Raw genomic sequence first — 144,179 nt, 5'->3', positions numbered from 1 at the left:
ACACAAGTCTCCATCCAGTCTGACCTCATCACCTTTCCCACCATTGACAGATCACTTCTACCATTTCTACTTCACCTGCCATCTATTCCATTAACATGGGTGCCCTTGAAACTCTTTCACCTTGGTCCTCAGAATCCCACCACAATCAGCCCCAACACCAGCATCACCAACAACCACACCAACCTTCTCCGCAATCAACTGATGATGCGCAGGACACAGGGCATCAGCACCCAAACCACACTGCTGCCTGAGAGGCCAGGGATAGCCTCACCATGGCCAGATTTACCACTTGATGTTATACACCCTGGCTGAAACACGATGCAAAAGGTTGGCACCACCCCACACCAACAGCATAAAGCATCCCAACAATGCTGAAGCCATTCCTTTCACACTCATCACTATTACGGGAGGTACTGTTTCACCATTCACTGCAACTCACTAAACCACTTCCAAAGGTGCACACAAATCTATTCAAGAACACAAAGTGTTGAAAATAAAGGTTTCAATGTTTTACACCACATTAACAGAAACATTACATGAACATTGCATAAAGTACCCAAGTGCCTACACTTGTGTGTTGTTAGCTGGTATGATTGCACTAGAATGAGGATGAGTGTGAGGGGTAGCTAATAAGATGGAGATGTGATAATATCGATAGAGAGGGATGGGTGGGAGGTTGAAGGTAAGTTGATGTGTGTAAGAATTTAAGGAGTAGGGTAGGGAAGGCAGAGTGATGGGGATGTGATGAAAGGCACAGTAGGATGAGATTGAATGTGGCTTTGTACTAACGTTTCATGATCGACTGAGATCATTGAAATGTTTGCGACACTGCACCCAGGTCCTCCTGACCATATCCCTGCCTGTGCCCTCCTCTGCAATGTGCAACCAGGCTGTGCTGATCTCGTAGGGAGATCTCTTTCGCCTTTGGGAAAGGAAAAGGACCATCCTGTGTGCTATGACATCCTCCATGGGCATATGGAGGGAGTCATGGGAGAGCCGAGATGAAGCACTGCACCTCTGTGTGATCATTGTCAGTGCTTTCAGCATCTCAGTGCTGTAGAACACTGACAGCACAAATGTCTGAAGAAAATTGGCCAAGATCCCTTTAAGGAAGCTGGCTGATGACATATTATCAAATGACAGCATCAGACCCGCTTCCTCTAATTGGCCGGGAAACACATTGGGCGAGCTTAACAAGCCCAATCTCGGGAAATTAATTTCAGGTTCAGGCTGGAGACAGCAGTGGGGTCACGACCTGCCACCAACGTTGCCCGCCACAGACCCACCGAGGTTCGTAAAATCCAACCCACTCTTTCCAGCTTTAGTTATATTCATGCTTTGAGTTCAATGAATCTAGATGTTTGCTTGCTTATCTTTGGTACAATGTGCTACTTAAACAGGTAATCATAAACTTACATAACCATTCTCTAAATACAGCATGTACTGCTGTATGTCAATGCGAGATGATTAAGAAAAAAAAATCAAATTGCTAATGTAAATGATCTTGCTTTACTTAACCATACATAGGGTGCATGTAAGATGTTTTATACATAGTAGTAAAAATTTTGATATCTTTATAATCACTATAATTCTAATTCATTGTATAAAGAGTAGAAGAACATTTTCCTTTTGTATTCATACTCTGATCAAATATTTGTCCTGTACGATCACCATTATATTATATTATGACTATGATTATATAGTTCACATGAATATTTTTGACGTGATTTGGGTTGGATTAAGTTATAGATTAAAATTTACCTCACTTATTGTAATATCAATTCCAGCAGTTATACCTCTGCATATCTTATGCAAGTCAATTTTCCTTGTCAAGAACTGACATGTTTTCTGCTCCTTGCACAAGGTTTCCTCTTCATTATTCTCCAATAATATTACGAGTAAAGCAAGGAAGAAAGGCTTTACTCTGGGTTCTTCAAAATGTTCCCTTCCATAATAATGAAACTGTCAGATATCATGTTTCTTAATACTATATATTAAAAATGTATATTATGTTTATATGACGAATAATCGACAGGCACCCATTGTTACTTTCATGTGGCAATATTTGAGATGACTACTATTTTGCAAATGAATGTTGCTTCTAGACACATCAGTGTACATTTACGTTTGAAATAAACAGTTATACTCAAGGGTGGCTAAACTCGATAGCCCCCGACGCTGCACTGAAGGACTTGGTGGAAAAAGTGGAAAGGAGCAGAAATGAGCTGTATCTGCAGGGGACCAGGAAGCCCTCCAGACACATGCTCAGTAAGCAGTGGGAACAGATAGCAGTCAATGCCAGGAGTCAAGCCCCGAGGACCTGGATCCAGTGCCACAAGAAGTTCAATGACCTCACACGAGAACACGAGGTCAAGATCAAAGATTGCATCTTCAAATGCCACCTCTCATCAACTGCACCATTAACCTCAGCCTCTGCTCAATGCATCACACCCCCATCACTCACCTACCAACAATCTTTATTAATCAGGACTCATAACTAACATTTGTTGTTTCACAGCCACTGGCAAAGCAGTCCTTGCCCTGCTCTGAGGTTGCAGTTGTGTCTGCAGTAGGTGGCAGATTTTAGTGAGGACGTCCTTACTGAAGCGCAGACGTCTCACACATTGTTCCTTGCTGAGGTTCAGGTAGGAGAATTATTCCCTGAACACTGGGCAGATATAGCCTCCTGCTGAGAGCCCTTTTCCAACAGCTTGTCCTGCTCTGTGTGGCCTCTGCACATTCTCCAAGTTATGCTGTATTCCAAGGGGAATGCCAATGTCTGGCAGCACGTGGTTAGTGCACGAGCTTTGAAATCAGTAAAATGTCCTTCAAGACACGCCACACCACTCCCTGTAGACTTTAGCAACTTGGAACAACTATAGAAAGCAGCAAACCTTTGTAGAATCATAGCAACAGCAAGTAGAAATCAATCAACAACTAACCTGTAAGTCGGCGACGATCCCTTTAAGTAGTGCTGGTGCAGGATCCTTCTTACTGCTGAATGCATGTTCAGCTGTGCGAGCTTAATAGAGGGCATTAGCATTGAGCTACAAAAAGGCAGCGCTGGCATCAAATCAGTGTTGCATGCTGATTGCTGTCATGATTTATCTGCCTGCTCTACATAATTCTGGCGGGCATTCACTGCACTCGCGCAAAAGCCCTCATCAACATGGCATCTGGTGTGATTTGCCCCACTAATGTGCGGACGCTGTTATATCACACAAACAGCACCTGTAGCACCCAAACAATGGGTGTTACCGATCTGAATTTTGTGGCACTAGTGTATTAGCAAATTTACTTTTTTTGCTGGTAGACAATGATGGGAGGAACAAGATGACTGAGCTGAATAGTAATCTCAATGTTTACCACAGTGCATTTATCATGCAAAAAAAAAATTGCCTTTTAACCCACCAGAGCACTGGTGATAGTTACTGGGGAACTTTAATCATAGGTGAGGTTTACTTTTCAAAAGCACTCCTGCAGAGTGCCAGGCTGACCGATCGCAGCACAGATCCCGCATCCAAAGCGGGAATGGGGCGCACAAGAAAACCGGCCTTTTTTTAACAAACAGCTGCCCAGGACCGTCCCCTGAAGCTGTCGCTGTCATCGCCCGGCGCAGCTTCACAGGCAATACCCAATTTAGGGTCCGAGCCGTTAACAGGGCGGTGCACATGGTGATGATGTCAGCATTGCTGGTGGAGCAGAGTGGGGCATTATGTGTTACCGTCGCTGCTAAACAGTGGGTCACGGAAGTTAGCAGGAGTCATTAGCAGCGTGTGCCTGGTCACAAAGTAGTTTGAGCCCCGGGTGCGCTAACGGAAGGCGCAAATTACCTGAATTTCTCCCCCATAAAGTATAATCAATGCAAACTATATATGCAATATTTTATTTCATCTGTCATTTAATTCATGATGAGCTTGTACACTAAAAGCTTTCAGTAATCACACAACTCTTTGGCCATGTAAATGTATTCTAAAAAATGAAAACCAATTGTTAACAAACATAGGGGTGGAAATTCGGCTGAAGGCTAATTAGGGCGGTAAATTTTGCGGCGGGAAATCAGGAAGGCCAATGTAATCTTGGCCTTTATTGCAAAGGGGATGGAGTATAAAAGCAGGGAAGTCTTGCTACAGTTATACAGGGTATTGGTGAGGCCACACCTGGAATACTGCATGCAGTTTTGGTTTCCATATTTATTGGAGGCAGTTCAGAGAAGGTTCACTAGGTTGATTTCAGAGATGATGAGGTTGACCTATGAGGAAAGGTTGAGTAGGTTGGGCCACTACTCATTTGAATTAAGAAGATTGAGAGGTGATCTTATCGAAACGTATAAGATTATGAGGGGCTTGACAAGGTGGATGCAGAGAAAATGTTTCCACTGATGGGGGAAACTAGAACTAGGGGGCATAATCTTAGAATAAAGGGCCGCCCATTTAAAACTGAGATGAGGAGAAATTTATTTTCTCAGAGGGTTGTAAATCTGTGGAATTCGCTGCCTCAGAGAGCTGTGGAAGCTGGGACATTGAATAAATTTAAGACAGAGATGGAGAGTTTCTTAACCGATGAGGGAATAAGGGGTTATGGGGAGCGGGCATAAAAGTGAACCTGAGTCCATGATCAAATCAGCCAAGATCGTATAAAATGGCAGAGCAGGCTCGAGGGGTCGTATGGCCTACTTCTGCTCCTATTTCTTATGTTCTTATGAAATGGTTTGCGTCTGCAGCCGCAAAATTCAGCAGCTGGGCCCGGAGTGTCAAGCGGAGTGCTAAGGGAGGCGTTCAACACCTCTCTTAAGGTGCTAGGCCAGCTGAGCAACTGAAAATCCTGAGTTAATGGGGAGGGAGGGCTTTAAATTCCTGAGGCTTTGGGACTGCTTCTGGGGAGATGGGACCTGTACAAACTGGATGGGTCGCACTTCAACTGCGCCGGGATTAATATCCTCGCAGGGTGTTTTGCTAGTGCTGTAGGGTAGAGTTTAAACTAGCTTTGCAGGGGTATGGGAACATGAGAACAAGTTCAATAGGGAAGGAAGTAAAGCTGAAATTGGAAAGCAAGAATGTAGACAGTGAATCTGTAAGATAGAGGAAACAACAGTTAGTCAGTTAGTAATTAATAATCAAGGAGGTCTTCCTGTGGAAAATTGTATATACTGCAATGCAAGGAGTATAGCGAATAAGGTGCATGAGCTGAGAGCACAGGTAGACACTTGGGAGTATGACATTATAGCCATTATAGAGACATGGCTGAAAGAGGGGCAGGTTTGGCAGCTAAATTTTCCTGGTTACAGAATTTTTAGACAAGATAGAGAGGGGGTAAAAAGAGGGGGGTCGCGGTATTGATTAAAGAAACTATTACAGCAGTGAGGAGGGATGATATGTCAGAGAGATCATCAAATGAGGCCATATGGGTTGAAATGAAAAATAAAAAAGGGGCGATCACATTGCTGGGCACGTATTATAGACCCCCAAACAGTGGGAGGGAGATAGAAGAGCAAATATGTAGGCAAATTTCTGTGAAGTCCAAAAATAGGGCAATAATAGGGGATTTCAACTTTCCTAATATCGATTGGGATAAATATAGTGTGAAGGGTATAGAGGGTGTGGAATTCTTAAAATGCATTCAAGAGAACTTTTTTAGTCAGTATGTAACAAGCCCAACACGTGAGGGGACAGTTCTGGATTTAGTTTTGGGGAATGAAGTTGGGCAGATGGAAGGGATATCAGTGGAAGAGCACTTGGGTTCCAGTGACCATAATTCAGTCAGATTCAGTAGTTATGGATAAGGACAAGGATAGGCCAGGAATAAAAGTCCCAAATTGGCAAAAAGCTAACTTTGCTAAGTTGAGAAGTGATTTGGCCACAGTGGACTGGAAACAGCTATTTGTAGGTAAATCAGTGTTGGAACAGTGGGAGGAATTCAAGGAGGAGATCTGGAGGGCTCATGCCAAGCATGTGTCCTTAAAGAAAAAGGATGGTAATAACAATTCTAGAGCCCCCTGGATATCTAGGGACTTACAGGGGAGGATAAAGAAAAAAAGGGAAGCGTATGTCATATACCGATGGATAAATACAGTAGAATCTCTGGAGGAATATAGAAAGTTCAGAGATAAAATTAAAAAGGATATTAGGAATGCTAAGAGAGAGCATGAAAAATTCTTGGCAAGTAAAATTAAGGAAAACCCAAAGATGTTCTATAAATATATTAAGAGTAAGAGAATAATTAAAGAAAGGGTAGAACCTAAGAGAGACCATTAGGGTAATCTCTGTATGGAGGCCGAAGATGTTGGTATGGTTCTTAATGAATACTTTGTGTCTCTTTTCACAAAGGAAAAGGGCAATGTAGATACTGCTATCAAGAAGGAGTGTGAAATTCTGGATGAAATAAACATAGAGGAGGTATTAAGTAGTTTAGCAGCTTTGAAAGTGGATAGGTCCCCAGGCCCGGATGAAATGCATCCCAGGCTGTTTAGCGAAGCAAAAGAGGAAATAGGAGAGACCTTGATCATCATTTTCCAGTCCTCTTTGGATTTAGGCATGGTGCCAGAGGACTGGAGGACTGCTAATGTGGTAGCCTTGTTTAAGAAGGAAGAAAGGGGCAGGCTGAGTAATTACAGGCCTGTCAGCTTAACCTCAGTGGTGGGAAAATTATTGGAAAAAATCCTGAAGGACAGGATAAATCTACAGTTAACAAAGCAATGATTAATCAAGGACAGTCAGCATGGATTTGTCAAGGGAAGATCGTGTTTGACTAACCTGATTGAATTTTTCAAGGGGGTAACCAGGAGGGTCGATGAGGGTAGTGCATATGGACTTTTACAAAGCTTTTGATAAGGTCCCACATGGCAGACTGGTCATGAAAGTAAAAGCCCATTGGATCCAGGACAAAGTGGCAAGTTGGATCCAAAATAGGCTTGGGGGTAGGAAGCAAAGAGTAGTGTTTGATGGATTTATTTGTCACTGGAAGGATGTTTCCAGTGGGGTTCCGCAGGGCTCAGTACTGGGTCCCTTGCTTTTTGTGGTATACATCAATGATCTAGATTTGAATATAGGGGTTATGATTAAGAATTTTGCAGATAACACTAAAATTGGCTGTGTGGTTGATAATGAAGAGAAAAGTCATGGACTGCAGGAAGATATCAATCTACTGGTCAGGTGGGCAGAACAGTGGCAAATGGAATTTAATTTGGAAAAGTGTGAGGTAATGCACTTTGGGAGGGCTAATAAGGAAAGGGTATACATATTAAACGGTAGGCCACTTAGAAGTGTAGATAAACAAAGGGACCTTGGAGTGCTTGTCCACAGATCCCTGAAAGTAGCAGGCCAGGTGGATAAAATGGTTTGGAAGGCATACAGAATACTTGCCTTTATTGGCCGAGGCATAGAATACAAGAGCAGGGAGGTTATGCTTAAATTGTATAACACTCTGGTTAGGCCACAGCTGGAAAACTGCATGCAGTTCTGGTTGCTGTATTATAGGAAGGACGTAATTGCACTGGATAGGGTACAGAGGAGATTTACGAAGATGTTGCTTGGAATGGAGAATCTTAGCTATGAGGAGAGATTGGATCGGCTGGATTTGTTCTCCTTGGAACAGTGGAGGCTGAGAGGAGACCCCATTGAGGTGTATAAAATTTTCAGGGGCCTGTATATAGTGGATAGCAAGGATCTATTTCCCTTGGTGGCGGGGTCAATTATGAGGGGGCATGGTTTCAAAGTGGTTGGTGCAAGGTTTAGAGGTGATTTGAGGGGAAGCTTCTTCACGCAGAGGGTTGTGGGGTCTGGAACTCACTGCCTGGAAGGATGGTAGAGGCAGAAACTCACCACATTTAAGAGGTGCTTGGATGGGCACTTGAAGTGCCGTAACCTGCAGGGTTATGGACCTAGAGCTGGTAAGTGGGATTAGACTGGATAACCTCTTATTGGCTGGTGCAGATACAATGGTAAGTAATTCAGGGAATCGAACACGGCCAGAGTGATCTCCTGGACTCGTTTTGATCGCCTGGATGGGTCGGAGAGGAATTTTCCCAGATTTTTTCACGAATTGGCCTGGGTTTTTATCTTTTTTTGCCTCTCCCAGGAGATCGCGTGGCTCTGTTGGGGTGGAGTGTAAAATGTTGCGATGCATGGGGTGTCGCAGTTGTGTGGGGCGGACTGGTTGGGCCGGATGCTCTTTACCTTTCCAACACAATTGTTTCCCTGTTACATTAAAAGAAAAAGGGATTATGGTGTTAATGGGACAACCTGATTTATTCATCAGCTAAATGTTTAAGTTGTAGTAACATTTTAAATTAGCCCTATTCAGATGAAGTTAACAGTGAGTGACTAATTCTCCAGCAACTAGTCTGTCACCTCAATCGCAGAAGTGATGTGATAATCAAGACAGAAGTATTTACAAATTAGGAAATAATCTGTGAAAGTTAGATGACATTAATTGACACCTCACAAAAAATAGATGCTGAGTTGGTAACAGGATTTTGTCCCTTTTACTGTCTACGTGCTCCAGGCAAAAATACTTCTTTAATGTGCTGATGCATCCATCCTCATTTTCACCACAGGTGCATTTCAGAGCACTGGTGGCAAATAGTCATGACCTTCACTTTCTGAATGTGGACTTTACGCAATATCAGTCAAGGTCCCTACAATTCAAATGCAAAAATATAAGTGCACCAAGGTCCACAGACGCTGCCCCCATTAGAAATCCTTGGGTCAACTGATTTGCATAATGCTGGATGGTAATTGGAATGCTATTTCTACCCAGAAAACTTGTCGGAGCTGTGAGCGGAGGGAGGTGGAGCCTGGCCATTCAATGGAGGAGACCCTTACTCAGAACTGGAGGATATTACAGACAAACATCATTTAAAAAGAAACAGAACAAGGGAAAGGGGAAAGAAGGTACAAAAATACACACATGGGAAAATAAATAAAAAGACCTGTGAAGTGCTTGGGTGGAGAACAGGAGATGGTTAAATGGCATGAGACAAAAGGAAGCATGATGAGAAAAATCAAAGGGCACAAAATTCAGTCCCGCCGTTTTTGAGGTGGTGTCACCGTCTGAATGGAGATTTTACTGCTAGTCGGCAGTTGCTGCCACCAACCGCGAAATTCAGTTTTGCTGCCTGAAGAGGGGATTACAGTGTTAAATCAGGCATTGTACACTACTCTGGAGGCAGTAAACGGTGATAAGTGGGGCAAAAAGTGAGGCGACAACATCCAGGCGGCAATCATCATTTGTAACTGCGCAACAGGCATACTGCCACCACCTGGATTCAATTGAGGCGGTGACTGGGCGCGGCACCGCCTCGTGTGTGTATTCGCTTCCTACGCACTTACTCACAGGGTGAAAATGGCAGATGCAGCAGCAGCTTGCCAGCATGCTCACCGCTTCTCTGACGCCATCGTCGATGCACTGCTTGATGCCCTGAAAGGCGTTGAGAATTACTGAGGGCAGAGGGTGGAAGGAGACCACAGCCCCAGACATTTCGAAGGCTATGGCGGGAAGTCGCTGAAAGAGTGTCAGCGTGTGACACGGTGCCCAGAACAGCAACCCAATGTCGCAAGAAGTGGACCAACATGACTCAGTTGCTGAGGGTGAGTATCTTTAACATTACCCAGAGCATGCCATGCTCTGAGCTCAATGTGCAGTCTCTGCTCAATGTCAATGTGTCTGACCCCATGCTCTATGTGGGTAAGGCCAGATGCAAGGTTCGCAATTGCAGCCGCACCCATGCCAAGGGCCTGCATGTGTTGTTAACCTTCCTACTCCATTGTGGAGACCGCTCATCTTGTTACATCCTCAGTCTTCATATGTTAATGGAAGTTGCTATCCTTACCATTACTGTTAATCCTCACCCCTTATTCAAGCATTGCCACGGTACTCACAGCTAATCGAAGTTACAGCGACCTTGAAAGACTCATGTTCTGAACTATGTAAGGCACTTCGGACAGACAGATAGAGGGGAGCTAACTTTGCAGTTCTCTTTACTCTTGCAGGCCAAACGCGCACACAATAGAAGAGAGCAGATGCGGATTGGAGGAGGGGACCCTGAGCAGCAACCCCTAACTGCGGTGGCTGAACATGTCTCGGCCTTGATGGGCGCACAAGTGGGTGCGGTGGGTCAGGCTGATCCTCCTCAGGACAGTGACAGTACGTTGAGTTTCTTTGCAGCCTCTCGCAGGCCACTTTCTTGACAAAATAATCCTTCACCACTTTCCATGAGAGTGCCATTTCCGAACACCTTTCATAGTCCTGGCCCCCTCCCCTGCATGTAACCACTCTTCTCTGGCTTTGTGCTTTCAGATGATGACTCAGAAGGCCAGAGGCCTGCACTTCAGCCTTCCACTGCGGGTGAGGGTGGAGAGGATGTGGAGGTGGAGGACACTTCTCTAGATGTGACAGCGGATCCAGCGGCCTCAGAGAGCAGGGCCAGCAGCTTTTTGGCGGAAGGCGTGGTCGGGGAGCTGGAGGTGGGTGATGCTCCAGGACTTAGTGGCCTGCAGCAGCGCCACGGGGGAGGGGAAACCAGGGGGCCAGCTCCCCGGAGGGTGAGTGCAAATCTGAGTGATGCTCAGCAGCACTCTGATGATGAGCCCGAACTAGAGGTTGTCAGTGATCTGCTGGGTGCATTGGCAAGGGTGCCTGAGAGTCTCGATGCATTAGCTGTGAGGATGGAGGAGTCCACCTCAACTATTGCACATGCCTCTCAGCAACCCATCCTTGGTAGATACCAACGGATGTTAGATGTGACATGTGACCATTGGGTTCCAGACATGGTAGCATGGGCTATGGCTGACGTGGCAGAAGTCATTGAGCACCATGCCGACGCAATGGTCGGCCTGCATACAGTCATGTCGTCAGTGCATGGTGGCATCAATCAGTTGTGTGGTGTGCTGCAGTCACAGTCTTGCTCATGCAGAGTCAACTTGATGTCACGCATGCACTGACCACTGCTATCATGCCTGGGGCCCCATCAGCTCAACGGGGACCTAACGTTGTTGAAGCAACCTGTGTTCACCCAGATTACTCTAGATGATGAGGCTCTGCCCCGGGGGAGTAGCCACATGTCGGGCCTGTTGGAATGTCGTGTCCTCTCTCAGGATGACATAATTCCGTCCTTGCCCCTGTCGCTCTCTGCAACCCATCCACCACAGAGTGCTGTCACCCATGCTGAGGTGATGCAGTCCGCAGTCGGGCCTTCCAGGGCCCAAGCTGGTGAGGAACATCCTGCTGGGCCATCAGCTGTGGCAGCAGCGCCAACAGAGCGACTTTCTACCAGCCTTGCTGCAGGCATTGAAACCCCATTGAGGAGGAGCAGTCGGCGTGGGAGGGGAGAAGGGAAGGGGCGGGAAAGCATTCAGAAAGACCTGCTAAAGATGTGTGTGATAGTGGCCAGAGATGGTGACTTTACTCGAATATGAAATCTGTAAATAGTTGCACGTGGATGTGGGTGAGAATGTTTCAAGGGGTTTTATTTCCATTATTCTTTGCGATGGATGATGGTGTCCTTTATAGCATACTATGGTTTTTGCTATCAATATAAATTCTTTGGCTTTGTCACACTCTTCTCTTGCCATTTATACACACGGAGATTTGGCAGGTGGTGCGCAATGTCTACAGCAGATCGCCAGGTGAATAGGCAGATCATTCGGCACATCTTCCATCATTCACTGGAATTACTGTGCGATGAGTCTCTGATGAGCAGCCCTTACAGCCGTAACAGTGTCAGGCTGCCTCCTCTTTGGCTGAAGCTCCTCGTCTTCTTACTCATCATCCTCATCCTCCTGAGGTGAATCATCCATCCCTGCTGATAATGGCTGGCTCCTCATGATGGCCAGGTTGTGTAGCATGCAGCACACAACGGTGAAGATGGAGACTCTTATCAGGTGAGTACTGAAATGCCCCTCCAGAGCAGTCAAGGCTGCTTCAGAACCCCGATAGTTTGCTCTATAATGGTCCTGGTTGCGATATGGCTGCTTTTATAGTACTGCTCGGCAGGTGTGGTGGGATTGCGGCAGGCTGTCAGCAGCCAGGTGGCGAGACCATATCCTTTGTTGCCGATGAGCCAGCCACACCCTTCATGTGGTGCCTGGAACAGTCGTGGCACACTGCTCTCCCATAGGATGAAGGCAGCTGCCAGGATAGCGTGCATTGACAGCGAGGATCATCTGCCTGTGATCACAGACCAGCTGAACGTTGAGGGAGTGGTAGCCCTTTCGATCACGAAACACCCCTCCATTGTGAGGCTGGGCCCGCAGTGCCACATGCGTGCAATTAAACCTGGCTCCCTGAACCCTGGGGAAGCCCACTATCCTGGAAAAGCCATGACGCGCCCATCCTGGCTCTCCCTGGACATGCTGAACCTTATGTAATCCATCCATCGGCTGTGGAGAGCGTCGGTCACCTGGCAACCGCAGCAATGGACTGCAAACTGCGAGGTGTTGCGTTTATCACCTACAGGAGACTGGAAGGAGCCGATAGCATGGAAGTTTGGGGCAACTGTCACTTTCACTGCCACTGAGAGCGAGGTTCTGGTGCCGATGTGAGCTTCGAGGTATGTCTGCAGGAGGTGGCAGAGCTTGGTGACCACCTCTTTGCGGAACCTCAGCCTTCTTATGCACTGCTCCTCGGACATATCAAGGTAAGAATAATGTGCACGGTAAACTCTGCGTCCGCACAGCCTCCTGCCCCAAGGTCTGGGGCCTCTCCTCTGGCGTGGATTCACATTGGCCTGAAGCCGTCTCTGTAGCCACAGGACGACGAGGTGTACCATCACTGCCCCATTAAGTTTCAGATGATAGCCGCGATATGCTAGCTGCCAATGGATCTGACATGAAACCCACCAATGTTTGCGAAATGCCAGTTGTGAAGCTGAGTAGTCGCAGGACGCCAACACCTATGCACTCAGTGAGGAGAGAATGTAGTGCTGACTGCAACCTCTGTGGCCTGGCTGCAACTCCCTTTAAATACCATTCCAGAATCTTTATCTCGACTTGTGAACAGCAACTTTTTGTGGCGTGTTCCCCGCCAGCCAGGAAGTGAGACAACAAAAGTGAATTTGTTGAGACGAGCGCCAAGGAGACGTTGCACGAGTACTGACGTCAGGATTTCAATGGCAGCAGTCAGCGAGGCGGCAATTCTTTGCGCCCTTGAAAAAGAAGAACCGAATTTCCCATCAGGCGGCAGCAGCGCCCAGCCTGTTGCCACCTCTCCCAGACAGTATCCACTGGTGGTAGCAACCGAATTTCGACCCCAAAGACTTTTACAAGATACAAAGAGTGTGTGAATAGCTAACGAGGAATAGATAGAAAGGGAAGGATGAAAAACTGATTCAAGTGGCTCGGGGGCCTGGTGGAAGAAAAAAAGTAGGTCAACACCAAAGGTGCAGACAACTTCGCACGTAGTGTTCAGATAGGGGATCACCACTCCAAATACCAACTCGCTCCCTCACCCATCCTCGGAAATAACAGTACACACCTCCCACATCGCCAGCACCTCCTGCCGGAGAGAAAATGGGAGCTATTGTTAAGGTCTGAAGTTGTAAAAGTCAATGTTAAGGCCAGATGGCTGCCAAGTGCCCAATAGAAAAATGAGGTGCTTTTCCTCAAGCTTACATTGAGCTTCATTGGAATTGTGTAGAAGGCCAAAAACAGAAAGGACAGGGTGGGAGTCAGATGGAGAATTGAAATGGCAATTGGCAGGAAGCTCAGGTTCGCACATGCAGACATAACAGGTGTTCAGCAAAGTGATCACCTGTGTTTGATTTCCCTGATGTAGGGGAGACCACATTCTGAGCAGCGAAGTATACTAGGTAGGAGGAAGTACAAGTAAATTTCTGTCTCATATGGAAAGAGTGTTTGGAGCCTTGAACATTGGTGAGGCTGGAAGTGAATGGGCAGGTGTTGCATCTCCTGTGCTTGCATGGCATGATGCAGGGAAAAAAGTGCAGGTGGTAGGGGTGGTGGAAGAGTGAACCAGGGTGTAATTGAAGGAACGGTTCCTTTGGAAAGCTGAGAGGGGATGGAGATGCAAAGATGTGTTCGATGATGGGATCACATTGAAGCATAAAATCATAGGCCCCCACATTGGTGAACTTACCACCCACTGCCGCTGACTGCCGCCAAGTTTTCCTACTGTTTTCCTCTTGCTCCCAGTTTCCACTTGGGCTGGAACGAGCTGGAGGGAAGCACCGCTGGGAACCACCCACTGATGTCCTCTGGCAGCCAAGTGGTGTAAGTGGCCTCCCGCCCACCGAACTGCCAGATTGGTGCAGGCGGGAGTCGGCAGGAGTTGGCGCCAGCAGGGGGAAGGACTGCTGTGTGGAGGCTGTTCTTACCCCGACGGTAAGTATGAAGACCCGTAAAAGGTTAGTGAACATCTTTAAAAACATTTTTTTACAGCGACTTACCTGGATGGGGTCCCCTGAAGGTGTTCCGGTGATTTTTTTTGAGATGTTTTTACTTTTCAGGCCTTCCACCCTCCCTGGGCTCGACTCCATCATTGGCAGCACTTGGGCAGCAAGGTCCTTTGCCGCCGAGATTGAGAGCTCCCGCCCGCTGTCGCCCAGATTGACGGCATAAGCCGTTATTTTGCTGCCGGGTGCTAATGCCATGTCTTTTAGAGGAATCTTTCAGGCAAAGTACTGCCCGGTCTCTCGGCGGCCATCGGCGGTCCTCTGGGCAGCAAATGGGAGGGCCTTGCAGATCATAAAAATTGGGGCCATAGAATCCTACAGCATAGAAAGAGTCCATTCATCCTATTGTGCTGTGAAGCTCTTTGAAAGAGCACATTTAATTAGACCCATTCCCACACTCTTCCCCCTTAACTCTGCAAAGTATTCCTTTTCAAGTCAATTTTTTTTGTCTGATTATGCTCTTGTGAAGCGCCTTGTGATGTTTTGCTATTTTAAAGATGCTAAAATGCAACTAGTTATTGTTGTTAGCCAATTCCCTTTTGACAGTTACTGTTGAATCTGCTACCACCACCCGTTCAGGCTGTACATTCCGCATCGTGACAACTTGCTGCGTAAAAAAAGTCTCCTCATCTTCCCTCTAGTTCTTTTGCTAATTATCTTAAATATGGTCCTCTTCCGCCTGGAAACAGACCAAAAACCTTCATAATTTTGAGCATCTTTATTAAATTCTCCCTTATCCTTCTCTGCTCTAAGGAGAACAATCCCAACTTCTCTAGTCTCTAGAGATGTTCAAAATTGTCAAGACTATTATCGATATATTTTTGGTAGGTAAGGTATCAGGGATATGGAACAAAGAAATTGAGGTACAGATCTACCATGATGTAATTGAATGGCAGAACAGGCTTGAGAGGCTGCATCTACTTCTGTTTCTATGCTCGTATGAGTGAGGGAAAGGAGATGTTCAGTTGAAGCAATTGTCTATTGACTATTGTTGAAAAACTCAGCTTACAGGCTCCTTCCTCACTGTGGGCTCAATTTTCCCCAAGCCCGTTTTCTGGCATAGTGCCAGAGTTACGCTTGTTTTTCCAGGCCAGAAATATTTTGCCAAAGTTTCCCTGATGTATAATTCGAATTTGGCGCCGCGCAGCGTGTCCAGTCGCCTCGGGGGGGTGCAGCCTGTTGTCTGCATCGAAAAACAATGCCATAGCTTCTGCGCATGCATGGGGGAAAAAAGTTATGTTTTTGACGTCGTTCCAGTGGACGCACATGCGCAGTACAGTTCCGAGTTGGCAATCGGCCATTTTTAAAGAGCCAGTTGTGTGTGTGAGAAGGAGTGATGCATGAGAGCACTGGGAAAATCACAGCTGCAGCAATACAAGATGCATCGCAGTGCAAGGACCAAGAATTTCTTACAGGATGAAGTGGAGGCACTAGTTACTGTGATTGAGAACAGAAGGCAGGAGCTGGACACCAGCAGAGGTCACATAAAGCTTCCACCCAAAGAAATGAAGAAACGCTGGAACCAAGTTGCAGAAGAGTACTGCGCAGTCATGACCACCAAGAGATCTGGGGGCCAGTGTAAAAAGAAATGGCAGGACCTTGGTCAAGTAGTTAGTGTCAGTAATATTTTCATTCATGCAATGCAATTAGAAACATAGAAACACAGAAAATAGGTGCAGGAATAGGCCCTTCGAGCCTGCACCATCATTCAATATGATCATGGCTGATCATTCACCTCAGTACCCCTTTCCCGCTTTCTCTCCATACCCCTTGATCCGTTTAGCCGTAAGGGCTATATCTAACTCCCTCTTAAATATATCCAATGAACTGGCATCAACGACTCTCTGCGGTAGGGAATTCCACAGGTTAACAACTCTCTGAGTGAAGAAGTTCCTCCTCATCTCAGTCCTAAATGGCCTACCACTTATTCTAAGATTGTGTCCCCTGGTTCTGGACTTCCCCAACATCGGGAACATTCTTCCCGCATCTAACCTGTCCCGTCCCGTCAGAATCTTATACATTTCTATGAGATCCCCTCTCATACTTCTAAACTCCAGTGTATAAAGGCCCAGTTGATCCAATCTCTCCTCATATGTCAGTCCAGCCATCCCTGGAATCAGTCTGGTGAACCTTCGCTGCACTCCCTCAATAGTAAGAACATCCTTCCTCAGATTAGGAGACCAAAACTGAACACAATATTCCAGGTGAGGCCTCACCAAGGCCCTGTACAATTGCAATAAGACCTCCCTGCTCCTATACTCAAATCCCCTAGCTATGAAGGCTGACATGCCATTTGCCTTCTTCACCGCCTGCTGTACCTGCATGCCAACTTTCAATGACTGATGAACCATGACACCCAGGTCTCGTTGCACCTCCCCTTTTCCTAATCTGCCACCATTCAGATAATACAATTGCAATTGTAAATGTGACCAGCTGTATATGTCCCACCCAGCAGAAAAACACCCTCTCTAAAAATTTGCATTTTCATCTTTGCAGCGGAAGGTGACACATAATAAAAGGGAAAGAATGCAAACAGGATGAGACAGACCCGGCAAATGTGCACCCCCTGCCATCCTTGGAAGAGGTGGTCGCTGCTTTGATGGGTCCTGCCTGGAAAAAAGCAATCAGTACTGCACAAGCAGGGCCCACACTTGAGGGAGAGGGTATGTCCTGCAAATTCATCGCGGCCTTTCAAATCAACCTGCTGCCTGGCCTGCGATGTGTGAGCAGCAGAGCCTCCTCTGCTGCTAACCATTTGACTGTTCTGTTATATTTTGCAGAACTTGAGGCCAACCCTGACGATGCAGAAGAAGATTCAGACGTGGATGATCCTGAAGAGAAGAACATCTTCCAATCCATCCATGGGGGTGAGGGGCAGGGGATGGAGCTGGATAAAGCTCCCACTGTTGTACTAACTTTGGAGGAGGTGCCGTTCATGGAGGTGACAGCCCCTTCCATGACTAGTGGTTTGAGCGTTGGTGGGACATTCCACGGTTTCACACCTTCCGAGGTTGTGGGTCCCAGTGGTGGGGTGCAGCAAGGCACACCCAGGGCCCCACCGTCCCAGGTGCAGGTCCCAGTGGTGGGTTGCGAGCCACACCCATGGGGAGGAGCAGAAGGAGAGCTCGACCGTGCTCTCCTGAGGTGCAGGATCTTAGAGATGTGGTTCGGATGATGTCATTGAGTGCGGAGAGCATTGACCTTACCCGATCACTCCTGGACACCATTAGTGAGTTGAGTGATGGGGTAGCGGGACTGTCGGGAGAAGTCACAGCAATGACACAAGAAATAGGAACGATATCTGGGATCATCAGTGAGGGAATAGTGGCCAAGAGGGTGGGAATGTCAGAGGTAGTGCAAACCACGTCACTGACCATGAGGGAGGGAATGTTGCAGGTCATTGAGACACTGTCAGGGCGCATGAGGGACGACATGTTGGAGTTAGCTGCTGCAATAAGGGAATACACCCAGACCCCGCGTCCATTGACACTCCCACTCCAATCCCCACACCTGCCTGTGAACATCCTAAAGCCTGGGCTCTTCAACTTGTGGCCTGCCACTGACACAACCCCCCTCAAGAGGTGCGCAGTACCAAGCCCAGAAACACTGCGCCCGCCACCGCCTGGATTTCTTTGCTGTTGTTGTTGTTATTGTTATTATTATTGCTGTTACTGTTGTAACTGTTCCCAAATTAAAAGTTTTTTGTAAGTTATGTACATTTACGTTTAAAAGTTTGGAAGTGGTCTTAAAGTTTTTAAGTGATCTTAAAGAGTGATCTTAAAGTAAAGTTTGGTACAAGAATAATTTTATTAAAGTTAAGTACAAAAGAACTGTTGATAAACTTCTGAATAAAACATATTTTACATTAAAACTGAATCATTTCCTTTATTTTTTCCATTAACACAACACACATTACGGAACAGCTCCAGACAGTAAATATGGTCTATGTGGAATAGTTGTCGTTGAGCCCTCAGGCATCAGTAAACGTTCACAGATGAGCTGCTGGCACAAGGCTCGAGCAATCGTTAAAGGGGCACGATGGCCCGCCCTCCTCCGCCGTTGTGCTCCGGCCTCAGACACTTGCATGGCTGCCTCCTCCTCGCCATTCCTCTGTGCATACAGTGCAGCTGTCACCTGGCAAATGCATGTTGAGAGATGGTGCACACATCCCCAGTTGTAGCTTAAAATGGGCCAGAGGCATAGAATGAAAGTGCAACCATAACCTTCACTTCAACTGACAAAGCAGTCCTCCTGATGCTTCTAGGTTGCAGGTCTGCTTTGACCAACTCACAGATCTCAGTTACAACTTCTTTGGGGAAACGCAGCCTTCTGACACAGTCTGCATCACTCAGGTGGAGGTATGAAAGCCTGTCTCGATATACCTGAGGTGGGTAAGGCCTCCTGCCCAGCACCCTATGGGCTTTGATGTTCCTGATGCGATAACGTCGACTCAATTGTCTCCTGCAGAGCACCATGATGCAAAAGACTCGCACAAGGTATGGCATTGTCAATATTGCCTCCATACTTAAATTTAACCTTTGAAAGAAGCTCAAAATGGCAGGAAAGAAGGCAGGACAGGTTTGCAGTTCTCTCTCCCCAAGGTCTGTATGGATGGACCACACCCAAGGTCTTGTGGCTTCTCCCCTACGCCCCTTAACTAATTGCAGTCTTGTGACTTCTCCTCTCTCACCACCCCCCGCCACTCATTGTGTCTTCAGAAGCCTTCCGATCAGCACCTCGCTCACTGTGCTCAGTCTACATAAGCCTTATGATCGGCACCTCGCTCCCGGGGATCGAAGCAGGCCGATTGGCACCTCGTTCTCTCTTTCCTCCCCCCACCCCACTTCCCCCACCACTTGTTTTCTAGCCGAGCCCCAGGCCCCTGTGTTCAGGCGCGGGGCCGATTCTGCCGGCCAAAGCTACGACCCTCCAGCCCTGCTTCAAGACGTTCGGTGGTGGCTTGTAAGTAAGAAAAAAAATGAAAACTTCTGAAATCCAACAAACTTCCATTGACTACATTGACAGGTAAAAAAATGTTGAACTTTATTATTGATTATTACAGTGTTCTTGACTCCCTCCAAAATCTTCGATTAAAAACAATGGTGTCTTTCAGCGCCGATTTCTCAATGTGCGCTGGTTTTCTTAAGTGCCTAGAAGGTTTTTCGGGAGTGGCCAGAAACGGCGACCTCGGAGGAAAAATGTTGGCAAAACTACGAAAAATTATAAAAACCGGCACAGACATGAGGGAACACCTGCTATGACATTAAAAAAAACTGCCCTAGAAAAATCGTAACTAAGTCAGTTATGCCGGCGCAGATCACAAAAAAATAAATACGCCAAAAAAATCGGCGTGCACCAAAACAACGTTGCAAATTGAGCCCTTAAAATGGTGTTGGTATTAGCCCCGAAGTGAAAGAAGTATTTGAAAGGAAAAATATAAAATGATATGGGGCAAGGGCAAGGAATTGAGATTAGGTAGATAGTTCCAGTTGACTAGCATTCCTGAGAGTTTCTATTACTCACACCACAGATCCTGTTGCACAGTTACAATGGCTTATATGATGACCACACATACACCCAAAACCATGTGCAAGAACCCAGTGCATTCAGCAATTTCTGGTGTAGAGAAATAATCTTTTAGTTAAATGGAGGGCCTCTGAAGTTTACATTTCTGTTCTCTTCAGCAGAGCTGGAACATTAGCTGTCCCCCTGGTTAATTCTTTCCTTTGCCTTCTTTGCCATCTCTAGCTGCTGCTGTTCTCTTTTGCTCCATGAATTCCCCAGTGCAAACACCTCAAACCCTTCAAGTCATGTGTGATGCTGATTTCTGTACTGGTGCTTGGCAGGGTAAGAGCAAGTGACGGTTACTCTTATTTTGTAAATTGTCACCAGGATTTTCCTCATAAGCCTGTCTGGCATTAGGGACAAAAAAGAAAAATTTGGACTTATATAGCACCTTTCATAACCACCGGACGTCTCAAAGCGCTTTACAGCCAATGAAGTATTTTTTGGAATGTAGTCACCGTTGTAATGTGGGAAACAAAGGGGGAGAAATTATGGTCAATTTTGGGGTGCACTAACGGGACGCAAATAACTTTTCACCCAGACGTGGTGTCGCTAACGACTCCCGCTAAATTCTGCATGACTTTAGCGGCGGCAGTAACTGGTAGCATCCCACTCCACTGTGCTGGCGAAGACAGCGCCATCACCATATGCAGCGACACGTTTCGCTCCTGAGCAAAAGTTTTGTATTGCCCCCAGAAGCTGCTCCAGGCAATGTTAGCAACAGCTTCAGGGGGCGCATACATGGCGGCCGGCCGCTCGTGGGGTGCTAGTTAAAGAGGAGGTGATGTGCATGTGAATAACAAATCCACCAACTTACTTCTTGCGGTCCATTGCCTCCTTGAACATAGGGTCCGTGCCGCGATCTGACAGTTCAGCACTTCGCTTGAGTGCCAGGCTGATGGTACGGCACTGCACTTCCCAGTGGTCCAGGTAGGACCCCGCAGAGACTGCAGCTTGGCCCTCCCCTTTACTCCTACATGGCAGCATAACGTGGCTCAGTGCGTAGCGCTGTGCCCCGCTTACTTCACTCCCGTCTTGTAAGCGCCCCAGGGGGGAAGTGGAGCACGTTTTATTGCACTCTACATCCTCTTGGGATTTAGAGTGCAATTTCGCGAGTGGAGCGGGCTTCCATGCTTGGCGCAGGAAGTTCCGCCTTGCTGATGTTACTATCCCCAAACAGGGCGCTACGCAATTTCCCAGCAAAAGTCTTCTAATTGATCTAGAAAAAGGGGAGAGAGATAAGGATTGGGTTGGATTGTGAGAGTAACCACTAAAAGATCAATGGGAGTGCAATCCACCATCAGGTTGTCATGCTCTGTTGTGTGATTGTGGCTGAAATTTTTCGGGGTCAATGGGTGGGATTAGTAGTGGGTCAGAAGGGAAATTTGATACATTTGACAGCAGATCAGGGACCCATTTAGAGCCTTTTGTATATGGACAAAGAATCAGTCTGAACACTGTGAATTCAAAGTAAAGTGTGACCTTGGTCTTTTATTGCAGGTCTCCAGAGTGCCTCTTCAACCTGTGAAGCTTCCTTAAATACGTGTGCTCCCAAGGGATTATGGGATCCCTTGGGACTCCAGGGGATGAACCCTCTGGTGGCTGTACAGAGTAAATACAAGTATACATATATAACAGAGACATTTAAATGTTTTCATTTGACAGGTCGCCCATGGGGCCCACGTTGGTCGTGGACAATGTCTGTCAAGCTGAGGTGGGAGGTCAGTGGTCATTGTATCAGCTGTTGAGTTGACAGCTTCAAATGTAAAGTATAAGCTCCTCCCTCACAGAGATATCTTCCCTCAGCCACAAGCTGTTCCTCACTGCATTTCCACAATAGATTCTTGAGGATGAATTCATGGACTGTATTTGGGATGCTTTCTTAGAACAATATATTGTGGAACCAACCAAGGAGCAGGCTATTTTGGATCTGGTAATATGTAATGAGATAGGATTAATTAATGATCTCATAGTAAAAAATACTCTAGGGAAGAGTGATCAAAGCATGTTAGAATTTCAAATTCAGTTTGAGGATGAGAAACTTGGGTCTCAAACTAGTGTTCTGAACTTAAATAAAGGCAATAACAAAGGTATGAAGACAGAGTTCACTAAAGTGGACTGGGAAAATGGATTAAAGGTTAAGATGGTAGAAAAGCAGTGGCAGAGATTTAAGAAGTTATTTCTTAGTTCTTAGCAAAGATATATTCCAGTGAGAAAGAAAGACTCTAAGAGAAGGATGAACTATCCGGGGCTAACTAAGGAAGTTAAGAATATAAGAACATAAGAAATAGGAACAGGAATAGGCCATACGGCCCTCGAGCCTGGTTAAATAAGATCATGGCTGATCTAATCATGGACTCAGCTCCACTTCCCCACCCGCTCCCCATAACCCCTTATCCCCTTATCACTCAAGAAACTGTTTATTTCTGTCTTAAATTTATTCAACATCCCAGCTTCCACAGCTTTCCGAGGCAGCAAATTCCACAGATTTGCAACCCTCTGAGAGAAGAAATTCCTCTTCATCTCTGTTTTAAATGGGCGGGCCCTTATTCTAATATCATGCCCTCTAGTTCTAGTCTCCCCCATCAGTAGAAACATCCTCTCTACCTTGTCAAGCCCCCTCATAATCTTATACATTTCGATAAAATCACCTCTCATTCTTCTGAACTCCAATGAGTAGAAGCCCAACCTACTCAACCTTTCCTCATAAGTCAGCCCCCTCATCCCTGGAATCAACCTAGTGAACCTTCTCTGAACTGCCTCCAAAGCAAGTATATCCTTTCATAAATATGAAAACCAAAACTGCACGCAGTATTCCAGGTGTGGCCTCACCAATACCTTTTATAGCTGTAGCAAGACTTCCCTGCTTTTATACTCTTTTCAATAAAGGCCAAGATACCATTGGCCTTCCTGATCACCTGCTGTACCTGCATACTATCCTTTTGTGTTTCATGCACAAGTACCCCCAGGTCCCGCTGTACTGCAGCACTTTGCAATCATTCTCCATTTAAATAATAACTTGCTCTTTGATTTTTTTCTACCAAAGTGCATGACCTCACACTTTCCAACATTATACCCCATCTGCTAAATTTTTGCCCACTCACTTAGCTTGTCTATGTCCTTTTGCAGATTTTTTTGTGTCCTCCTCACACATTGCTTTTCCTCCCATCTTTGTATCATCAGCAAACTTGGCGACGTTACACTCAATCCCTTCATCCAAGTCGTTAATATAGATTGTAAATAGTTGTGTTCTCAACACCGATCTCACTAAGGTTGGTCTCAAATTGAAAAAAATGCATAGAATGTTGTGAAGATTAATGGTATGCCAGAGGATTAGAAATTTTTAGAAACCAGCAAAGGATAACTAAAATAATAATAAAGAGGGAGAAGATAGATTATGAGAGTAAATTAGCAAGAAATATAAAAACAGACAGTAAGAGCTTCTACAGATATATAAAAAGGAAGAGAGTAGCTAAAGTAAACGTTGATCTCTTATAGGATGAGACTGGAGAATTAATAATGGCAAAGACTTTGAATAAATATTCTGTATCGGTCTTCACGGTAGAAGAAACTAAAAGCATCCGAATAATAATTGATAATCACGGGGCTATGGGGAGAGGAGAACTTAAAACAATCACTATCACTAGAGAAAAAGTACTTGGCAAACTAATGGGACTAAAAGTGGAGAAGTCCCCTGGACCTGACGGCCTGCATCGTAGGGTCTTAAAAGAAGTGCCTGCAGAGATAGTGGATGCATTGATTGTAACCTCCAATAATTCCCTGGAATCTGGAGCGGTCCCAGTGGATTGGAAAACTGCAAATGTAACGCCCCTATTCAAGAAAGGAGGGAGACAGAAAGTAGGAAACTATAGACCAGTTAGCCTAACATCTGTCATTGGGAAAATGCTGGAGTCCATTATTAAGGAAGTAGTAACAGGACATTTAGGAAATCGTAATACAATCAAGCAGATCAAAGGGAAATCATGTTTGACAATGCTCGAGTTCTTTGAGGATGTAACAAGCAGGGTGGATAAAGGGAAACCAGTAGATGTCGTGTATTTGGATTTCCAGAAGGCATTCAATAAGGTGCTACGTAAAAGGTTACTGTACAAGATAAGAGCTCACGAGGTTGGGGGTAATATGGATAGAGGATTGACTAACTAACAGAAAACAGAGAGTTGGGATAAATGGGTAATTTTCAGTTTCATTTAGTTAAAACTGTAACTAGCAGTGTGCCACAGGGATCAGTGCTGGGGCCTCATTATTTACAATCTATATTAATGACTTGGATGAAGGGACCGAGTATAAGGTAGCCAAATTTGCTGATGATACAAAGATAGGTGGGAAAGCAAGTTGTAAAGAGGGCGCATAGTATCTGCAAAGGGATATAGACAGGTTAAGTGAGTGCACAAAAATATTACAGATGGAGTATAATGTGGAAAAATGTGAGGTTATCCACTTTGGTAGGAAAAAATAAAAAAGCAAAATATTTTTTAAACGGAGAGAGATTACAAAATGCTGCAGTATAGAGGGATCTGTGGGTCCTTGTACATGAAATACAAAACGTTAGCATGCAGGTACAGCAAGTAATTAGAAAGGCAAATGGAATGTTGGTCTTTATTGCAAAGGGGATGGAGTATAAAAGTAGGGACTGTTATATATGAATAAAGCATCTGACTGGATACTGTGAGCTCAAAGTAAGTGACCTTCGTCTTTTATTGCAAGTCTCCAGAGTACCTCTCCAGCCTGTGAGGCCTCCTTAAGTACCTGTGCTCCCAAGGGATTGTGGGATCCCTTGGGACTCCAGTGGATGAGCCCTCTGGTGGCTGTACAAGGTATATACATGTTTACATACATGACAACACTCCCCCCACCCCCCCGAAGTCAACAGTGTAACTATTTACAAGGTGAGTCGATCTGGGGCCTTTCTTTCCCTGGTTGATCGTCTCGGTGCAAATTCTGGTTTTGGTGAATCATTTGTTGGGCCCTCGCTGGGCTGCTGTGCAGCTGGCCTTGCTGGGCTGTCTGGTGTGGTAAGTCCTGCTGGGCTGCTGCGGGTGATGGGTTCTTCTTCGTGGCCAACCGTGTGGTGTCGGTTGCCACTGGTGTGTATGTTGGGGGGTCAAAGAAGTTAGGGTCCAATGTTGGTTGCTCTGGATAGTCTGTGAATCTGAGTTTGATTTGGTCCAAGTGTTTCCGGTGAATGAGTCCATTTGAAAGTTTGACCCTAAAAACCCCTGCTCCCCTCTTTGGCCACAATAGTGCCGGGAAGCCACTTAGGACCTTGTCCATAATTCAATACAAATACAGGATCATTGATTAAAATTTCACATGACACATTAGCACTATCATGATATGTATGTTGAAACTGCCTGCTCTCTACTTGTTCATGTAGATCAGGGTGAACTAACGAGAGCCTTGTCTTAAGTGTCCTTTTCATGAGCAGTTCAGCAGGTGGAATCCCAGTGAGCGAGTGCGGTCTCATGCGGTAGCTAAGCAGAACCCGGGATAGGCGAATCTGCAGTGAGCCTTCAGTTACTCTCTTCAAGTCCTGCTTGTTAGTTTGCACTGCGCTCTCTGCCTGACCATTGGATGCTGGTTTCAATAGGGCAGATGTAACATGTTTGATCCCATTACAGGTCATGAATGCTTTGAACTCGGCATTGGTAAAACATGGCCCGTTGTCGCTCACAAGGACATTAGATAGTCTGTGCATGGCAAAAATGGCTCACAGGCTTTCAGTGGTGGCAGCGGACGTGCTTGCCGACATTATCTCACACTCAATCCATTTGGAGTACGCATCCAGAACCAGAAGGAACATTTTACCCCAAAATGGGCCTGCATAGTTGACATGGACCCTGGACCATGGTTTGGAGGGCCAAGATCATAAACTTAGTGGCGCCTCCCTGGGTGCATTGCTTAACTGCGAGCATGTGTTACATCTGTGCACGCAGGACTCTAAGTCCGCATCGATACCGGGCCACCACACGTGGGATCTGGCTATCGGTTTCACCATTACGATGCCTGGGTAGATACTTGGAGGTCACTGATGAAAGTGTCTCTACCCTTCTTGGGGACCATTATCCGATTGCCCCACAGAAGGCAGTCTGTATAAACATTTCATCTTTGCGCCACTGGTACGGCTTTATTTCTTCCTGCATTTCCACTGGGACACTGGACCAGCTCCCGTGAAGCACACAATGTTTTACTGAGGACAGTAAGGGGGCCTGGCTCGTCCAGGTTCTAATCTGTTGTGCTGTGACAGGTGATTGCTCACTCTCGAATGCTTCCATTACCATGACTAAATCTGCGGGCTGCGCCATTTCCACCCCGGATGGTGTGGTTGTATGTGGACAACGTGAGCGCCCATCTCTGGATGCGGACCGATGCATTAGTATTTATCCCCTTACTCTCAGAAAACAGGGATATTAGTGGCTTATGGTCCGTTTCCAATTCAAATTTTAGCCCAAACAGATATTGATGCATTTTCTTTACCCCATAGACACACGCTAACGCTTCTTTTTCAATCATGCTGTCGGCTCTTTCAGCCTTAGACAGACTTCTGGATGCATAAGCAACCGGTTGCAATTTCCCAGATTCATTAGCTTGTTGCAATACACACCCGATGCCATACGACGACGCATTACATGCTAGTACCAAACGCTTACATGGATCATACAACACAAGCAATTTGTTTGAGCATAACAATTTTCTAGCTTTTACAAAGGCATTTTCTTGGCTTTTGCCCCATACCTATTCGTCTCCTTTATGCAGTAAGGCGTGCAGTGGTTCTAATAGTGTGCTGCGATCCGGTAAAAAGTTATCAAACTAGTTCAGCAGTCCTAGAAACGACCACAGCTCCATCACGTTCTGTGGCCTCGGTGCATTCTTGATTGCCTCCGTCTTCAAATCGGTCGGCTTGATGCCGTCCGCTGCGATTCTTCTCCCCAGGAACTCTACTTCAGGCACCAGGAGAATGCACTTTGAGCATTTCAACCTGTGCCCCACGCGGTTGAGTCGACTAAGAACCTCCTCCAGGTTCTGCAGATGCTCAACTGTGTCCCGATTTGTAACCAAGATGTCGTCCTCGAAGACCACAGTGCGCGGGACCGACTTCAGTAAGCTTTCCATGTTTCTCTGGAATATTGCCGCAGCTGATCGAATTCCAAACAGGCATCTGTTATAAATGAAGAGATCTTTGTGCATGTTGATGCAGGTGAGGCCCTTCAATGATTTCTCCAGCTCTTGCATCATGTAGGCCGAGGTCAAGTCCAGCTTTGTGAACGTCTTTCCTCCCGCCAGCGTAGAAAAGGTCGTCAGCTTTTGGTAGTGGGTATTGATCCTGCAGGGAGAAATGATTGATAGTTACTTTGTAATCACCACAGATTCTGATGGTGCCGTTTCCCTTGAGGACTGGAACAATCAGACTGGCCCACTCGTTGAATTGTATCAGCGAAATGATGCCCTCTCTTTGCAACCTGTCCAACTCGATCTTCACCCTTTCTCTCATCATGTACGGGACTGCTCTCACCTTGTGATGGATGGGTCGCGCCGCCAGAATCAGGTGGATCTGCACTTTTGCTCCTTGGAACTTCCCGATGCCTGGTTCGAACAGTGAGGGGAACTTGTTTAAGACCTGGGCACACAAAGTGTCGTCAGTGGACGAGAGCGCTCGGACGTCGTCTCAGTTCCAGCGTATCTTTCCCAGCCAGCTCCTGCCGAGCAGCGTGGGACCATCGCCTGGTATCACCCAGAGTGGTAGCTTGTGCACCGCTCCATCATAGGGGACCTTTACAGTAGCACTGCCGATTACAGGAATCAGTTCCTTTGTGTACGTCCTCAGTGTCGAGCGAATGGGAGTCAAGATTGGCCTTGAAGCCTTGCTACACCACAATTTTTCAAACATCTTTTTGCTCATAATGGACTGGCTTGCGCCCGTGTCCAGCTCTATTGACACCGGGAGTCCATTTAATTCAACCTTCAGCATTATCGAGGGACACTTTGTGGTAAATGTGTGCACCCCATATACCTCTGCCTCCTCGGTCTGAGGCTCTGGTTCGTCATGATCCGCCGTGGATCTGTCCTCCTCTGCAACATGGTGGTTTTCAGGATTAACAGGGTTCGCAGCTCGCCTGCACATACGTTGGAGGTGTCCCATTGTTCGCCAGCGCTTGCAAACATACCCTTTGAAGCGGCATGAATGGAAACGATGATCACCCCCGCAGCGCCAACAAGGTATTAATGGCCTTGCATTCATCACCCTTGATGATGGACTCTGAGACATCTGCGGACGTGCAGCTGCAGGCACGTGGGGCTGTGCTGAGAGATTTGCTTAGTATTGTCACTGGTGGCAATGAATGCCTGGGCTATCGCTATGGCCTTACTGAAGGTTGGGGTCTCTACAGTCAAAAGTTTGCGAAGTATCACTTCATGGCCAATGCCAAGTCTGAAAAAGTCTCTGAGCATGTGCTCCAAATGTTCTTCAAATTCACAATGTCCTGCAAGGCGACTTAGCTCGGCGACATAACTCGCCACTTCCTGACCTTCAGAACTTTTATCGTTGTCGAACCGGTACCTCGCCATCAGAACGCTTTCCTTCAGGTCAGATGCTCCCGGACCAGTGTGCACAAATCATCGTACGATTTCTCTGTGAGTTTCGCTGGGGCAAGCAGATTTTTCATGAGGCCATACGTTGGTGCCCCGCAGACGGTGAGGAGAATCGGCCTTTGTTTGGGAGTGTTCGCTTCTCCTTCCAGTCCGTTGGCCACGAAGTATTGGTCGAGTTGCTCCACGAAGGTTTCCCAATCATCTCCCTCTGAAAATTTCTCCAGGATGCCCTCTGCATCGTTGGGTTCGTCATCTGTATCTCGTCTCCAATTGATATATATGAATAAAGAGTCTGACTGGATACTGTGAGCTCAAAGTAAAGTGTGACCTTAGTCTTTTATTGCAGGTCCCCAGAGTGCCTTTCCAGCGTGTGAGGCCTCCTTAAGTACCTCTGTTCCCAAAGGATTGTGGGATCCCTTGGGACTCCAGGGGATGAGCCCTCTGGTGGCTGTACAAGTTATATACAAGTTTACATACATAACAGGGACGTCTTGCTACAACTGTACAGGGCGTTGATGAGACCACACTTGGAGTACTGCATAGAGTTTTGGTCTCCTTATTTAAGGAGGGATATTGGAGACAGTTCAGAGAAGGTTGACTACATTGATTCCTGAGATAAAGGGGTTGTCTTATGATGAAAGGTTGAGCAGGTTGGGTCTATACTCATTGGAGTTTAGGTGATCTTATTGAAACCGTAAGATTCAGAGGAGGCTTGACAGGGTAGATGCTGAGAGGATGGTTCCATTTGTGAGGGAATCTAGAACTAGGGAGCATAGTTTCAGAATAAGGGGATGCACATTTAAAACAGAGATGAGGAGGAATGTCTTCGCTCAGAGGGTCGTGTATCTTTGGAATTCTCTACCCCAGAGAGCTGTTGACACTGGGTCATTGAATATATTTAAGGTAGAGACAGACAGATTTTTGAAAGATAGGGGTGTCAAGGGTTATGGCGAGTGGGCAGCGGGCAGTTGAGGCCAAGATCAGATCAGCCATGATCTTATTGAATGGCGGAGCAGGCTCGAGGGGTTTACTGCTGCTCCTGGCATTTCTCTGCACCTGATTTTCCACCTCCTAATTTGTGAACTGTCTACAGAGAACGTGCGTCACGCTGACCAGTTCCTGCCAGTTTCCCACTGGGAGATGAAAATCGCCCGCATTCTATGCAACAATGTTACAATACCAATGACAGTTTTTAACATACAACTTGAAGTAATTCTGAAAGAGTGCAACAATAGTTATCAAATGGATTAAAATTTGTAACTTCAGAGCCAAAGGCGGAGAAATTCGATTGAGTAGCGCTTCAGTTAGCGCCCTGGAGGGGCGGTAATGCGGCTCCAGTTGCTTACCGCCCGGCCGTGCAGCTAGTAGCACCCTGCCAGGAAATTGACTTCCAGTTTATCGGCGTCGCAAAACGCTTCCGCCTTGCTGCGTACTTTCAGCCAGATCATGACATCAGTTGTCTGCCTCATTTAGCCTCCACTCCTAATCATGCCGGAAGAATCAGGCGGCGCCAGCTTCCGTATTCGACATCTGCAAGCCATTTAAAGGGAGGAGGAATATTATTCATCGGAGGTCCCATTGAGTGCAATTTTTCAGCAGAGCAGGGTGCGTGAACCTTTGACTTTGGAGCAGCAGATATATCTGACATTACAGAATCGTTTCAACTTGAGTTTAACAATTTAATGGGTGGATTAAATGTTCACCAATGTCACCTTCTACATGCTCTTATCAGGCGGCGTCAAGGTAGAAGGGTTGTTGGCCATGTCAGCCCCCGAGTGAGGAGAGCCTGTAGACATAGGGGCAGGAGGCCTTACCCTCCATGGGTACACTGGCAACAACGCTCATACCTTGGCGTGTTGGAGGAGCAGTGTGTCACAAGGCTGCGCTTCTGAAAGGAGGTAGTTACACAGATATACCATCTCCTACAGGCAGACCTGTAGCCTCACATCGGCACCAGGACTGCGTTGCCCATCACAGTGAAGGTCATTGTGGCGCTGGCCTTTTATGCCTCCGTATTCTTCCAGGCTGCATCAGGGCACATATGCAGCGTCTCTCAATTCGCTGCACATCGCTGCATTGGCGACATCACACTCGCAGAATGGACTTCATAATGTTCCCAATGTGAAGGGCAAAACAGAATGAGCGGGCATGTGGGTTTGCCAGGATTGTTGGCTTCCCATGGGTTCAAAGAGTCATTGACTGCACACATGTGCCCTTGCGAGCACCATTCTAGAATGCCGATGTATTCAGAATCCGAAAGGGATACCTCTCCCTGAATGTGTGACCACATGCAGTGCATCCTCACAGTGAATGCCCGCTATCCTGGCGCACACATGATGCATTCATCCTGCATGAGCGCACTGTGCCACGAATGTTTCAGTCACCATGGGAAGGCCGTGGCTGTCTGCTCGAGAACAAAGGATACGGCCTAGCCACCTGGCTAATGAGCTGCCCTCCACAACCCCACCACCCAAGCGGAACATCGAGCAGACAATAGGGGTGTTTAAGCAGCAATTCTGATGCCTGGACTACTCTCGAGGCAGCCTTCAATACTCCCCTCAACAGGTGTCGCTATTAATTGTTGTGTGCTCTATGCTGCACAACTTGGCCATAATGAGGGCCCAGGCATTGCCAGTGGGGATTGCAGCCCCACCTCAGGAGGAGGAGGAAGAGGAACAGGCATCTGCCAAGTCCCCGAATGGACAGCCACACATGGAGGAGGAGCAGCACCGACGGTGGAGGCAGCATGGCAATGCAGCCGGTGCAATGGCTATACGTCAGTGCCTCATAATGCATCGGTTCTCTTGAATGGAGAAAGTTGAGGGATGCATCGAATAATGACCACGCTATGGCCTACCATAATGGCACATCTCCATTAAATTCCAGATCCATGCACAAGACACCAATGCAAAAGAGTGAAATGAACTTTTTATTAATGACATCAAATGACTGGCCTCCAACAACATCCCTGACCAGCAACTAATGAAAAATGTAACAATGTCCACTTGAAACACCATAACACGCAATCAACTTCAACAATACCTGTACAAACGCCCCTGCCATTGGTCATTCTACAGCAGCATCCATGTGTCATATTAGGCACACATGCTTACAACAATACCAGGCGTCAAAAACTGCAACCAGATCTTGACAAACATACTTACAGGATGAGGACGTCTGTCCATGGTGGGCAAAGCCTTTATTGAACACTGGCATTTTCTACCCCTTACCTTAAGCTCCCTCCCATGCCTACTGCTCTTCCTCAATGTTGCCTCAGGGCCTGCAGCAGGATGCCCTAGATCAGCAGTCTGAGAGTTGATGCCAGCAATCGCTGAGAGCATCACATCACAAAGGCTGTTGGGGTAAAAAGAAGATTTCTTTTCCACAAGGTGGACTCCCTGATGTAAGAAATTGACATCCGCCCTTCCGTATAGCGACCACGGAATCACTCATATGAAACCTCGGTTTTAACCAGTGTTTATTCAAGCGTGCTAGGGAAGGGTTCCGATGAATACTTCTCAGAACAAAGGTTTTACAAATACAGTTATACATTTTTAAACGTGTGCGACCCTCCTACAAAACCACAGATTGGCCTACTGCTTAGACTGGCTCTGAGTGGTTCTCTGCCACTTGTCCATCTCACATGGTGTCACCCTCCCGGAATGTGTTATTGGGTGGTGTCACCTTTGCCTCAGTTCCTCATGACATGGTGATTAACTTTGTTTTCCAGGATAGTGTCTGATTATCCCTCTCCCAAGAACTCTAGTCAAAACTACCAGTCAATACCATCGGGGCCCAGATGATGCGATAGTTCGGGGCCCTGAAGAGGCGAGGGCCCAGGGGCAGCACGGGTCAACCCAGACTGCGATATGTGTGTGCGCTAGGTCCAAGCAGCAAAGCTGGTCTCCAGTCGTCTTGGGTAATCCTTGCCACTGGACCAAGACCTAGCTCTGTCAAGCCCGTGTGGTGGCTGCTGTGCAACGGCCACCACATGTTAAAACAATTCACGCACAGGCATCTTCCACCCTTTAAGATGTAGTTTGGGACCTGGAATATTAGGCCCTTCATTGAAACCCTATGAACTCATCCCTTTTCGCCACGGAAACAAGTCATCCTCGTTTCGAGGGACTGCCCATGCTGCTATAATCTATGTTCCCAAACATTTTACTGTCCTTGTTCTGTACTGAATATGTACGTTTCCATGAGTCTGTACTAAGGTTAATACAATGAATGGTTCATTAACCATCAAGCTTTGCTGCTTCCCCTTCTTAAAACCCATTCAAGCAAGTGTATAAGCGTGATTTACATACATAAGCGAGTTTTACATACAATCGGTCATTTACAATCCCTACCGTAAGTTAGAGGACCTCTTGATTCCTCATAGCCTTCTAATACTGATAAGCCCTACAATCTGCACCATGTGTCAGATCAATTCACTACCTTCAGTATCCACTGTAGTGACCATTTTTTATCCCCTTACAATCCCCCTAATAGCCCTTGGCTATAAGTACAAGATAGGCCATTTCCTAATTAATTCTCATGGGTAAGCCTCCAGGGTTGTCCTTTCGCTTGGGTAGCGCTACTTCTTGAACTGCAGAACCCACCTGTTGGCTTTTCCATCAAGGTTATACGAGATACATCCTTTCTGCCGGACTGTCTATATTCCCTTTATTCAATGTTTTAACTATAGTTCGGGCTATGACCTGCCTCTTATGTCGGTTACACTTTTTATTGGCTAACAATAGCAAGATGACCAGTCTGATCCCTTGCACTACAACCAGTATATTGAGTCCAGCATTCCATAGTTTGATATACCAAGGCTAGATAGCTAACATTTTCTCAGTGTCCTTTTGAAGTTTTCTATGTCTTCCATCAGGACTATATATTTCAGTCATTGCTTCCGAATATCCTGCTCCAGTCGAGTTTGTTCCTCATTCAGTTCAGGTATTGGTTTTCCTTGCGGCCCGATAGCCTTCTCATACCCTTCTCGGATAATGTCTATCATTGTCCCATTGATGGTTTCTTCCTTTTGTTCAGTGTTTATAACGTATCCATTTATATGTGTCTCATCATGCGGGGTAAAGCAGAAGTCAGTATTCATGATGGCGCATGAGGTAACTCCTCCATTCTTTGTGACTGTCATCTCAGTCGCCGTGGTGCTCACACACCATTCCCCATGGAACAGTGGCAGTTTCATCATGCTGTGCTAGGGGGGTGATACTCAAGGTGCACCTGTCAATTTGGCCATATCCACAGTCGTCTTTGACCATACGTAGTGGATCTTGACATAAAACAACTTGGTTATTTTTATAACAATCATCTATGCTGAGATACTTAGTACTGTTGCTCTCTTCAATTACATATCTGGATTGTCATGGCACCGCACGTGAGTTTGATTATTTGTTTGGTATAGGAGATCTCCCTTTGTCACGTCATTCTGTGGTATTAATAGTACAAAATCTATTATCAATTAAATTGCTCGAGGTTATGTTGTATACCACTGAGTAATCATGCGCAAACCAGTTCTGTCTGTATGGTTCTATTCAAGTTTCTTTCCCCTCTAGTTCTGGCATGGTCTCGCAAAGTGTGACAATTCCCTCTCCAACAATCCCTTTAAGGTTCGGATTAGGGCATTGACCCCTATCGTGTGCAGGTCTACAGAGTTTACAGTTGCACAACTCCCGCCGCGTATCCCGCACCTACCATTTCTAGTATACCTCTTTTTCTCCGGTCCTGCTTTTTACCTGACCCTCTTTCCACATTAAACTTCATGGGTTTTGATTCAGGGTCTTCAAGTGCTCGCAGGGTGAGGTTTCTATGGTGTTTGACCCGCAGAAGCTGGGGATGGATAAGTCTGTTAAATTATTCGCTGATGTACCCCGAAGTGTATCTTATCCTTGGTCTGCCTTATTACCAACCCCCCTTTTGCCCCAGCATTCATAGTTGGACATGTTGGTGGTGCTGGGGGTGTGGTGGTCGGGGCCCTGGTAGTACTCAATGTTGCTAAAGTAGTGGGTGGGGGGCCATGTTGGTGGGTCTATCGTGGGAGATAACCCTCCAACACCATTCATAGAGTGAAATCTGCACCCCCTTCCCCCGGATGTCTTTGTCCACCCCCCCCGTCCTGATTATAAAACACACCGCGGTCTTATTCACACTAATTATTAGTCCCGTATTACTGGCCCATCCCCAATCTTGTTTCGTTTCCTCGTTACATTATTTTATGCCCATTATTCCATCGCTGCAATTTAAGTCCACTATTGTTCCGTCCGTCACCGTCAGCGTTTTTGATTCTTTATCACAACTAATGTCGCCTGAGTCCCTGTAATACAAGCCTTGCCGTCCCTCAGCCTGTTGTCCTTGATATGAGGATGAGTTACCCCACATTGTTCCCACGAGCACTAAAATCCTGCAAAAATACAATATTTCCCGGTCGTCACCGGTTAGTTAGTGACTATGTTTTTCAACTGGGTCCAGTGTTTCCACTTGCCGATAACTACGCAGGCGCACGTGTCCCTTACCATCCTTACCATCATCTGACTGCCTATTTGGGGTATTTGGCTTTAAAGTCATGTAACTGCTTACAGATTTCCATCTCAAACCTCCATATCCTGTCGTTATAAGGTCCTATGTCCTCGCTTCCTGTAACCAAGACTTCTGGTAGTCTCATTAGTTCAAAGGGTGTCAGTCCTGTTGTCTGACCAGGGGTTGCCCTGAGCTTCATCAGTATTCGGGGTAACCTGTCTACCCATCCCTTTCCAGTCTCTTCGATCTTCCGTGTGAAGTGTGCACCTTGATCTGAGTCCAGCTGTAGCGGCGTTCCCCCTCGGGGTATTTCCTCTGCTAGGATCCTGGCCATGGTTTCTGATGAACAATTTCTAGTGGCGCAAGCTTCTACCCACTTCGTAAACTGGTCTATTATAACTAGGCAGTATGTCTTCCCCTTGTTGCTGGTCCAGTAAAATCTATCTGTAAGTTTTCCCAGGGTCCTTTCGGTGGGGGCTGATGTCCCATTCTGACCTTTACTTTCCCCCCTGAACTGTATTTTGCGCATGGCACGCACCTTCTACAGTGGTTCTCTATATCTCCAACCATTCTCTTCCACCACCACCATCTGGACATCGAGCTTATCATGTTGGTTCTACCTGTATGGACATACCCATAGTATAAATTCCCATCTTTCCTCCATACCCCATCGGTCCCTTGTTGGGCTCCTCTCTGCTTCCACTCCTCCTTTTCCTGGGGAGTGGCTTCTTCCTGTACCTTAAGCATGTTTCCTTCCTCAGGGTGATTGGACATGCTCCGACCTGGGCTTCCCCAGCCAGTGTACCTATCTCTGCCACCCGCTTGACTGTCTCGCCTGCCCATCGCACACTCTTGGGGTAGGAGGGAGGCTTCCACTAATTTCTTAACAATATCCTCATATTTTATTGGCCCTCCTCCTGAAATCATGTATCCTCGTCTACTCCAGGCTATCATCATGCACTACTCCAAAAGCATGCCGACTGTCTGTGCCTCGGTGAGAGCCACCAGTTCAGCCACTTGAGCCGATAGGCCCCCTTCTAGCCGTCTTTCCCTTCTAACCTGTCCGCTGTTATCTACCACTGCCTATCCCGTCCATGGTGTCCCGCTGATATAGCGCCGGGACCCATCTACGTATAGATCCATGTCTGCCTCCACAAGCCTGACTACTTCTCTCGTCTTCTCCTGTCGGGCTACACTGATGCTCCTCTCCCTGCATAATGATCCACCCTGCAGGGTTGTTGTTACTGTTGGGGTAAAAGGAAGACTTCTCTCCCTCGAGGTGGACTACCTGATATAGGAATTCAACACCTGCCCTTTAGGTTGGGGTAAAAGGAAGACTTCTCTTCCTCGGGGCGGACTATCTGATATAGGTAATCGACACCTCGCCCTTCGCCCTCCATATAACAACCATGGAATCAAACAAACGAAACCTTAGGTTCAACCGGCTTTATTTCAAGCAAATGCAAGTGAAAGTTCAATCATGGAACCTTCAAAATACAAGAGGTTTCAAGTATAGTTTATACAAGTTTTGGCGAGGAGCTACCCTCCTACAAAATCATCGATAAGTCTATTGCTATCAGCGGAGTTACATTGATTTGTTGTCTCTTATCAGACTGGCTCTGAGTGGTCCATCATATGTTAATTGTGTTTGTTCCGTGATTTGCACTTTGCCATAGTCTATATGACGCCGGAAGTAACTGTTCCAAAATACTGGCTTTCTTATCACTTCCTTAGAGACTTCGAATCAAAATTGTAACTGCTGACTTCTACTGTTTTGTTATGTGTTACTAACGTTAAGGATGAATTACCCATACAGTTTTAATTCATTGTAAGTGTGCTATACTTACATAAGCAAGTGTTATATACAATAGGCAATTATAATCCATACCATCACCAATTCCTCAGACTCTCCTAATACTGATTAGTTCACTATCTTCAGCATTGTGTTCTGATCACCTATCTGTCTGCTCTTTGCCTGCTACAACTGTATATCCCTTACAATTCCCCCCTTATAGCCCTTGGCTATGTGCCCAAGATAGGTCATTTCCCAATTAATTCCTCATGGGTGATCTGCCAGGGTTGTCCTTTCGCTTGGGTAGCGCTACTTCCCGAGCAGCAGGACCTTCCTGTTGGCTTTCCCTTCAAGGTTATACTAAATTAGTCCTTTCTGCCAAACTGTCTAATTTCCCTTTAGTTAATGTTTTAACTACAGTATGGGCTAGGGCCTGCCTCTTACATAAGTCACACCTTTTACAGGATAATAATAGCAAGATGAGTTCCCTTGCACTGCAATCAGTACATTGAGTCTAGCATAGTTCGTGTATAAGTCCTTTCTAGCCAACATTTTCTCGGTGTTCGAATTATGCCCCGCCTGAGGTATCCTCTGTTTCTTCTATCTTTACTCCACTTGGGGTCTTCTCTATGGTGTCCAATTCAGTCGAGTTTGTTCCTCATTCAGTTCGAGTATTGGTTTTCCTTGCAGCCCAATGGCCTTCGCATAACCTCCTCAGGTAATGTCCATTATTGTCCCATCGATGGTTTCCTCCTTTAGTTCAGGGGTTACAATAAACCTGTTCAGATCTGTCTCGTCAAGCGGAGTAAAGCAGAAGTCAGTATCCATAATGGTACATGAGCTGTTCCTTTCTTCATTTCAGTTGCTGTGGTGCTCACACATCAATCTCCATTTCCTCGTGGAACAGCGATAATTTCGTAATTAGGGGGGTGATACTAAAGGTGCACCCGTCCACTTGGTCATATCCAGTCATCTTTGATCATTCGTAGTGGATCTCGACATAAAACAACTTGCTTATTTTTCTAACAATCATCTACGCTGAGACTCTTAGTACTGTTGTTCTCTTCAGTTACAATTCTGGATTGGCATGGTACCGCACGTGAGTTTCTCCTACATTGTTTGTTTGATGTAAAGGATCTCCCACATCATACTGTGGTATAGATAATACAAAACCTATATATCCTCATTTCTCTCCAACAATCCCTCTAAGGGTGTCAACTCGATCATCTATCATGTGCAGGTCTATAATGTTTACCGTCGCAACTCCCGCCGCGCATCCCGACACGTATCTTGCCGCGTATCCTGCCATGTATCCCGTCGCATATCCCGCGCGTACCATTTCTAGTATCCCTCTTTTTTCCCGGTCCCGCTTTTTAACCTTACCCTCTTTCCACAGTAAACTTCATGGTTTTTAATTCAGGGCCTTTAAGTGTTCGCAGAATCAGGTTTCTATACGGCCTTATGGTGTTTAACCTGCAGAAACATAGAAACATGGAAAGTAGGTGCAGGAGTAGGCCAGTCAGCCCTTCGAGCCTGCACCACCATTCAATATGATCATGGCTGATCATGCCACTTCAGTACCCCATTCCTGCTTTCTCTCCATACCAATTGATCCCCTTAGCCGTAAGAGCCACATCTAACTCCCTTTTGAATATATTTAACAAACTGGCCTCAACAACTTTCTGTGGTAGAGAATTCCACAGGTTCACAATTCTCTGAGTGAAGAAGTTTCTCCTCATCTCAGTCCTAAATGGCTTACACCTTATCCTTAGACTGTGATCCCTGGTTCTGGACTTCCCCAACATCAGGAACATTCTTCCTGCATCTAACCTGCCCAATCCTGTCAGAATTTTATATGTTTCTATGAGATCCCCTCTCATTCTTCTAAATTCCAGTGAATATAAGCCTAGTCGATCCAGTCTTTCTTCATATGTCAGTCCTGCCATCCCGGGAATCAGTCTGGTGAACCTTCGCTGCACTCCCTCGATAGCAAGATGTCCTTCCTCAGATTAGGAGATCAAAACTACATACAATACTCAAGGTGTGGTTTCACCAAGGCCCTGTACAACTGCAGTAAGACCTCCCTGCTCCTATACTCAAATCCCCTCGCTATGTAGGCCAGCATGCCATTTGCCTTCTTTACTGCCTGCTGTACCTGCATGCTTACCTTCAATGACTGATGTACCATGACACCCAGGTCTCGTTGCACCTCCCCTTTTACTAATCTGTCACCTTTCAGATAATAATCTGCCTTCCTGTTTTTGCAACCAAAGTGGATAACCTCACACTTATCCACATTATATTGCATCTGCCATGCATTTGCCCATTCATCTCACCTGTCCAAGTGCTCCTGCAGCCTCCTAGCATTCTCCTCGCAGCTCGCATTGCCACCCAGCTTAGTGTCATCTGCAAACTTGGAGATATTACATTCAATTCCTTCATCTAAATCATTAATGTATATTATAAATAGCTGAGGTCCCAGCACTGAACCCTGCAGCACCACAATAGTCACTGTCTGCCATTCTGAAAAGGACCCGTTTATTCCCACTCTTTGTTTCCTGTCTGCCAACCAGTTCTCTATCCACGTCAATACATTACCCCACAATAACATGTGCCTTAATTTTGCACACTAATCTCTTGTGTGGGACCTTGTCAAAAGCCTTTTGAAAGTCCAAATACACCACATCCACTGGTTCTCCCTTATCCACTCTACCAGTTACATCCTCAAAAAATTCCAGAAGCTTTATCAAGCATGATTTCCCCTTTCATAAGTCCATGCTGACTTGGACCGATCCTATCACTGCTTTCCAAATGCGCTGCTAATACATCTTTAATAATTGATTCCAACATTTTCCCACTACCGATGTCAGGCTAACTGGTCTAAAATTCCCTGTTTTCTCTCTCCCTCCTTTTTAAAAAAATGGGGTTACATTAGCTACCCTCCAATCCATAGGAACTGAACCAGAGTCCATGGAATGTTGGAAAATGACTACCAATGCATCCACTATTTCTAGGACCACTTCCTTAATTACTCTGGGATGCTGACTATCAGGCCCTGGGGATTTATCGGCCTTCAGTCCCTTCAATTTTCCTAACACCATTTCCTGATTAATAAGGATTTCCCTCAGTTCCCCCTTCTCGCTAGACCCTCGGTCCCCTAGTATTTTCAGGAGGTTATTCATGACTTCCTTAGTGAAGACAGAACCAAAGAATTTGTTCAATTGGTCTGCCATTTCCTTGTTCCCCATTATGAATTCCCCTGAATCTGACTGCAAGGGACCTACATTAGTCTTCACTAATCTTTTTCTCTTCACATATCGATAGAAGCTTTTGCAGTCAGTTTTGCTGTTCCCTGCAAGCTTACTCTCATATTCTATTTTCCCCCTCCTAATTAAACCCTTAGTCCTCCTCTGCTGAATTCTAAATTTCTCCCAATCCTGAGATTTGCTGCTTTTTCTGGCCAATTTATATGCCTCTTCCTTGGATTTAACACTTTCCCTAATTTCCCTTGTTAGTCACGATTGAACCACCTTCCCTTTTTTATTCTTACACCACACAGGGATGCACAATTGTTGTAGATCATTCATGTGATATTTAAATGTCTGCCATTGCCTATCCACCGTCAACCCTTTAAGTATAATTCTCCAGTCTATCCTAGCTAATTCACATCTCATACCGTCGATGTTTCCTTTCTTTAAGTTCAGGACCCTAGTCTCTGAATTAACTGTGCCACTCTCCATCTTAATGAAGAATTCTACTATATTATGGTCACTCTTCCCCAAGGGGCCCCACACGACCAGATTGCTAATTAGTCCTTTCTCGTTACACAAGACCTAGTCTAGGATGGCCTGCTCTCAAGTTGGTTCCTCGACATATTGGACTAGAAAACCATCCCTTATACACTCCAGGAAATCCTTCTCCATAGTATTGCTACCAGTTTGGTTAGCCCAATCAATATGCAGATTAGAGTCACCCATGATAACTACTGTACCCTTATTGCACATGTCCCTAATTTCCTGTTTGATGCCATCCCCAACCTCACTACTGCTGTTTGGTGGTCTGTACACAACTCCCATGAATGTTTTCTACCCTTTAGTGTTTCGCAGCTCTACCCATATAGATTCCACATCATCGACGCTAATGTCCTTCCTTACTATTGCGTTAATCTCCTGTTTAACCAGTAATGCTACCCCACTTCCTTTTCCTTCCTGTCTGTCCTTCTTGAATATTGACTACCCCTGGATGTTGAGTTCACAGCCTTGGTTACCCTGGGAATGGTTTAGTCTGTTAAAGTTGGGGATGGTTAAGTCTGTTATATTTAGGAATACAGTAATCATTCGCTGACGTACTTTGAAGTATATCTTATCCTTGGTCTGCTTTATCAATCCCCCTTTTGCCTCAGCGTTCATAGTTGGACACGTTTGTGGCGCTGGGGGTGTGGTGATCGGGGCCCTGGTAGTGCTCACTGTTTCTAAAGTAGTGGGTCTATCTCAGGATATATCCCTCCAACACCATTCATAGATGTGAGTGAAATCTGCACCCGCTTCCCCCGAGTGCAGTACCTTTGTCCCTCCTGATTATAAAACACTCTGCGGTCTTGATCCCGTATTGCTGGCCCATCCCCAATGTTGTTTTGTTTCCTTGTTATGTTGTTTTATGCCCGTTATTTAAGTCTACTGTTGCTCCTTCCGTCACCATCAGTGTTTTTGCTTCTTTATCACAACTAATGTCGCCCGAGTCCCTGTACTACAGGCCTTGACGTCCCTCAGCCTGTTGTCCTTGATATGAGGCTGCATTACCCCACGTTGTTCCCACCAGCACCAGACTCCTGCAAAAAAACAATTTCCCGGTCGTCACTGGTTAATTAGTGACCATGCTTTTTTAACTGGGTCCTGTGTTTCCACTTGCCGATACCCCTTATAATTACGCAGGCGCACATGTCCCTTACCATCCTCACTATCACCTGATTGGTCCCTTTGGGGTATTTGGACCTTCTGTTCCTTAGTGTTGTTCTTGAAGTCTTTGATTACTTGCTGATCTCTAGCCTGTGCTTTTACGTCCTTTTAAGATCTCTTACCTGTGCTTTTAAGAATTCCATCACAAACCTCCGTATCCTGTCTACATAAGGTCCTTCGTCCTTGCTTCCTGCAACCAAGACTTCTGGCATTCTCATTAGTTCAAAGGGTGTCAGTCCTGTCTAGCCCTGAGTTTCATCAGTACTCAGGATAACCTGTCTACCCATTCTTTTCCAGTCTTTTTAATTGCCTCAGCTAGGGCAGCTTTTAAGGTCCTATTCATTTGTTACACTAATCCGGAGGGTTCCGGATGGTATGGGATATGGAACCTTTACCTAATCCCTAGTAAAGCACAGGCCTGTTTCATCACCTTCCCTGTGAAGTGTGTACCTTGATCTGAGTCCAACTGCAGTGGCATTCCCCCTCGGGGTATTTCCTCTGCTAGGATCCTGGCCACGGATTCTAATGCACAATTTCTACTCGCTTTATAAACTGGTCTATTATAACTAGACAGTATGCCTTTCCCTTGTTGCTGGGTAACGGTCCAGTAAAATCTATCTGCAAGTTTTCCCAGGATCCTTTCGGTCGAGGTTGATGTCTCATTCTGACCTTTACTTTCCCCCCAGGTTGTATTTAGCATATGTCAGGTACCTTCTACAGTGGTTCTCTATATTTCTACCCATTCCCTTCCACCACCAGCATCTGGACATCGAGCTTATCCTGTTGGTTCTACCTATATGGACATACTCGTGGTATAAATTTAGTGGGCTCCCCTGATCCAATAGATGCATTCTGGGGCCACCATATTCCCATCTTTCCTTCATATTCCATCAGTCCCTTGTTGGGCTCCTCTCTACTTCCACCCCTCCTTTTCCTGTGAAGTGGCTTCTCCCTGTACCTTAAACATGTTTACTTCCTCAGGCCCAATGCTCTGACCTGGGCTTCCCCAGCCAGTGTACTTGTCCCCGTCACCCGCTTGGCTGCCTTGTCTGCCCATGCGTTTCCCTATTAATGTTGATCAGTGTTGTATTGTCCCTCCTCATGAAGTCATGTATCCCTGTCTACTCCAGGCTATCATATAATCATGCACTGCTCCAAAAGCATACTGACTGTCTGTATACTCTTTTTACCTTAGCTATCCTCAGAGCCTCGGTGAGAGCCACCAATTCAGCCACTTGAGATGATAAGCTCCTTCTAACTATCCTTCCTTTCTAACCTATCCACTGCTATCTACCACGGCCCATCCTGTCGGTGGTGTCCCGTTGATATAGCGCTGAGACCCATCTACATATAGATCCATGTCCGCCTCCTCAAGCCTGACTACTTCGCTTGTCTTCTCCTGTCGGGCTGCACTGATGCTCCTTTCCCTCCGTAATGATCCATCCTGCAGGGTTGTTGCAGTTGTCTTTTATTATTACTGTCCCATTGGGGGAGTAAGAGCATTGTTTCCCACCTAGCCCTTTGCGCGTTGGATACCGGTGTTTTAGCCTTCCTGTGTTAAGCAATTCTACTAAGATATGCTGGGTACGTGTCCTGACATTTACTATGCCACTGGCCTATGCCTGTCCCCATGTAATGATCTTTACTGTGGTGGATATAGATGTGGAAGGGCCTATTCTGGTCGGGTAATCCCAGAGCTGGAGCACTTGTGAGAGCTTGTTTTTTCTGCAGTAGTTGAATAGCCCTAGTACCTGCCTGACCCCTTTCACGGTTCCTGGCCTGGGCATTGATCGGATTGTTTCCTTTCTGTCCTCAGGCATCTGTCTCTTTCCTTGTGATATTATGTATCCTAGATATGTTACTTCACTCCTTCCCACCAGAACCTTCTGAGGATTTATTTTTAATTCCACACTCTGTAGAGCTCCTAGCACTGCAGTTGGAGCTAGTACGTGTTGTTGTTCTGTACTGGAGGCAATAAGGATATTATCCACATACTGCAAAAGGGTGCTTCCTTTTCCTACTTCTACCGGTTCCAAAATTCCTGACAGTACTCGATAAAATATGCTCGGGCTATTATGGAATCCCTGTGGCATTCTAGTCCATGTGTATTGCTTTCCCTTTACGGTGAAGGCAAATTTTTCTTGGACTCTTCGTCTAAGGGTATGGCCCAAAATCCATTCACTATATCAAGCACGGTGAATATCTTATGTTCTGCATCCAGGCCATTAAAAATTGTGGCCAGACTTGCCACTATCGGGTGTTCTCAGGGAGTCACCTTTTTCAGGGCGGTATAATCGATAGTCAGTCTGTAAGACCTGTCGGGTTTCTTTACTGGCCACACAGGTGAATTAGTGGAGGCAATTACCTGTTTCACTACCCCTTGCTTCTTTAATTCCTGCACTATCTGACAGGCTGCTGCCTCAGCTTCGGACTTTAATGGGTTCTGTTGGTGAGCTTTGTGTTCGGGTCCGGGAATTTTTATTTCACTCCAAATTTTCATATCCTTTCTTTTGCTGCGAGCATTCTTTACTGCAGTGACCTTCTTGATTGCAGTTAAAACATATCAGAGGGGCTGCGCACGGGTGTTCCTCCTCCCCGTTCGCCTCTGCTGCTAATGTAACTGCTGTTATTTTAGCTATCATCTCCCGTTGTTCTGACTTTAACTCCTCTACGTGTTCTGCCCACTCCAAAGTTTCATCGTAATCATGCCCCACTTTAAATCCCAATATAATTATCTTTTAATGGGCTTCTCCTAGCTTGTCTTTAAACATCCCGTGCTTGAGGAATTTTTGCATTTTTTGCTACGGCTGTGCACTGCACTATCCGTCCGGTCCCGTCTTTTATCTCTTCTAGTTTATTTATCTTAGCTTCTAACTCTTGAATTTGTTTAGTTTGAGTAGCTATTTCTTTTATCGGCCCTTTGTAGCAGGTGAGTATTATTACATAGGCTTTTGCCAGTTTATTCTTATTCTGACTATCCCATCATTTCCTCTGTCTGTCTGGTGAGTCTTCTGACTACCATCCTTGCTTTTTCATTTCTTTTATTAAGAAACCCAAATTAATAATGTCCAGTATAAAACAGCTGTCAATGGAAAGGGTTAACTCCTTTGCGGGTTTGTAAAAAGGCCTGACGTCATTATGTGACTTCGCGTAATCATTTAAACCTTTCCCAATATCAGAATTTTTTCCAAGTCTTTGTGCCTTCAAAACTTACTTAGAAATTAGGAATCCATTAAAATTGCAGAAATCATTAGTAAAGCTGTCATTAGCTTTAAATAAAACATTCTCATCGGGAAAGACAGCATTTTAGATTAAACTCCAATTGTTTCTAAACTTCCAATTCAACTACTTGCCAAAGATTTTTTTTTAATGGATTTAAAATGAGACCACACATTTTTAATAGTTATTTTGTTTACTGAAATCCAATTTAAAATAAAGTACTGGCAATTGTGGCTTATTTTTCTTAGCTCTGTAAATCATAGTCAAAACAATCAGGGAAACTGCCACACTTTTTACATTTTACATTTTCACATAAGCTGTGCTGGGGCCCCAACTGTTTACATTGTACATTAATGATTTAGACGAGGGGATTAAATGTAGTATCTCCAAATTTGCAGATGACACTAAGTTGGGTGGCAGTGTGAGCTGCGAGGAGGATGCTATGAGGCTGCAGAGTGACTTGGATAGGTTAGATGAGTGGGCAAATGCATTGCAGATGAAGTATAATGTGGATAAATGTGAGGTTATCCACTTTGGTGGTAAAAACAGAGAGACAGACTATTATCTGAATGGTGACAGATTAGGAAAAGGGGAGGTGCAACGAGACCTGGGTGTCATGGTACATCAGTCATTGAAGGTTGGCATGCAGGTACAGCAGGCGGTTAAGAATGCAAATGGCATGTTGGCCTTCATAGCGAGGGGATTTGAGTACAGGGGCAGGGAGGTGTTGCTACAGTTGTACAGGGCCGTGGTGAGGCCACACCTGGAGTATTGTGTACAGTTTTGGTCTCCTAACCTGAGGAAGGACATTCTTGCTAGGTTCACCAGACTGATTCCCGGGATGGCGGGACTGACATATCAAGAAAGACTGGATCAACTGGGCTTGTATTCACTGGAGTTCAGAAGAATGAGAGGGGATCTCATAGAAACGTTTAAAATTCTGACGGGATTGGACAGGTTAGATGCAGGAAGAATGTTCCCAATGTTGGGGAAGTCCAGAACCAGGGATCACAGACTAAGGATAAGGGGTAAGCCATTTAGGACCGAGATGAGGAGAAATTTCTTCACCCAGAGAGTGGTGAACCTGTGGAATTCTCTACCACAGAAAGTTGTTGAGGCCAATTCACTAAATATATTCAAAAAGGAGTTAGATGTAGTCCTTACTACTAGGGGAATCAAGGGGTATGGCGAGAAAGCAAGAATGGGGTACTGAAGTTGCATGTTCAGCCATGAACTCATTGAATGGCGGTGCAGGCTAGAAGGGCCGAATGGCCTACTCCTGCACCTATTTTCTATGTTTCTATATACATGTGCTCCTGCTTGTTTAGACTGTTCGGGACTTTTCCTCGATAAGCACCATTCATTTTTAAAAGGTTTTCAAACCCGAAATTTAAATCGCCTTTACTGCAGTGAAACTTTCTCTTAATTTAAAATCATTATCAACATGGAGTGTCTTTTTATCTCTTTTCCAATATACACACTTTGAAATGAAGCCGTAATTTCACTGTGGCCATTATGAAAGTTCAGCTTTCATTGGTTAATTACCCTCCAATTTTCAGCAACTTAATGCAAGCATTTTTCGTCTGGGTACGTTTATCCCTCTACCAGATTCTGTGTACTGTTTCCAAGCCCTTGGACCCCTCTAACATCCGACTGGAAAACAATACTGCTTGCTTCCCTAATCTGGTTACTCCAACTGGAAGTATCAGTTTTATTTTATGTCTTTCCTGCTAGCATTTATACCCGGGACCCTTTTGGTCCATATCTCAGAGACCCCCCCTTGGTCTTCATTTTATCCCACTGGCCAGTTTTCCTAAACATCTTGGGGTCCCATCCCCATTTCGGTTGTATTCCTTCTTGTTCAGGCAATATACCTATCTCTTACCTTGGTTTTCATCCTTAGAAACATAGAAACATAGAAAATAGGTGCAAGAGTCGGCCATTCGGCCCTTCAAGGCTGCACCACCATTCAATAAGATCACGGCTGATCATTCCCTCAGTACCCCTTTCCTGCTTTCTCTCCATACCCCTTGATCCCTTTAGCCGTAAGGGCCACATCTAACTCCTTCTTGAATATATCCAATGAACTGATCAGGTCGTCTGCGAATAATTTAGCACCAGGTTCCCCACGAACATGCTGTGCATAAACAGGAGAGAGGCGATGTCTATCCATCCACATTCCAGTCCAGAAATGAGTGGCACTACACACTGACCGGAGTCGGATATCCCAGGCCAACCGATGATCCACGGCGCTAGGGTATCGTTATGTTTAGGGGGGATTCTGACTTAGAGGCATTCAGTCATAATCCCACAGATGGTAGCTTTGCATCATTGGCTCCTCAGCCAAGAACATACACCAAATGTCTGAACCTGTGGTTCCTCTCGTACTAAGCAGGGTTACTATTGCAACAACACATCATCAGTCGGGTAAAACTAACCTGTCTCACGCGGTTTGCTATAACTTTGTTCTACAGATTACCCCCTTCTAGTTCTTTATACAGATTATCTCCTTTCCTGTCAATGCTATAGCTGCAGGTGGTACAAAAAACATACTCACTGCCATTGCTTGCTGCCACATCATTCAGGTTGGAGGGTCTGCACCCTGCTTGCTGCGCCAATTGTTGGGGTAAAAGGAAGACTTCTCTTCCTCGGGGCGGACTACTTGATATAGTAATCAGCACCTTGCCCTTCGCCCTCCATACAACGACCACAGAATCAAACAAACAAAACCTGAGATTCAACCGGCTTTATTTCAAGCAAATGCAAGGGAAAGTTCAATCGTGGAACCTTCAAAATACAAGAGGTTTCAAGTATAAATTATACAAGTTTTGGAGAGGAGCTACCCTCCTACACAATCATCGATAGGTCTATTGCTATCAGCGGAGTTACATTGATTTGTCATCTCTTATCAGACTGGTTCTGAGTGGTCCATCTCCCATCATATGTTAATTGTGTTTGTTCCGTGATTTGCACTTTGCCATAGTCTATGTGACGCCAGAAGCAACTGTTCCAAAATACTGGCTTTCTTATCTCTTCCTCAGAGACTTCTGATCAAAATTGTAACTGCTGACTTCTGCTGTTTTGTTATGTGTTACTAAGGTTAAGGATGAATTACCCATACAGTTTTAATTTGTTATAAGTGTGCTATACATACATAAGCAAGTGTTACATACAATAGGCAATTATACTCCATACCATCACCAATTCCTCAGACCCTCCTAATACTGATTAGTTCACTACCTTCAGCATTGTATTCTGACCACCTATCTGTCTGCTCTTTGCCTGCTACAACTGTATATATATCCCTTACATTACCGTCCCTTTGTAAGAGCATTGCTTCCCTTCATACGTTGGATACCGTTTTTAGCCTTCCTGTGTTAAGCACTTCTACTAAGGTATGCTGGGTATGTAGGATAACGTGTCCCGACATTACTATGCCACTGGCCTATGCCTGTCCCCATGTACACTTTACTGTGGTACGTATCGATGTGGAAGGGCTTATTCTGGTCGGGTAATCCCTGGGCTGGAGCACTTGTGAGAGCTTGTTTTAACTTTACAAACGCCGATTCATGATCAAGGCCCCAGTTTACATAGAAACTAGGTGCAGAAGTAGGCTAGTCGGCCCTTCGAGCCTGCACCGCCATTCAATAAGATCACGGCTGATCATTCCCTCAGTACTCCTTTCCTGCTTTCTCTCTTTAGTTCCTCATGACATGTTGATTAACTTTTTTTTCCAGGGTGGTGCCTCCTTATCCCTCTCCCAAGAACTCTAGTCAAAACTACCAGTCAATACCATCCTGTTCCCATGCTGCTATAATCTATGATCCCAAACATTTTACGGTCCTTGTTCTATACTGAATATGTAAGTTTCCATGGGCTAGATTTTCCACTTTTCTGCAGATCGCCCAAAAGTGGCCGTTATTTCAGGCGTGGGCAGTAAATATGGGTTTTCCAATCGCCAGCTTGTCGCCCACTTTTAAACTCCCTAGTTTCCATTTTATAAAATGGGCGTTACCGCAAGCGATTTGAAATGGGCATTAGCGTTAAATCTCTGCCCTTCCGCCGCAAAGTGTCACTGTCCTTAGCAATGGCATGGCAACACTCGATTCCCGTGATTCAGGAGGTCAAGGGTCACCATGACTTGCGCATAAGAGGAGACAGAGAGAGAGGGAGCTGAGAGGGAATGAAGGCGTGTGTGGGTGCAGTGTGGCTGCTTTGGGAGGAAGGAGGAAGAGTTTTGAGCTTTATAGCAAATTGTGCTAAAAAACTTAGCTGTTACCAGTAAGATATTTTCCTGAATTTGGTGCCTATAATGGAGGGAATGGAGGAAGTGACACAGCATGCTGTGGAGACTGATACTGGCGAGAGCAGTGAGGTGGGAGGGGAGCAAATTGGAGGACGCAAAAGAGCGAGGAGGTTCTCGGACGAGGCTAATGCCTCCCTCATACAGAGGTCGAGTCACGCTGGGGTGATTTGACAGAAGGAGGGTGTGGGAAGCCCACCCCAAAGGCCTACCAAAGAATATGGACCGAGATAGCAGAGGTAGTCTCGTCGGCGACCATAAAGGTGCGTGAGGGCAACCAATGCAAAAAGCAATGGAACGACCTTGTCGGATCCGTAAGAGTAAGTATTACATTTATTTACATGTACTTATGTATTTATATAATTTGATTTGTAAGAGTCATGAGTAACTATCATAGATGTGAGGTCTTTCACTTTTACCGGGAAGGTTGTATTCAAAGCCTACGGTCACGGTGCACGTCTTTAGGTAAAGAATTCTCTTAATAATCATGATTACATCTGTCGGTTATGTGTTGTATCAGTCTCTGTGACAGTACCTAGCAATGATATCACGCAATTATCTCATGCCATGTCATCCTGTTAACTTTTTCAGAAGAAGCTATCGAGGAATAGGTCCGAGCAGAGGCGAACGGGTTGGGGGTCACTAGTCACGAGCGACCTCACTTACATTGAGGAGCGGGTGCTCGCAATAGTGGGGAGGCACCCCCGGACGGCCACGCAGGCAAATGCAGACCCTGAACTGATGCCATGTGAGTAAAATATACATCATTGCATGATGTAAAGTCAATAGATGCCACACCCACTCATATCCGAACAATAATATATGATAGATGATTTCTAAATAACGCTGGCCTCATCAAAATCATTGCAATGCAGAATGTGTTGATGGGCATGAAATGTGATGTCTGTGATGATTTTGATAGCGGTGGTGCTTTTGTCGTGCATATGCTGTGTGTAGCACTGGACTCACCTTGTAACCCTAGCACCCCATTCTCCTCTAATAACCTCATTTGTGTTTTGCAGCTCAGCCAGCAGCACATCCCAAGGCAAGACCACAGAGGCCAGAAAGGCCATCTAGTGCTCCTCTGGCCATTCCCACCTCCACTCTGGAGATACCAGGCCCAAGCACCTCGCCATAGGGCACCCCAGGTGTCCCCAGGATGGCGCCAACACCATGGAAGTTTCGTGGATGCGGCAGGTCGGCTCCACGAATGCCATATGAAAGCAGAGATATGGTACAGTTGTACACAAGGACTGTTGACAAAGAGGCATTGGGGGGCATATCCCGAGAGCTGGCCAGCATCTCCGGCACCATGACCGAGTATGTACCGTGGATGGGGGAGGCCCTGGAGGCGATAGCCAGAAACAATGGTGGCACAGGCCTCCCAATGACCCCGGAGTGCGGCACTCCACCCCTAGGCTCCGCACCCCCAGTGCAAACAACACATGAGAGGCAGGAGCAAGGAGCAAGGAGCAAGATCCTGCTTCTGCATCCGATAATGTTGCCACCTCCGTACCCCCTGCTCCCGGATCCGTGTGACCACCGGCTCTACCTTCATCCCCCCCAATGAGGCACCGCCTGAGGAGCTCCTTTGCCAGGCAGCGTGGAGGGGAAGTGGTAGAGGTGGGGAGAGTAAGGGGATGGGGGAAGGAAAGTGAGTTGCATGTCCGCAGGTGCTGGTTTTGTTATATCTCATCTTGGTGTATGCAATTTGTTGTAAGGTACGGAAAGGGGGCCACCCTGTTGGTTTGCATTTGTGTTCTGTGTTGCTGGCCAAGTTGACCATTTGATTGATGTTAATGTTCTAAAATGTGGGGTTGGGGTGGGGTATTTTTGCCCGTGATACTAATGATTTCAGACCAATGGTCTTATTAAATGTTTTTAATTCAACATAACCTTGTTGCGCATTGTCTCAGATAGCTGGACCATTACACACTGGTGATTCCTTAACATGAAAGGGTATAATTGCACTTAACTTGAATAAATTAAACTTTAACTGCACCAAGGTGATGCCCACCATTGATGTCTGAGCAGTGTGTCAGCTTTGTCAATAACAGCAACGTTCTTTCAGGCAAATCGCTCATTTATGAGCTGCTGACATAAGAGTCTTGCAGCTATGTAGCCATCACGGGCCCTTTCCTGCGATCTGGAGGGAGGCGTGGGCATGGTTGCATAGCCAACCTGATTTTCTGACCCGAGGTCAGCGTCCAGCCCCTCATCCTCCTCTTCCTCTCTCTCCTGAGGTGGACCATCAGTCCCTTCTCGCAATCCTTGTCCCCTCCTGATATTCAGGTTGTGCAGCATGGAGCACACATCCACGAATTGAGCTACCTGGTCAGGGTTATATTGTAGCTCCCCTCCTGAGTGCTCCAAGCATCTAAAGCGCTGCTTAAGCAAACTAATTGTTTTCTGGACCACATTGCGTGTGGCTCTGTGGTTCACGTTGTATCGCTTCTCGGCCTCAGTGTGTTTGTCACACAGAGGGGTCATCAGCTTGGTGGTTAGGCCACATTGTTTGTCACCATGCATCAGCATTGACCTTGTGGCTGACTGGTAAACATGGCAGATAAAGCGCTCTTACACAAGATGTGAGCCTCATCGAAACTGCCTGGATATTTGGCATTCACCGCTATAATTATCTGGTTGTGGTCGACAACTAGTTGGACCTTCAGGGAGTGAAATCCTTTTTGGTTGCGAAAAACCTCTGGGTCCTGAGAAGGTGCCTGCATGGCGATGTGCAACACTGTATTGCTCTCTGCACCCTGAGGAACTTAGCAATTCGGTAGAATGCTCCAGCCCTGTCAGTCTGAGCCTCTGTGTCATAGGGAAGTTGATAAAGTCCATCCTACATGCGTACAGGGCTTCCGTGACCTGTCTAATGCAGCAATGCGTGGCATGCTGAGACAAAGGGGAAATGTCGACCGCGGAGGCCTGAATGGAATCGGACGCGTAGAAAGACAGTGCTGCAGTGACCTTGACCTCGACGGACACTGATTTCCTGAAGGTGCTGGCAGGCTGCAGATCTGCCCTGATGAGCTGACATATCACACTGATAACCACTTTGTGGAAGCGCAGTCTCCGAAAGCAGGTCTTCTCGGATAAGTCGAGGTAAGACCGCTTCTCCCTGTAAGTGCGGGGTGTGTATGGTCTGGTCCTCCTCCCCAGTCTGGCACATCTTAGATTGGGCACATAATGCTGTGGATTAGACGTTGTGCCATTTGCACTCTGCAGCATCTGTGTTGTAATCGATGCAGGCTGAGAAATGGCTGGCCCCATTCCAATAAAAGTATAATGCCGATTGTTCACAAGCAATAAATTTCCCCACTAAGATACCTACAGTAAAACCCAATAGTCCACAGGATGAAAAGATGTCTGTTCAGATGGTCACATCACCTGAGAAGAATTCTAGAGTAAATCCAAACTCCCCCAAAGTTGAAGCAGCCTTTTCAATGAAGTGACCTGCGATTTACAAAATGGCGCCCACACCGCTGTAATTAGTTCAGAACAGTTCAACCTTTTCAGAGTGTTTTTTTCTGCGAGTGATATTGTGGATGAGATGTGTGCGAGGTGCTGAAAGTGACGCTGGGCGATATATATTAGTTCGGCAAATGTGATCTTTACGACAAAAAAAAGTGGGTGGTCGGTATTATTGAATCTCAGTGTTAATTACGTGCCAAAAATAACACTGGACGATATTATGGGCGTTGGGTTCGCTCATTCTGATGATTCTGCCCAAAAAACGTGGGCGGGCGGTATTATTTTTTCTCGGCATTACGTACATGCCAAAAGTAACGCTTGGCGATAAGTATCTGAGAAATGGATGTCAGTTTCCATTTTGTGGCTAAATGGGCGATATCTGGGCGTTACACCTCATTTCAGCGTTGAAACGGACGTTAAGTGAGCATTATGCAAGCAAAAATAATAAAATCTAGCCCCATGAGTCTGTACTAAGGTTAATACAAAGAATGGTTCATTAACCATCAAGCTTTGCTGCATAGCAAGCTTTGCTGCTTCCCCTTCTTAAAACTCATTTAAGCAAGTATATAAGCGTGATTTATATACATAAGCAAGTTTTACATACAATCGGTCAATTACAATCCCTACCGTAAGACAGAGGAACTTGCCTGAGCGATAAATGAGCGATTTGCCTGAAAGAACGTTGCTGTTATTGACAAAGCTGACACACTGCTCAGACATCAATGGTGGGCATCACCTTGGTGCAGTTAAAGTTTAATTTATTCAAGTTAAGTGCAATTATACCCTTTCATGTTAAGGAATCACCAGTGTGTAATGGTCCAGCTATCTGAGACAATGCGCAACAAGGTTATGTTGAATTAAAAACATTTAATAAGACCATTGGTCTGAAATCATTAGTATCACGGGCAAAAATACCCCACCCCAACCCCACATTTTAGACAGAGGAACTCTCGATTCCTCAGAACCTCCTAATACATAAGCCCTACAATCTGGACCATGTGTCAGATCAATTCACTACCTTCAGCATTACTTAAGTGACCATTTTTTATCCCCTTACAAAGGCCTTCCGTGGCTTGGGCCTGTGATGCGATAGCTGCTGCCACGTCAACCATGGCATGCGCCATCCCTTTTGTGACTCTATTGTCACTGGTTGAGTCCATCTCCCTCTGTAATGGGCAAGGTGAGGCTCGTTGGACTGCTGGGCAATGCTTGAGATGGCCTCCCCCAACCTCAGAGCAAGTGCATCCATGCTCTACGGGACCTTCTCCCGTGCACCCATTGGCTTGCGGTGCATTTGCATGGACTCTCTGGACATAGCCTCCAAGTCCAGGTCCACGTCTGACTGTCACTGAGCAGGTCTCATGGGCCGACTCACTCTGATGGCCCCCGTGCTTTCCTTCGTGCTGTGTATTGCTGCAGGCCACTGGGGCTAGGAGTCTCAGTCTTCGAAACCCAGAAATGTTGGCTCTTCCACCGAGGTGGTGTCCCCACTCGGTGCAACTGATGGATGGGCCCGCTCAGTCACCACGATTTCGTCACCTTCCTCAACATCTCCCCACTCGGTCGATGTTGACGGCTCATGGGCAGGCTGCTGTGCTTCTGGCTCATCATCTGTAAGCACAAAGCAACACAACTGTGGTTAGCAGCAGGGGAGGGGTCAGGGAGGGAAGAAGAATGGCATTGGACATTTATATATAAAGTGGGTACGGCATTTGCGATCAAGGGTCAAGGCTCTCACAGAAATCCAAAGGGTATTCACATACCTTCACTGTCCACAGGGGGCTCTGCTTTGCTGGCCACTACCACACCAACTGGTGTGCCCATGAGGGTGAAAACTCACTCCTCCACATCAGTGAGGGCTTGTATGTCAGACTCTCCACCTCCGGTGTGCTGCTGCTCTCTCCTGTTGTGAGCCAGTTTCGCTCGCAATAAGAAACACAACAAGGTGTGAGTGAGTGTGCAGCTCATCGTGTGCTACATGTGCCTTCCATAGTTGAATAGCTGATACTGTGTGGATGTGTGCATAGTGCATGTGTGAACAGTGGGATGAGGTGATAAGGACCTAAGATTAGGAATGAGGCTGAAGTCTTATGACCACATATCAAGAGTGAGACAATAGTGCGAGGAGGGGTAAGTCTGAGTGCGGAACAAGAAGGTGAGTGATGCTTCGATGGGCAGAGTATGGCTGGTGAATTGAGACTGAACTTTTATGCTAGCTGCATAAGATCATGGCCTGCTATACATAGAGAAGGAGCAGGTACTGCAAAAACTTGACATTGTGTGAGACAGTGAGGTTCATATTATGGCATTGGAATGTTAATAGAAAGGCTACTCACCCTGACGACCTAGTGAGATCAATGAACTCCTTGTGACATTGTGTCGCACTTCTGGCCATCGTGATCCTCACGGAAACCAGCTCCCTCCAAAGCCTTCGGAACACTGGTGGAACGAGCCTCCTTCCACCTGGAGGCACCAGCACACTCCACCTCCTCTCAATAGCTTCTAATAAAGGGTCTTTGGCTGTGGTTGAAAAGCGATGTGCAAGCTGTCGACCCTCTTGATCTTCTAGTTTCCTGCTCTACTCAATGTATGAGTCCGCGCATGCGCATGCTTACTGTACCACACCTTTAATAATCAGCTGGCCCTGGGATGTCTAGCAGCCTTCGGAGCATGTGCATTGCGTCTTCAAATATGGTGCAGAGATTTTTGATTCCACAACGTGCGGAGACTTGTGGAACGATTGAATTAGCACTCCCTTTCCATTTTGGTATGATTCAAGTTTCTCAGTAGGCGGCGCTAACTTGTCTAGGTTGCTATAGTTACCGCCCCAACAGGATTAACGGCACGAAATCAATGGTAGCAAATTTCCAACCCTTTTGTTTTCACTGTACAAAAATATTATAATTGTGATAAATTCTTTACGACATCACTAACACACACATTCTACAAGATGGCTCCAACAGTTATCATATGATCTTGTACCCTTTATTGTATTTGCAGCAGTAGTTGCATTACCATAGTATTCCATTAGGTGGATCAGTAGCTGGAGCAATATTACACTTCTCCCTCCTTAAGGAATAAGTAATCATAACAAAATAACCATCATACACAACTTGCATGGTATACACAATAAAAGATATAGGGCTGGAACCACCACTTTTGTGCTTATCGCCCAAAAATGGGCATTATTTCCGGCGTGGGCGGTAAAAAAGGGTTTTCAGATCGCCAGTTTTTTGCCCATTACAAAACACCTAGTTTACATTTTTTTAAATGGGCGTTACCACGAGCGATATCAAATGGGTGGCAGCGTTAAATTTTGCTGACCTTCTGCCGTAAAGTGTCACTGTCCTTAGCAACAGCATGGCAACGCTCGATTCCCGTGATTCAGGAGGTCAAGGGTCATGCCATGCGCAGAAGAGGAGACAGAGAGAGAGAGGGAGCTCAGAGGCACTGCAAGCGTGTGTGACTGGCGTGTGCTTGTTCGGCTGTTGTGGGAGACACGATGGAGATTCACCAGCAGCAAAAAGCCCTCTAAGCAACAAGAACATAGTTGGTACCATGTGTTTGTCGAACAAATAACATATAAAATGGAAGGGGTGGAGGAGACCTGGGAGCTGGTAGCCAGGAACAATGGTGGCAGAGGGCTCCCCGTGGTCCCGGATCGCTGCAATGCACCTCAAGGTGACGCAGCTCCATTGCCAACCACACATGAGAGCCAGCAGCAACATCTTACTTATGGCTCGGAGCACGTTTCCACCTCAGGACCATCCTCTGCTGTATCCATCCAAGCAACGCTTTGGCCGTCAACCCCCCCCGCCGTCACAATGAAGCATCGCCTGAGGAGCTCCTCAGCCAGGCGGCTTGGAGTCAGGAGGGTAAGGGTAAGGGGTAGAGATGGGGAGGAGAAGGCGGTGGGGGGGGCGGGGGGAGGGCTGGCTTGTACAGAAATACTGATGATTTCAGACAAATGTTCAGTTTAAATGTTTTTTATTTTACAAAACCTTGCAGCTCATTGGCTCAGATAGCTGCACCATTACATGTTGGTGATTCCTTAACATCAAAGGGTATAATCACACTTAACTTCAATCAACGTAAACTTTCACTGTCATCAAGGTGATGCCCACCATTGATGTATGGCCTGCACACCCAGCACTGTGTCAGCCTTGGAAATAACACCAACGTTCTTTCAGGCAAAGCGATCATTGATGAGCTCCTGATGTAAGGATCTTGCAGCTATCATGCCAGCATAGGCCCTTTCATGCGCTCTACAGGGGGGCGGGGGCATGGCTTCAGCATCAGCCTGATTGTCTGGGCCGATGTCAGCGTCCACCTCCTCATCCTCCTCTTCATCTCTCTGGTGAGGTGGACTGTCAGACTCATCAGGCAATTCTTGTCCCCTCCTGAAAGCCAAGTTGTGTGGCATGGAGCAGACCACCACGAATTGAGCTATCTGCTCAGAGTGGTATTGGAGCTCGCTTCAGCACTCCAGTGGCTTTCTCCACAATATTGCGAGTTGCTCTGTGGCTCTCATTGTATCGCCTCGGCCTTGGTGTGGGTGTCACGCAGGGGAGTCATTAGCCAAGTAGTGAGGCCATATCCTTTGTCCCCAAGCATCTATCATTGACCTTGTGGCTCATTGTTAAACAAGTCAGATACAGTGCTCTCACACAGGATGTGCACATTATGGATGCTGCCCGGAAATTGAGCATTCACTGCCAGCATAATTTGCTGGTGGTCGACTACCAGTTGGACATTCATGGAGTGGAATCCCTTGCGGTTCCTGAAAACCTCTGCATCCTGAAAAGGTGACCGCACCGCGATGTGAGTACAGTCTATTGCTCCCTGCATCTTGGGGAAGTTTGCAATTCTGGAGAAACCTAGAGCCCTCTCTGTGCCTCCCTGGTCATAGGGAAGCTGATCAAATCCCTCCTGCGTGCATACAGGGTTTCAGTGACCTGTATAATGCAGCGATATGTGGCATGCTGAGAAAGTCCACAAATGTCGCCAGCTGTGGCCTGAAAAGAACCCGAGGCATAGAACGACAGTGACTTTGACCTCGACGGACAGTGCAGTTCTAATGCTGCTGGCAGGCTGCAGGTCTACCCTTATCAGCTGGCATACCTCAGTGAGAACCTCTTTGTGGAAGCGGAATCTCCAAAGGCAGGTGGTGTCGGGCAAGACGAGGTAAGAATGCTTCTCCTTGTACTTGTGGGGGGTGTAACATCTGGCCCTCCTCATCTGTTTGTCAATTTGTTCATTGGGCACATAATGTCATGCAGCGTTCCTTCGGCGATGTCGACTCTGCTGCATGTATTTGGTCACCAAAAGAGGGTGAGAAAGGGCCACAAACTAACAAATTTTCTAATTACTTATCGTCGTACTCCTCATACAACTATGTATTCACTGGAGTTCAGAAGAATGAGACGGGATCTCATAGAAACGTTTACAATTCTGACGGGTTTAGACAGGTTAGATGCAGGAAGAATGTTCCCAATGTTGGGGAAGTCCAGAACCAGGGGTCACAGTCTAAGGATAAGTGGTAAGCCATTTAGGACCGAGATGAGGAGAATCTTCTTCACCCAGAGAGTGGTGAACCTGTGGAATTCCCTACAACATAGAAACATAGAAAATAGGTGCAGGAGTAGGCCATTCGGCCCTTCAAGCCTACACCGCCATTCAATGAGTTCATGGCTGAACATGCAACTTCAGTACCCCATTCCTGCTTTTTCGCCATACCCCTTGATCCCCCTAGTAGTAAGGACTACATCTAACTCCTTTTTGAACATATTTAGTGAATTGGCCTCAACAACTTTCTGTAGATTCTGGATCAGTTCCTATCGAGTGGAGGGTAGCCAATGTAACCCCACTTTTTAAAAAAGGAGGGAGAGAGAAAACAGGGAATTATAGACCGGTCAGCCTGACATCAGTCGTGGGTAAAATAATGGTCCAACGACAACTGTTGTTTCCTTGGATTTGGATCCAACATTTGATTGATAAAGGCACATTTTAAAATTTGTATTTGTATGCTCTGCTAAACCATTCGAAGCAGGGTGGTACGGTGGAAATTTGGTATGTTTCACACCAGTTCTGCTCATGAATTGCATAATTTCTTCTTAACAAAATTGCGACTCAGTTTTGAGGAAGACAGAAATAATCTGCAAAGGAATAGAGATAGATTAAGTGAGTGGGCAAACATTTTGCAGATGTAGTATAATGTGGGAAAATGTGAGGTTACCCACTTTGGTAGGAAAAATCAAAAATCAAATTATTATTTAAATTTGGAGAGATTACAAAATGCTGCGGTACAGAGGGACCTGGGAGTTCTTGTACATGAAACACAAAAAGTTAGCATGCAGGTACTGTAAGTAATTAGAAAGGAAAATTGAACGTTGGCCTTTATTGCAAGGGGGATGGAATATAAAAAAGTCCTGCTACAACTGTACAGGGCATTGGTGAAACCACACCTGGAGTATTGCGTACAGTTTTGGTCTCCTTATTTAAGGATGGATATACTTGCATTGGAGGCAGTTCAGAGAAGGTTCACAAGGTTGATTCCTGAGATGAAGGGGTTGTCTTATGAAGAAAGTTGAGCAGGTTGGGCTTATACTCATTGGAGTTGAGAAGAATGAGAGGTGATCTTATTGAAACATATAAGATTCTGAGGGGGCCTGACAAGGTAGATGCAGAGAGGATGATTCCCCTAATGGGGAAAGCTAGAAGGCATAGTTTCAGAATAAGGGGTCGCCCATTTAAAACGGAAATGGGAGGAATTTCTTCTCTCAGAGGGTTGTGAATCTTTGGAATTCACAGATAGCTGTGGAGGGTGGGTCATTGAATATATTTAAGGTGGAGATAGATAGATTTTTGAATGATAAGGGGGTCAAGGGTTATGGGGAGCGGGCAGGGAAGTGGAGTTGATGCCAAGATCAGTTCAGCCATAATATTGAATGGCAGAGCAGGCTCGAGGGGCCAAATGGCCTACTCCTGCTCCTATTTCTTATGTTCTTATTTTCTTATGAAAGTCTCTGGGTTGCAATGGAATTATCCAAGCGCGCTATTATTCCCATAGACTTGGCCATCTGGACTTTGACCGTTCAGCCAAGTGCTTTTAATTTACCTTGTATTTTTAGTTGTTCTGCAAAACAAAGAACCTCACAAAGTCTCTCTGTTGGTTGGTAGGATGATCCACCACCAAAAATATCAGCTAGTGAATCCGATTATCCTATGTTACGTCGCAGTAGTTACATTACCACAGTAGTCCACTAGATGGAGCAGCAGTCCACTAGGTGGAGCTTTATTACTATATTTGCACATTAAACCAATTTTAATGAAGCTCAACACACGCTCGGGTAACATCACTTCATCTTTCTACTAGACACTTCACAGCCTACCTACCTTAACCTTGAATTTAACAACTTTAGGTCCTAACAACTGTTCCTATTTTCTCTTGTACATTCTGTAACCATTTAAAATTCTCTGGACCCATCTTTTATCTGTATGCTTATCCAATTATCACCTCCTTTTGCCTTCACCAGCACCATCAACCCATTTGTCACTTAATCACTCCTGCTGTCCACCACATCACAGACCTCTCCCTTTTGTTATTTCCCTGACCCTCTTGTCCCTGGCTCTGTATTTGCTTAAAAGCTGTTCATCACCAACATCTTCCAGTTCTGATGGAAGGTCATTGACCCGGAATATTGACTGTTTCTCTCTCTGCAGAAGCTACCTGACCTGCTGAGCATTTCCAACATTTTCTGTTTTATTTCAGCACCTGCAGCATTTTGCTTTTGTTCCACTGACCATTGATTAGGCATTTGTAAATCCTATAATTAAAAAAACTTCATTGGAATTTGTGATACCATATTGTACTGCCTATCCTATGTTAGAACAAGCACTATTTTAGCAGTCTCACCTGCTTTTATTGCTTTTCAACCAGTAGCAGCTGGTGACCTATTTGACAGCTGTACATCCTGAATCAAGCCAGCGTGTTACCATGGCAGTGGGCCCTTACTGTGGAATCCCGCCACCAACCTTAAAATCTGTATGAGGTTGTTTAAAGTACAGTGACCAATAAATCCATCCTGGGAACGTTCCCACTGCACGGCCTCCCTCACATTGCCGCAGTCAATCGGGAAATGAAAATCAAGCCAGTACGGTTTAAAATGGGACGGTGGTATAAATTGAATTTAACAATGGGATCTTTCCACAGGATGCAAAACCCTCACATTGCCTCAGTAATCGCTTAGTTAATAAAATAAAATCAGGTCGTCAATCTGCTACCTGTGGTTAAGGTTAGATAAATATATCTAATGTAAACACCTCTAACTTTCTAGCAGGATGTTTGTGCAGGGTTCCAGGTGAAGCAGTGCCTCAACTAATGAGATGCCTGTATTCTCAGCTAATGATGATGTTTTATGTTCTAGTCATGTTATACATTCGCAACAAAACCTGCTGCCTTCCCTAAGAATACTCCAGTCCTTCACCAGCTGCTGCACTCCCAAGTCCATGCTCCCACAGGTGCAAACATGTACAGGGTGCACAGTTAAATTATTTAAATGAGCACAATCAACAAGCCACAAGATTGGCCTTTCAACCAGCGAGGGTGTGCACTGGAGGTTTGGGAAATTGTTGGCTGAACCATGGAATTGGCCCTGACTGACAGTAACTGAACAAAGTTATCAATAATTATAATGATACTGCATACCATATTACCAAGTACCATGTGCAAGAAGGGAAATACAAGTACAGAAATACATTTAATCTGCCTTCTTAGTAAAATTATTGTCTCGGAATGTAAATCATTGCTTTTACACGCCATAGTCAGGGCAATTTTAACCCCAATCATAAGGAAAGGAGTGGGGAGCGATTAAAATGGAGAGGCTCCATTTCCGGCCCCGTTCTCACTGATCTGTTATTTTATCACTATTGGTTTTGATGATGGTTGAGACTCTGCTGGACTCATGCATAAATGCTAGTCAGGGTCCCAAGCATTCATGGCTCAGGTCATTCTGGGAAATAAAAATAAGCAAAACAATCGAATTCAATGGTGTTCAAAACATTCTGCAACTGTTTCCACCAACTGATTACAACAATTGTACATCCCTGTCTGGCGTAAAAATAAAAAAGGGAAGGTGGCTCAACCGTGGCTATCAAGGGAAATCAGGGATAATATTAAAGCCAAGGAAGTGGCATACAAATTGGCCAGAAATAGCAGCGAACCCGGGGACTGGGAGAAATTTAGAACTCAGCAGAGGAGGACAAAGGGTTTGATTAGGGCAGGGAAAATAGAGTGCGAGAGGAAGCTTGCATGGAACATTAAGACGGACTGCAAAAGCTTCGATAGATATGTAAAGAGAAAAAGGTTAGTAAAGACAAAAATAGGTCCCCTGCAGTCAGAATCAGGGGAAGTCATAACGGGGAACAAAGAAATGGCAGACCAATTGAACAAGTACTTTGGTTCGGTATTCACTAAGGAGGACACAAACAACCTTCCGGATATAAAAGGGGTCAGAGAGTCTAGTAAGAAGGAGGAACTGAGGGAAATCCTTATTAGTCGGGAAATTGTGTTGGGGAAATTGATGGGATTGAAGGCCGATAAATCCCCAGGGCCAGATGGACTGCATCCCAGAGTACTTAAGGAGGTGGCCTTGGAAAGTTGCATTGAAAGTCATTTTCCAACATTCCATAGACTCTGGATCAGTTCCTATGGAGTGGAGAGTAGCCAATGTAACCCCACTTTTTAAAAAAGGATGGAGAGAGAAAACAGGGAATTATAGACTGGTCAGCCTGACATCGGTAGTGGGTAAAATGATGGAATCAATTATTAAGGATGTCATAGCAGCGCATTTGGAAAGAGGTGACATGATAGGTCCAAGTCAGCATGGATTTGTGAAAGGGAAATCATGCTTGACAAATCTTCTGGAATTTTTTGAGGATGTTTCCAGTAGCGTGGATAAGGGAGAACAAGTTGATGTGGTGTATTTGGACTTTCAGAAGGCTTTCGACAAGGTCCCACACAAGAGATTAATGTGCAAAGTTAAAGCACATGAGATTGTGGGTAGTGTGCTAACGTGGATTGAGAACTGGTTGTCAGACAGGAAGCAAAGAGTAGGAGTAAATGGGTACTTTTCAGAATGGCAGGCAGTGACTAGTGGGGTACCGCAAGGTTCTGTGCTGGGGCCCCAGCTGTTTACATTGTACATTAATGATTTAGACGAGGGGATTAAATGTAGTATCTCTAAATTTGCGAAATGAAACTAAGTTGGGTGGCAGTGTGAGCTGCGAGGAGGATGCTATGAGGCTGCAGAGTGACTTGGATAGGTTAGGTGAGTGGGCAAATGCATTGCAGATGAAGTATAATGTGGATAAATGTGAGATTATCCACTTTGGTGGTAAAAACAGAGAGACAGACTATTATCTGAATGGTGACAGATTAGGAAAAGGGGAGGTGCAACGAGACCTGGGTGTCATGGTACATCAGTCATTGAAGGTTGGCATGCAGGTACAGCAGGCGGTTAAGAAAGCAAATGGCATTTTGGCCTTCATAGCGAGGGGATTTGAGTACAGGGGCAGGGAGGTGTTACTACAGTTGTACAGGGGCTTGGTGAGGCCACACCTGGAGTATTGTATACAGTTTTGGTCACCTAACTTGAGGAAGGACATTCTTGCTATTGAGGGAGTGCAGCGAAGGTTCACCAGACTGATTCCCGGGATGGCGGGACTGACATATCAAGAAAGATTGGATCAACTGGGCTTGTATTCACTGGAGTTCAGAAGAATGAGAGGGGATCTCATAGAAACGTTTAAAATTCTGACGGGTTTAGGCAGATTAGATGCGGGAAGAATGTTTCCAATGTTGGGGAAGTCCAGAACCAGGGGTCACAGTCTAAGGATAAGGGGTAAGCCATTTAGGACCCAGATGAGGAGAAACTTCTTCACCCAGAGAATGGTGAACCTGTGGAATTCCCTACCACAGAAAGTTGTTGAGGCCAATTCACTAAATATGTTCAAAAAGGAGTTAGATGTCGTCCTTACTACTAGGGGGATCAAGGGGTATGGCGAGAAAGCAGGAATGGGGTACTGAAGTTGCATGTTCAGCCATGAACTCATTGAATGGTGGTGCAGGCTCGAAGGGCCGAATGGCCTACTCCTGCATCTATTTTCTATGTTTCTTGAACCCCTCTAACTAATAGCAAGTCTGAGAAAAAAATTCTCTCCACCCTCTCTCTCCCGATTTCCTTGTAAATACCAATAATTTTCACCTTTCTTTCTGTGTCTCTCTATTCCTTCCCTTCTGGCTTTCTCTCCTCCTTCCCTTCTGTCTTTCTTTTTCCTTGTTCCCTTTCTGCATTTCTCTCTACTTTCTACTCTCTCCTTCTCTCTCACTCATTCATTCCTTTCTGATACTCCTCCCTCTCTTCTTTCTGCTTCTTTTTTTCCCCAATTGGCCTGGGTTTTTATCTGGTCTTTGCCTCTCCCAGGAGATCATATGGCTCCGGTTGGGGTGGAGTGTAGAATATTTCAATGTAAGTTGTGTGAAGCGGACTGGTTGGGCTGGGTGCACTTTACCTTTCTGCCATTGTTCATTGTTCATAGGTTTATATGTAACCTTCAGGGCTGCTGACCGAGGGCTGTGCGGCTCTTTGTCAACCGGCGCAAACACGATGGGCCAAAATGGCCTCCTTCTGCGCTGTAAATTTCTATGTTTCTATGTTTTCCTTCCTTCCTTTTTGTGTCCCATCTCCCTTTCCTTCGGTTGGCCTATGTCGCCTTCCCTTTCTCATCTTTCTCTGCCTTTATCACCTCTTGTTTCCCTCAAAGTTCTCTCTTTGCTCTTTTGGTTTATTCTTTCTCCTCTTCTCATTCTCGCACCCTCTCCTTGTTTGGTTCATTTTCTCCCCTTTCCTCATTGCTTAGAACTCATGTGTGTCACAAAGACAACAATTTAACTTTATATTAATTGCACCAAAATTAGAATGAATCTACCTATATGCAATTGTATTACAAACAAACAAAAAAATCTTTTACTGGAGGAAAATAGATGAGTGGTAAAATTCTGCAGTTACAAACCTTGAAATTGTGATGTGAGCAATCAGGCTGGGCCCACCATTGTGTGGGTGAGAATGTGTCAATAAGAGAGGATTGGTCTTGCTGCGATTTATGAGATTGCCTCTCTTTCCTACTTTCAGTAGGCACCACCATATGAAAAATGTGCCTGAGAAGCCGAGTCATTGGTGTGATTGGCTGAGGGGGTGTGGGGGGAGAAATCCATTGAGGAAACAGTTCTTGAAGGGTTGCTGTGGGGTTAAAGCATGGGGATAATTTTGACTGCGTGGATAACTTTGCTTTCAGTGGAAGAACAGACTTTTCTAAAAGGTGCAACAGCCACATACAGCTAAAAGTGTCGACAAGCAGAAATGTGGGGGGAAACTCCTCATTCACTAAGGATTTCTTGCTTCAGGAGGAGCATCAAAGGAAAATGTCCTTCTTTGAAGCAGAAGGCCATTCTCGTGTGAAAGCTGAGATCCATGCTGCTTAGATGGATGTCACACAGAGAGTAAGTCGAGCCTCCCAAGTTCAATGACCTGGGAGCAATCAAGGAAGAGGTTTCTTTTGAGGTAGAGATGCAGTGATTCCATTATTTCCCATTTATAGGTGGTAGAAATTCTTCCCCATCGATAGTCAGCTCCATCCGTCAATTCCCGCTGCACGGTGCCCCCGGCGGGTAGAAATTCAACATTTCATCCCGAAGTCATGTAGACTCATTGGGGCCGAAATTTAGGTGCACCTGAATTCCTGTTATGGTAAGTAGATCCATTTTCAGGACTTTGACATTTTTTCAAAGTCCTACAGGAAATGGATAATAATGAGGTGGGCCTTAGATTCAAAACCAGGCTGACTGGCTGAAAATGGGTTGCTGGGGACCTCCGCCGCTGTCAATCAGCAGTGGAATCATGGTGACATCACAGCACGTGTGCGTCACCACGCTCTCTCCCCTACGTTAAAGGGGAAAGATTCGATCATTTTTTAACTTTGGCCACCAGGGAGGGTTTAGGCCGGACCAGCAGCCTGGCACCCAAGAAAGGGTGCCAGGCTTCCTGTTGGCGGCCTGGCCGAACCCGGAGGCAGTATTTTGCCGGCCGATCGGCAAGTTGGGTGGCAAAAATGTTTGCATTGCGGCCGCGGCAGTGGGCCCTCTCCTTTAAGGGTGGCTGCGCTGCTGGGCCACACTCACTGCAGAGATGGTGCACCGGCAGAAAACTTGCCAGGGGCACCAGGCGGTGGAGATCGACTGATAGATCTGAATATCGATAGGTAAGTATTTTTATTGCTTTTTTATTGTTTCATTGGCAGTGCAACCATTCAGGCAGGATGGGGTCCAGGCCGAAAAATCACCGACCTGAATTTAGGTTGGGTCGGCCTGTTGACCCCAAAGCGGTAGCCATTCAATTTTTAGGAATGGCTGCCGCAAACGGGCATTAACAGGTCTCTTTGAGACACTGAATTTCGGCCCCACTGAGGTTATGTTCTACCAAAGTCTCAACTGCAGTACTTTGGGCAGAGAATGTTTGAAAGCCAGGTACCTCCCTGCAGAGAGGAGAGAAAGTCACTATAACAGTTTGCCTAGACTAAGGGCTAGACTTTCCATTATTGTGCAGATCGCCCAAAAATGGGCGTTATTTCCAGCGTTGGCATTTATTATGGGTATTGAGATCGCTGGATTGTCGGCCAATTTCAAAACCCCAACTTTCCACTTTATAAAATGAGCATTACCGGGAGCGATCTGAAATGAATGTTATTGTTAATTTTTTTCCCTTCTGCTGTAAAATGTCGGCATCCATAGCAACGCCATGGCAACGGTCGTTTCCCATGTTTTAGGAGGTCAAGGGTCATCAATACATGTGCAGAAGAGGAGAGAGAGAGCAGAGAGTAAGTGGGTGTGTTGTCTGGTTGTTTGGCTGTTATGGGAAGTAGGAAAGAGATTTAGCAGCAGTAAAAAGAATTGAGAGCACAAATTACTTAGTTTTCACAGAGATTTTGGGGAAAAAAAATTAGTAACATGGAAGGCATGGAGGAGGCGAGCCAGCATGATATGGAAGGGGAGGACGCTAGCGAGAGCACTGAGGTAGGAGAGGAACTCGAAGTGGGAGGACGAAAACGAGTTTGGAGATTCTCCGACGAGGCAAATGCCTCCCTCCTGCAGGAGGTGGAGTCATGCTGGGGTCAATTGACGCGGGGTGGGCGTGGAAAGCCCACCCCAAAGGTTTACCAGAAAATTTGGGCCGACATAGCCGAGGTGGTCTCGTCAGTGGCACACGAGGTGCGTGAGGGCAACCAGTGCCACAAGCGCTGGAACGACCTTGTCGGATCCACCAGAGTAAGCATTACATTTATTTACACTTACTTGTATATTTATATAATTTGAATTGTAAGTGTAATGAGTGATTAAATTCAGATGTGATTCTTTCATTTATACCGGGAATGTTTTACTCAAAGCCTGCATTTGCGGTGTACGTCTTTAGGTTAATAATTATAATTATCATAATAATAATGATTACATCTGTCGGTTATGTATTGTGTAAGTCTCTGTGACAGTACCTATCAATGATCTTACACAATGATCTCTTGCCATGTCGTGCTGTTGTTATCTTTTGCAGAAGAAGCTTTCGAAGAATAGGGCTGAGTAGCGGCGCACGGGTGGCGGGTCGCCTTCATCAGCGAACTGACAGACATCAAGGAGCGGGTGCTGGCACGAGTGGGGAGCCACCCCCGGTCGGCCACGCAAGCAGCAGCAGAAGCTAATGTGATGCCACGTGACTAAAATATACACCATGGCATGATGTAAAGTCAATAGATACCCCACCCACTCATATCCGAACAATAATTTGTGGTAGATGATTGATAAAAGTGTTATCTAAATAATGATGTCCTCATGAAAATCATTGTAATACAGAATTTGGTCATGTTCATGAAATGTGATGTCTGTGGTGATTTTGATAACGGTAGTGCTTTTGTTGTGCATATGCTGTGTGTAGCATTTGAATCACCCTGTGACCCTAGCACTTCCTTCTCCTGTAATAACCTCATTTATGTTTTGTAGCTCAGCCAGCAGCATGGCTCCATGCAACACCACCGAGCCAAGAAGGTGCGGATCCGGCAGCGGCCTCGGTGGGGGATCGTCATTCTGTTACTGAGGTGCCCCGAATCTCGTAGGGTGCCTTCTCCACTGGTGACAGTGCCGACTTTGAGGAGCCTGCAGCGACAAGCTCTATGCAACCCCGATGACATCTAGTGCTTCTGTGGCCATGTCCTCCTCCACCGTGGAGATCGCGGGCCCAAATACTTTGCTGCAGGGCACCCCAAGTGTCTCCATGCCGGCGCCGACCCCGCGGAGGTTGGTTCGATGCAGCAGGACTGCTCCACGAGCAGCAGATCTAAGCGAGGACATGGTACACTTGTCCAGGAGGAGTGATGAAATAGGTCAGCAGATCCTCCAGACAATGGGGGGGTGGCATATCCCAACAGCTGGCCAGCATGTCTGCCACCATGACCAAGTATGTGGCGTGGATGGCGGAGGCCCTGGAGATGATAGCCAGAAACACAGGTGCCAGAGGGCTACCAGTGGTCCCGGAGCGCGGCACTGAACCCCAAGGTGCCGCACCCCCATTGCCAATGATACATGCGAGACAGGAGGAAGCTGATGCAGTCCATAAACGCTCCCGCCATACTCTCTGCGTTCCCCACTGGCATACCCAAACAAAAATCACCTGTGACTGTCGATGCCAATGAAGAGGCTCGCCAGTCAGAAGCCGGGCCTTTGACGCCATGAGCTGGTCCAGTGTGTCCCCAGATGCCATTTCCATTGTCTCTCCCCGCAACACAGCAGCGCTCTGGCAATATTGCTGCACACCATCTTGGTGTCATTTTGGTTAGGAGCAGCAAGCAAAGGAGGGTGATAAGGGGAAGGCAGGGTGGGAAAGCCCGTGGTAAAAGATAGTGGGGCAGAGGTTTCTGCATTATGTTGTTGATGCTGGATGCATCCTAAGTTTTATGTTTTATTTTTATGTTTTGATTTATGTTGTTCATAATGTTGCTGTTGAATTATCATACTGCTAATTTATGTTATTTTAGTAAAGTTTCACAATTAAGTTTACAAAGTTGACAAAGTTTATAATGTTCAATAAATTATTTTGTTCACCTTAATCATTTCTGTGCAGTGTCTTATTTGCAGAATAAGAGGGGGAATCATCAACATGGTGGGATAGAGTGGCCAGGCAATGGTCAAACATGCCATTCACTCTTCAAGCAAAGCGTACAATTATGAGATGCCGATGTAAGGCTTTTGCAGTGATGACATTTCCACAATGCCTCCCCTGTGGTTGTGGTGGGGTGGTGGTGGCATGATTTCCTCGCCAGACTCCTCTTCCTCGTCTTCCTTCTCCTCCTTCTCCTTCTCACCCCCTCTTTCCTGAGGTGGTCCTGCAATCACCATTGGCAAATCCTATCCCCTCATGATGGCTACGTTTTGTTAAATGCAGTTCACCACAATAAACTCAGAGACCTGCTGAGGGGAGTATAGCAGGCAGCCTCCAGAGTGGTCCAGACATCGGAAGCGCTGCTTGAGCACTCTAATTGCTTGTTCAATGATGTTGCGTGTGGTTGCATGGCTCTTATAGCGATGCTCGGCTTCGGTCTGAGGGTTCCGGAGGGGGTGTAATGAGCCAGGGTGGCGAGGCCGTAACCTTTGTCCCCAAGCAGCCAGCCCTGGCCTTGTGGTTGACACTGGAACGTGCGTGAGACACTGCTCTCATGCAAGATGAAAGCATCATGGATGCTCCCTGGATATTGGGCATTGACTGCCATGATGCGCTGAGTATGGTCGCAGACAATCTGTACATTCATGGAGTGGAATCCCTTTCAGTTTCGGTAAACCTCTGGATTTTGTAAAGGTGATCGTAGGGTGATGTACATACAGTCAAGGGCACCCTGAACCTTGGGGAAACCAGCAAATCGTCCAAAACCTACAGCCCACTCATTTTGGGTCTCCTCGGTCATGGGAAAGTTTATGAAGTCCATCCTGCATGCGTACAGTGCATTAGTCACCTGGCAAATGCAGCAATGTGTATAGTGCTGTGAGATGGGGCATATGTCCCCCGCTGATGCCTGAAAGGAGCCAGAGGCATAGCAAGCAAGTGCCACAGTCTCCTTCAGCTCGATGGGCAGTGCAGTCTTGGTGTCACCGGTCAGGCTGTAGATCTGCCTGCAGGAGATGGTATATCTCTGTGACCACCTCTTTTCGGAAGCGCAGCCTTTAGACGCACTGTGCCTCAGAAAGCCGCAGGTATGAGCGACGTTTCCTGTAAGCTCGTGGGGGGTAAGGCCGCCTCCCTATATGACTACTATTGTGTTCCTAACACAGATGAGACTGCACACAGGCAGGTTAAAGTAACAGTGACCTCAGTCTTTATTAAGACACTCCAGAGTGAGGAACAGGCCTTAGGGGCTGGCTTATATATAGTGCTCCCAAAGGATGCTGGGATCCTTTGGGACTTCAGGGGATGCACTCCCTGGTGACGGAACATGGGAGTGCATGCTTTACAGATACACAACATCACTCCCCGACAAAGTCAAAGTGAAAACTATTTACAAGGTGAGACGGTCGGGAGCCTTTCTTTCCCTGGTGGACCGCCTCGGTACAAATGTCTGTTCTGGTGTGTTGGCTGTGCCCTCGCTGGGCTGGCGTGTTGTTGGCCCTGCAGGGCTGCTGGGTGAGCCTGGCCTTGCTGGGCTGTTGGGCGTGATGGGTTCGATTTCCTGGTCCGGGGTGGTGTCGTTGATCCTTTGGGTGTGTGTTGTGGACTCGAAAAAGGTGGTGTCTGCTGTGGGTTGTTCAGGGCAGTCTGTGAATCACAGCCTCGTTTGGTCCAGGTGCTTTCTGCAAATGTGTCCATCGTCTAGTTTGACGACAAACACCCTACCCCCTTCTTTAGCGATCACCGTGCCCGCGATCCACTTGGGACCGTGTCCATAATTTAGCACATAGCAGGGTCATTCAGATCAATTTCCCGTGACACAGTAGCGCGACCATCGTTTACATTTTGTTGCTGCCGCCTGCTCTCTACCTGATCATGCAGGTTGGAGTGAACCAGTGAGAGTCTGGTTTTAAGTGTCCTTTTCATGAGTAGCTCAGCTGGGGGCATCCCTGTGAGCAAGTGGGGTCTCGTGCGGTAGCTGAGCAGTACTCGGGACAGGCGGGTTTGAAGTGAGCCTTCTGTGACTCGTTTAAGGCTCTGTTTGATTGTTTGTACTGCCCGCTCTGCCTGCCCATTGGAGGCTGGTTTAAATGGGGCCGAGGTGACATGTTTGATCCCATTGCGGGTCATGAATTCTTTAAATTCGGCACTGGTGAAACATGGCCTGTTATCACTGACCAGTATGTCAGGCAGGCCGTGGGTGGCAAACATGGCCTTCAGGCTTTCAATGGTGGCGTTGATGGTGCTTCCCGACATTATTTCACATTCAATCCATTTTGAAAAAGCATCCACCACCACCAGGAACATTTTACCGAGAAACAGGCCCGCATAGTCGACATGGATCCTCGACCATGGTCTGGAGGGCCAGGACCACAAACTTAGTGGTGCCTCTCTGGGCACGTTGCTCAACTGAGCACACATGCTGCATTGCCGTACACAGGATTCGAAGTCAGAGTCAATACCGGGCCACCACATGTGGGATCTGGCTATCGCTTTCATCATTACTATACCCGGGTGTGTGCTGTGGAGCTCCGAGATGAACGTCTCCCTGCCCTTTTTGCGTAGCACTATGCGGTTACCCCACAACAGGCAGTTTGCCTGAATGGACAGCTCGTCCTTTCGCCGCTGGAACGGCTTGATTAGCTCTTGCATTTCAACGGGGATGCTGGCCCAGCTCCCATGCAGGACACAGTTTTTTACTCGGGACAGCAGAGGATCTTGGCTGGTCCAAGTCCTAATTTGGCAGGCCGTGACAGGTGATTTATCATTTTCAAATGCTTCCATGACCATCAACAAGTCTGCGGGCTGCTCCACCTTCAACAAGTTTGCAGGCTGCGCCATTTCCATCCCCGTGGTGGGCAATGGTGGCCGACTGAGAGCATCCGCACAGTTCTCGGTGCCTGGCCTGTGGCAGATGGTATAGTTATTCGCTGATAGCGCGAGTGCCCACCTTTGTATGCGGGCTGAGGTTTTAGTATTTAACCCCTTGTTTTCAGCGAACAGTAATATGAGGGGCTGGTGATCAGTTTCCAGCTCAAATTTGAGGCCGAACAGGTCCTGATGCATTTTCTTTACCCCGAACACACAGGCTAATGCCGCTTTCTCAAGCATGCTGTAGGCCCTCTCGGCCTTGGACAAGCTGCTGGAGGCATAAGCGAAAGGTTAGCTTGTTGTAATACACACCCGACTCCATACGACGACGCATCACATGCTAGCACAGGTCTTTTACACGGGTTATACAATACAAGCAGCTTGTTGGAGAATAAAAAGTTTCTGGCTTTCTCAAAAGCAATTACCGTATATACTCGCGTATCATGCGACTTTTGAAGACCTAAATTGTAACCTAAATTTGGGGGGTCGCATGATACGCGAGATACAAAATTTGCGGGTGTGAAGTGCTGGCCAAGATTAGGCTGTTAGGCTGTTAAGCAGACCGTATCCATGCTGAATCTCGGCAGGTATCTCCTGGGCTGGATTGCAGCCTCTATTGTCGCTTGTACTGTATCGGGGGGGATGAGAGAGAGTCGCGGAGGTCGGGGGGGGGAGAGAGAGTCGCGGAGGTCGGGGGGGGGGGGGAGGAAAGAGACCGGACCGGATCCGACCTGACCCCCGCTCTCCCTACCCCGGCGACCCGACCTCCGCTCCCCCAACTCCCCCCCCACCCGGCAATCCGACCTCCGCTTCCCCCCGGTGACCCAACCCGACCTCCTCTTCACCCCACCCCCCACCCCCCCGGCGACCCGACCTCCGCCACCCACAACTCCCTCTGAAGTTTGCTGCATTATTAGAGGCTCCATCTATCTCAGCCCATGCTTCTTTTACCCGCAAACACAGTAGAGGCTGTGGCTGAACAACGCTAGTCAAGCCAGCTGGAACGATTGCTGTATCGGTGTTCGATTCGCGAACAGCTTTCACAGCAGAATCCACTCGATGTTTCATGTTAAGGTCTGTATTCGATCTCAAAAAAGTGACTCGCATGATACATGAGATATATGGTAAAATCATGTTTTGGGGACGAAAATTTAGGGGTCGCATGATACGTGAGATCGCAGGATACGCGAGTATATACGGTACTTGTTTTTTTTCCCCATACCCAGTTCTCACCTTTGCGCAATAACACATGTAGGGGCTCTAAGAGGGTGCTTAACCCCGGTAGGAAGTTACCAAAATAGTTGAGGAGTCGCAGGAACGACCGCAGCTCCGTGACGTTCTGTGGCCTGGGCGCGTTTCTGATAGCCTCTGCCTTGGCATCTGTGAGCCGAATGCCGTCCGCCACGATCTTTCTCCCCAAAAACTCCTGTTCTGTTGCCATGGAGATGCATTTCAATCTCGTCAGACACAGCCCTACGCAATCCAGTCGCTGGAGGATCTTCTCCAGGTTTTGTAGGTGCTCGACAGTGTCCCGACCCATGACCAATATGTCGTCCTGAAAAACCACCGTGCGTAGTACCGACTTGAGTAGGCTCTCCATGTTTCTCTGGACGATCGCTGCAGCCGACCGAATTCCAAACGGGCATCTGTTGTAGATGAACAGTCCCTTGTGCGTGGTGATGCAGGTGAGGCCCTTCGAAGACTCGTCCAGCTCCTGCATCATGTAGGCCGGTCAGGTCGAGCTTGGTGAATGTCTTGCCTCCTGCCAGTGTTGCAAATAGGTCATCTGCTTTCAGTAACAGGTATTGATCCTGTGGCGAGAAATGATTAATAGTTACTTTATAATCGCCGCAAATCCTGATCGTGCCATCACTTTTGAGTACTGGAACAATCGGGCTGGCCCATTTGCTGACTTCCACTTGGAGCCTGTCCAGCTCGATTTCCACTCTCTCCCTCATCATGTGAGGTAACGCTCGCGCCTTGTGGTGGATGGGTCTTGCCTCTGGGCCCAAGTGGATCTGCACCTTCGCCCCGGAAAAGTTTCCAATGCCTGGCTCAAAAAGGGAAGGAAATTTGTTGAGGACCTGGGTACATGAGGCCTCATCGACATATGATAGCGCTCGGATGTCATCCCAGTTCCAGCGGATTTTGCCCCGCCAGCTCCTACCAAGCAGTGTGGGGCCATCGCCCGGGACAATCCAGAGGGGCAGTTCATGCACCGTGCCCTCGTAGGTGACCTTGACCATGGCGCTGCCCAGGACAGTATTAAGCGCTTTGGTGTACGTTCTCAGTTTCGTGTGGATGGGACTCAGGGCTGGTCCGAGTGTCTTGTTGCACCACAGTCTTTCAAACATCTTTTTATTCATGATGAATTGGCTAGCGCCAGTGTCCAGTTCCATGGCTACGGGTAAGCCATTCAATTTTACATTTAGCATTATAGGTGGACATTTCATCGAAAATGTGTGCACCCCGTGTACTTCAGCATCTGCCTCCTCTCTCTGAGGCTCGAAATTGCTTTAATCCACCATGGACCGATCTTCCTCTGCCACGTGGTGGTTAGCAGGTTTTGCGGAGCTGCAAGCTCGTTGGAGGTGCCCCATTATTCCACAGCTCTTGCAAACATACCCTTTGAAGCAGCATGAATAGGCTGAATGGAAGCCTCCACAACACCAACAAGGTGCGAGTTTCCTTGCAGTCATCCATTGTTGCGAACTCTGAGTCATCTGGGTCACCTGAGGCCTGCTGGCTGTTGCAGACTCGTGGTTTCTGCCCTGTACATTTCTGCTCGCAAACACAGTTCCAGTTAATTTATGAACATTGCTCGCACTTGTGTGCTGAGTAATTTTTTTGGTGTTATCTTTGGTGGACATAAACGCCTGTGCTATCGCAATGGCCTTGCTGAGTGTTGGTGTCTCTGCAGTCAAAAGTTTTCGTAGGATGGTCTCGTGGTCAATGCCCAGTACAAAAAAGTCTCTGAGCATTTGCTCCAGGTAGACATCAAACTCACATTGTCCTGCAAGTCACCTTAGCTCGGCGACGTAGCTTGTCACTTCCTGACCTTCAGATCACTGGCACATGTAGAACCAATACCTCGCCATCAGCACACTCTCCCTCAGATTAAGATGCTCCCGAACCAGTGTATACAGCTCCTCATATGACTTATCTGTGGGTTTCACCAGAGCCAGAAGATTCTTCATGAGGCTGTAGGTCAGTGCCCTGTAGACCGTGAGGAGGACCGCTCTCCTTTTTGCAGCGCTTCCTTCTCCATCCAGCTCGTTGGCTACAAAGTACCTATCTTGCCGTTCGACATAGGCTTCCCAGTCCTCACCCTCCGGGAACTTCTCCAGGATGCCCACAGTTTGCTGCATCTTTGCATTGGATTCGTATACTCGTCGCCAGTTGTTGTGTTCCTAACACAGATGAGACTGCACACAGGGAGTTTAAAGTAACAGTGACCTCAGTCTTTATTAAGACACTCCAGAGTGAGGAACAGGCCTTAGGGACCGGCTTATATATAGTGGTCCCAAGGGATGCTGGGATCCCTTGAGGCTTCAGGGGATGCGTTCCCTGGTGGTGGAACATGGGAGTGCATGCTTTACAGATGCACAACAACTCCGACCTCTTCAATTAGGTGAAAATGATCATCAATAAGCCTTCTTTCAGCTCGACGCCATATAAATATAGCAGCCAGGATTACTGGCTCCCAACATAGCATGGCCCCCATCTTTTAAAATGTCCTTATATGTCCTTTAAAACAAACTATAAACTCACATAAACTTCACAATCAAGAGAATGCAGTATGCAGTCTTCTTCTCCCAATGCTTGTAATCACTCACAACTGTGACTTTCTCCTCCGTTTTCAAGATTGTACTGTTAGCGCTTGGTGCACCCAGAGTCCAACCGGTTTTTGCTGGTGGGTTCCCAGGCGGACGCTAAATCGTCCATAATGCTCGACAGTTCTGCTTGTGGCACTAGTGTGCAGCGATGCATGATGACTTACAACATCCAAATGGTCAAAACAAGGCGGGGCACAAAGTTTAAGCGCTGCCGCAAAACCATTGGCGAAAATTCCACCTGGGCGCAAAATCTTGTGCGCCTCGTTTCACACCCAAAAAATTGTTTTTGCGCCCCGCCGAGGCGCTAAATGGGGCGCAAATCAGCCACAAATCTAGCCCCTTATGTACAATCATTGTTTGTTGTCACTGTAAATTTAAGTCTGCACCAGTTAGCAACATATTGGCCTGGAAATCCCAGCCTCCCCGCGTCCGTACGGAGTCTGTACAGACCCAGGAAAGCAGCACAAAAGCCGCTTTTCAGCACACAATGCACAAGCGCTGAAAACCGGCTTTTCCGATCTGTCAAGCTGGAACTAGACAGATCCACCGTATCTCAGGATCGAGGACATTTGCAAAGGCAAGATTGCGGTATCTACCCATATCTTCTTGCCCAGCAAATGTCTTGAAAACTCTTGCGCCTGATAAAAGCCTACTTTTACAGGCGTAAGAGTTTTAAAACATACAAAAACATAATTAAATTAAATTTAAAAAAACACATTTTATTGTTAAAAACCCTGCCCACTATGGTAAGTTTATTTTAAAACATAATTAAAAAAAAACATTTTTAAATCAGAATTTTTTTTTCTAAGACATTTATTAATTTTAATTTCAATTAATGTTATGTTTTTGTTATGGTGTTTCATGTGTTTGCTTTTTTTCTCATTAATAGCAATGAAAACTCATAGATACGGAGTTCTCATACTGTACCTGATTGGTTGAGCAGTCACACTGCACCTTCTACGTGGGAACCTCGAGGACGGGAGCGTGCTTCGCAGTGCAGGAAGGGAAGGCCTCCCCACCGGAATCGCAGATTCCTCCAGGACCACCAGGTAAATTCGTAAAAATTCTCTGGTCGAAGGCGTTCGTCCGAAAGAAGCCTCCGACTAGAATTTCAGGGCCATTGGTTATGCAGTCAGATTGGTACAGTGTGAAGCTGAGGGCAAAATACAGACCAGGTTCGGGAAAACCATGTAGATTTGTATATGGTATGGTTAGCGAGTAAATGGAGTCGAAGTACAGATCGGCCATGCTCTAATTGAATGCCAAAACAGACGTAAATGCCTGAAATTTCCTAGTGGAGCTGTTAACTAGAAGAACCCGCAGAAACAATAGATAAAAATATGTTTTGCTTGGTCTTTTAACATGTGTGATGGACATAGAACAAGATTTGCAGAGTGACAAACCTATGCTCAGATTAACAAAGCCAACACTGCCTTCAGCAATGTACTTGTCAACTCCTTTTCTCTTCGGGGCAGAGGTTGGCTGAGGCCACTAGAGAAATGGGTCACTGAAAGAGTGATTCCATTATTTCCCACATGGAGTCAGTGGGACTCAAACCTTGAGAGTTAGCCTAGAAACAGTACAACATTCCATTATAGTGCCATCACAAGTAAGAGCAAAGACTGAGAGCAGCCTTCATCCTTCATGCCACAACAGCAGAAGCTCAATGTCAGAAAGGAGCTGTTGTATAAATATCTGTTCCATGACTGTCTCTAACCCGCAGTTATAAAATATAAAATGCAGTAACAAGGAAAAAACACCAGTAATACTATTAATCATTTCCCCTACAACAATTAAGATTGTGCAGCAAATCTGTAGAATGTATTTCTCCTTTGAACATGTCTCAGTGTACTGGCTGTCATACGGAATTGTATTCGATCACTTGTTACATCAGTGGTCAGCTTTGTTGACACATTTTGCATGACATTTAAGCAAGACAGAAACCATTTTACCCATTTGAAGCAGCAAGCTATCATGAACCCTTCCAGTCCACAGACATGTAATGACCCTTTGGGAAATTCTCCAGTTGAAATATATTCACTGTCACTCAAGAGAATGTTACAGAATGTCACTCGAGAGTTTGTTCATTAGCATGTTTCTTTCCCAGAATAAAAGGCACACAAAAGTGTGAAATATCAATGACACTGTTTGCTTAGGTATTTTTGAAACGAAAATCCTTTTAAAATGATTCTATGAATGTGATATACATTTCCCACACTTTATAAATGCCGTATTGGCATTTTTTTTGTAAGGTAGTCGCAAGGAGGTGAAATTGCCACACACCCCGATTGGGGGCGGTAACCTTCTGGGGCCGGGAATGTTAGCACCCGGCGTGGAAGTCCTGCCCCCAAAGCTGAAGCATTATCTCCTGTTGGGGCGGACCCCGGGGCATGATTGCTGTGCTCAGTCAAGGGCTGGATGATGCTCCACGTAGCACTGCTGCGCTACAATGCCCCTCCCATTTGATTAAATGGGAGGGCCACTGCGCACTCTGCAGGCCCTTTGATGGCCACCACTGGGCCACCAGGGCAGCACAAGACCGGGCCAGCAGCGCAGCACCCAAGACAGAGTGTCCGGCTGTACGACGGTGGCCTGGTCCATGCTCGGGTGGAGGGGTTTTGCCCTTGGTGGTTTTGAATCACCCCCCTTACAACAGTTCTAGACCCGGGAATTATAGTGGTGAACAGAATACACAGTTATAGCCGGATTTTTCAGTCTCAACCATCACAATGCTTTTATTCGAGTTAAAGCACACACCTGCTTCCAATAAAACACACCCTGGTGGTGTGAAACAAAAAAAAAAACACTGTACAACACACAACACGGGCCCATCTGAACAGGCCTCTATTGCGGTACCCACGACTAAAACATCCCTGCTTGGCTCAATAGGGCACCACCGAATCTGTCCAACAGACTGTGCGTATGCCTATGATCTGTGCAGAAACCGCCCAACTAAACCCCTAAGGCTTGGTTGGGACACATGACATCCCTTCACACTATGCAGTAGTCTTAAGGATATGTGGGCTGGGATAATGCTCAGGAGTTACCACTCTGGTTTACTCGCTGCTTTTCCCAATGAGAAAGGCTCTCTTTGCTCGTAGATGGTGGTTTCTTCTCTCCATCCCAGATGGAGTGCTCGGTCCTTAAGTGCATTGAACGAAGCAAGCAAGCGTGGAAGAGGAGAGAGAGAGAGAGAGAGAGAGAGATGGCTGCAACTGCCGTTCTTTTATACCTGAAAATGCTTATGAATTCTTTGCGCCAAAAACCAGTCCTTTGTCTGAGGCAGTCCAACTAAAGGGCAGTGACTCACATCTTCGGCCTGTGCCTTTGTAACTGGGCTGTTCCTGGGGATAAAGGCTCCAACGTATCTGGGTGGTCAATAGCTTTCTTTTGTCCTGAGTTTCCCGTGCTCCGTGCTCTCAGTCATTTTGATGGCTTGAGCACTGACCAATTTTCCTGATCTCTCACAGATGGGTCTCCCATTACATGACAAAGGGTCCTCCATCAACCATCTTCCTGTGATTTCAGCCATTGACCCATCCCCGCCCACCTGATGTGTATTCTTATGGAATATGTCTGGACCTATCCCAGTCCGCTGTCTGCTCTTCTGCAGTAACAGAAAATATGGAAAAACAAATTTCAAAACTTAAAGTCCAAAAATGCGTTGAAGTCTGTCGATGTTTCCGCTGATTCTTACAAGGGCCACCATACTCGAGCCTAAACCGAGAGTTGGCCGACCAAAAAAGATGGCGGCCTGGGGCACTGGCGGCCTGAGGTGCTGGCGCCCCACCCTTTAAGCCTTCATCATCATAGGCGGTCCCTCGTATCGAGGATGACTTGCTTCCACACCAAAAATGGATGAGTTCGCAGGTGTTTCAATGAAGGACCTAATATTTCAGGTCCAGAACTACATGTTGAAGGGTGGAAAATGCCTGTGCGTGGATATTTTTAACGTGTGGTGTCCGTCGCAGACCAACCACCACATGGACTTACAGAGTTAGAGGTCCAGTGACAAGGATTAACCAAGACGACTAGAGACCAGCTCTGCTGCACGGATCTGCTCACGTTCCAATCAGCGACCTGGACCTTGGTGACGTTCCATCCAGTTGCCCTCTTCACAGCCGTCACCCTCCTGAACCGGCTCGCTGCACCTTGAAGTGGTATGCTCCATGCTGCTCTTTTGAAGGCTCCGACCTGCTGATGATCCTTGCAGATTGGGGCCGCCGCGCCAAATGCCGGGATGGGCTCCATGGTTTGTGATCACCTGGTTTGTGTACAGTAAGGACCATCAGCAGGTCGGGGTCTTCAAAGATGCAGCGTGGAGCCTGACCCGGCATTCAGTGTGGCAGCCCCAACTTTAAATACTGCCACAAGAGTGGATGTCCGCCAGCTTCGCAACCCACAAAACTGGCAATTTTCTCTGCGGGGTGTTAAAGGGCGGTTCACTGAGGTGTAACAGCGTGGATTTTTTGTCGATTTCTGCCTGCGAATTTCCTCTGGGGGCAGTGCTCAATGATGTGCTCCAGGATCTGATTAGGAGCTCCACAGTCATATGATGGGAATGCTTTAATCTTCCATCTATGGAGAAAGTGGCAGCATCTATCATGACCAGTTCTAAGGTGATTGATGGTTGACCACTGTTTGCAAGGAAGGTTTGATCCTTCAGGTTGTACTGTGGGGTCCTCTATAACAAATCCGTTTTATATGTCACAGTTCTTCCAAGCATTTTGCCTTCGGTCATCAAGGCTGAGGGGAGATTGCTGACGGGCTTCGGCGATGGTCCAAAATGGCCTTCGAGATTTGAGACGGGTTGGTGGTACGTTGTTCAAGTCGGCCTGGATCGGCATGTCTTGCTGGTATAGCAGTTGTATTCTCTGGAGATGGCATATTCGTGGCATTGCGATGTTTGCAAGCACCTGCAGTCAAGGTGTTGGTGTCGATAAAATTATACTGGTGATAATTCTCATAGTAGAATTCAGCTGGACAGCAATGGCTTTGGCATGCGGACTTGATAGCCATGCCGGAGAGCAGTACTCTGCTGTAGAGTACACCAGGGCGAGTGCTGCCGTACAGAGGGTTTGAGCGTCTGCTCCCCATGTGGATCTGGCGAGTAACTGGATCAAGTTGACCTTACTCTTTAGTTTCTTCCCAAGGTTCTGGAGATGCTATCTATATGACAGGATGTGAACGAGCCTAACTCCTAAATAGGAGTTTTTTTTGGCATGGCTTACCTCTGCGCCGCAAAAGGAGACTTTCAAAGCTTGGTTTACTCGATTGGTGGTGAGGTGGAATGTCGAGGTGGCGGTCTTTTGCAGGTTTGGCCGAAGTCGCCATCGGCAGAAGTAGGCCTCCATTCTCTGTAAATCACTGGTCAGGGTCTCTTTGGTGATGATGACAGCCTTCTCGCAGCCCGCCCTGTTGCGTGATCTTAGATCACAACCAATGACGTCGCAAAAGACACCAAAATTGTTGTTAAATCGACCTCCCAGTGACAGTCGCAAACCAAGCAAATCGAATGGTCCTCTTCAGGACCAAAGAAAACTACATGTAGGCGTGTTGGTGTTAACGTGGTTTGCCTGCTATAGACAGTAGACAGTAAAACAAGTAGCAGGAGGGCAGGCAGCAGCCGTGCGACTTTGTGAGACCACAGCAGTGTATTTTTATGAAACTGAATGGGAGAGTACCACAGTGGCACAGCATGAAAAGAACATGATGAAGAAGAAAAACAAGCTCGCAAGGAGGTGCTGGAAGACAAAAAATGGATGACGTTCGAAACCCTGCAGTTATTGAAGCAGGAACACTTGTTAAAAGAAAGATTGCATCACATAGTATGCCCAAAATAATCAGATCATTTAATACGTTATAAGTGGCACCTCTGGAATTGACTCCTTTGGTAATAAAAAATGGTTAGCGCTCATCGTCACAGGCAGTCCATCGAAATCGAGGAAGACTTGATTCCACTCTAAAAGTGAGTTCTCAAGTGACTCTACAGTCCAATGCGGGAATTACAGTCTCTGTAACAGGTGGGACAGACAGTGGTTGAAGGAAAGGGTGGGTGGGGAGCCTGGTTTGCCGCACGCTCCTTCCGCTGTCTGCGCTTGATTTCTGCGTGCTCTCTGTAATGTCTCTGCACCTTGTTACAAACTCACACGAGGCATGTATATATCAGACACGGTCACTCTGTGACCTTCACTTTATTTCCAGGACTGAAGAGTGTTGATCCTAGGTGGGACCTCCCCTTTTATACCTGGAAGCCCAGGTGAGGAGCTCAATCCCTGTAGTCAGTGTGTGCATTACAAGGGTACAGGTACGGTGCGCATGAGTTACAGTTACATACTTATAGTCATTGCAAGATGGTGAAATACATGACATCACCTCCCCCCTTAGGTTTTTTAGTTTCAGAGTTTAAGTATTGGGTGGTCGGCGCTCTCTCGTGGAGCGCCGCAGTTGTGGCTCTGGTGGCTGAGCCTTAGCACGCGTCTCTGTCACTTGAGGTGATTCCGGCCTGTCAGGGCTGGCCGCAGGGACTGTGCATGCTGAGGGCTATCTTTGTTGTTCGTGCGCTGGCAGTGGTGTGGGTGCTATCTCATCATGCTCTTCTTCCAGTTCTTCCGTGTCTGCACTGAACCTTGTCTTTACTTGGTCCAAGTGTCTGCGGCATATCTACCCATTGTTTAGTCTGACCACCATGATCCTGTTTCCTTCTTTGCCAATTACGGTGCCCTCAAGCCATTTGGGTCCCAAAGCATGGTTAAGAACAAATACCGGGTCACCTATTTCTATACACCTCCCCCTTGAGCCTCGATCATGGAGCTCGGTTTGGGACTGGCGCTTGCCCTCAACAATGTCTACCAGGGCTGGGTGAATGAGGGACAGCCGCGTCTTGAGCGTGCGTTTCATGAGGAGTTCCGCTGGCGGGACTGCCGTGAGCGAGTGCAGCCGGGATCTGTAGGCCAGCAGGAGGCGCGATAGGCGGTACTGAAGGGAGGGTCCTTGGATGCGTAGCATGCCCTGCTTTATGACTTGGACCGCTCGTTCCACCTGGCCATTGGAGACCAGCTTAAACAGCGTTGTCCGGACGTGCTTGATCCCATTGCCCGACATAAACTCCTGGAATTCATGGCTGGTAAAACATGGGCCATTATCGCTGACCAGGATGTCCGGCAAGCCGTGGGTCGCGAAAACCGTATGCAGACTCTCCACAGTGATGGATGTCGTGCACGAGTTCAATATGATGCACTCGATCCACATCGAATATGCATCGACAACGATCAGGAACATTTTTCCCATGTACGGGCCCGCATAGTCCACGTGAATACGTGACCATGGCCTGGTGGGCCAGGGCCACGGGCTGAGTGGGGCCTCCCTGGGGGCATTGCATAGCTGGGCACACGTCGTCCACCTGCGAACACTGTGTTCCAGGTCTGAGTCAATTGCCGGCCACCACACGTGTGACCGGGCAATGGCTTTCATTAACACGATGCCAGGGTTCTCGCTGTGGAGTTCCCTGATGAACGCTTCCCTTCCTTTCTGGGGCATGACTACCCGGCTGCCCCATAACAGGCAGTCGGCTTGGACAGAGTTTATCCATCCGTGTCTGAAATGGCCTGACTTCCTCGGGGCACGCTCTGTGTGCGGGCGCCCAGTCCCCAGTCAGGACACATTTCTTTATCACGGATAGGAGGGGGACCCTGTTGGTCCAGAGTTTGATCGGGCGAGCTGTGATGGGGGAGCCCACAGTGTCAAAAGCCTCAACGGCCATGGCTATCTCGGCACTCTGCTCCGACACCCCCTCGGTGGTGGCCAATGGGATCCTGCTGAGCGTGTCAGCGCAATTTTCGGTGCCTGGCCGGTGCCGTATGGTGTAGTCATACGCAGCCAGCGTGAGGGCCCATCGTTGTATGCAAGCTGACGGATTAGCGTTGACAGCCTTGCTGTCGGACAACAGGGATGTTAACGGCTTGTGGTCCGTCTCTAGCTCGAACCATCTACCGAAGAGGTACTGGTCCATCTTTTTCACACCGTAAACACATGCGAGTGCCTCCTTCTCGACCATGCCGTATCCATGCTCTGCCTGGGAGAGCGACCTGGAAGTGTAAGCCACCGGTTGAAGTCGGCCGTCATCGTTACCCTGCTACAAAACACACCCAACCCCGTAGGATGACGCATCGCATGTTAAAACCATTTTTTTTACAGGGGTCATACAAAGTCAACAGTTTGTTGGAACACAGCAGGTTCCTCGCCTTATTGAAAGCCCGTCCTTGACAATTCCCCCCAAGACCATTAGTAACCTTTACAGAGGAGCATGTGTAACGGCTCCAACAATATGCTTAAGTTCGGCAGGAAGTTCCCAAAATAGTTCAAGAGTCCCAGGAATGATCGCAATTCCGACGTGTTGCCGGGCCTGGGCGCCCGGCGAATCGCCTCAGTTTTTGATTCAGTGGGCCGGATCCCGTCTGCGGCAACTCTCCTGCCCAGGAACTCAACCTCTGGGGCCAAAAACACGCACTTGGCCTTTTTCAGCCGCAGACCTACCCGTTCCAATTAGTGTAGCACCTCCTCCAGGTTGCGGATGTGTTCCTCAGTGTCTTGACCCGTTATAAGGATGTAGTCTTGGAACACGATCCTTCCAGGGATGGACTTGAGCAAGCTTTGCATGTTTCGCTGAAAGATAGCCGCTGCCGAACGAATGCCAAACGGGCACCTATTGTAAACAAATAATCCTTTGTGTGTCGTGATAGTGGTCAGAAACTTGGATTCTTCAGCCAGTTCCTGAGTCATGTAGGCCGAAGTGAGGTCCAGCTTCGTGAACAACTTACCACTTGCCAGTGTGGCAAAAAGGTCCTCTGCTCTCGGGAGCGGGTATTGGTCTTGCAGCGACACTCGGTTGATGGTGGCTTTGTAGTCGCCACAAATCCTAACTGAGCCATCTGCTTTGAGGACGGGAACAATGGGACTTGCCCAGTCGCTGAATTCAACGGGCGAAATTATGCCCTCTCTGAGCAGCCTGTCCAGTTCATTTTCACTTTTCTCACGCATCACGTACGGCACCGCTCTGGCTTTGTGGTGCACTGGTCTGGCGTCCGGAGTGATGTGTATCACTACTTTGGTGCCCTTGAACGTTCCGACACCGGGTTGAAAGAGTGACTCGAATTTTTGCAATACCTGCGAGTATGAACTTCGCTCCACGGATGAAATGGCGTGCACATCCCCCCATTTCCAATTCATCTCAGCTAGCCAACTCCTCCCCAAGAGTGTGGGGCCATTTCCTGGAACAATCCAGAGTGGCAGCCAGTTCTGTGATCCATTATGCGTTACCACCAAGTTTGCACTGCCCAGCACTGGGATGATCTCTTTGGTGTACGTACGCAGCTGCGTCTCAATGCGTTCCAATTTGGGCCTGCTACCTCTGTGTGGCCATAGTCTCTCAAATTGTTGGGCGCTCATGAGGGACTGGCTAGCTCCGGTATCCAGCTCCATGTGCCATTCAGTAAGACTTTCATCATCCAGCGCCATTCAGTAAGACTTTCATCATCATGGGTGGCGTTTTGGTGTATGAGCTGTAGACGTCGGCCACATGAACTCTCTGAACTTCAGCCTCCATGGTAGTTCCCCAGGCCTCATCCTGCATTTCAGACCCTCATCTGGTTCGTGTGTCTCACAGACTAGCCTCGCTACTGCCTTTTTGCACATCCTGGCCAAGTGTCCACTGACATTACAAATCCTACAGGTGTAAAGTTGGAACCTGCAGATTTTTGCAGTTTGTCTGCCCCCACATCTCCAACATGAGCTGAGATTGCTGTTAACAAAAGGGCTATTCCCAGGCATTCCTCTCTGATGGCCATTTGGCTGTTTCTAATAACTCTGATGGAGGTTGTTAATTGTCCCATCACAGGATGCATTGTTCCTCGTGATGGCATGAATTGCCGATCCCCTTTCCATTGTCCATGTTGCAGGCCCACCCTGGCTGCCTGGACGGTGTCGAATTGCCCTTGCCTGCCTGTCTGAACGGTGTCGAATTGCCCTTGCCTGACTGTGGGGTTGTGTGTCCTTTTTACAACATTAACTCCATGGTTCATCGCAACATTGAAACCAGGGCTGTGTGCGTAAATTAGCTTGGTCTCCTCTTCCCCTGCCATGAAGGTCTGAGCTATCAACGCTGCCCCCTCTAAAGTCAAATCCTTAGTCTTTATGAGCTTCCTGAAAATGCCGGTATGATTAATGCCCTCGATGAAAAAGTTCCTTAACATCTCCCCCCTGCAGGCATCGGAGAACTTACAGAAACTGGCCAGACGCCGCAGTTCCACCACAAAGTCCGAGATGTTTTGACCCTCCCGATGCCGGTGTGTGTATAACCGGTGCCGGGCCACGTGTACGCTACTTGCTAGCTTGAGACGCTCACTGATCAGCTGGCTGAGCTCTTCGAAGGACTTGTCCGCTGGCTTTTGGGGTGTGAGCAGGTCTTTCATCAGCGCAGACGTCTGTGGACCACAGCTGGTCAGCCGCTGCCTCTTCCAGCCAGTCCTTTGTGACAAAGCTCTGCTGGAGTCTTTCCACAAAGTCGTCCCAGTCCTCATCCACACAGTAGCATTCCTCTGTGCCACCAGTGGCCATCCTCGTGGTTCGGTGATTCCCAATTCTCGTCGCCAGATGTAATGTCTCTGCACCTTGTTACAAACTCACACGAGGCATGTATATGTCAGACACGGTCACTCTGTGACCTTCACTTTATTTCCAGGACTGAAGAATGTTGATCCTGGGTGGGACCTCCCCTTTTATACCTGGAAGCCCAGGTGAGGAGCTCACTCCCTGTGGTCAGGGTGTGCATTACAAAGGTACAGGTACAGTATGCATGAGTTACAGTTGCATACTTATAATCATTGCAAGAAACTCTCGACTCAAGGTGCTCAGCGCCCTCCCAGATGCTCTTCCTCCACTTTGGACAGTCATGGGCCAGGGATTCCCAGGTGCCAGTGGGGATGTTACACTTTATCAAGGAGGCTTTGAGGATGTCCTTGAAGTGCTTCCTCTGCCCACCTCGGGCTCGCTTGCCGTGTAGGAGTTCCGAGTAGAGCGCTTGCTTTGGGAGTCTCGTGTCAGGCATGCAGACGATATGGCTTGCCCAACGGAGCTGGTTGAGTGTGGTCAGCGCTTTGATGCTGGGGATGTTGGCCTGGGCGAGGACACTGACGTTGGTGCATCTATTCTCCAAGTGGATTTGCAGGACCTTGCTGAGGCAGCGCTGGTGGTACTTCTCCAGCGCTTTGAAGTGTCTACTGTATATCGTCCACGTCTTTGAGCTATATAGGAGGGCAGGTATCACTACTGCCCTGTAAACCATAAGCTTATTGGCAGATTTGAGGTCCTGGACTTCCAATACTCTCTTCCTCAGTCGACCAAAGGCTGCACTGGCAGACTGGAGATGGTGTTGGACCTCGTCATCGATGTCTGCCCTTGCTGATAGTAGGCTCCTGAGGTATGGAAAATGGTCCACGTTGTCCAAGGCCACGATGACTTCGGGGGGGGGGGCGCGTGTGGCGGGCTTAGGTTAGTGGAGGACCTTTGTCTTATGGACGTTTAGCATAAGGCCCATACTTTCGTACGGTGAAGGTGTTGACAATGGCTTGCAGTTCGGCCTCTGAGTGTGTGGAGACGCAAGCATCATCCGCGTACTGTAATTCAATGACAGATGATGGGACGACCTTGGATCTAGCCTGGAGGCGACGTAGGTTGAACAGGTTCCCATTGGTTCTATAGTTTAGTTCCACTCCAGTGGGGAGCTTGTTGAGAGTGAGATGGAGCATTTCAGCAAGGAAGATCGAAAAGAGCGTTGGTGCGCTGATGCAGCCCTGCTTGCCCGGTCTGGATGTGGTGGATCCGTTGGTCAGGACAACGGCTTGTATGTTGTCATGGAGCAGGTAGAGAATGGCGACAAACGTTTGGGGGCAGCCGAAATGGAGGAGGACGTTCCATAGTCCCTCATGGTTGACAGTGCCAAAGGCCTTTTTGAGGTCAAAGAAGGCCATGTACAAAGGTTGGTGCTGTTCCCTTGTAGTTCTCATGCGGTGAAGATCATGCCTGTTGTACCCCTTACTGGACGGAATCCGCACTGTGACTCTGGGAGGAGCTCTTCAGCCACAGGGAGAAGACGGTTGAGGAGGATTCTTGCAATGATTTTCCCAGTGGCTGACAGCAGGGAGAGTCCTCAGTCATTGCCGCAGTCGGACTTGTCCCCTTTTTAAGATGGTCACAATTACAGCATCTCTGAGATTTCCTAGCATGCTCTCCTCCTTCCAGATGAGAGAGATGAGGTCATGCATTCATGCCAACAGTGCCTCTTCGCCATACTTTAGTGCCTCAGCGGGGATTCCATCCGCTCCTGTTGCCTTGTTGTTCTTGAGCTGATGGATGGCATTTTCTACCTCGTGCAGGGCTGGGGTTTTGCTGAGATGGTGGTGGGTAGCATGCTGTGGGATGGAGTCGAGAACACTCGTGTCGAGGGCAGAGTCCCAGTTAAGGAGATCTACGAAGTGCTTCTTCCAGCGGGCCCTGATTGCCTTGGTGTCCTTAATGAGTGTCTCCCCATTCTAGGCCAGCAGTGGGATGGGGCCTTGGGTGCTTAGGCTGTAGATGGTCTTGACTGCGCAGAAGAATCCTTGTACATCATGGTTGTAGGCTAGTTGCTGGATCTCCTGTGCTTTCTCCATCCACCATCTATTCTTTAGGTTGCGGGTTTTTTGTTGCACCTCGGCCTTCAGCCACCTGTAGAGCTGTTTTGCTGCTCCAGAGTTGGGTTACTGCTTTAAGTACAGAAATGCCTTGCACTTGCAGCTTATTAGCTCCTGGATCTCCTGGTCATTCTCGTCAAACCACTCTTGGTGGTTCCTGGTTGAGTGACCAAGCGTCTCTTTGCAGGCGCTGGTTATGGAGATCTTGCGGGCAGACCAGGCGCTGTGGGCACTCTGAGTCTCAGGGTCATCGAAGGTCACCAGGTTGGCAGTGAGGCGCTGGCTGTATAGGGCTTTCTTAACTGGGTCTGTGAGTGCCTTGGTGTTGATTTTTCTGCGGCATTGTTTCTGTTGAGGTCGCTGCTTCAGGGCTATATTGATGTTAATGACAGAACGGGTTATGCGGTGGACCGTCCAGCAGGCATCAGCTCCTGTCATGGCACTGGTGATGCGCACGTCCTTGCAGTCCCTTGCTCGGACGATGACGTAGTCAAGCAGAGGCCAGTGCTTGGAGCTAGGGTGTTGCCATGATACCTTGTACTTCTCCCTCTGATGGAACAAGGTGTTGGTGATGACAAGATCGTGTTCTAGGCCTTTTATCAGGAGCAGAGTACTGCTGGAGTTGGTTTTCTCAACCCCTCTCTGCCAAGCTAGCTCATTGAAAGTATTCAAATCACAGATAGATCGATTTTTAACCAATAAGGGAATTAAGGGTTATGGGGAGCGGGCGGGTAAGTGGAGCTGAGTCCACGGCCAGATCAGCCATGATCTAGTTGAGTGGCGGAGCAGGCTCGAGGGGCTAGATGGCCTACTCCTGTTCCTAATTCTTCTGTTCTTATGTTCTTATGTAATCACGCCTCCCTAGAGGTTAGCGCTATTTTCCAGATATTGGCGGCTTTCCATGAAAAGCATGGATGGTATAAGTGATGGGGACTTTGAAAACCAGCAAATACAGATTTACATAAGAACATATGAAATAGGAGCAGGAGAAGACCACTTGGCTCCTCGAGCCTGCTCCGCCATTTAATAAGATCATGGCTGATCTGACCATGGAATCAGCTCCAGTTCCTGCCCACTCCCCATAACCTTTTATTCCCTTATCACTCAAAAGTCTGACTATCTCCACCTTAAATATATTCAATGACCCAGCCTCCACATCCTCTCTGCATCCACCTTGTTGAGCCCCCTCATTATCTTATATGTTTCAATAAAATCATCTCTCATTCTTCTGAACTCCAATGAATATAGGCCCAACCTACTCAACCTATCTTCATAAGTCAACCCCTCATCTCCGGAATCAACCTAATGAACCTTCCCTGAACAGCCTCCAATGCAAGAATATCCTTCCTTAAATATGGAGACCAAAACTTATATAGTACTCTAGGTGTGGCCTCACCAATACCCTGTAAAGTTGTAGCAGGACATCTCTTTTTTTATACTCTATCCCCCTTGTAATAAACGTCAACATTCCATTTGCCTTCCTGATTACTTGCTGTACCTGCATACTTTTTGTGTTTCATGCTTAAGGACCCACATTTCCATCTGTACTGCAGCACTTGGCAATTTTTCACCATTTAAATTATAATTTGCTTTTCTATTGTTTCTGCCAAAGTGGATAACCTCACATTTTCCCACATTATACTCCATCTGTCAATTTTTTGCCCACTCACTTAGCCTGTTTATATTCCTTTGCAGATTTTTTGTGTCCTCACAATTTTCTTTTCCACCCATCAACAAACTAGGCTACATTACACTTGGTCCTTTAATCCAAGTTATTAATATATATTGTAAATAGTTGAGGACCCAGCACCAAACCCTGCGGCACCCCACTAGTTACTGTTTGCCAACCCGAAAATGACCCATTTATCCCGACTCTCTGTTTTCTGTTAGTTAGCCAATCCTCTATCCTGCTAATATATGACCCCCAACCCCGTGAAATTTTATTTTGTGCAGTAACCTTTTATGTGGCACCTTATCAAATGCCTTCTGGAAATCCAAATACACCACATCCACTGGTTCCCCCTTATCCACTCTGCTCATCACATCCTCAAAGAACTCCAGTAAATTTGTCAAACATGAGAACAGCTCCATCTTACCCTAGTGCTGGTGCCAGTGCCCCATGTACCAAAACCCATTTCTCCCACACCAGTCATAGAGCCATGTGTTTAATTCTCTGATCTTATTTACCCTATGCAAATTTGCTTGTGGCTCAGGTAGTAATCCAGAAATTATTACCTTTGTGGTTCTGCTTTTTAATTTGGTCCCTAGCTGCTCATAATCCCTCAGCAGAATCTCTTTGTCCTACCTATGTCGTTGGTACCAATGTGGACCACGACAACTGGATCTTTCCTGTCCCTCTCCAAGTTTCTCTCCAGCCCTGAGGAGATGTCCTTAACCCTGACACCGGGCAGGCAATATTGCTTTCGGAACTTATGCTCATAGCTGTAGCGAACTGTATCTAACCCCCGAATGATACTGTCCCCTACCAGTACAACGTTTCTTTTTACTCCCCCCACTTGAATGGCCCCCTGCACCACGGTGCTGTGGTCAATTTGCTCATCCTCCCTGCAGTCCCTGCTCTCAGGGACTAAGAACTTCGAACCTGTTGGAAAAGAGCCAGGGCTGAGGCTCCTCCTTCACTACATCCTGGGTCCCCATACCTTCCTTACTTGTAATCACACCCTCCTGTCTCTGACCACGGATCAAATTTGAATTAATTAATCTAATTGGTGTGACTGCATCCTGGAATGCAGCATCCAGGTAACTCTCCCCCTCCCTGATGTGTCGCAATGTCTGCAACTCGGACTCCAGCTCATCAACGTGGAGCTGAAGTTCCTTGAGCTGCAGACACTTGCTGCAGTTGTCGCAATGGACCTCAATGGCATCCACCAGCTTCCACACATTGCAGCAGTGACACATCGCCTGCTCTGCCATCTATAATGTACTTAATTAATTAGATTTCTTTTAATTCCAGCCCTTAATTTAAAGCAATGCCCAAGAAAAAGAGAGAGAAACTCACCAACCAATCACTTCTGCTTTCCTGTGATGTCGAATATAGTCGCCCTCTTTGCCTTTGTCGCCCTCTCTGTTGTACAGGGCCTTGGTGAGGCCACACCTTGAATATTGTGTACAGTTTTGGTCTCCAAATCTGAGTAAGGACATTCTTGCTTTGAGGGAGTGCAGCGAAGGTTCATCAGACTGATTCCCGGGATGGCATGACTGACATATGAAGAAAGACTGGATTGACTCGGCTTATATTCACTGGAATTTAAAATAATGAGAGGGGATCTCATAGAAACATATAAAATTCTGACGGGATTGGACAGGTTAGGTGCAGGAAGAATGTTGGGGAAGTCCAGAACCAGGGGTCACAGTCTAAGGATCAGGGGTAAGCCATTTAGGACTGAGATGAGGAGAAACTTCTTTACTCAGAGAGTTGTGAACCTGTGGAATTCTCTACCACAGAGAGTTGTTGAGGCCAGTTCGTTAGACATATTCAAAAGGGAGTTAGATGTGGCCCTTACGGCTAAAGAGATCAAGGGGTATGGAGACAAAGCAGGAATGGGGTACTGAAGTTGCATGATGAGCCATGATCTTATTGAATGGCGGTGCAGGCTCGAAGGGCCGAATGGCCTACTCCTGCACCTATTTTCTATGTTTCTCTTAGCTGCTTGAGCTGCAGTGGCTGGCTGCTCGCTCTTTTAACTGCCCGCTTCTCCTCTGGTGTCTCCACACAGGGGGGGGGGTGCGCGGCGTCTGTGCTATTTGATTCCTAAATAAACGAGAAGTACAACAATGAAGGAGTATGTAAAAGCAATATCACTTTTCTGCACAACCTTTGTCATTTAAAGAACCTCGGAATAACGTCGAAATAACAACACATGTCTGTCTCCTGCAAGAACATTTGACATAATCTGCATAAAACAATCCTGGGCCACCTTTGTGGGGTGATCCTTTGCGATCATTTATCTAGTGTTAAAGATTTAGTTCCAAATTGTGAATCCATGAAAATCAGTCAGCCCTTGTGAGTACAGGTGGTATCAATGGTGAAAGATTTTTCTTTAAAATACAGCGGGGGCAAAATTGGGTGCCTTTGCGCCTCCCATTAATGCTCTCGGGGATACGAACGGGAGCCCGGGCGGCGCTGACATCGATTCCCACCATATTCGATGGGAGTTTTGCAACGGTGCTGCGGCATTGCGCCTCGATCTCCCGATTGGGACATCATCGTTGCGCGCATCGCCCCGCAACTGAAATTGAGTTCAGACCCCTGCAGCAGCACCGGGCAAAAGCATCAGCAGCTGCAGGAGGTGTGCATCGAGTGGCCGGTCGCTTTGGGGGCGATGCTTAAAGGCGAGGTAAGTAAAAAAATACTTACCTTTTTTCTTCCAGTTTTTTTCCCCCGAGTTTCTGGCCGCGATAGATCAGCCCGGTACTGTGGAATCATGGCTGTAATAGTGGTCCAGTTAGGTACTTTTTATTTTGCAGAGCCTGCAGTGATGGTCCTTCCCTTTAAGGGAGGGAAAGAGCCTTTGAACGTGGCAACGCTGCACGGCCCCGTGTGCAGCGCTGCTGAAGTCACTGCCCCGCCTGCTGCCAATTGCGCTCCAGGAAGGAAGTGGAACGCTTGATTTAGTTCTTCACTTCCTTCTTGGGGCACAAACAGCAAATTTTTTTAAAGTTTGAAATGTTAGCACCTGGCACTAATATTTCAAACTTTTAAAAATTAGCGCCCCAAACGGGGCGATAGTGAATTTCTCCCCCAACATTTTTCAAACCAATGAAGCCCCCTTTCATTTTACTCAATTCAGATTGGAATATGAAATATTCAATTGCTATGCTCGGAATCCAGACCAATCAACCTAGAAATCATGACGAGTCCACAATGGTTTAAATTCAATAAATTTGGTGTTTTGTGGGCTATAACAACTGCTGAATTGTTGTATAAGTCTGTTGGTTCACTGTTGTCCTTCAGGAAAGGTAACCTGTACAAGAAAGCTAGATTTTGGTATCCTGACAAATATATGCGGAGAAACCAGACACATCCTTAATTACCCCCTTTAACTCCTTACTCAGGAACCGTCTGGTGTCTTGCATCCCACCATTGGTCTAAGGAAGAATGATACCTGACTAGGCTAACTAAACCATCTTACACTAACCAGTTCAGATCAAAATAAATTTACTAACCATCAATTAAATTACCCTCAGGCTGCTGAGAGAGTGAATTAACTCTTTCTTGCCAAATCATCCAGGAAGAAACCAGACCACAAATTATGTGCTAAACATAATTTATTGATTCAACATCAGTACTTAAGTTAAAGTTAGGTGTATGGAACACTAAATAGACATATATAAATGTAATCAGTTGAGCAGCAGATCATTAATGGGCAGAATTACTTAACAAAATGAATAGCAAAGGTCACACAGGCAATTAAGTGCATCACCGTAAATCAGCGCGAGTGGATGCTGAATATTAACTATAGCACTTACCAGAGTCTGAGGTTATAATTTGGTGAGATTACTTTAAGAGTAATTCCTTAGATAGCTGACAAGTTAACAGCTTTGAATAGCCAGTCTATCAATTAGCTTAAGTCTACATATGTGCTTAACAATGTTCAGAGCATACATGACTTCATGCTCATGAGTGGTGTAGTTGGATCAATCTGGTTCCTTCTCTGGGACACAGGTGTTAGCTGTTGGAGTGTTGAATTGAGGGTCCCTTTGTAACAAGCTTATCTATTTCACTTGGATCTTTGGTTCCAACTGAACCCAGCTTATACAAAAGTGACAATATCTGAGCTGACTTCCCTCTCACCTTTCTCACTCTCGCACTGCTGACAATGAAATGATTTATTAGCTCTGCCTGTAACGGGCTAGTGCAACTACAATTTAGCTTCTAACCCCCTGATATTCTGTTCTTAAAAGTACCTTATACTGGTAAGGATACTGCTTACACCTGCTACATAAAAGTTGTCTTCTGATTTGCACAGAGTGTCTAAGAAAGACAGCTACTTCTACCAAAGACAAAGAAAAACTCTGATGTGCACAAGATAAAAGCTCACGGAGTTGGGGGTATTGTATTAGCATGGATAGAGGATTGGGTAACTAACAGAGAACAAAGAGTCAGTATAAATGGACCAAAATGGGGCAAATTAACAAGTGGAATACCACAGGGATCAGAGCTGGGCCTCAACTATTTACAATCTATGTGAAGGGACTGAGTGTAATGTAGCCAAGTTTGCTGATGATACAAAGATGGGAGAAGAACACAAAAAATCTGCAAAAGGATATAGACAGGCTAAGTGAGTGAGCAAAAATTTGGCAGATGGAGTATAATGTGGGAAAGTGTGAGGTTATCCACTTTGGCAGGAAAAATAAAAAAACAAATTATTATTTAAATGACAAGAGATTACAAAATGCTACAGTATAGAGGGGCCTGGGGGTCCTTGTGCATGAAACAAAAAAATTGAATATTCAGGTATAGCAAGTAATCAGGAAGGCAAATGGAATGTTGGCCTTTATTGCAAGGGAGATGGAGTATAAAAGCAGGTAAGTCCTGCTACAACTGTACAGGGTATTGGTGAGGCCACACCTAGAGTACTGCGTGCAATTTTGGTCTCCGTAGTTAAGGAAGAATATACTTGCATTGGAGGCAGTTCAGAGAAGGTTCACTAAATTGATCCCTGAGATGAAGGGGTTGATTTATGAAAAAAGGTTGAGCAGGTTGGTCCTATACTCATTGGAGTTTCGAAGAATGAGAGGTGATCTTATTGAAGCAAATGAGATACTGATGGGGCTCAACAAGGTAGATGCAGAGAGGATATTTCCATTCGTGGGGGAATCTAAAACTAGGGAGCATAATTTAAGAATAAGTGGTTGCCCATTTAGAACTGAGATGAGAAGGAATTTCTTCATTCAGGATTGTAAATTTATGGAATTCTCTGCCCCAGAGAGCTTGGAGACTAGGCCATTGAATATATTTAAGGTGGAGATGGACAGATTTTTGAACGATAAGGGAGTGAAGGGTTATGGGGAGCGGGCAGGGAAGTGGAGCTGAGCCCAAGGTCAGATCAGCCATGATCTTATTAAATAGCAGAGCAGGCTTGAGAGGCCAAACAGCCTACTCCTTTCCCTATTTCTTATGTTCTTATGATCTATGTGCAAGAAGGGCTTGTCAATTTTTGTGTCGATTGTCCCCAACAAAACAGTACTGAAGCATGGATCTCCAGACATACGGCCCCACTTTTACAACCTCCATCAACAGCTCCTCCCTCCCCCGCCCCGCCCCACCGTCTTACCTTACAACTTCATTTTTAACAAAGGGACCCTCACATGTATGAGCTGTCGTGACCTGTTTATAACTTGCTTCTTCCCTGGACCTGAGCCTGTTTTTAATGACTTAATTGCTTAAAGGGCTGTATTCAATGTTTGGAAGCCTGTATTAACTCTTCACTTCCCAACAGTCAGTGCAACAATTGAATCGCATGGGAATTCTCAGGCAGTTTACTTCCCTTACAAATCTTGAAGGCAAACCTTCAGTCAATTTTGAGGAGCACTGCTTCTATACCTGACACTTCTACCCCATTTGGCCTATAGGTGCCTTTAGTCCACACTACATGGTTGATTCTTAATGCCCTCTGAAGGCATCTAGCAAACCACACAAGAAGACAACCCCATTGCCACCACCCTCTCGTAGTAAATAGGAGTGGGTAATAAATGTGGTCTCACCAATGCCATCCATACTCTGAGAAAATAATTTTTGAAATGGAGTAATGACATAATTTACAACACACAAATGAGTACTGTGAATAAAAATAAACCAATCATGATATGCCTCTAATAGTATGAACATATGAAAGAAATGATTATTTAAATGCTGTTCAAGTAGCTAATGAGACACTTAACAGGAGCATTTTAACATAGGGCGATGATTTTAAATTTTGTCCATTTTACACCATCCCCCAAATTTAAAATGACCTTGAACCAGTTTGTCAATCCAATTGAGAAGTGAGCAGAATTTATGCTAAGTAGCTCAATAAAATTTGAGAGAATCCCAATTTACCTCAGATTCTGCATATGCTCTGGCTTGCACTGACAGGTCAGACTTTTCTCCTCAGGATAATTATTGATAATTTTTAAAACTGTTGGAAAGTATTCTTTGGTTATAATTTACTAAAATTCCCTGGATTCTGGGGAGGTTCCAGCAGATTGGAAAACGGCAAATGTAACGCCCCTATTTAAAAAAGGAGGCAGACAAAAAGCAGGAAACTATAGACCAGTTAGCCTAACATCAGTGGTTGGGAAAATGTTGGAGTCCATTATTAAAGAAGCAGTAGCAGGACATTTGGAAAAGCATAATTCAGTCAGGCAGAGTCAGCATGGATTTATGAAGGGGAAGTCATGTTTGACACATTTGCTGGAATTCTTTGAGGATGTAATGAACAAGGTGGATAATGGGGAACTTGTGGATGTGGTGTATTTGGACTTCCAGAAGGCATTTGACAAAGTACCACATAAAAGGTTACTGCACAAGGTAAAAGTTCATGGGGTTGGGGGTAATATATTAGCATGGATAGAAGATTGGCTAACTAACAGAAAACAGAGAGTCGGAATAAATGGTTAATTCTCGGGTTAGCAATCAGTAGCTAGTGGGGTGCCTCAGGGATCAGTGTTGTGACCCCAACTATTTACAATCTATATTAATGACTTGGATGAAGGGACCGACTGTAACGTAACAAAGTTTGCTGATGATACAAAGATGGGAGGAAAAGCAATGTGTGAGGAGGACACAAAAAACCTGCAAAAGGACATAGACAGGCTAAGTGAGTGGGCAAAAATTTGGCAAATGGAGTATAATGTTGGAAAGTGTGAGATTATGAACTTTGGCAGAAAAAAATCGAAGAGCAAATTATTATTTAAGAAGAAAAATTGCAAAGTGCTGCAGTACAGCGGGACCTGGGGGTCCTGGTGCATGAAACACAAAAGGTTAGTATGCAGGTACAGCAAGTGATCAGGAAGGCCAATGGAATCTTGGCTTTCATTGCAAAGGGGATGGAGTATAAAAGCAAGGAAGTCTTGCTACAGTTATACAGGGTATTGGTGAGGCCACACCTGGAATACTGCTTACAGTTTTAGTTTCCATATTTAAGAAAGGATATACTTGCTTTGGAGGCAGTTCAGAGAAGGTTCACTAGGTTGATTCCGGAGATGAGGGTGTTGACTTAGGAGGAAAGGTTGAGTAGGTTGGACCTCTACTCATTGGAATTCAGAAGAATGAGAGGTGATCTTATCGAAACATATACGATTATGAGGGGGCTTGACAAGATGGATGCAAGAGGATGTTTCCACTGATAGCGGAGACTAAAACTAGAGGTCATAATCTTAGAATAAGGGGCCGTCCATTTAAAACTGAAATGAGGAGGAATTTCTTCTCTCAGAGGGTTGTAAATCTGTGGAATTCACTGCCTCAGAGAGCTGTGGAAGCTGGGTATTTGAATAAATTTAAGACAGAGATAGACAGTTTCTTAATCGATAAGGGAATAAGGGGTTATGGAAAGAGGGCAGTGACGTGGACCCGAGTCCATGATCGGATCAGCCATGATCGTATTAAATGGCGGAATAGGCTTGAGAGGCCAAATGGCCTACTCCTGCTCCTATTTCTTATGTTCTCATGTTGATGTATGAGTGTGTCCACATTTCCTGCTTAAGAAAAAAATCTGGATCTATGCTGGGAGTAGCCCGGGTTTGGCAGCGTGGAGGATAAACCCATGAGTAGATAACACCAATATCAAATTCCCTTCCACAAAATGTAGTAGGTATAGTGATGCGCAGAAAATGAAATCAATGCTATGAAAAATAAGTGTATTCTGTAATCTGCCACCCGAACAGTGAAGAAGCAAGTCTACCCAATTGCTTGTGATCTCAAAGAAATTTGTGGTACTTTCATCTTTCATGTTGATAATAGATATTGATAAGAATCAAGAGGTCCACCATTGCAAGTGGTAACACTTTTACCCTTTAAATAAAGAGCCCAAAGTGGTCCAACAAATAAAAATTAAATGGTTCCTGTGGCACTCCAGGCTTTCAGTTCACTCTCTGTATGCATGCCTACTCTTTCCTGAGTAGCAGACTATGTGCTAGAACCCCCACTCTTGTGGTTATCGCCAGAAATGGGAGTAATTTCCGGCGTGGGCGGTAAAAAATGGTTTTCAGATCGCTGGCAAAACACCAATTTACATTTTTGAAAATGGGCGTTACCGTGAGCGATCCCAAATGGGCGGTCGTGTTAAATTTTTCTAACCTTCTGCCGTAAAGTGTGGCCGTCCTTAGCAACGGCATGGCAACACTCAATTCCAGTGATTCTGGAGGTCAAGGGTCACCATGACATGCGCAGAAAAGGAGACAGAGAGAGAGGGAGCTAAGAGGGGCTGAAGGCGTGTCTGGGTGTGGTGTGGCTGCTTTGGGAGGAAGGAAGGAGACTTTAGAGCATCACAGCAAGTAGGCAAACAAAAGTTAGCTGTTACCAGACACATATTTGACTGAATTTGCCCTATAATGGAGAGAGAGGAGGAGGCATCACAGCACGCTGTGGAGACTGACACTGGAGAGAGCAGTGAGGTGGGAGAGGAGCACATTGGAGGCCGCAAAAGAGCCAAGAGGTTCTCGGACGAGGCAAATGCCTCCCTCCTGCAGGAGGTCGAGTCACGCTGGGGTGATTTGACACAGGGAGGGAGCCCACCACAAAGGCCTACCCCAGAAGATATGGACCGAGATAGCAGAGGTGGTCTCGTTGGCAACCAACAAGGTTCGTGAGGGCAACCAATGGAGCGACCTTGTGGGATCCGCAAGAGTAAGTATTACATTGATTTACATGTACTTATGTATTTATATAACTTTATTTGTAACAGTCATGAGTCACTATCAGCAGATGTGAGGTCTTCCACTTTTACCGGGAATGTTTTACTCAAAGCCTGTGGTCATGGTGTAAGTCTTTAGGTATAGAATGATAATAATCATAATAATCATGATTACATCTGTCGGTTATGCTTGTATCAGTGTCTGTGACAGTACCTAGCAATGATATCACGCAATGATCTCATGCCCTGTCGTCCTGGTACCTTTTACAGAAGAAGCTATTGACGATGAGGTCCGAGCAGAGGTGAACGGGTGGGGGGCCACCAGTCTCCAGCGACATCACTGAGATGGAGGAGCGAGTGCTCGCACTTGTGGGGAAGCACCCCCGGACAGCCACGGACTCATTTGCAGACCCTGAAGTGATGCCATGTGATTAAAGCTTACACCATTGCTTGATCTAAATTCAATAGTTGTCACACCAACTCTTATCTGAACAATCATATATGATAGATGATTTCTAAAAGTCTCATAGAAATAATGCTAACCTCATGAAAATCATTGCAATGCACAATGTGTTGATGGTCATGAAATGTGATGTCTGCGATGATTTTGATAGCGATGGTGCTTTTGTCGTGCATATGCTGTGTGTAGTGCTGGACTCACCTTGTCACCCTAGCACCCCCTTCTCCTCTAATAACCTCATTTGTGTTTTGCTGCTCAGCCAGCAGCACGGCCCCAGGCAAGGCCACAGAGGCCACAAGGTGGGGCGCAGGGCAGTAGTGGGTGGACGATCCTACTACATCTGGTGCTGAGGAGCTCCGATTGTCGCCATCAATCCGCTGGGTCTGTTCTCGATGGATGAGAGCGCGGACATCGAAGAATGTGCATCGACTGCTCCCGAACCCATTCCACCCCAAGGCCATCTTGTGGTCCTCTGGTCATTCCAGCCTCCACTCTGGAGATGCTGGCCGCAAGCACCTCTCCACAGGGCACCCCATTTGACCCCAGGAAGGTGCCGACCTCGCGGAGGCCTCGTGGACGCGGCAGGTCTGTTCCACGAGTACGACATGACAGCGGAGAGATGGTACAGTTGACCAGGAGGACTGTAGACATTGGTGACCAGCTCATCGAAGCATTGGGGGGCATATCCCAATACCTGGCCACCATGACCGAGTACATTCCACACATGGCAGAGTTCCTGGATGCGATAGCCTGGTACATTGCTGGCACAGGCCTCCCAGTGGTCCCCGAGCGCGGCACTCCACCCCTAGGTTCCGCCCCACCACTGCGAACAACAGATGAGAGCAAGGACCAAGATCCTGCTTCTGCATCAGAGAATGTTGCCCCCTCGGCACCCCCTACTCCCGTTCCCGTGCAACCACCGCTTCTGCCTTCATCCCCCCCCAATGAGGCAGCGCCTGAGGAGCTCCTCGGCCAGGCACCATGGAGCGAGGAGGGGAAGGGATAGAGGTGGGAAGAAGAAGGAGAGGGGGGAAGAAAAGTGAGGTGCATTTGCGCAGGTGATGGCTGTGTTATATCTCCATCCGTGCCTATGCAATTTGTTGCAATGTATGGGGGCTGGGGACCACGCTCCTGCTTTGCCTTTGTACTGTGTTGGTGGACATGTTGAACATGTGATTTATGTCAATGGTGGGAAAAGTTGGGTGTGGGCGGGGGTTGGGTGTTATTGGCTGAGATACTTATGATTTCAGACCAATGTTGCTATTAAACTTTGGTTATTGAACATAACCTTGTTGCACATTGTCTCAGATAGCTGGACCATTACACACTGGTGATTCCTAACCTTGAAAGGGTTAAATACAACTTAACATCAATCAATATAAACTTTAACTGGCACCAAAGTGATGGGCACCATTGATGTCTGAGCTGCACACACACAGCAGTGTGTCAGCATTGTCACTCACATCAGCGGTCTTTCAGGCAAATCTTTCTGATATCAGCTCCTCACGTAAGAGTGGAATTTAACAAATGCCAGCCACACTGTTGGCATCTGTCCTGGTTAGTTCCACTTTTTGTGGGCGGTTTTTTGAGTGAGCGATATTCTGAGCAATATGTGTGCAAGGTGGTGAATTTGACAGTGGGCGATCTCCATGGCCACTAGTTTGGGTAAATATGCTCTTTATGACAAAAAACAGTTGCCAGGCGTTATTATTGAATCTCGCCGTTAATTCCGTGCGGAAAGTAACGCTGGGTGATATTATGGGCGTTGAAATCGCCAATTCTTCTGATTCCATCCCAAAAAAGTGGGCGGGTGGTAATATTTTTCCCCGGCGTTAAGCACATGGGGAAAATAACGCTCGGCGATAAGTTTCCTAAAAACGCCCGTCAGTTTCCATTTTGTGCCAAAATGGGCGCTATGTGAGCATTATACGTCATTTCAGCGGTAAAATGGGTGTTAAGTGGGCGTTAAGCATGCAAAAAAGTGGGGGTTCTAGCCCCATGAAATAGCAGTGTTTTTGAGCTTGGCAGAAGCATGTGATCTCCTAGTGCTCCAGCTTTTGGCATTCAATTTATTGATTACAATAGCAAATGTAGACTGTAATTGTTACAGTAACCTGTCTTTGAGATTCTGCAGCTAGATTCTTTAGATTCTTTCTTATCCTTGTAAATTATTTTAGAAAGTCAAATAATGCTACTTTTGACACAAGAATTTAGATTTCTTGTCGGGTAACAGCCACAGGGCGTCTATTGCCCATGCATAGTAACTAACCTAGAGCATGCCAGCAAAATCCAAAAGAAAAGTGTTTCATGTTAATGGGGATGTCAAGATTCATTATTGTTAGCATAAGATTCAGTCTGCAAAGCACTCGTGTTCCTGTCAATTCATTTGAATTCAGAAAGTGTGACAAAACTGGCACTGGTGAACAAATAGACATGTGGAGGTGAAATTGGTCTTCCGGGATAATGCAAAACAGGCAACAGCAAATCGGCAGCCCCTTTCACACCTTGCTCAATTTTCTTTTCTTCTGACTTCATTCAAAAAGGAAATCGGATGGGGTGTAAAACAGCCTACCAAGTTGCTATTAACTGTTTTGCGCTATCGCGGAAGACCCATTCTACCTCTATGATTTGATTTTGATTCTGTAAGTGTTGCTGTATTACTCTGAAAGTAGAATTTGTGTAGAAACTATTTCACTTATTAAAATTCAGATTTCTGAATTAATATCCACATCATATTTTAGTGGGGAAAAAGTGTTTGTATCTTATATTTAGTAAGTTGAAATAACAATAGAGTGTAAATTTCTTGTCTACAGAATCAAGACATAACAAAGAAAGAACTACAATCCCAAGAATTATTAGTTACCAATGTTACAGCATTTTTACCATTGTCAAATCTGTTGCCAAAAATTAGTAATTCAGAAAAATGGGAGAGTAATATTTCACTGGGATATAAGTGAACATTTATATTTTAACAATTTTAGGAAGGGCAGCTTTGTTTGAGCACTTTTCCAAATAGGGCTATTCTTGAGTTGCCAGGATTAGATTTTTTTTTGAAACACGTAGTTGTCTTTTGCTAGCTTTCTGAGTTGGCATATTTCTCACCTCTATATGAAGTGATTCTAGTTGATTAGCTGTATTCTGTTTCAGAAATGCAGACTTCTTCAGATCAAAGTGAACTAAATATCCATGCCAGGTTCATTTACCTTCAGCAGCTCTGAGATTCTTCATCATAGATTCATAAGATTTTAGTTTAGAAAACTAACCGAAAGATATCTTAAGAGCTCCAATCACAGATTCTGTTCACAGCCACAAACTATCTACTAGTGGCTGCCATTTATGATTGAACAGGTTCATTTTTTAATCAATTCTTCCCCAACTCTAATGCAAAGCCTACTTAATCATGCACAATAACCTCATTAGAATTATGAAAAATATGCATTCCGTTAAAAACCTGGACATCTCAAAGGAAGGATTAGAGGTACACTGATTGCAGTTGCACTCATGATTAATTAGTTGCAACAATAGGCTTTAACCATCTCAGTGCTGATATTAATTTGTAACTTTCAATATAATCACGATTTTTGTTTATGATAGAAGCTAATTTCCATCATACTGTGAGCTACAACACTTCCACCCTATAGCAGACATTTTCAGTTGCATTTGCTCGTGGAGATGGAATGGATCTCCGCCCATTCTGTGCACTCACAAACTTCCAATTAAAGCTTAGATCCATAAAGAGGAAAGATCTTCATTTGTTAAAAAGCATTGTAACAACATGCTTATTAGTGCACGTGTAATTTCTTGTGATTCTAACCAAGAATTTGCTGCGCCTTGTGTGTGCACGTATAAAATGGATCTTTCGGCCAGCAATTTATAGGCTAATGAGGAAATTAGGAATTTAAAGGGAAACCTATTTTTAAAGATGAATATCTGACACTGGAAGTTATCTTTAGACTTGTAATAGATTTTTTTAGCAGTGCTATTTTTGTCTATTTTTTTGAAGGTGCTTGCTCAATAGCTTTGACTACCAGATTTTTTAGTTATAAGACTCATGCAATCATGAAGATCATTGTAAATTACATTATATGCATCTTGAAATATTACTTCAATTGCTAGAGCATGTCAGGGGCATCTTACCATTGGCATAATTTAGGGAAAAAGAGCATTCCAGTGGCAATTCCTCTAATGTGTGTTTTTTGATAAAGTTTTTGAGATCATCATCCTCTACTGCATGTTCCACAATTTTGCCATAATTCAGAGGCATAACCATAGAGCAGGTAATGTCAATGGTCGGGTAAGTCAGGTGGGCATGCTCTCTTCCTTCCAGATGAGAGAGATGAGGTTATGTATTTGTGCCAATAATGCTTCACCACCATACTTTAGTGCCTCGGCAGGGATTCCATCTGCTTCGGTTGCCTTGATATTCTTGAGCTGACGGATGGCCTTTTTTACCTCGTGCAGGACTGGGGTTTTGCCGAGATGGTGGCGGGTAGCATGCTGCGGGATGAAGTCGAGGACACTCGCGTCGAAGACAGAGTCTCGGTTAAGGAGATTGTTATGGATGAAAACCTCACCAATGTGTAAGACTTGCCACCAGGGGGCACACCTGTGGGAGACCGAAGGGTCACCTGTGCACCCTGGGCAAGCAGGTATAAAAGGCAATCCACCAGGCTGCTTCCTCACTTTGGAGTTACATGAAAGAGACCAGGGTCAGAACGGTATGAGCTTACAACACAGTCTTGTGGAGTTATTCTGAACATAATAATTGGTGACGAGTTGCAGATCACAAACTTTCACGTGGTAATGGCTGCCATTGGTATCCTTGAGAGATGTGTTGAGGGTGATGATTGGGAAGCCTTCGTTGAGCGTCTTGACCAATACTTCATGGCCAACAAGCTGGACACGGCTGAGACGGTGGTCAAGCGCAGGGCGATTCTCCTCACCGTATGTGGGTCTTCGATATATGGCCTCGTCAAAAATCTGCTGGCACCGGTCAAACCAACAGACAAGACTTACACAGAGCTGTGCTCGCTGGTTCGGGAACACCTGAAGCTGAAGGAAAGCATTCTAATGGCCAGGTATCGCATTTACACGCACCATCGCTCCGAGGGCCAGAAAGTGGTGAGCTTTGTCGCTGACCTAAGACGTCTTGCGGGGCAGTGCGAATTTGCCGGATATTTGGGGGAAATGTTGCGGGACTTTTTCGTGCTTGGAATCGGCCACGAGGTCATTCTTTGCAAACTGCTGTCTGCCGAATCCCTAGATCTGAGCAAGGCCATCACGATAGCCCAGGCCTTCATATCCTCGAGCGGCAACACGAAACAAATATCTTCACAGCATCGAAGCTCACCGGCAAGTACTGTGCATAAAATAATGCCCTCAGCAGGCAGAACTTCAACATGGCAGAGCCTACACGAACGCAGAGGCCAGGTCTAGGGTGACTCAGAGGCCGCTGTAGGGTGTGAGTGCATATCCATTAACACCATGTTGGCGCTGCAGGGGCAGTCATAGAGCCCATCAATGTCGATTCAAGCACTATGTGTGCAAGAGCTGTGGAACAATGGGGCACCTCCAGCGAATGTGCAAACGACCTCTGACTCCCCACGTGGCAGAGTCGGCAGAGTCAGCAGAGGACGACCGATCCAGCGCGGATCACGTTGAACGAGCAGAAGAGGCAACTCAACCTGAGGATGAAGAGGAAGTGTATGGGGTACACACCTTCAGCACCAAAAGCCCTCTGATAATGTTAAAAGTTAAACTTAACGGCATTCCAGTCTCCATAGAATTGGATACGGGGGCGGGTCAATCAATCATGAGCCAGAAGGCTTTTGAGAAACTGTGGGGCAACAAGACACAGAGGCCAAAACTGAGCCCGACTCAAACAACGCTGTGCACATACACCAAAGAACTCATACCTATTATCAGCAGTGTGACAGTGAAAGTATCGTACGACGGAATGGTGCATGATTTACCACTATGGATTGTACCAGGCGATGGCCCAACGCTGTTCAGCAGAAGCTGGCTAGGAAAGATCTAATTGAACTGGGACGACATCAAAGCACTGTCTTTGGTGGATGACGCCTCATGCGCCTAGGTGTTAAATAAATTCCTGGCATTATTTGAATCAGGCATCGGCAACTTCACAGGCGCCAAGGTGCAGATCCATTTTGTTCCTGGGGCACGGCCCGTTCATCACAAGGCCCGAGCTGTCCCATATATGATGCGAGAGAAAGTCGAGATCGAGCTGGACAGACTTCAATGAGAGGAAATCAGATCGCCAGTTGAGTTCAACGAGTGGTCCAGTCCAATCGTGCTGGTGCTAAAAGCGATGGGACAGTCAGAAGTTGCGGGGACTACAAGGTAACGATCAACCAAGTCTCATTACAGGACCAGTACCCACTACCTAAAGTGGAGGACCTATTTGCAATGCAGGCAGGGGGAAAGTCGTTCACCAAGCTAGATCTAACCTCTGCTTACATGACACAAGAGCTGGCTGAACCGTCAAAGAAATTGACTTGCATCAACACGCACAAAAGACTGTTCGTGTACCACAGATGCCCCTTTGTGATTCGCTCAGCTGCGGCCATCTTCCAGAGGAACATGGAGAATCTGCTGAAATAGGTTCCATGCACCATGGTGTTCCAAGACGACATCTTGATCACTGGTCGCAACACCACCGAACACTTGCACAACCTGGAAGAGGTTCTAAGTGACTGGACAGAGTGGAACTCAGACTGAAATGCTCCAAGTGTGTTTTCCTGGCGCCAGAGGTCGAATTTCTGGAGAGAAAGATCGCACGGACTCCATGACGGAGGCCATCAAGAATGCACCCAGACCACAGAATGTGACGGAGCTGCGTTTGTTCCTGGGACTCCTCAACTATTTTGGTAACTTTCTACCGGGGTTGAGCACTTTACTGGAACCCTTGCATTTATTGCTACACAAGGGTGACGACTGAGTTTCGGGTAAACAGCTTTTAATAAGGCCAGAAACCTGCTATGCTCTAACAAGTATGACCCATGTAAACGTTTAATACTAGCTTGTGATGCGTCGTCGTTTGGGGTTGGTATTGTGTTACAGCAAGCAAATGTGTTAGGCAAACTGCATCCAGAAGTTTATCCAAGTGTAAAGAGCCTACAGTATGGTTGAGAAAGAAGCATGTGTATACGGGGTTAAGAAAATGCACCAATACCTATTTGGTCTCTGGTTTGAGCTCGAAAACGACCACAAACCATTTACCACACTGCTCTCAGAAAGCAAAGGTATCAACACCAATGCTTCGTCCCGCATCCAAAGATGGGCACTAACATTACCTGCGTATGATTATGTAATCCGCCACAGACCAGGCACTGAGAACTGCGCTGATGCTCTCAGTCGGCTACCATTGCCCACCACCGGGGTGGAAATGGTGCAACCCACAGACTTGCTTCTGGTAATGTATGCTTTTGAGAGCGTGGAATCACCCGTCATGGCTCGCCAGATCAGGGCCTGGACTAGCCAAGACTCTGTGCTATCATTAGTAAAAAGCTGCATCCTTAATGGGAGCTGGTCGGCGATTCCCGAGGAAATGCAAGATGAAATTAAGCCGTTCCACTGTGTAAGGATGAATTGTCCATCCAGTCGGATTGTCTCTTATAGGGGAATCACGTGGTTTTGCCAAATAAAGGCAGGGAAACGTTTCTACGCGACCTACACAGTACACACCCAGGCATAGTCATGATGAAAGCTATCACCAGGTCGCATGTTTGGTGGCCCGGCATTGACTCCGAATTGGAGTCATGCGTACTCCAATGCAACACTTGCTCACAGTTGAACAATGTACCCAGGGAGGCCCCACTGAGCCTGTGGTCATGACCCTCCAAACCGTGGTCCAGTGTCCATGTAGATTTTGCTGACCTTTTTCGAGGAAAGATGTTTCTAGTAGCAGTGGACGCTTACTCCAAATGGATTGAATGTATAATAATGTCATCATGTACGTCCACTGCCACCATTGAAAGTCTCAGGGCCATGTTCGCACTCATGGTTTGCCCGACGCCCTTGTGAGTGACAATGGACCGTATTTCACCAGCTCGGAATTCAACAAGTTCATGACCCGCAATGGTATTAAGCATGTCAGGTCTGCCCCATTTAAGCGCGTATCCAATGGTCAAGCGGAACGGGCAGTCCAAACCATCAAGCAGAGCTTGTAATGCATAACGGACGGTTCCCTGCAAACCTGGTTATCTCAGGTCCTGCTCAGCTACCGGTCGCGCCCCCACTCGCTCACCGGGGTTCCCCTGCAGAATTGTTCATGAAGAGAGCACTCAAAACCAGGCTCTCCTTAATCCACCCGGATCTCATTGATCACGTAGAAACCCGACGGCATCGGCATAACGTGTACCACGATCGCGCGGCTGTATCGCGTGACATTGAGGTTAATAATCCTGTGTTTGTTCTCAATTACGGTCATGGTCCCAAATGGATTGCTGGCACTGTTTTAGCCAACGAGGGGAATAGAGTGTTGTTAAACTGTTGAATGGGCAAACGTGCAGAAAGCATTTGGATCAGACCAAACTGCGATTCACTGACAACCAAGAACAGTTTGAAGACTTTACCATCTATGATCCACCAACACACACCCAACCAGCAATCAACCTCGCTGTCAACCCTGACGATGAACCCACCATGCCCAACAGTCCAATCAGACCAGCCATGCTGCCGTGCAGTAATGATCCGACCAACTCACCCATGCCAGGACTTCCACTCAGGCTGTTATGTCTGTAATGCACTTATGAATGACTCCACGAGGCAATGTGTTATACTCAAACTGTAGTGATCTTGGTCCTTTACTTGGAATTCCAGGGTGAGGCACAAGCATGGTGGGCAGCCTTTTATCCTGGGCTCTGCACACCTATGCAAGTGACCCTCAGGTCTCCCACCGCAGTGCCCTCTAGTGGACAGCCTCTGCCACAGGGGCTGGAAACCCCGGTCTCCACCAGTTGCACCCTCTAGTGGTGCCAGCATAGTATATACACACTGTAAACCTTATTGATAGTACATCAGGTAACAAGTCTCCATCTTATGCAACTATACAGTGACTACACAGAGAATGTATCTATAGTTTGCATATATAACACAGGCGATCGATCCAGGAATGCAGAGCCCCAGATCGTCTCAACTTGTAAATAACTTGTACGTAAGACTTTGGGGGGGAGGGGGCGCGATGTTATGTATGCAAACCTCACCAATGTGTAAGACTTGCCACCAGGGAGCACACCTGTGGGAGACCTAAGGGTCACCTGTGCACCCTGGGCAAACAGGTATAAAAGGCAATCCATCATGCTGCTTCCATACTTTGGAGTTATATTAAAGAGACCAAGGTCACAATGGTTTGAGCTTACAACACAGTCTTGTGGAGTTACTCTGAACATAATAGAGATCTTCGAAGTGCTCCTTCCAGCAGGCACTGACTGCTTTGGTGTCCATAATGAGTGCCTCTCCATTTTTGGCCAGCAGTGGAGAGGGGCTTTGGGTGCTTGGGCCATAGGTGGTCTTGACTGCACTGAAGAATCCTCACACATCGTGCTTGTCAGCCAGCTGCTGGATCTCCTGTGCTTTCTCCACCCACCATCTATTCTTGGATAGGAAACGTTTCAAGGACACCCTCAAAGCCTCATTGATAAAGTGCAACATCCCCACCGGCACCTGGGAATCCCTGACCCAAGACTGTCCAAAGTGGAGGAAGAGCATCTGGGAGGGTGCTGAGCACCTCGTCGCCAAGAGCATGCAGAAACCAAGCGTAGACAGTGGAAGGAGCGTGCGGCAAACCAGGCTCCCCACCCACCCTTTCCTTCAACCATCGTCTGTCCCACCTATGGCAGAGACTGTAATTCTCACATGGGACTGTACAGTCACCTGAGAACTTACTTTTAGAGTGGAAGTGAATGGTTTTGGTCTCCTAATCTGAAGAAGGATGTTTATGCTATTCAGGGCGTGCAGCGAAGGTTCACCAGACTGATGCCCAGGATGGCTGGACTGACATATGAGGAGAGACTGGATCAACTGGGTCTTTATACATTGGAGTTTAGAAGGATCAGAGGGGATCTCATAGAAACATATAAGATTCTGACGGGACGGGACAGGTTAGTTGCGGGTAGAATGTTTCTGATGTTGGGGAAATCCAGCACCAGGGGACACAGTCTTAGGATAAGGGATAGGCTATTTAGGACTGAGATGAGGAGAAACTTCTTCACTCAGAGAGTTGTTAACCTGTGGAATTCCCTGCCGCAGAGAATTATTGATGCCAGTTCATTGGATATATTCAAGAGGGAGTTAGATATGGCCCTTATGGCTAAAGGGATCAAGGAGTATGGAGAGAAAGCAGGAAAGGGGTACTGAGGGAATGATCAGCCATGATCTTATTGAATGGTAGTGCAGGCTATTTTCTATGTTTCTATGATTCCTCGATTCCGAGGGACTGTCTATGATGATGAAGTTAGGTGTGGCATATAATTGGTGGCCAATTTGATATCACCCATTTTACACTATCTTCCCCCTCTCTAAACATCGGCGAACTATCTCTTGCTCAGCTTTTAAAGCTAAACTAGTCCAGAGTTTTAAAATACAGGCAGTTTCTGTGAAAACAGAGACCATCTACGTCAGAAGAAGAGAAAGAAAGAGAGAGGATGACCATCTATGGACTTTCCTGCCCTGTTGATGAGATAAGAGCTTGAGCAACAGGAGTATCAGTCAAAGTTACCCCCTTGTATAAGAGAGAACCCATTGACATGTAATAAAGAGGCTCCCTATCTCCGTAGCTAAGCCATTTGCTGTCTAAATGGAATGGAATGACACCTGGACCCTTGGGTATTGCAAAGAGACACCTTCTCATAACTTGAAATGTTTAAGATTGTGCACAACAACCTACCATTTGAATAATTCATTAGTACTCCAAATCCCTATTGTCAATCAAAATTAATTTTCATGTTGCTGGCTTGTTGTTACAAACATTCGTGAATCTTGTATTGCAGAAATATTATAAGTTAAAAAGATTTCAGCTCAGGCAAGCTAGACAAAATCCAATTTTCCAGAACTATACAACATTAATAATTATGAGCAGAGGCTATACTTTACATGAATAAAAATGGATGGAGACGATTACCTCATGCATGGGTAAGGACTGCTGTTATTTTTGACTTAGTAACACAGTGATAAGTTCATTTACAGTTTGAACTTTATATTGTAACATGCAAATTATAATCCGTCCCAAGCTGATAGTGAAGTTTGAATTAACACAACTATTTACTTCAGTTGGAGCATTACATAGGAGCAGTCTCTGCAATATAAACACTGAACTGTCCATTATTGGTCAAACATGGGGAATATAAATAATCATATTGTGGGTAGTCACCTGATTTACAGTGGGATACACTGCAGCTAAAGTTCAATTTAACAATATAATAGATCTACAATATAATTCATTTCAGGTACTCCCAGAAAAATTGGGCTCTATTATAGACAGAAACACACTGGTTTAAATCAGCATCGTGTACCATAGAAATAGATTGAGTCCTGGTTCAATGAGGAGTGCAGAAGAGCATGCCAGGAGCAGCACTAGACATGCCTAAAAATGAGGTACCAACCTGGGGAAGCTGCAACACAGGACTACATGCAAACTAAACAGTGCTAGCAGCATGCTATAAACAGAGCTAAGTGATCCCACTATCAATGGATCAGATCAAAGCTCTACAGACCGGCCACATCCCGTCATGAATGGTGGTGGACAATTAATCAACTAACAGGAGGAGGAGGCTCCAGGAATATCCCCATCCTCAATGACAACGGAGCTCAGCACGCGTGCAAAAGACAAGGCTGAAGCGTTTTCAACCATCTTCAGCTAGAAGTGCCGAGTAGATGATCCATATCGGCCTCCTCCTGAAACCCCCACCATCAAAGAAGCCAGTCTTCAGCCAATTCAATTCACTCCACATGATATCAAGAAGCGACTGATCGCACTGGATGTAGAAAAAGCTATAGGCCCTGACAACATCCTGGCTATCGTGCTGAAGACTTGTGCTCCAGAACTAGCCGCGCTTCCAGCCAAGTTGTTCTAGTACAGCTACAACACTGGCATCTACCCGACAATGTGGAAAACTGCCCAGGTATGTCCTGTCCACAAAAAGCAGGACAAATCCCACCCGGCCAATTACCGCCCCATCAGTCTGCTCTCAATCATCAGCAAAGTGATGGAAGGTGTCTTCGACAGTGCTATCAAGCAGCACTTATTCACCAATAACCTGCTCACTGATGCTCAGCTTGGGTTCCTTCAGGACAACTGAGCTCCAGACGTCATTGCAGCCTTGGTCCAAAAATGGACCAAAGAGCTGAATTCCAGAGGTGAGATGAGAGTGACAGCCCTTGACATCAAGATAGTATTTGACCGAGTGTGGCATCAAGGAACCCTTGTAAAACTGTAGTCAATAGGAATCAGAATGAAAACTTTCCATTGGCTGGAGTTATACCTAGCACAAAGGAAGATGGTTTTGGTTGTAGGAGGTTAATCATCACAGCCCCAGGCCATCGCTGCAGGAGTTCCTCAGGGCAGTGTCCTAGGCCCAACCATCTTCAGCTGCTTCATCAATGATCTTCCCTCCATCATAAGGACAGAAGTGGGGATGTTCGCTGATGCTTTCAGAGTGTTCAGTTCCATTCGCAACGCCTCAGATAATGAAGCAGTCCATGCCCGCATGTAGCAAGAACTGGACAACATTCAGGCTTGGGCTAATAATTGGCAAGTAACATTCGCGCCACAAAATTGGCAAGTAATGACCATCTCCAACAAGTGAGTGTCTAACCACCTCCCCTTGATATTCAACGAAATTACCATCGCTGAATCCCCCACCATAAACATCCTGGGCGATACCATTGACCAGAAACTTAACTGGTCCAGCCACATAAATACTGTGGCAACAAGAGAGGATCAGAGGCTAGGTATTCTACAGCGAGTGTCTCACCTCCTAACTACCCAAAACCTTTTCACCACCTACAAGGCACAAATCAGGAATGTTATGGAATACTCTCAACTTGCCTGGATGAATGCAACTCCAACAACACTCAAGGAGCTCGACACCATCCAGGACAAAGCAGCCCGCTTGATTGGCACCCCATCCACCACCTTCAACATTCACTTCCTCCACCACCGGCGCACCGTGGCTGCACTGTGTACCATCTAAAAGATGCATTGCAGCAACTAGCCATGGCTTCTTTGGCAGTACCTCCCAAATCAGCGACCTCTACCACCTAGAAGGACAAGGGCAGCAGGCGCATGGTTACGCATCAAGTTACACACCATCCTGACTTGGAAATATATCGCCATTCCTTCATGTTGCTGGGTCAAAATACTGGAATCCCCTCCCTAACAGCACTGTGGGAGTACCTTTACCACAAGGGCTGCAGCGGTTCAAGAAAGCGGTTCATCACCACCTTCTCAAGGGCAATTAGGGATGGGCAATAAATGCTGACCTTGCCAGCGACATCTCCGAACGAATAAAAAAAGTATTGTAAGTTCTGGCTGAATGCCAGTTCTGTAATTATATTGATACATTATCTCTGAAGCAGATTTCAGTATTTTAACTTTTATGTTATCTTCTAAGTCACCATTGTAAGTAGTGCCAAAGCTAATTATAAAGATATTACACATAGTGCTGAATAGTACCTTTTATTTAAATGGCAATAACATTGTGATGCTGAGAGCAGAAATTCACTGCTAATGAGATGTCTTCAAGTTAATAAGTCCTGGGTATTTAAATAATAAGCTCACTAAGCATCAACCTTTATGAGTCAGAACATAGTCATTTATCTAAATAAAAACAGCTTGAAAAAAATTGTTTGCCATTAAAAGTAAATATTAATCTGGAGGCCACCTAAGCTTTTTTCTGACTTTATAAATATCACATTCCCTTTATATTAACAGTGCTCTGTGTTCCAGAAAAACATATCTAAATGGGAACTAATGGATCCAATCATTTTAAATAAAGGTATTCCACTTCTTTTAAATAGAACATTAAAACATTATAAATTGCATAAAGCTTGACATAACTATGATTTCATAAACAACCTAATACAGGAAGAGCTCCAAAGCTACAACGCTGACATCAAAGTATGGTATACTTATTGTATGCTGCCCTCTAGTGCTTATTTTGAACATTGCCTTGTGAGTAGCAAGTACTCGGTATTTGCATCTTATTTTGTTTATACGACAAAATCATTAAAATAGTTTAAAATCTCGCTGTTAAAAATGATGATAGATTAAAAGAAATGATTGTAAGGCTAACAACTATTATAAGACTACTTCCTAGATGCCAGTAAAATGGAATGAATGTTCAATTTAAAGCAACTATTTTCAGGTTAGCATTTTGCCAAAAACTTCTATGAGTGAGTGGCCTCTTGATACAGCCAGCGGTCTGAAGTTTTCCAGTTACATCAAAAACTGCAATTGGAAAGCAAAGGGCATGTCATAGCTACATGATCAATTTGTGTGCTGCACTGAATCCTTTGCCAATGCTGTTTAATTTGTGAACTTTGGAAAGAAAGTGGAGAGCTACAGTGCCAAAGGGATTTGCACAACCTTCGAAGCTCCAGACCCAACATATTCCAATCAGCCAGTGAGAGCAATGGGCAATCTTGAGAGTTCTTCGGTGCTCAACACAAGGCAGCTTTTGATGAATGCGCATGAATCCCACAATCTAATGAACAGCATGACATAGGGGTTCAAATATGGAGAATGGAACTGAATTCAAAAAGTAGTCATACTTCAAAACATACATCGGGAGGAACACTCAAAAAAGTAGTCAAATCTTGGGGAGTAACACAAACTTTAGGAGTGGGACTGCCTCGACGATCACTCCATCATGAATGCATAAGGACTCTTTTGCAAGGCCTGGCCTCTTGCCACTTGGAATATCAGCTCCTTGGGCAGTAAAAAGCCCAGTAATAAATGTGTATCATTATCCTGCAATGACCAGTGCCATGATTACCAAGTAGTTGGACAGTCTTTAATCTTGAAAAGGTTAGCTGAGCACATGCTGACTTTCATACAAGCAGGTCTTGGTCAATGATCAGAGCCACACCCAGGACATCATTTATATTTGGATCGGGAGACTGTCCAACTACTTGGTAATCATGGCACTGGTCATTGCAGGATAATGATACACATTTATTACTGGGCTTTTTACTGCCCAAGGAGCTGGTATTCCAAGTGGCAAGAGGCCAAGCCTTGCAAAAGAGTCCTTATGCATTCATGATGGAGTGATCGTCGAGGCAGTCCCACTCCTAAAGTTTGTGTTACTCCCCAGGATTTGACTACTTTTTTGAGTGTTCCTCCCAATGTATGTTTTGAAGTATGACTACTTTTTGAATTCAGTTCCATTCTCCATATTTGAACCCCTATGTCATGCTGTTCATCTACATTCTTAAGCATCTTTCCATTCATTGTTTTTCATCCCAAGATTTATTACCTCCAACTTCTACACATTAAATTGCAGCTTCCACCTGTCCACTAACCTACCTATGTTCTCCTAAAATCTTTTATAGTCCTCTTCGCTGTTTGAAAATAAGAACATAAGAAATAGGAGCAGGAATAGAACATTTGGCCCCCTTGAACCTGCTCCACCATTCAATAAGATCATGGTTGATCTGATCCTGGCCTCAACTCCACTTCCCTGCCCACTCCGCATAACCCTTGACTCCAACGGAGCTGTTCAAGCATGGTTAGTGCTTCGATGCTGGGGATGTTGGCCTGAGTGAGAACACTGACGTTGGTGTGCCCATCCTGCCAATGGATTTGCAGGATCTTGCAGATGCAGCATTGGTGATACTTCTCCAGTGTCTTGAGGTGCCTGCTGTAAATAGTTCATGTCCCTGAACCATATAGGAGGGCGGGTATCACTACTGCTCTGTAGACCATGAGCTTGGTGCCGGGTTTGAGGTCCTGATCTTCGAACACTCTCTTCCTCAGGCGACCGAAGGCTGCAGTGGCACACTGAAGGCGGTGTTGGACTTCGTCTGCCCTTGTTGACAGTAGGCTCCCGAGGTATGGAAAATGGTCCACGTTGTCCAAGGCCTTGTCATGATTTTTGATAATCGGGGGCAGTGCTGTGTGGCGGGGGCAGGTTGGTAGAGGATCTTTGCATTAAGGATGTTTAGTGTAAGGCCCATGCTCTCGCATGCTTCGATGAAGGTGTTGACGATGGCTTGGATTTCAGCCTCCAAATGTGCGCGGAAGCAAGCGTCGTCGCCGTACTGCAATTCAATGACAGAGGATGGGATGACCTTGGATCTGGCCTGGAGGCGGCAGAGGTTGAACAGTTTCCTGTTTGTTCTGTAGATTAGCTCCACACCAGCGGGGAACTTACTGAGAGTGAGATGGAGCATTGCAGCAAGGAAGATCGAGAAGAGCGTTGGTGTGATGACACAGCTGTGCTTCACAACGGTCCGAACGTGACTTAGGTCTGTGATGGATCCATTGGTCAGGGTCACAGCTGGCATGTCATCGTGAAGCAGGCGAAGGATGGTGACAAACTTTGAGGGCAGCTGAATTTGAGGAGGATGCTCCATAATCCCTCATGGTTGACAGTGTCGAAGAACTTTGTGAGGTCAAAGAAGGCCATGTTGGTGCTGTTCCCTGCATTTCCCTTGCATTTGCCACGTGATAAAGATCATGTCCACTGTGCCCCTTAGTGGGCAGAATCCGTATTGTGACTCGGGGAGGAGCTCTTCAGTCACAGGGAGAAGGCGACTGAGGAGGATTCTTGCGATGACTATCCCTGTGGCAGACAGCAGTGAAAATCCTCTGTAATTACCGCAATCGGACTTGTCGCCTTTCTTGAAGATGGTCACGATTACGGTGTCTCTGAGATCCCCTGGCATGCTCTCCTCCTTCTAGATAAGAGAAATGAGACCATGAATTCACGCCAATATGCTTCTCCGCCATGTTTTAGTGCTTCGGCTGAGACTCCATCTGCTCCTGAGGCCTTATTGTTCTTCATTTGTCAGATGGCCTTTTCCACCTCATGCCGGGGTGGGGTTGTGCTGAGATGGTGGTAGGTAGCATGCTGCGGGATGGAGTTGAAGACACTCACGTCGAAGACAGAGTTTTGGTTAAGGAGATCTTCGAAGTGCTCCTTCCAGCGGGCAGTGACTGCCTCTCCGTCCCTGATGAATACCTCTCCTTATTGACCAGCAGTGGGGTAGGGTTTGGGTGCTTGCACCATAGGTGGTCTTGACTGCGCTAAAGAATCCTCACATGTTGTGGTTGTCGGCTAGCTGCTGGATCTCCACCATCTATTCTTTAGGTCGCAAGTTTTTTTTTGGACCTTGGCCTTTAGACGTCTGTCGAGCTGCTTTCTTGCTCTCGAGTTGTGTTGCTGTTTCCAGTTCAAGAATGCCTTGCACTTGCGGTTTATTAGCTCCTGGAACTCCTGATCGTTCTCATCAAACCTGTCTTGGTGTTTCCTGGTCGCGTGACCGAGCGTCGCTTCAGAGATGCTAATTATGGAGGCCTTGAGGGCAGACCAGGCGCTGTAGATACTCTGTGCCTCTAGGTCATAAGAACATATGAACATAAGAAATAAGAACAGGAGTAGATCACCTGGCCCCTTGAACATGCTCTGCCATTTAATAAGATCATGGCTGATCTGATCATGGACTCAGCTCCACTTCCCTGCCTGCTCCCTATCACCTTTTATTCCCTTATCGCTCAAAAATCTGTCTATCTCCGCCTTAAATATATTCAATGGCCCAGCCTCAACAGCTCTCTGAGGCAGAGAATTCCGTAGATTTACAACCCTCTGAGCGAATAAATTCCTCCTCATCTTAGTTTTAAATGGGCGGCCACTTATTCTGAGACTATATCCCCTAATGTTAGTTTCCCCTATGAGTGGAAATATCCTCTCTGCATCCACATTGTCTAGCCCCCTCATTATCTTATATGTTTCGATAAGATCACCTCTCATTCTTCTGAAATCCAATGACTATAGGCCCAACCTACTCAACCTATCTTTATAAGTCAACCCTTTCATCTCCGGATTCAACCTAGTGAACCTTCTCTGCACAGCCTCCAATGCGAGTATATGCTTCCTTAAATACGGAGACCAAAACTGCACACAGTGCTCCAGGTGTAGCCTCACCAATACCCTATACAGTTGTAGTTGGACTTCTCTGCTTTTATACTCTATCCCCCTTGCAATAAAGGCCAACATTCCATTTGCCTTCCTGATTACTTGCTGTACCTGCTTACTCACTATTTGTGTTTCATGCACAAGGACCCCCAGGTCCCACTGTACTGGAGCACTTTGCAATTTTTCTTCATTTAAATTATAATTTGCTTTTCTATTATTTCTGCCAAAGTGGATAACCTCACATTTTCCCACATTATACTCCATCTGCCAAATTTTTGCCCACTCACTTAGCCTGTCTTTATCCCTTTGCAGATTTTTTGTGTCCTCCTCACAATTTGCTTTACCACCCATCTTTGTATCATCAGCAAACTTGGCTACATTACACTCGGTCCCTTCATCCAAGTCATTAACATAGATTGTAAATAGATGAGGCCCCAGGACTTATAGATGACAGGTAAATAGATGAGGTCCCTGCGGCACCCCACTAGTCACTGTTTGCCAACCGGAGAAAGACTCATTTATCCCGACTCTCTGTTTTCAGTTAGTTAGCTAATCTTATTATGTAGGGGAGGACGAAAACCCTCTCATTTTACCGAGAAGGAAAAGAGCTGTGGGATCTGTCTGTGCTGCAATGTGAATTGAAACTGAGATGGTTTGACCTTGGCAGAGCAGTGATTGGACGGGAGAGGACACCGGAGGGCCAATGGTGGGACAGAGTCAGCCCAAAGCATGGGGCTTTCAAGCCAATGGGAGAGCACTTGCTCGAAAACTGTGGGACTGACTCATCGCCATAATCGGACTATTGTCTTCCCCATGTTTACACTATGGAGGGAAATTATGCAGACCTTCAGAAAACTCTTTTTTCTCTTCTATATCAGTGAGTAACTTTTAACATTGTTGTTGCCAATTTAAGTGTATCTAAGGGTTAAGTCATGGCAGGAGAGCTCGGTCGGGTGTTATGCTCCTTCTGTACCATGTGGGAACTCGGGGACGACACCAGTGTCCCTGACGACTACATCTGCGTAAAGTGTATCCACCTCAGGCTCCTGACGGTCCGCGTTGCGGAGTTGGAGCTGAGGGTGGATTCACTCTGGAGCATCCACGATGCTGAGAATGACGTGAGTATCACGTGTAGCGAGTTGGTCGTACCGCAGGGAAAGGGTCCACAGCCAGATAGGGAATGGAAGACCAACAGGAAGAGCAGTGCAAGGAAGGTAGTGCAGGAGTCCCCTGTGGTCATCCCCCTGCAAAACAGATACACTGCTTTGGGTACTGTTGAGGGGGATGACTCATCAGGGGAGGGCAGCAGCAGCCAAGTTCATGGCACCATGGCTGGCTCTGCTGCACAGGAGGGCAGGAAAAAGAGTGGGAGAGCAATAGTGATTGGGGATTCAATGGTGAGGGGAATAGATAGGCGTTTCTGCGGCCGCAACCGAGACTCCAGGATGGTATGTTGCCTCCCTGGTGCAAGGGTCAAGGATGTCTCGGAGCGGGTGCAGGACATTCTAAAAAGGGAGGGAGAACAGCCAGTTGTCGTGGTGCACATTGGTACCAACGACATAGGTAAAAAAAGGGATGAGGTCCTACGAAACGAATTTAAGGAGCTAGGAGCTAAATTAAAAAGTAGGACCTCAAAAGTAGTAATCTCGGGATTGCTACCAGTGCCACGTGATAGTCAGAGTAGGAATCGCAGGATAGCGCAGATGAATACGTGGCTTGAGCAGTGGTGCAACAGGGAGGGATTCAAATTCCTGGGGCATTGGAACTGGTTCTGGGAGAGGTGGGACCAGTACAAACCGGATGGTCTGCACCTGGGCAGGACCGGAACCAATGTCCTAGGGGGAGTGTTTGCTAGTGCTGTTGGGGAGGATTTAAACTGATATGGCAGGGGGATGGGAACCAATGCAGGGAGACAGAGGGAAACAAAAAGGAGGCAAAAGCAAAAGACAGAAAGGAGATGAGGAAAAGTGGAGGGCAGAGAAACCCAAGGCAAAGAACAAAAAGGGCCACTGTACAGCAAAATTCTAAAAGGACAAAGGGTGTTAAAAGAACAAGCCTGAAGGCTTTGTGTCTTAATGCAAGGAGTATCCGCAATAAAGTGGATGAATTAACTGTGCAAATAGATGTTAACAAATATGATGTGATTGGGATTACGGAGACGTGGCTCCAGGATGATCAGGGCTGGGAACTCAACATCCAGGGGTATTCAACATTCAGGAAAGATAGAATAAAAGGAAAAGGAGGTGGGGTAGCATTGCTGGTTAAGGAGCAAATTAAGGCAATAGTTCGGAAGGACATTAGCTTGGATGATGTGGAATCTATATGGGTAGAGCTGCAGAATACCAAAGGACAAAAAACGTTAGTGGGAGTTGTGTACAGACCTCCAAACAGTAGTAGTGATGTTGGGGAGGGCATCAAACATGAAATTAGGGGTGCGTGCAATAAAGGTGCAGCAGTTATAATGGGTGACTTTAATATGCACATAGATTGGGTTAACCAAACTGGAAGCAATACGATAGAGGAGGATTTCCTGGAGTGCATAAGGGATGGTTTTTTAGACCAATATGTCGAGGAACCAACTAGGGGGGAGGCCATCTTAGACTGGGTGTTGTGTAATGAGAGAGGATTAATTAGCAATCTCGTTGTGCGAGGCCCCTTGGGGAAGAGTGACCATAATATGGTGGAATTCTGCATTAGGATGGAGAATGAAATAGTTAATTCAGAGACCATGGTCCAGAACTTAAAGAAGGGTAACTTTGAAGGTATGAGGTGTGAATTGGCTAGGATAGATTGGCGAATGATACTGAAGGGGTTGACTGTGGATGGGCAATGGCAGACATTTAGAGACCGCATGGATGAACTACAACAATTGTACATTCCTGTCTGTCGTAAAAATAAAAAAGGGAAGGTGGCTCAACCGTGGCTATCAAGGGAAATCAGGGATAGCATTAAAGCCAAGGAAGTGGCATACAAATTGGCCAGAAATAGCAGCGAACCCGGGGACTGGGAGAAATTTAGAACTCAGCAGAGGAGGACAAAGGGTTTGATTAGGGCAGGGAAAATGGAGTACGAGAAGAAGCTTGCAGGGAACATTAAGACGGATTGCAAAAGTTTCTATAGATATGTAAAGAGAAAAAGGTTAGTAAAGACAAACGTAGGTCCCCTGCAGTCAGAATCAGGGGAAGTCATAACGGGGAACAAAGAAATGGCGGACCAATTGAACAAGTACTTTGGTTCGGTATTCACTGAGGAGGACACAAACAACCTTCCGGATATAAAAGGGGTCGGAGGGTCTAGTAAGAAGGAGGAACTGAGGGAAATCCTTATTAGTTGGGAAATTGTGTTGGGGAAATTGATGGGATTGAAGGCCGATAAATCCCCAGGGCCTGATGGACTGCATCCCAGAGTACTTAAGGAGGTGGCCTTGGAAATAGTGGATGCATTGACAGTCATTTTCCAACATTCCATTGACTCTGGATCAGTTCCTATGGAGTGGAGGGTAGCCAATGTAACCCCACTTTTTAAAAAAGGAGGGAGAGAGAAAACAGGGAATTACAGACCGGTCAGCCTGACATCGGTAGTGGGTAAAATGATGGAATCAATTATTAAGGATGTCATAGCAGTGCATTTGGAAAGAGGTAATATGATAGGTCCAAGTCAGCATGGATTTGTGAAAGGGAAATCATGCTTGACAAATCTTCTGGAATTTTTTGAGGATGTTTCCAGTAGAGTGGACAAGGGAGAACCAGTTGATGTGGTATATTTGGACTTTCAGAAGGCTTTCGACAAGGTCCCACACAAGAGATTAATGTGCAAAGTTAAAGCACATGGGATTGGGGGTAGTGTGCTGACATGGATTGAGAACTGGTTGTCAGACAGGAAGCAAAGAGTAGGAGTAAATGGGGACTTTTCAGAATGACAGGCAGTGACTAGTGGGGTACCGCAAGGTTCTGTGCTGGGGCCCCAGCTGTTTACACTGTACATTAATGATTTAGACGAGGGGATTAAATGTAGTATCTCCAAATTTGCGGATGACACTAAGTTGAGTGGCAGTGTGAGCTGCAAGGAGGATTCTATGAGGCTGCAGAGCGACTTGGATAGGTTAGGTGAGTGGGCAAATGCATGGCAGATGAAGTATAATATGGATAAATGTGAGGTTATCCACTTTGGTGGTAAAAACAGAGAGACAGACTATTATCTGAATGGTGACAGATTAGGAAAAGGGGAGGTGCAAAGAGACCTGGGTGTCATGGTACATCAGTCATTGAAGGTTGGCATGCAGGTACAGCAGGCGGTTAAGAAAGCAAATGGCATGTTGGCCTTCATAGCGAGGGGATTTGAGTACAAGGGCAGGGAGGTGTTGCTACAATTGTACAGGGCCTTGGTGAGGCCACACCTGGAGTATTGTGTACAGTTTTGGTCTCCTAACCTGAGGAAGGACATTCTTGCTATTGAGGGAGTGCAGCAAAGGTTCACCAGACTGATTCCCGGGATGGCGGGACTGACCTATCAAGAAAGACTGGATCAACTGGGCTTGTATTCACTGGAGTTCAGAAGAATGAGAGGGGACCTCAGAAACGTTTAAAATTCTGACGGGGTTAGACAGGTTAGATGCAGGAAGAATGTTCCCAATGTTGGGGAAGTCCAGAACCAGGGGTCACAGTCTAAGGATAAGGGGAAGCCATTTAGGACCGAGATGAGGAGGAATTTCTTCACCCAGAGAGTGGTGAACCTGTGGAATTCTCTACCACAGAAAGTTGTTGAGGCCAATTCACTAAATATATTCAAAAAGGAGTTAGATGAAGTCCTTACTACTAGGGGAATCAAGGGGTATGGTGAGAAAGCAGGAATGGGGTACTGAAGTTGCATGTTCAGCCATGAACTCATTGAATGGCGGTGCAGGCTAGAGGGGCCGAATGGCCTACTCCTGCACCTATTTTCTATGTTTCTATGTTTCTATGAAACCCAAAACAACCCAAGGGCCTACACAATGGCTACAGGACGCCAACGCAATCAACACCTACTCAGACCTTGAGTAGGTTAATATCAGTGGAAAAAAACCCGCAATAATCTAAAACTGCTGCATTTTTCAAAATCACAAAGCCCACCAATGGGAAGGATCGATTTCAGCATGAGAGGCGGACTGGATATCTGGCTATAAAAAGGGGTTTCTGACCCAGTGTGTGTGTTCTGCTCTCGTGGTCCAACAACCAGCAAGCCTCTCGACACTGAAGGAAAACCAGTGTCCGAAGACACCGAAGATAGAAGAAACAAACCACCAGACTACAAAAGGCACAGTAGTGAGTATAACCTCTGGTCCCCAGAACTCCCAACTCAGTTAGACTAGGAAAGGTGGGAGGTTGGGCATTGTACTGCTAAACTTGTGTAAAAATTTTCATTGTGACGGTTTAGTGGGATTTAGGTGGATTGTTTTGTTGGTGTATTGCTGTTTGTTGAGATACACCTTGTCAAATAAATTGGAAGCCTAAGTTCCTCTTGGAATCACCTTGTCTCAGTTCTATTGTATTACATCTCCTGATCATGAGTCTTATGTCAGAACAGTGTAAGGGAAGCTAGGAGTGCCTCGAAAACGCTCAACTGTGAGTCACAGACTAGGGAAGAAGTGGGTAGGAGTGTTTGACACTCACAGGTGCCTCACAGGCTAGGCATAAGCTGTGGGGACGCACGAGTCTCAAAACCCCCTTCATAAGCTGTGGACACAGTCTCTCCAGGGGTGCTCTTGCAGCATCAGGGTACCTCACAGGCCAGGCATAAGCTGTGAGGGCAGAAGCCCAGAGAGAGACACCCAAGGCACAACAACACTCCCCCGAGAACCGCTTACAGAACATGGTGACCGCGGCAGGACATAAGCAAACAGGAGATGTTAATATAACAGATGAGGTGATAAGAGAGGAAACTGAAATGGAGGAGAGAATTTCCTCATACATTTTTGGCAAGGTGAACCTCACCAAACCTTGGGTGCAAGCCCTCACTCGGGCAGAGCGCCCAGTGGATGCTGCTGCTCAGTGGACAGCAGGGAAGGACCACAACCGCAGGGTGGAAAAGGCTATCTGGCTTATCTGCTTCACCCGCCAAGTCCAAAAGCTCGACCAGCGGGTGAAGGACTTGGAACAGAGTCTTCAGAAATCAGAGGAGCTCTCTGCTATCCGGGCTGCGGTTGGGGACAACCTGCTGGCCGAATTAGCTGAGGAGCAGCAAGGGAAGAGGCAGTTGGAGAAAACCTTCCGAAATAGCCGGGACTATCTTCAGTGTCAGGTTACTGAGGCCAAGGGTAGTGAGGGGTCCCTCCAGGAACAAAACTCTCGGTACACCCAGAAAATTTCGGAACTAGAGAATAAATTAAAAGACGTACAGGCAGCCTATAAAGTGGCCAGTAGCAGTGAGTTTGCAGATCACGGTCCCTGCCAGGAGAGGATTAAAACTCTCATCCACACTCTATCCCAGGCAAAGGGGATGGTCATCCTGATAGGACCTCAAGGGTCCACAGAGGACAAAGGAGAGTATTGGGGGGGTAGAGGAGAATCCAAAGGCAAGAGACGCCCGACCACCTCTTGAGGCACTGGTGGTTTGTCCGGTGGGACACCAGGAGGAGTGGGGCGCGCAGGTTGTAGCATACCCAGGGCTGGGGGCAGGACCAATGTGTCCCGCTCGGCAGCAGGGATGTGAGGCTCCCGCCAAGGGTCAGTTAAGGGTTGGATCAGGCGACCAGGCACTGTCTGCTGCACCGGGTATGGTGGGACAGCCGGAGGTAGAGGGACCAGCGCAGAAAGATCCTGAACCAGGGCGGATGTGCCCGGTCAGGCAGCGCAAGTACGGTCCTCCACAGGGAGGTGGCCAAGGTCAGGGAGCGCTGGAGAGCGACTTTATTATTCCCCATGGAGTTCAATCACTCAGGGCCATGGTGACCCATTTGGCCAAATTCACTCGCAGCGGGAACCCGTCTATCCACTTCATGGAGGTGATGCAGGTAAGGGAAATTAATGGGTGTGACGAGGAAGAGACAGCCAAGCTGCTGCTCTTCTCTCTGGACAGAAAATTGTACCAAGCCCTACTGGCAGAATGCCGGAGGGGACAGCGTACATTTACTGAGGTCCAGAGGGCCGTCCTTGAGGCTATGGGCTTCGACGACGATAGTCCTTTCGAACGGGTCGAAAGGACAAGGCAGCTCGCAGGGGAAACCCCGCAGGCGTTTGCGGACAGGCTGTGGGTGGTATACCACGCAGTCTGAGGGGAGCTCCTCGACCGGGCAAATCTTTCCGCGGTACAGACTGGCCTCTGGCTGAGGATGCTGGTGGCAAACTGCCTGCCCCGGCTCAATGCCAGGGCAGAACTGTGGTTCGATTCCCGGGACCCCAACCTCACCGAGGAAGCAGTGGTCAGGCAACTGGCACTGGTCCAACAGAATGGAGGAGGGGAGGAGGAGAAAACCTCCAAAGGTCGGGTAAATGAAGTAAAACCCAACTCGATTCCCAAAAGGGAATGGCACCAGGAAGGTGGCCGCTCGTCTGATAAGGAGGGAGTGTGCTACGGGTGCGGGAAAGCTGGGCATTTTAAAAGAGATTGCAGGAGCCCAGTAAAGAGATATGGGGGGAGAAGTCCTTCAGGAGCCGCCCAGAGTGGGGGAAGTGGAGCGAGCTCCTCACCATCCCTTGACGAGATAGTAGCTGCAGTGAGGACAGCGCTGGAGGAGACTGGGAAGGTAGCCACGGTAACAGGCAGGGAAGCACCAGCAACCCTACCAGTACAGAGGCCGTGACTAGCCCAGACCCAGCCTGCATACCTGTGCCCACTAGAATACGACCCCTGGGGACGACCCTGGGTCAAGATGGGGGTTGAGGGTGTATTGGGTACTTACCTTTTGGACACTGGTGCGTCCAGCACGATAGTCCATTCGGAGGACCCCGCAACCTCACCTGTATCAAACGGGGTGCCGTATCAACTAGTTGGGTTCAAAGGAAATGAGAAGGCAGGGTTTTTCTCAGTCCCACTCGCAGTTCATTTAGGAGCACTCCAAACACAATGGAAGTGTGCCCTGATGAATTGGGAGCAGGTGGGAAAAGGGATCTTGAGGGCTGATTTCACCATCGCTCGCCAGATCCTAGTAGACTTGAGGAATCATTGTCTATGGAGCACGGGAGCAGAGGGAGAAGTCATGGTTATTGATAAGAAACAGGGAAAAGGGACTCTGTGTACAATGAAGCCAAAAGGGGGTTACGACCTGGAGGTTCTGGTCGGTTACGCCCCGGCCGAGTACCGGGCCTATGTGCAAGCAAATCTTGCAGCATTTGCCACTCATAAACACAATTGTGGGAGAGTCACAGGAGTGGAGATTAGAATAGATGGGGATCCCATGTCCCGCCCGCAAAAGCAGTATGGCTTTCCCTGAGAAGCAGAAGCAGACTTGGAGATAACTTTAAGCTCGCTCGTCGAGCAGGGTGTTTTGAGACCCATAGCCACCCATGTCAACTCCCCACTTTGGCCGGTTAGGAAACCAGATAATTCTTGGAGGGCTACGGTGGATTATAGGGTGCTCAATAAAAACATCCCAGCTTGTGCTCCCACAGTAGCGGCGGTTGCGGATCTGATAGGGAAACCCCTGCATCCGCAACCACGTTCACAGTGTTGGACATATCCAACGGGTTCTGGTCTATCCCTGTACGGGGGAAAGACCAAAACAAGGTTGCCTTCACCTTCTGGGAACAGCAGTATACATGGAGCTGCCTCCCACAGGGCTTTCATAATAGTCCCAGCATCTTTCACCAATGCATGGCGAACTGCTTAAAAGGCTTCAGCCAACCACACCAGCTGGTCCAGTATGTGGACGACCTGTTGTTGTTCACAGACAGCAGTGAGGAACACGATCCACTGCTGGCTGAATTGCTGATCTTACTGAAGGAAGGGAGTTTTAAAGTTAACCCCAAGAAAGCCCAGCTAGGTCTAGGAGAAGTAAAATTCCTGGGCCAGACGATAAGGGCAGGAAAAAGGGCCATTCATGAGGCTAGGAGAAAGGCAGTGCAAGAACTCCCTGTCCCTAGGGATGTGTCGGGAGTAAGGTCTTTCCTGGGAATCACTGGCTACTGTAGGGACTTCATCGAGGACTATGCAGCCACTGCCGCCCCTCTGCTCAGACTCCTACATAAGGGGGTCGAGTGGGAATGGGACGAGGGCTGTGAGGCAGCATTTGTCCGTCTTAAGAGAGACCTGCAGGTAGCACCAGCCCTCGGGGCAATTGATGGGGGGAAGGAATTCTTCCTGGAGGTGGCAGCCAGTGGCGACAGCTTAAGTGCAATGTTGCTCAGGAGCGAAACGGTCAGCTGAGACCAGTGGTGTACTCCTCCAGGGTCCTCACGGAGGTAGAAAAGGGAAACTCCAATTGTGAGAGGCACTTGCTTGCCACCCACTGGGCAGTAAAGAGAGCTCAGATCTTCACCGGAGTATCCCCCATTACACTCCTCACCCATCATACCCCGACGCAGATGCTATTGGACTGGAGGATTAAGGACGGGACAATGAGCAGTGCTAGAATCACTCACTGGACCCTCCTCCTCTCCCAAATGACTTTAAAGGTCAAGGGCCTCTGCGAGCCCAGGCTCGCAGCAAATTTAATCTATCCAGGGCAGCCACATAGATGCTCTGTGGAGGGGGTATGGGACATCAACTTTGGATTTCGAGCAGGGATACACCCCACAGGCCGCGAGATCTACATTGATGGCTCCAGTTCAGTGTCCGCAGGTACAAGACTCACGGGCTGCGGAGTTTGGGATCCCAAGGCAGGGATTGCCTTGGCTCTTAAACTCCCATGCACCCTGAGCACCCAGCAGGCAGAACTCTCGGCAGTGATGTATGTGGTCACACACCCCGAGGAATTCCCTAACCTATACACGATTTGCTCGGACAGCATGTTCACTTGCAATTCGTGTACAGAGTATCTGGCGATTTGTTCACGCCGGGGGTACACCTCTGCGGATGGGAAGCCCCTTTAGACCAAACCCCTGCTAGATAAGATCGTGGCTGCAGTGGGAGAAACCGGGGATGTATATATCCATAAGGTAAAGGCCCATTCCAAAACTGAGCCACGGGGGGAAGGTAACCAGCAGGCAGACCTGCTGGCAAGGGAAGGAGTTCATTTAGATCGCCCATGGGACCCATACGAGGCAGGCAGGATAGCAGCAACAAGAAGCAAGTCAGGGACACAAGGGAGTGTAGGGGCGGCTGCGGCCCCAGACCTTAAAGTAGTCCAGATGCAGGATCCGGTCCTGAAGGCTGCCTTGGCTGCATTCAAAAAGGGTGAAAAGGCAGATGGCCCAGACAGTGATGCAGAAATTGCTGTGCAGGAAGGCATGTTGTTTAAAGGGGACAAATGGGTAGTGCCGCCACAACACCGGAGGGAATTCCTTCAGCTGGCCCATGAGGGTCCAGGTGCGGGACACACCGGGCCGGAATCTACCTGGCAATGGGTAGAAAAGGCAGGGTGGTGGTCAGGCCTCCGGGAAGACTTCCGCGACTTCTGTGCAGGCTGTCTGGTTTGTGCTGCAAACAACCCGGACCACCAGAAAAGGAAGGAGTCTATGGGACACGTCAGGCGGGTAGAGGGACCATGGCAGTCGATTCAGAGCAACTACATCAGACCCCTAACGGCCGCCCAGGGAGGTTATAAATACTGCATCGTCCTGGTGGATGTGTTTTCCAAGTGGGTGGAAGCCTTCCCTTGCCGAACAGCTACCGCGGTGGGGATTGCAAAAATCCTGGTGAGGGAGGTGTTCTCTCGGTGGGGTCTACCTCAAATCCTGGAGTCCGGCCGGGGAAGCCACTTCACCAGCCAGGTGATGCAGGCCACCCGAAAGGTGCTGGGGATAAGAGCCAAATGGCATGTCGCCTACAACCCTCAGTCCTCAGGCCCCGTAGAACGCCTGAACCAGACCCTAAAGGAAAGGCTGCGCAAGGAGACGGGAGACTCACCGAACAAGTGGGTGGAGGTCTTACCGTTGGTCCTCATGGGAATCCGGGCCAGTCAGTCAAAGAGCACAGGGTACTCACCCCATGAGCTGATGACTGGCCGGATCATGAGAACCCCAGTGCATGTGTTGGCGCCGGTACTCACCGAAGGGCAGCTTCGAGAGGTGAACTGGGACCGCTTCATCAGGAATCTGTTTGAACAGCTTCAACAGATTCACTGGCAGGCGGCCAACAACATGGGTAAACAGCACCGTGCCAATCGGCTGCTGCTGGAACCCCGCAGTCACCATGATTGGGAGGTGGGCGACCAGGTGATGGTGAGAAGCTTCGCCGGGTCGGGGTATTTGAACCACTGTATATGGAACCATACAGCATAGTCGACAAGGCTAGCCCTATGGTCTATGCGGTTCAATTGCCTCGCCGGGTGAAGTGGTATCACATTAATCAATATAAATTGTTTGACCCCAAAAGAGGTAAAAAAACAGAGGGGACGAGCAAGGGAAGGGATTCAGGCACTGGGGGAAGAACAGGCCCCGGTGGATTTGGAGGCTCCGGAGGAGGCAGCGGGCCCCGAAGCTCTGCAGCCGGGGCTGGTTCACTGCTCCTGTAAGGCTATCCCACCACTGGGTAGAGGTTCCCAGCCCACTAACAGAAGTAGGGAGAAAGGCTCTTCCATTAGCAAGGTCCAAGGGGAAGCTGAACCTCCCATGGTGGATCAGCTGGGGCTAGCCCAAGAGGTGGAGGAGATAGCATTGCAGCCCATAACGTGGGACTCTGCACCAACAGTAAGGAGGAGCGACAGAGTGCCACAGCCCAGGGCACCAAGGTCCCGTGTTTACTTAGCTCCCCGCCCCAGACCGAGAAGGCGAAAGACAACAGGGAGGGTGCTCTGTTGCGCTAGCAAGAGTCTCCCACCGATTATCCGGGGCTCGGGAGGGCCTTGGAGGGCAGCACAAGACTCATTAAGGGGGACTATACGAGCCCCTCAGCGGAGGGCATCCTGGTCCCCAGGGTACAGTCAGCAGAGTGATCGACGACGCCTACACAGTGACAGGATGTAGCCTGGCCACCCGGGGACGGGTGGCGGTGTGTATATTTTCCCTTCCTGTTTTACTTTATGTTGTGTGCATATGTGTTTAAGTAAGGCAGTGACGGTTGGGTACAGCATTTTTGTGTTTAGAACATGTTACGCGGGCAGAGCCTGGAGAGGTCTCTCAAGGCAAGGCCATGTTCTTCTTGCCTTTCAGATGTCAACACCTCCCTACTGGACGTTAGTGATGCTGGTATCGCTAAGGATCTGCACCGGGCACCGAGGGGACACCGAGGACTCCCTGGTTTTCGGATGCTCCGGGGGCAGAGCGCCGACAGTGACCACAGGAGAAGGGACTCCGGCGGCGGATGGCCAGGTCACCTACTCCCACGAGGGGAGATGGCCTGGGTGGTTGGGATCGAACTCCACCAAGTACTCCAACCATAAGGACTTTACCTACGGAGAGGCCTCCATTCCCTGCCCGGAGATCACTGTGGCCACTTCCAGAGTGAGAGTGACAGAAGGCAGGAAGTTGTGCCTAACTTGCCAAGAGGACATACCTCTGGAATGGTGGTGGTGGCTCAGAAAGCTCAAGAGGGACGTGGGAGACCGACACTCGGACTGGGAACGTCTGGATAATGGAACCTACCGAACCATCATGGGGTCATCTGGCGGGGTCAGGGTGTGCTGGGAGAAATGGTGGGCGTACGACCAAGGAATTTATTTGTGTATGTGGGGATCCACTCGCTTGTGTTCAGAGTGGGTCTCCATTGCTTTCTATAGGTGGTGGCAGGATGTCGGGGATGGGATAGTATGGGATCGCAGCGGGGAGGCGTGTGTGACCCCCAATTCCCGGGTACCAGTAAACGCCAACGAACTTGTAGTTCGGGAAAGAAAACCCCCATCCACGGCCAAGCCCACCGTCCCACACGGGTGCCCGACAACAACCAGGGGGCCGGGGAATGGTTTAGTGTTGGTCCCTACCGAAAAACTACTTTATCAGGGGGTACACTATGCGGTGGCATCAGTGGTGCAAAATCTGACAGAAGTCCGCCTACCTACGTGGTGCTCCCGGGAAACCGAGCTGTTGTACCAGGCTCTGCTGCGGGAGATGTTCCGGAAGTTCTATGAACTGGACATCGGGGATGTCAAAGTGACAGACTTGTATAAACAGTGGGATAGGGCCGAACCGGGCAGGCAGAGGCATGGAACTTTAAATGACATTTTCATGGGGTTTAACACCGGGGCGTCTGCCATAAACAGTTTGGATAACATGCAGCTGGCCCTCCAGATAAATGGGTTAAAGAATCAGCTGCGCAAAATCCTGGGGGACGAGAATACCGTATTGGGATCCGCGCTCCACGAAGAGGTGGCAATGACAGTTCACTTAAAGGAGATTATCTCTCAATTGGAGGCATAGGCCAGGGCTGTAAACGCCTTGATTCGGGAGGATAGAAACGCGTTCGATCAAGCCGCCCAAAATGAGGTGTGCGTGCTCTATGGGGCCTGGTTGCTGGGAGAGGGACAGAGTAACCTCGAGGATCTGAGACAGGGACAGGTCCACTCCTGGATCAGCAACTAGCACTTAGCAGCACTGCACCTTTATGATAATGTTTTGAGTCCTTGCCAACTTCGTGTAGCATCCGAAGCCTACCCGGTACCGGTGGACTGTGGAAAGTCAAACCATACCATCATGGGTGTGGTGGTCTGCTTAATTGAATTATGCTTTTCCAAATGTCCCACTACTGCATCCTTAATAATGGACTCCAGCATTTTCCCCAACAACAGATGTTAGGCTAACTGGGCTATAGTTTCTTGCTTTTTGTCTGCCCCTTTTTAAAATAGGGGCATTACATTTGCAGTTTTCTAATCCACTGGGATCGCCCCAGAATCCAGGGAATTTTGGTAGATCACAACCAATGCATCCACTAACTCTGTAGACACTTCTTTTAAGACCCTAGGATGTAAGCCATCAGATGCAGGGGACGTGTCCGCCTTTAGTACTATTATTTTACTGAGTACTACTTCTTTAGTGATAGTGATTGTATTAAGTTCCTCCCTCCCTATAGCCCCTAGATTATCCACTATTGGGATGTTTTTAGTGTCTGCTACCATGAAGACCGATAAAAAATATTTGTTCAACGTCTCTGCCAGTTCTCTGTTCTCATTATTAATTACCCTGTCTCATCCTCTGGGGACACCGATATTTACCTTAAGCACACTTTTCCTTTTTATGTACCTGTAGAAACTCTTACTATCTGTTTTTATATTCCGTGCCCGCTTACTTTCATAATCTATCTTCCCTTTTTTTTCATTTATTTAGTTGTTCTTTGCTGGCTTTTAAACATTTCCCAATCCTCTGGCCTCCCATTAGTCAAGGTAGACAAGTCCCCTGGTCCTAATTAAATGCATCCCAGGGTATTAAAAGAGATGGCGGAAGTTATAGCAGATGCATTCGTTATAATCTACCAAAATTCTCTGGACTCTGGGGAGGTACCAGCGGATTTGAAAGCAGCTAATGTAACGCCTCTGTTTAAAAAAGGGGGCAGACAAAAGGCAGGTAACTATAGGCTGGTTAGTTTAACATCTGTAGTGGGGAAAATGCTTGAAACTATCATTAAGGAAGAAATAGCGAGACATCTAGATAGGAATAGTGCAATCAAGCAGACCCAACATGGATTCATGAAGGGGAAATCATGTTTAACTAATTTACTGGAATTCTTTGAGGATATAATGAGCATGGTGGATAGAGGTGTACCGATGGATGTGGTGTATTTAGATTTCCAAAAGGCATTCGATAAGGTGTCACACAAAAGGATACTGCAGAAGGTAAAGGTACGCGGAGTCAGAGGAAATGTATTAGCATGGATAGAGAATTGGCTGGCTAACAGAAAGCAGAGAGTCGGGATAAATGGGTCTTTTTCGGGTTGAAAATCGGTGGTTAGTGGTGTGCCACAGGGATCGGTGCTGGGACCACAACTGTTTACAATATACATAGATGACCTGGAAGAGGGGACAGAGTGTAGTGTAACAAAATTTGCAGATAACACAACGATTAGTGGGAAAGTGGGTTGTGTAGAGGACACAGAGAAACTGCAAAGAGATTTAGATAGGTTCAGCGAATGGGTTAAGGTTTGGCAGATGGAATACAATGTCAGAAAGTGTGAGGTCATCCAGCTTGGGAAAAAAAAACAGTAAAAGGGAATATTATTTGAATGGGGAGAAATTACAACATGCTGCGGTGCAGAGGGACCTGGGGGTCCTTGTACATGAATCCCAAAAAATTAGTTTGCAGGTGCAGCAGATAATCAGGAAAGCGAATGGAATGTTGGCCTTCATTGCGAGAGGGATGGAGTACAAAAGCAGGGAGGTCCTGCTGCAACTGTATAGGGTATTGGTAAGGCCGCACCTGGAGTACTGCATGCAGTTTTGGTCACATAGAAACATAGAAACATAGAAAATAGGTGCAGGAGTAGGCCATTCGGCCCTTCTAGCCTGCACCGCCATTCAATGAGTTCATGGCTGAACATTCAACTTCAGTACCCCATTCCTGCTTTCTCGCCATACCCCTTGATCCCCCTAGCAGTAAGGACCTCATCTAACTCCTTTTTGAATATATTTAGTGAATTGGCCTCAACAACTTTCTGTGGTAGAGAATTCCACAGGTTCACCACTCTCTGGGTGAAGAAGTTCCTCCGCATCTCGGTCCTAAATGGCTTACCCCTTATCCTTAGACTGTGACCCCTGGTTCTGGACTTCCCCAACATTGGGAACATTCTTCCTGCATCTAACCTGTCTAACCCCGTCAGAATTTTATATGTTTCTATGAGGTCCCCTCTCATTCTTCTGAACTCCAGTGAATACAAGCCCAGTTGATCCAGTCTTTCTTGATAGGTCAGTCCCGCCATCCCGGGAATCAGTCTGGTGAACCTTCGCTGCACTCCCTCAATAGCAAGAATGTCCTTCCTCAGGTTAGGAGACCAAAACTGTACACAATACTCCAGGTGTGGCCTCACCAATGCCCTGTACAACTGTAGCAACACCTCCCTGCCCCTGTACTCAAATCCCCTTGCTATGAAGGCCAACATGCCATTTGCTTTCTTAACCGCCTGCTGCACCTGCATGCCAACCTTCAATGACTGATGTACCATGACACCCAGGTCTCTTTGCACCTCCCCTTTTCCTAATCTGTCACCATTCAGATAATAGTCTGTCTCTCTGTTTTTACCACCAAAGTGGATAACCTCACATTTATCCACATTATACTTCATCTGCCATGCATTTGCCCACTCACCTAACCTATCCAAGTTGCTCTGCAGCCTCACAGCATCCTCCTCGCAGCTCACACTGCCACCCAACTTAGTGTCATCCGCAAATTTGGAGATACTACATTTAATCCCCTCATCTAAATCATTAATGTACAGTGTAAACAGCTGGGGCCCCAGCACAGAACCTTGCGGTACCCCACTAGTCACTGCCTGCCATTCTGAAAAGTACCCATTTACTCCTACTCTTTGCTTCCTGTCTGACAACCAGTTCTCAATCCATGTCAGTACACTACCCCCAATCCCATGTGCTCTAACTTTGCACATCAATCTCTTGTGTGGGACCTTGTCGAACGCCTTCTGAAAGTCCAAATATACCACATCAACTGGTTCTCCCTTATCCACTCTACTGGAAACATCCTCAAAAAATTCCAGAAGATTTGTCAAGCATGATTTCACCTTACTTAAGGAAGGATATACTAGCTTTGGAGGGGGTACAGAGACGATTCACTAGGCTGATTCTGGAGATGAGGGGGTTACCTTATGATGATAGATTGAGTAGACTGGGTCTTTACTCATTGGAGTTCAGAAGGATGAGGGGTGATCTTATAGTAACATTTAAAATAATGAAAGGGATAGACAAGATAGAGGCAGAGAGGTTGTTTCCACTGGTCGGGGAGACTAGAACTAGGGGGCAGAGCCTCAAAATACGAGGGAGCCAATTTAAAACCGAGTTGAGAAGGAATTTCTTCTCCCAGAGGGTTGTGAATCTGTGGAATTCTCTGCCCAAGGAAGCGGTTGAGGCTAGCTCATTGAATGTATTCAAGTCACAGATAGATAGATTTTTAACTAATAAGGGAATTAAGGGTTACGGGGAGCGGGCAGGTAAGTGGAGCTGAGTCCACGGCCAGATCAGCCATGATCTTGTTGAATGGCGGAGCAGGCTCGAGGGGCTAGATGGCCTACTCCTGTATCTAATTCTTATGTTCTTATGTTCTTATAGTCTTAGCCACATTGTATGCCCTTATTTTTGGGAGTCGTCAGGTTGGCAGTGAGGGGCTGGCCGAATAGGGCTTTCTTAATAGTGTCTTTGAGTGCTCCGGCATTGATTTCCCTGCAGCTTTTTTTCTGTTGCGTCGCTGTTTTGTGGCTATGTTGATGGAGATGGCAGAGTGGATTAGGCGGTTGTCTGTCCAGCAGTCATCAGCTCCTGTCATGGCGTGGATGATGCACACGTCCCTGCGGTTCCTTGCTCGGACCATGACGTAGTCTAGCAGATGCCAGTGTTTGGAGTGAGGGTGTTGCCATGAGGCTTTATATTTGTCTTTCTGATGGAACAAGGTTTTAGTTATGACAAGGCCATGTTCTAAGCATTACGTCAGGAGGAGGGTACCGTTGGAGTTGGTTTTCCCTACCCCCTCTCTGCTGATCACACCTCCCCAGAAGTATGTGTTCTTTCCAACTCTGGCATTAAAATTGCCAAGGAGAATCAGTTTGTTGTCCATAGGACTTAGGACAAGGATTGTCCGAGGCTGGAGTAGAATCCCTCTTTGATCTCATCTGTAGCTTCCAGAATGCACTGATGACTGTAGCGCACTGGTTCCAGGCTAGGGTGAGCTGAAGGGTCATGGGGCGTTAATTTATCCTGCAAGGAGAGTCTCTGAGACGGCCAACTAGCTTTTTTTATGGTGAAGCCTACCCCATGGAGGTGGCGTTCTTCTTCTGGTTTACCTTTACAGAAGAAGGTGTAACCACCACCTTGTTCTTTGAGCTGGCCTTCCCCTACCCGCTGGGTCTCGTCGAAACGTCTGCATTCCTGGGCAACAATAGCAGTGTGATGTTCCAGTCTGTTGCTGTTGGGGTTGTCCATGAGGGTCCTGACTTTCCAGGTCCCGAACTTCATTTTGAAGGGTGGAAGATGCCTGTGTGTGAATTCTTTTAACGTGGGGTGGACATTGCACACCAGCTACCACATGGGCTTGGCAGAGCTAGGTCTTGGTCCAGTGGCAAGGGGGTCCATGATGACTGGAGACTAGGCTCCGCTGCAGAAAATTTGTTAAACATGATTTCCCTTTCATAAAACCATGCTGACTCTGTTTGACTGTATTATGATTTTCTATATGTCCTGCGACTACTTCTTTAATAATGGACTCTAGCATTTTCTCAATGACAGATGTTAGGCTAATTGGTCGATATTTTCCTGCTTTCTATCTCCCTACTTTCTTAAATAGGGGCGTTACATTTGTGGATTTCTAATCCGCTGGGACCTCTCCAGAATCCAGGGAATTTTGGTAGATTACAACCAAGGCATCCACTATCTCTGCAGCTGCTTCTTTTAAGGTGCAGGCCATCAGATCCAGGAGACTTGTCCACCTTTAGTCCCATTAATTTGCCTAGTACTTTTTCTCTCGTGATAATGATTGTTTTAAGCTCCCCCTGCCAATGGCTCCTTGATTATCAATTAGTGGGATGCTTTTAGTGTCTTTTACTGTGAAGACCGATACAAAATATTTGTTCAAAGTCCCTGCCATTTCCGTTTCCTATTATTAATTTCCCACTCTCATGCTCTCAGGGACCAACGTACACTTTAGCTAATCTCTTCCTTTGTATATAACGGTAGAAGCACTTACTGTCTGTTTTTGTATCTCTTGATAGTTTAATGGGAGCGTCAGGGAATTGGAGCTGAGTCCATGATCAGATCAGCCATGATGTTATTAAAGGTTCGAGGGGTCAAATGGCCTACTCCTGCCCCTATTTCTTATGTTCTTATGTTCTTTACTCTCATAAAATATCTTCTCTCTATTATTTTTTGTATTAGTTCCCACCACTTAAAGCGAGCGTGTTGGTGTCAATGCGATTCGCCCGCTATGCACGGTGGACGCTTTACCCAAGAAAGCCGAAGAAGTTTCCCCGATTGAGTTATGCCTATAATCTTTCTGTTGTTTCCCAGCACTTTTTCCAGTTGATTTGATGTATCCATTAAACTGAGAGACTCGACTTTTCCTCATCACTATTTTATTTATTCTTGTTTGAAGTTCTTCCAACTAACCCTTGATCCGTATTTCTTTTCAAATATCTTTGTATCTTGCATTTCATTGCTTTATTGTTTTAATAACTCTTCCTCACCCCTAATGTTGGTTAAAAGCTGTGTAACGATTTGTGATTCAGGCACGGTACCTGGGAGTCAGATGGGTTAGTGGCACATTGCTAATCTGATACTGGCTGTATAAAAGCATTGACAAAAAAAAAACATCCATATTGTAGTACAGTGGGAGCTGTGTGCCTCAAAAACTCCACACAGACCAAGCCTAGCAAAGTCTCTGGGAATTACATCCCACCATGCACTGGATGTGAAAGTGACGTGGCTTGAATAATGATCCATGTAAACTCGTTACAACTTTACTCGCGAAATCGGACAAGAGAAAGTCTTACATAAAAACATAAGAACATTAGAATTAGGAACAGGAGTAGGCCATCTAGCCCCTCGAGCTTGCTCCGCCATTCAACAAGATCATGGCTGATCTGGCCGTAGACGCAGCTCCACTTACCCGCCCGCTCCCCGTAACCCTTAATTCCCTTATTGGTTAAAAATCTATCTATCTGTGACTTGAATACATTCAATGAGCTAGCCTCAACCGCTTCCTTGGGCAGAGAATTCCACAGATTCACAACCCTCTGGGAGAAGAAATTCCTTCTCAACCCGGTTTTAAATTGGCTCCCCCGTATTTTGAGGCTCTGCCCCCTAGTTCTAGTCTCCCCAACCAGTGGAAACAACCTCTCTGCCTCTATCTTGTCTATCCCTTTCATTATTTTAAATGTTTCCATAAGATCACCCCTCATCCTTCTGAACTCCAACGAGTAAAGACCCAGTCTACTCAATCTATCATCATAAGGTAACCCCCTCATCTCCGGAATCAGCCGAGTGAATCGTCTCTGTACCCCCTCCAAAGCTAGTATATCCTTCCTTAAGTAAGGTGACCAAAACTGCATGCAGTACTCCAGGTACGGCCTCACCAATACCCTGTACAGTGGCAGCAGGACCTCCCTGCTTTTGTACTCCATCCCTCTCGCAATGAAGGCCAACATTCCATTCGCCTTCCTGATTACCTGCTACACCTGCAAACTAACTTTTTGGGATTCATGCACAAGGACCCCCAGGTCCCTCTGCACCGCAGCATGTTGTAATTTCTCCCCATTCAAATAATATTCCCTTTTTCTGTTTTTTTTCCCCAAGGTGGATGACCTCACACTTTCTGACATTGTATTCCATCTGCCAAACCTTAGCCCATTCGCTTAATCTATCTCAATCTCTTTGCAGCTTCTCTGTGTCCTCTACACAATCCGCTTTCCCACTAATCTTTGTGTCATCTGCAAATTTTGTTACACTACACTCTGTCCCCTCTTCCAGGTCATCTATGTATATTGTAAACAGTTGTGGTCCCAGCACCGATCCCTGTGGCAAACCACTAACTATCGATTTCCAACCCGAAAAGGACCCATTTATCCCGACTCTCTGCTTTCTGTTCGCCAGCCAATTGTCTATCCATGCTAATACATTTCCTCTGACTCCGCGTACCTTTATCTTCTGCAGTAACCTTTTGTGTGGCACCTTATCGAATGCCTTTTGGAAATCTAAATACACCACATTCATCGATACACCTCTATCCACCATGCTCATTATATCCTCAAAGAATTCCAGTAAATTAGTTAAACATGATTTCCCCTTCATGAATCCATGTTGCGTCTGCTTGATTGCACTATTCCTATCTAGATGTCCCGCTATTTCTTCCTTAATGATAGCTTCAAGCATTTTCCCCACTACAGATGTTAAACTAACCAGCCTATAGTTACCTGCCTTTTGTCTGCCCCCTTTTTTAAACAGAGGCGTTACATTAGCTGTTTTCCAATCCGCTGGTATCTCCCCAGAGTCCAGAGAATTTTGGTAGATTATAACAAATGCATCTGCTATAGCTTCTGCCATCTCTTTTAATACCCTGGGATTCATTTCATCAGGACCAGGGGACTTGTCTACCTTGAGTCCCATTAGCCTGTCCAGCACTACCCCCCTGGTGATAGTGATTATCTCAAGGTCCTCCCTTCCCACATTCCTGTGACCAGCAATTTTTTGCATGGTTTTTGTGTCTTTCACTGTGAAGACCGAAGCAAAATAATTGTTTAAGGTCTCAGCCATTTCCACATTTCCCATTATTAAATCTCCCTTCTCATCTTCTAAGGGACCAACATTTACTTTAGTCATTCTTTTCCGTTTTATATGTCGGTAAAAGCTTTTACTATCTGTTTTTATGTTTTGCGCAAGTTTACTTTCGTAATCTATCTTTCCTTTCTTTATTGCTTTCTTCTTCATTCTTTGCTGTCGTTTAAAATTTTCCCAATCTTCTAGTTTCCCACGAACCTTAGCCACCTTATACACATTGGTTTTTAATTTGATTCTCTCCTTAATTTCCTTGGTTAACCACGGCTGGTTATCCCTTCTCTTACCGCCCTTCTTTTTCACTGGAATATATTTTTGTTGAGCACTATGAAAGAGCTCCTTAAAAGAGCTCCTCCACTGTTCCTCAATTGTGCCACCGTTTAGTCTGTGTTTCCAGTCTATTTTAGCCAATTCTGCCCTCATTCCACTGTAGTCCCCTTTGTTTAAGCATAGTATGCTCGTTTGAGACACTACTTCCTCACCTTCAATCTGTGTTACAAATTCAACCATACTGTGATCACTCATTCCGAGAGGATCTTTTACTAGGAGATCGTTTATTTTTCCTGTCTCATTGCACAGGACCAGATCTAAGATCGCTTGCTCCCTTGTAGGTTCTGTAATATACTGTTCTAAGAAAAATCCCGTATGCATTCTATGAATTCCTCCTCAAGGCTACCCCATGCGATTTGATTTGACCAATCGATATGTAGGTTAAAATCCCCCATGATTACTGCCGTTCCTTTTTCACATGCCTCCATTATTCCCTTGATTATTGCCCGCCCCACCGTGAAGTTATTATTTGGGGGCCTATAAACTACGCCCACCAGTGACTTTTTCCCCTTACTATCTCTAATCTCCACCCACAATGATTCAACATTTTGTTCATTAGAGCTAATATCGTCTCTCACAACTGCCCTGATATCTTCCTTTGTTAACAGAGCTACCCCACCTCCTTTCCCTTCTTGTCTATCTTTCCGAATTGTCAGATACCCCTGTATGTTTAATTCCCAGTCTTGGCCACCCTGCAACCACGTTTCGGTAATGGCCACCAAATCATACCCATTTGTAATGATTTGTGCCGTCAACTCATTTACTTTATTTTGAATACTGCGTGCGTTTAGGTCGAGTGTTTTAATACTAGTTTTTAAACCATGATTTTTAGTTTTGACCCCTCCTACAGCCCCTTTATATTCATACATATTGTCCCTTCCTATCACCTTGTGATTTACACTTACCCCAGTGCTACTCTGCTCTGTTGCCTCCTGCCTTTTGCATTCTTTCTTGGGATCCTGTTCATCTGAGCTCTCAACCGTTCTAACTAACTCAGAGCCCTCTCCTGTGTTCTGAATACTCCTTGCATTGAGGCACCGAGCTTTCATGCTTGCCTTTTTATTACAAGCAGTAGATTTCACTAAAATCAGTCGGATCGTAAAAGTTCAATAGTTGATGACAGGTAGTGGCACTTTAACGAGATGTGAACGGCTGGAGAACTGCCCGGAACAACCAATCCGCTTAATATAGCTTAAGCGGCACCTTTGTATTTGATAACTATGACAACAGCGAATGGTTAGCACCATTTGCCGGATATAGGCGGCTATCTGGGATAAATGGGGATGGTTTAAATGGTGGGGACTGTATCAGCAAATTTTGAAATCACGTTCCTGTGCCCAAGCCCAATCCTGCATATGTACTGAGAATAAAAGTGGATTCAATATTGGCCCCTGGAGCTTACCACGTCTAACAATTCTCCAGAGTGGAACAATTGCACTTGTCAATGTAATAATAGATGCTTAGCACAAATCTCATACAGCATGTGGAAAACTACATTTAAAAAGAATATTGTATAAAAAGACAAATTATATCAGCAGCTTGTTTTGTATGTGGCTTTGTTCAGCCCAGAGATCTCATTATGATCACATTTCCATTTTAGTGCATATCACAGTCTCGTACTTGTTCCAGAATATGAAAGCATTGAAAAGCATTTGAAGATCTTATTATAGTAACATTGAAATTTATAGTAATAGTTTGGTCTTTCCATATTCAATACATCACAACATCAGACATACATTGAGCCAAAACCAAAAGTACATATTCACTGATTGTCTCTTTTACAATGTTGTGAACCTTTATTAATTCCATGTAGAAAGGATAATCTATCTCTATTAGGTATCTCATAGATAATCAGGAATCTTTCTGTACCTACAGATTAATAATTACAAAGCTCATGCAGATTGCATTGCACTTGATCAGTACTTTTATGCCATGGTGTCATTGGTATGTACGGGTCAGGTGGAGGTTCTGCCACTTACAGGAATGACGGAGAACTCCCAGAATATGCAGGATGGTTCCATTTCTAGAGTTACAACAGGAGTCTGGTGGAAGCATAGACTACATTTGTGGGTTAGGTGATTACATCAACTTAATTTAATAAATTGACAATAAAATATGACCAAAGTGTGTTAAAAGGTTGTAACTGAACGAACAAATTCTGACATCTTAAACTGCAAAACCAAGTTGAAGAAATTGATATCGTCATCAGAATCCAACCGCCCAAGCATCATGGAAAAATAAATGATTTAGCATCTTATCATATCTCTCAGATATGTCAAAAAATCTATTCACGCAGACTTGCTCATCAGCAGAAGCCTGGCGGATGGGCAATTAAAATCATCCTGATTCTTAACTGTCCCAAAGCCGCCATGATCGCAACATCTGTAATTTTAACCTGCTCTCCTGAACAGACAGCAAGGACACACGTCCGGAGCCTACAGGGTCCTTCTTTACATATGCACGTTGCGGCATAATGACATAATTGAGACCCAACTATAATTTTAACTCAGACCTAAGCGAGGAATTCACCTCGAGTTAAAATCGGAGACAGTTGTAGGAGAATGTGAAGGCCAATTTTCACTTTTTACGATGCTATAAACAGCAATGAGATGAATGGCCAGATATCTTTTTTTGGGTGATGTTGCTCGAGGGAAGAATGTTAGTTAAAGCAATGGAAGCCCCTTTTGCTGTGCCTTGAATAGGGAAATGCAGACAATGATATAATTTAAAATCTTATCTAAAAGCCAGCACCTGTGACAATGCAACACTCCCTCAAATTTTGAAAGTGGGACCTACACTGGAAACTTTTCTTTAGATTGGCTGAAAACTGCCTCCAGTCATCATATTTTTTAATCCATCGAGTACTAGAAATGTAAAGGTTATGTTATAGATGTGAACAGCTCAACAGGAGAGTCCCATAATTTGAGTTATCGAGTTAGAACCTGTATCAATTACAGCTCCCCTCTGTTTCCTATTAATCAATGACTAATCAAAGTTACAACACCATCTTACTTTCTATAAGGGACCTTATCAAATACTTACGGAAAACAACATTCTAAAATATTCATTGTGCTTTTACTTCCTCAAAAAATTCTAATTAATTTGGTGTTAATAAACCAATTTTGAATAATCCTTATTCTTGGTAAACACTTTTGAATGTTTCTGCTGTGGATGTGACGTGAATAGGGCAATAATTTCCAGGCTAATATTCTCTAGTTGGTTTTCTTTCCAATGCAGTTTAAAAATAGTTCTTTCTTAGGTCCTCTTTCATAATTTAAAAATATTCAGCTGTAAGGTAAAAGAAAAGGATAATTCTTTTAAACAAACTATATGTTAATATGATAGTGATGTTGTACTAGTGAATCAAATGCCTAAGTCAAGACAAATGGAGGTGGCAATTCATTGGTGCCTGGTTTTGGACGCGAAGGCAACAATGCGGCTGCAACATGTACCCAAACCAGGAGGTCCAAAAGTGGGCCACGGGCCTCATTTAAATAATCTGGACAAGCTGCTGGCACCTGTCACACCTCCACAGGCAGCTCGCCCTTCTGCAGGCCTGAGTTTCGGGCTGCCTGCCGTACAGGCAGCAGCCTCCAGTAGGTGCCAGAAAGGGCGGAGGCCCATCACTGCTGGCAGCAGCCCTCAAGAGAGCTATGAAGGCAAAAGGAGCATGCCTGCTCCTTCTGGCCCTATGTAAAACTTTTTTTAAACTTATCTTTTTGATGGCATCAGCTTTCTAAAAGTAAGAAGAATGAACTTGCATTGTATATAGTGCCTTTGACGATCACAGGGCGTCTCAAAGCACTTTACAGCCATCAAAGTACTTTTGAAGTATAATGTAGGAAACATGGCAGCCAATTTGCACAAAGCATTTAGGCCACATCCACGGCAGCAAAACCTGAGTGGAGCACTCCGCTCAGGTTAGCCCAATTTCTTAGAGGGGTCTTCAAACAGGCATTAGGCTGCTCATTAGCATATACAAGGGGCCTAAAGCCTGTTTCAGGCAGCTGCCCAGTATTGGGTTCAACATCTTTAAGGCTTTCTTGGGCCGCAGGATGTTGTTCCCCCCTAATTTGTGCCCATTTTATAACGAGGTCCAATTGCTTGGCTCTGATCTTTTGTGGGTCATTACTAAATAGAAGATCTAATAATGCAATTATTTCAGTACACTAGTGCATTGGTGTATCTAAAAGGAGTCCCAACTACTTGAATAAATATTTTTCCCTCTGCAATTTGTTTACTCAACACTCAATACTTGAAATCTATATTTTCTAGCAATCTCCCTATTTGTCCACATAGTTAACTGTTACGCTATTCAAGTTTGCCCTGGTAGTTTTTCTGTGGCGTTCTTCA

This window comes from Pristiophorus japonicus, chromosome 3 (assembly GCF_044704955.1).
Source record: "Pristiophorus japonicus isolate sPriJap1 chromosome 3, sPriJap1.hap1, whole genome shotgun sequence".
NCBI lineage: Eukaryota > Metazoa > Chordata > Chondrichthyes > Pristiophoridae > Pristiophorus > Pristiophorus japonicus.
Note: the sequence above shows the minus strand (reverse complement) of the source record.